Consider the following 104928-nt stretch of genomic DNA (forward strand, 5'->3'; position numbering starts at 1 on the left):
ACAGCACATGAATAGAACACAGAAATGACTTATAAGAAAAGCACTAACATTAAAATTGCCATTACAAAGGCAGTCCCCACCTTTGCCTGGATGTTAAGGATGTTGCTCTGGGTGGCTATTCCACAAGAGCAACAGAACAGCCACCAACTCCTTGAGACAAATCAAATGCTCCTTTCGACCTGCATCCTGTGGTGCCTCACAGAGACTGGAGAACAGCCAGCAACACTGCCCCCACACCACTCTCCACCACTTCTCTCCCAGGAACTGCATGCAGATACACTGAGCTATGCCCAAACTGTACGCAGTCAAAGAGGCCCAATGCAGATTTGGGAGTCACACTGCCCTCCGCACCGCCCTCCTCAATTCCCGCCACAACTTCTCTCCCAGACTAGTTTTGGTTACCCTCCCTGCTCCCATCATCAGGACAGGCCCGAGACACTCCTGCCCCCCACGGAAGCCCCAACCCTGCAACAGGAGCCACACCAAGGCCTCGTGTGCACACCCAGAATGCAGCACTGGCAGCCACTCCAGTCCTCTGTAGCAGCTCCACTCCTTTGGTGGGAGCTTCATCTGGGTGGACTGAGCTCTGTCAACACTGCTCTCCCAGTTCCCGGCCCAGCCCCTGCATACAGGGACTTATGGGACGACTGCCAAATGCTCCGTTTGTTCAGCTCACGCTGTTGCCTGGGGCCTTGGCAAAGTCTCAGCTCACTCAACAAATAGCTGCAGATGACCAATGCAAATGGCCTGTTAGCTCTTATGGGACGAAGCTGAATACGCCCTCTGACTTTAAATCTCTTAGGGGGCTTGGGCTAATGCGCCTAAATGTGCGAAATATGATTTAAAAAATGGACACACTTGACATTTGAGTACAAGACTAGTGACATTCTGGTTCTCTCTGAAACATGGTTACATGGTTCTGTCTCTGATAAAGACATTGAAGTAAATTATTCTAATGTATTTAGATGTGACAGATTACAAAAGGGGGAGTGGCCATATATGTCAAATCTAACTCAAGGTGTCATAAGAAAAAAAATTCCCCCCTCCCCAACATAAAAAATATTTTCACTTGACCCACCCCTTTTACTGTAAGATACATTTAACACCCTCCCCCCTCATAGTATGAACTAAAAATAATGTTTATGACCACAAGTAACAATAACTGTAGTGACCCTGTGTTCATAAATGTTGATATTTGCCCCTTCAGAATAGTTTTGTAGTACAGTTGATGCCATGCAGGGCTACTAGGACTGACCCCATTTTGGTCGACTGAGATTTCTCTGGGTTGAGAGGTCTCAAATATACAGTATCAGTCAAAAGTTTGGACACACCTACTCATTCAAGGATTTTCCTTTATTTTTTTACATTTTTTTTACATTGTAGAATCATTGTGAAGATATCATAGCCACCCTTTGCCTTGATGACAGCTTTGCACATTCTTGGCATTCTCTCAACCAGCTTCACCTGGAATGCTTTTTCAACAGTCTTGAAGGAGTTCCCACATATGCTGAGCACTTGTTGGCTGCTTTTCCTTCATGCTGCGGTCCAACTCATCCCAAACCATCTCAATTGGGTTGAGGTCAAAAACATCCTGTGGCGGACTGCAATAGCATCGAATAGTCCCCGCGATATGCAACTGTTCAAGGAAGTCAGGATCCAATACACAAGTCAGTCAGGAAAGCAAAGGCCAGCTTTTTCAAACAGAAATTTGCATCATGTAGCTCTAACTCCAAAAAGTTTTGGGACACTGTAAAGTCCATGGAGAACAAGAGCACCTCCTCCCAGCTACCCACTGCACTGAGGCTAGGTAACAAGGTCACCACTGAAAAATCCATGAGAATCGAAAATTTCAAGAAGCATTTCTCCACAGCTGGCCATGCTTTCCTCCTGGCTACCCTGGCCAACAGCTCCCCCCCTCCCCCCTGCAGCTACTTGCCCGAGCTTCTCCTTCACCCAAATCCAGATAGCAGATGTTCTGAAAGAGCTGCAAAACCTGGACCCATACAAATCAGCTGGGCTAGACAATCTGGACCCTCTCTTTCTAAAACTATCCGCTGCCATTTTTGCAACCCCTATTACCAGTCTGTTCAATCTCTCTTTCGTATCGTCCGAGATCCCTAAAGATTGGAAAGCTGCCGCGGTCATCCCCTTCTTCAAGGGGGTGACACTCTAGACCCAAACTGTTATAGACCTATATCCATCCTGCCCTGCCTCTCTAAATTCTTTCAAAGCCAAGTTAATAAACAGATCACTGACCATTTCGAATCCCACCGTACCTTCTCCGCTGTGCAATCCGGTTTCCGAGCTGGTCACGGGTGCACCTCAGCCACGCTCAAGGTACTAATGATATCATAACCGCCATCGATAAAAGACAGTACTGTGCAGCCATCTTCAAGGCTTTTGACTCTCAATCACCGTATTCTTATCGGCAGACTCAATAGCCTTGGTTTCTCAAATGACTGCCTCGCCTGGTTCGCCAACTACTTTGCAGACAGTTCAGTGTGTCAAATCGGAGGGCCTGTTGTCCAGAACTCTGGCAGTCTCTATGGGGGTACCATAGGGTTCAATTCTCAGACCGACTTTTTTCTCTGTATATATCAATGATGTCGCTCTTGCTGCTGGTGATTCCTTGATCCACCTCTACGCAGACGACACCATTCTGTATACATCTGGCCCTTATTTGGACGCTGTGTAAACTAGCCTCCAAATGAGCTTCAATGCCATACAGCACTCCTTCCGTGGCCTCCAACTGCTCTTAAACGCTAGTAAAACCAACGCTTGTTTATTCCATGTGTAACTCTGTGTTGTTGTTTGTGTCGCACTGCTTTGCTAGCTTACCTGGTTAAATAAAGGTGAAATTAAAAGGTTGGGTGATTGTGGAGGCCAGGTCATCTGATGCAGCACTCAATTCGACCATGAAGGCCTGATTCACTCAGTCTCCTCTGAACAGTTGATGTTGAGATGTGTCTGTTACTTGAACTCGGTGAAGCATTTATTTGGGCTGCAATCTGAGGTGCAGTTATTATAAGTTATAATAACTTATCCTCTCCCGCAGAGGTAACTCTGGGTCTTCCTTTCCTGTGGCAGTCCTCATGAAAGCCAGTTTCATCAAAGTGCTTGATAGTTTTTGCAACTGCCTCAGTTCAAAGTTCTTGAAATTTTCCAGATTGACTGACCTTCTTGTTTTTTTTTTTGTAACAGTATTTTTATTGGAATTTCACAATTTTCACCCATATTAAGAGATACAACAACAGACAAAGCACACAGAACAAAAACAAGAAAAACAGCACCCACTTACACATATCTACGTGCATATATATACACATACATATACCCATGCATATACACACACATACGCATACATACACGCACGCACACACATATACACACCCATACATACGTACACCATTTTCCTCTTCCCGCTCGGTGCTTCTCTCACCCCATCACCATCATTGCGTCTCTCAATACATACATTTTAAACAAACTTACAAACTGAAATTAAACAAAAAAGCTCAGTTTAAACCAAGAGGTTAGGTTCCACACATGGAACGTACAGTGTAGTTCTGAAATACATAGATCCCCGCCATTCTAAGAGAATCCTTGCAGCATAATAGCTGATACCTCAGGTTCTAGGTAATTTAGATAAGGTTCCCATACTTTGTAGAACTGGTCTGTTTTAGAATGCAATGTACATGTCAGATATTCCAGAGGCACCCATTCAAATAGTATCTTATGCCAATCTTTAATAGAAGGAACCTTATCACTAATCCACTGTAAAAGGATGTTTTTCCTCGCTGCGAAGGTAAGGATGTTGTAAAGCCTCCTTTTACAGACAGAAGTAACATGCCTACTAGGGAGACCTAACAGTAAAGAAACTGGGTCCAATTCTAGATCAACCCCTAGGATCTTTTCAATTTCTTGCAGAACACCAGACCAGTATCTTTGTATTTTGGTACATGACCATAAACAATGTGTTAGGGTGCCTGTATCAGTTTTGCATTTAAGACACTGAGGGGAAGAGGAAGTGGGGCTAAAAGCATGTCTGCGATTTGTGTATTATTCTTAATTGGATTGCTCTAGTACGGTTACATATAGATATTGTTTTTGCATATCTCCAAATGTCCTCCCACATCTCTTCGTCAATAGTAACAGACAATTCTTTCTCCCACACTTGTTTCACCCTCCGTGTGTTGACAGCAGAAAAATACCTTAAAGTATCATAAAACAAACTTACAGACATTTTCCTTTGTGGGAAAAAAGCATTCTTTCAATGACAGACACATCAGGGTTACCAATTAAGGTGGTGCTCTTCAGAATATAATGTCTTACTTGTAGGAAGCGGAAAAAGTCCTGCTTTGGGAGTCGATATTTCTCGACCATCTGCTCAAATGACAACAAAATCTTATCAGCAAATAAGTTATTTAGCCTGCGTATGCCCTTATTAAGCCATAAGTTAAAGCCAGCATCCAGCAATCCTGGACTGAAATCTGGGTTGTTAAGAATTGGGTTAAGAGCAGAGGTTAGTTTGGACCTTCCCAGGAAGCGTTGAACTGACCTCCATACTTTGAGTGTGTTAAGTGTAACGGGATTATTGCAGTGATCTTCTACAGACTTGAAACTTCTGAAAAATAAAAGATCCTGTAAGGGGTATTTTGAAAGAGAAGTCTCAATGTCTAACCAAATAGAGGAGTCATCATTTGTGATCCAGTCAGAAATATAACAAAGGTGGGCACACCATTGATAGAACCTGATATTGGGCAGGTCCAAGCCGCCCATAGAACTTGGCAGCTGCAATATTGCCATCTTAAGTCTTTGCTTGCGTTTACTCCATATAAAGGAACTTAGCCATCCATTTACATCCTTTATTACCTTATTGGAGAGTAATACTGGGATCATTTGGATTGGGTAAAGTAGTCTAGGTAAAATGTTCATTTTCAAGAGGGATATTCTACCCAACCAAGAAATCGGGAGAGAGTTCCAGCGATCCAGATCCTGTCTTATTGTATCAAACAAGGGAACAAAATTGGCTTTGTACATTAGCTGGAATTTAGGAGTTACAAATATACCCAGATACATGAAACCTGAGGGAGACCATTTAAAAGGGAAGGGGGGAGAAGTATTAGGTACAGAGTGTAGGCTACCAAGTGGCATAGCCTCTGACTTAGTAAGGTTAATCTTGTAGCCTGAGAATTCGCTGAATAATTCAATAATATTAATAAGAGATGTAATTGAAGTCTCGGGACTAGAGATGAATATCAGGACATCATCAGCATACAAGCTTATTTTATGGTGAACATCACCAATGAGCAGCCCCTGTATAGTAGGCGTTACCCTGATGGCCTCGGCCAGTGGTTCCATAACGAGTGCAAAGAGGAGGGGGGATAAAGGACAGCCCTGTCTGGTACCTCTGTGTATAGAGAAGCTATTTGACCGTAGCCCATTAGTAAGGACAGCAGCCTGAGGATCATCATATAAAACTTTCACCCATTTTATAAAGTTGTCCCCCAGACCAAATTTATTTAGAGCAAATAATAGGTAAGACCACTCCACACGATCAAATGCTTTCTCAGCATCTAGGGAGAGCACAAGACCATCCACAGCACTTTGTTGGTAGGCTTGAATTACATTAAGAAGCCGCCTGACGTTGTTGCATGACTTCCGGCCCCTAATGAAGCCAGTTTGGTCTCCTTTCACAATTAGTGGCAGTGAGTCCTCTAATCTTGTGGCTAGAATTTTAGAAAGCAATTTTCTATCCACATTCAGAAGGGAAATTGGTCTGTATGAGGAACAAGACTCTGGACATTTTCCCTTTTTGAGAATATGTGAAATGTTGGCTTCTCTCAGCGTTTGAGGGAGTTGGTCATTTGAAAATGAGTGGTTAAACATATCACGCAATGGCTCAAGGATCAGGCCATGGAACTCTTTATAGAACTCACTACAAAACCCGTCTGGTCCTGGGGCTTTACCATTTTGCAGATTCTTAATTGCGAACATTATCTCTTCCTTGGTAATAGGGGCATTAAGGAGGGACCTCTGCTCTTCGGAGATAGTAGGGAGCTCAATCTTACAAAAGAAGTTCTCCATTAATTTGGGTGCATCCTTTGGCAGTTCTGAGGCATAAAGGTTTGTATAAAATTTCTTAAATGAGTCACTTATCAATTTATTTTCATATAAATGATTACCATCAGAATCAGTAATAGTAGCAATTGACTGAGAGTCAGACCTCTTTTTAGCTAGGTATGCCAAGTACTTTCCTGGCTTATCGCCATGTTCATATAGCTTTTGCCTGACAAATCTCATTTTCTTTTCAGCGTCCTGTGTTAGGAGAGAGTCTAACGTTGATCTAATGACTGATATTTCCTTTAATAGGGCAGGAGTGGGCGTTTTAATGTAGTCCTTCTCTTTAGTTCCTAATTCACCCTCTAACATTTTTTGCTTTTCCCGCTTTTTCCATCTCTTAGTAGCTGTGTATGACATAATCAGACCCCTGGCATACGCTTTACAGGTCTCCCAAAGGAGCGAGGGGTTATCTGTTGATTGAGAGTTAATAGAGAAAAATGCTTTAAACTCTGTTATAAAATATGATGTGAATGTATGGTCTTTAAGAATGGTTGTGTTCAACCTCCAATGTCTTGACCGATTGAATGCCCCGTTGAGTTTTATGTCCAGGATCACCTCAGCATGATCAGATATGACTATGCTTCCTATCCTAGCGGATAAAACAGACTGCAAAGACGTCTTGGGCATAAAAAAAATAATCTATTCTAGTCTGACATCCATGAGGTGCAGAGAAAAAAGTGAACTCTGTTGGAGGGATGGAAAGCTCTCCAGACATCCGCATACCCCAGATCATCACAAATAACTTTAAGTGACTTAGCTTGAGGAGAGAGTGAAGCTATACCACTGGGAAACTTATCAATAAGGGGGTTCAACAAGCAGTTAAAATCTCCTCCAACCACTGCAGTGTCTGAGTTTAATTCTGAAAAGTCTAGAAATGCCTTAGTGAGGAAATCAGGGGGGTGAGCAGGGGGGAAGTAAATATTCATTATGGAAATGTTCTGCCCTTGTAAAGTACCATTAATTATAACAAAGCGACCAAATCTATCTTTCACACAATTCAAGACCTTAAGTGGTAAGTTCTTTTTCACCAGAATTGCTACACCTCTACTTCTGGATGTAAATGATGAGAAAAACACTTGACCAAACCCTCCTTGTTGTAATTTCAGGTGCTCCTTATCATCCAAATGAGTTTCTTGCAACAGGGCAATATCAATATTTTCTTTTTTCAAAAAAGACAGTACTTTCTTCCTTTTAATGGGGTTATGGCTCCCTCTAATGTTCCACGTACATACACGCAGTCTGTTATCTGCCATTGTATCTTGACCATTCAATATCCAGACTGGATCCTACTGTAAAAGTGGGGTGGTACCTTTTTCCATGTGTTGAACTCTCCTCTATCTCACTGAGCATAAACAAAAAATATGAACCCTGAACTCGAACTATACTAAACCCAAAAATTAAACATGTAAAAATCCAAAATGGGTTTTTCCCACTAGCTAACATGCAGGGGATTTCAACTCTCCAATGTAGACTCTTAAGTCCGCATTGCCGCTCAATAGCCTCATCCTTTATATATATGGAAAAGAAAATCAATAGAAGAAGATTGAGGCTCTTCCACCTAAAACCAAGCCTGGGCACCAATATGGATTCACACATATCTCAGCCTGAGCTATAGCGGCTATTACTTTAGCAAGAAAAATAATAAAGATACGAATATTATTGAGCCGGAGTACGTGAGGACTCACACCACTGTTTCATGATCAGATTCAACCAAAAATAAACAAAGTTATTCAATGCTGTGGAGGTGCAGCTTAAAGTTATTTACCCGAGAGAGTCAATAAACGCAGCAGCCTCTTCAGGTGTGTAGAGCTTTTTAGGTGATCCATTGACCATAATCTTCAATGTGGCCGGGTACAACAGTGCGTAGTCCAGCTTCATTCTCCTGAGTCGAGCCTTCGCCTCATCAAACGCTTTGCGTCTTCGTACAACCGCTGTGGAATAATCATTGAAGAATGAGACCTTTGGACCTTTATGTTGACTACCATCAGAGCCGATGTTTCTAGCCGCATCCATGACGCGCTGCTTGTCGGTGAAGTTGTGGAACTTTATAACCACCTGCCGTGGGCGCTGATTGGGACCGGGTATCGGTGCTTGAGAGCGATGGGCTCTGTCCAGCTTCACCCGACCAGCCTTAGTGTCCATTTGTAGGTAACCAGGGATCCATTCCTCAAAGAATTTTACTGAACGTGTCCCTTCAGAATTTTCCGGGAGTCCCACAACACAAATATTGCATCTGCGTCCTCGATTATCCAAGTCGTCAATGTGCTCCGCCATTTCGCGCACCTGTTTCTCAAGCGCTTTTATCTTAGCGTCCATAGATGTGGTTGAAGTTTCCACTGCAGCAATTCTCCCTTCCGCCTCAACAACACGTTTCACAACGCTCTGTATTTCAGCTGAATGGCCTGCTATTGCTTCCAAGACCGTTCTTATCTTAGCATCGAACACTTTAGTCATGTTATCAGTCATCTTTTGAATCATCAGGTCCATTGTGCCTGGATCCGCAATGGTGTTAGCTTCGCTAACGTTAGCTAGCTCCTCATGCACATCCACAGGGGTGGTGGTTTTGGTCGACTTCTTAGTAGTTCTATTGGGCATGTTGTCGGAGATTTTTGCGAAATAGTCGTCAAGACTCATTATATGGTAACTTATTTATCCAATTCTACCACTTTTTCAAGCTAGGAGATTAATGTAAGAATATAAATTTACGAATGCCACGAGAGCTCGCTGAAACACCGTGTTCTCTCTACGGCGCCATTTTGTCCCCCCGACCTTCTTGTTTTAAAGTAATGATGAACTGTCGTTTCTCTTTGCTTATTTGAGCTGTTCTTGCCATAATATGGACTTGGTCTTTTACCAAATAGGGCTATCAAGTGTATACCCACCCTACCTTGTCACAAAACAACTGATTGACTCAAATGCATTGAGAAGGAAAGAAATCCACAAATTAAATTTTAACAAGGCACAACTGTTAATTGAAATGCATTTCAGGTGACTACCTCATGAAGCTGGTTGAGAGAATGCCAAGACTGTGCAAAGCTGTCATCAAGGCAAATGGTGGCTACTTCGAAGAATCTCACATATAACATATATTTGGATTTGTTTAACACTTTTTGGTTAATACATGATTTCCGTATGTGTTATTTTATAGTTTTGATGTCTTCAATATTATTCGACACTGTATAAAATAGTCAAAATAAAGAAAAACCCTTGAATGAGTAGGTGTCCAAACATTTGACTGGTACTGTATTTTTCTTTTCATGGTACACAAGACACCCATGTGACGCCTGTCTCAGTGGACTAATCCATTTCTGAGGCTACGGGATGGGACAGTCCATCACTCTAAATTCCCTGTCTTAGGTCAGTTAGGATCACCACTTTATTTTAAGAATGTGAAATGTTAGAATAATAGTAGAGAGAATGATTTCTTTCAAGTTTTATTTCTTTCATCACATTCCCAGTGGGTCAGAAGTTACACTCAATTAGTATTTGGTAGCATTGCATTTAAATTGTTAACTTGGGTCAAATGTTTCGAGTAGCCTTCCACAATAAGTTGGGTGAATTTTGGCCCATTCCTCCTGACAGAGCTGGTGTAACTGAATCAGGTTTGTAGGCCTCCTTGCTCGCACACACCTTTCAGTTCTGCCCACACATTTTCTATGGGATTGAGGTCAGGGCTTTGTGATGGCCACTCCAGTACCTTGACTTTGTTGTCCTTAAGCTATTTTGCCACAACTTTGGAAGTATGCTCGGGGTCATTGTCCATTTGGAAGACCCATTTGCGACCAAGCTTTAACTTCCTGACAGATGTCTTGAGATTGTTGGTCCCATATATATACCCCTTAATTTTCCTTCCTTGTGATGCCATCTATTTTGTGAAGTGCACCAGTCCCTCCTGCAGCAAAGGACCCCCACAACATGATGCTCCCCGTGCTTCACGGTTGGGAGGCGTTTTTTTTGCTTGCAAGTCTCCCCCTATTTCCTCCAAACATAACGATGGTCATTATGGCTAAACAGTTCTTTTTTTGTTTCATCAGACCAGAGGACATTTCTCCAAAAAGTATGATGTTTTTCCCCATGTGCAGTTTTATGACGGTTTCGGAGCAGTGGCTTCTTCCTTGCCGAGCTGCCTTTCAGGTTATGTCGTGTGGCGTACAGCAAGTCAGCCACCAGGGGGAGACTTGTCGAGGCCTGGTGACAGACGGTGTATTAGTCACGAGGCGATGGCTCCATCTGCTGGATGTGCCAGGTCTCGACGGGTTCTCTGGCCAGGACTAATTGGCGCTGATTGGGAGTTGGTGAGTAATGGAATTATCATCAAATGTCATAGAATGCAACCACAAATGCGGGGGTTTAGCAGTTCAACTTCAGGTCCAATGCAGCTTTTCACAATATCAAATCATTTCTGAAAACAGTTATGTACCTTATTATAATTGTTTCAATTAAAACGTTTTTTTTTTTAAACAATTATGCAACAATTATGCTAGGAGTGGCCTGAGTAGGAGAAGAAAACTGAAAACGAAACCTGTTATTGGCAGAGAGGTTTGGAACTGTCTTATTTATTGGTCTATTAACTCATTTACCGTTTGGTGACGTCACTAGCCAGGCCAAAACTCCATCCCACCAAAACAGGCAGAAATTGCAGGCGGTCTTTTAAAACAGCTCTTACACTAAAGGAGCATTATTTAAATTTTCACACCTGCACAATTTTACTCCAACCATTTATTGTGGAAATATATATAAAACATTTAAATCGCGTTTTTGACTCCGCTGAACATTTAAAAGAAAAAAGGATGGTGATCTGCACATCGTACACTTGAGAATACCAGGTTGGGCAAAAAAATGAATCAGGTGGCAATGCAACCATGCTTTCAGTAGGAAAGCATTTTCTGGTTATAGACAGTTTTGAGGTGAGTGAATATATTAACCAGAAAAATGGCAGACTTGAAAGTGTCTGATTTGTTAACAATTATAAAACAACCAACAGACGTTATACACGACAAGCCTACAGTTGCATTCATTGAGAGACACACACACTATATTTCCCTGCTTTCAAACACACACACAGAAAGAGAGAGATCATTAATTATGTGTTTTTTCATTAATTAGATACATGTATTTGTTCTTTGAGAGGGAAATCCCGTTTTACTGTACTTTCGGTTTCAATTCAGGCATTCCAGACTACACACCGAACCGCAATGGCGTTACTACATGAAGAACTTCTTACAGATATAGGAAAATATCTCACATGTTCAATATGCCTTGACATTTTCACTGATCCAGTGACTTTAACTTGTGGCCACAGTTATTGCATGAAATGTTTAGAGGATTGTCTACGTGGAAGAGCGAAGACGAAGAAGGATTGTCCCGATTGCAGAGGAAAAATTCGACCAGGTTTTAAACTGTATAAAAATGTTACACTTTGTAACATCGTGGATGTTCATTACAACCATGAACGTTTTGCATCCACTGAAGAATTTACAAAAGGACATGAAATGGAAGCAGTAAGTTATTATATATATATATTTTTTAAATGAACAGACTGGGCTTATTGACTCGATCAACGTCGCTACATAATAACACGCAATTTTAAATAGGAATGAACCAGGTTGGAGGATTCACTTTTATTTATTTTACCATAAACAAGTGCACAACTGTAAATAACTTTATACTAGTTATCAAATAGTATAAATAGTTTAATTGTATTATATGATATTACATTATATAATTGTCAGGACTTCAATAAGGATAAAGCTGAAGAATGTGAGGCCTCACACTCACAACAGACTGATATCAACAGACCATCTGAGCTTGGAGGTACTATACAACAGCAACAGGTAAACATTCCCGATACAGTATTTACAGTAGGCTACAACTTCCTCCTTAGTCGGTATTCTTTTTTAAAGATTATATTTTTTAAAGATCATTTTCATGCTCCTGTGTTGTGTTATCTTGTCATATAGATGGAGGACCCTGTTGTTATAAATGACACAAGCTCAGAAGTGACAGATGACCAGTGTCCTGATGTAACAGCCTCCCATGATGGCCGGGTTCAGGAGTTGCCCATCTCCCCTCCCTCAAATGACAGATACAGTGCTGAAGGTAGACTGTAGAATTTGTCCTATTCTCGAGCCTCATTTGAATATTACTCCTTATAATGTACTGAATACTCTAAATATAATGTGCTATTTTCACCAATCAACCACTAGATGGGGTAGCCTATATACAGTATAGCCATTCAATGATATCTGTGTCATTAGAGTACATCAGATACCAGTGGTGTAAAGTACTTGAATAAAAATACTAGCAGGACAGGAAAGTGGTCAAATTCACACATTTATCAAGAAAACAAACCAGGTCATCCCTACTGCCTCTGATCTGGTGGACTCACTAAACACATACTTTGTTTGTAAATGATGTTGGAGTGTGCCCCTAGCTATCCGTAATTTAAAAACAAAAAAATGGTGCTGTCTAGTTGGCTTAATATAAAGAATTTGACATGATTTATACTTTTACTTTTGATACTTAAGTATATTTTAGCAATTACTATTAATTTTTATACTTAAGTATATTTAAAACCAAATAATTGTAGACTTTTACTCAAGTAGTATTTTACTGGGTGACTTTCACTTTTACTTCAGTCATTTTCTATTAAAGGAAAACTCCACCAAAAACTATCTTTTGGTATTTGCTAAATGCATCATACAGGGATGATTTTTGTATTTGCTGACAAGCAAAACATTGCCGGTCTTTGTCAACAATGAACTAATGAAACAAATACCAAAATATCGTTTTTGGGTGAAATTTTCCTTTTAGGTATCTTTACTTTTACTCAAGTATGACAGTTAGGTACTTTTCTCCATCATGGTCATATACAATAGGCTGAAAACTTTAGTACATTCATCTAATGACTTCAAGCTAACATTTTGTCCATATCTGGCCATGTCTGTCAGCAGGCTTCGGCCCTCCACCCCATCCCCTGCCTGGGGCCAGCTTCTCCTGGCTCACCTTCAACCCAGCCCAGGGCCACAGGTGCCTGACCTTCCTACCCAATGAGCACAAAGTGGTGACCAAGAGGACGTCCTCTGCATGCCACGACGGCCGCTTTGACATCAGCCAGTGGATGGCGGAGCAGGAGTTCAGCGAAGGCTGCCACTATTGGGACGTGGATACGTCGGCGAGCGTGGGCTGGGCTGTCGGGGTTTCCTACTCCAGCATTGGCCGCAGAGATCAGATGGGTCGCACAGCCAACTCCTGGTGCCTGGAGTGGAGCAGGGACAAGCTGTGCTACTGGCACGATAACATAGGGGTGTTTATCAAACATGGCTGCCCCAGTATCGTTAGACTGGCTCTGGATGTGACGAATGGGATCTTGTCGTTTTATAGCCTGTCTGACAGTCAGACTCTGCTGCATTGTGTGGAGGAGGGATTCACAGAGCCAGTGAGGCCAGTCTTCTGGCTGTTTGGGCTGAAGCTAAACAATGCTCTGTCCTTTCCTCCTTGGGTGTCATAAGGTGATGTGAGGATGGGGACAACATAAAGAGTTGTCTGTTTATCAATGAGATAAATAGAATAATTTTTTTATTCATGAATATATCTAGCACAATATTCCTATTAGATGTCAAAATAAAATGACAATCACCTATATGTTTGTATGTTGCTTTTTTTATTTCACCAAAAGAATGTATGGAGTTTTGCGTTGTTGTAGTAGCTGTACAATATTTGTCCCCTCGCGCGCCTCGTTGGAGGCGGGTCGTAACTTCAGGTTCAGGCTAGCTTGCGCGGTCGTATCATTCAAGTTTGCGTGCAGAAGAATGACTAATAATATCAATGTCGTCAGGAGCATCTAAGATTTATGTCTGAGAGGTTAATTCTTTCAAAGGAGCCGTTCGGTAATATCGTTCAGTGCAGGGTATTTACTACGAACGCAGCGCGGTGTCAGTTAGGTTTATGTTGGTGAAGCTCAACTGGGAAAATGCAAACGTAAGCCAGGCCAGATAGCTGAACGCTGGCTGGCTGTAATTCAACCACACGAGAGCATAAATGATTTCATGAACGAATTTGCAGAGTTGGTCTTCAACCGTGGTGAAGATGCGGAAGGACGTCAGAATATTACTGGTGGGGGAGCGTAAGTGGATTTGTTTTGGTCTACTTTGTAGTTCTGTTTTACTGTCGAGCCCGAACCTGCATGCATGACAGACAGCTGGAGGAGCGCGTGATGCTGATGAAAGGACTCGGAGGAGTAAAGTTATCTAGCTAGCTGTGTTCCTCTAGGTTCATCCAGTTTTAAAGCGAACGTTACACTACCACACACCATGATGTTGACTACACGATTCAGCTAGTAGTGTCATAACATAGCTATCTAGCTAGTATCCTAAGCCATTTGATGTTTAGATCCAAGTGACATTGGCTATTTACCATCTGAATTTGATGTTGACTGCCTGTCCTCATGACATGTTTGTCATATGAATGCATGGATTGCCTTTGCTATCTAATCAATTTGCTCTAGCTAAATGTCAGCTTTAGTTGATGTGTTCAAAACATTCACTCTGACTCACCTAGGCAGCACCTGTCCACTTTAAAGATACTCTTGGCCATGTAGCGTATGTGGACACCCCTTCAAATGAGTGGATTTGGTTATTTCAGCCACACCCTTTGCTGACGGGTGAATAAAATCAAGCACACAGCCATACAATCTCCATAGACAAACTTTGGCAGTAGAATGGCCTATTCTGAAGTGGTAGGCCACAAGCTCTCAGCACGGGACCGCCGAGGGTTGAAGCGCGTGAAAATCTTCTGTCCTCAGTTGCAACACTCACTACCGTGTTCCAAACTGCCTCTGCAAGCAATGTCAGCACAATAACTGTTTGTCGGGAGCTTCATGAAATGGGTTTCCATGGCCGAGCAGCCGCACACAAGCCTAAGATCACCATGCGCAATACCAAGCGTCGACTGGACTGGTATAAAACTCGCCACCATTGGAATATGAAGCAGTGGAAACGCGTTCTCTGGAGTGATAAATCACCATCTGGCAGTCCCACGGTCGAATCTGGGTAGTGCCAACTGTAAAGTTTGGTGGAGGAGGTATAATGGTCTGGGGCTGTTTTTCATGGTTTGGGCTATGGAGTTCCAGTGAAGGGAAATCTTAACGCTACAGCATAAAATGACTTTCTAGACCAGTCCTGGGGATTATTTTCCATGCAGGGCAACATTTAGAATATATTTTTGCCATTGCATGCCAGAATCATATTACAGGATTATACGTCATGTGTATGACTGTGTTGACAGATATATCTACTGTAAATCACGTCCAGATATGCTACTTATTTAACTTTTTTAACATGCACAGAAATAAACCACATCCATGGTTTCCTTTTGGTAGGTATTTTCATTATTAAACATGCAATGAACTCCACGGAGGGAAAAGTACACTGTGCATTCAGCACCACGGACAGAACTCTTGTTAACGGGTATGCACAAAAACACGAGAGAGAGAGAGCTCAACATTACATTTAAACTACTCAATCAGTGTGAGGAGTGAAGTCTCTGATGGGCTTTGACTAGAACAGTGAAGTCAGGTATAGTTTCTGACCTTGCTATGCGCAGGATGGCTCAGAGGTGAGAGTCGGTAAGAGATGATCTGTGCCTTGACTTGTATATTTCATCACTGAAAATGTCTGTTCACATACATAGGTTGACCCAAACAGTACAAACATCTGCTGAGCATGACTCCTAATCTTCAGAAGGTTTTGTTCATTGAGAGATGCATAGAACCTCGTCAGTGACATTGTTTTTAATAGTTCTCCAATCACTGCATCAGAAGATCAATAAGTTCAAGTTACAGGTCAGTGGGAGCGTTATCCACACTGAAGGTGAAAGGAGAGGAAACCAACAGCATTTCATTTTCCAACACTTTGAAATCCTCAAAACGACCAGAACTCACTGTTCAAAGCGCGTAGCAGCGATGTATAACGTAACTTCTCCTGCTGGTCATCTGATAGGGAACAGACGAGTAGTGTTGGAAAGTGGGTGAGATTGTTGGCTTCTACTTGGTGGGTCAGGAGGAGTACTTTTCTCTTGAAGGCTTTGTCAATGTACACTCTACATTCATTGTCTACTTTTCTTTGAAAAAAAATGTTTGCGCTATTTCTAGCTAGCTACTATTTGTAACTGTGATGTGTGTCAGCCTGTCATTCACTGTCTGTCCTCGTGCAGTTATTTATACGTGCCTTCAAAATAAATGTCCCACAAGCGGTAGGAGTTAAATCATTAAACAAAGGCGAGTATTCATTGGGCTTTTAATTTGAATAACAAATAAGTTTTTCAAAACTTTACTAATTGCAAAATCTTTGATCTGAGCATGATTCCCTTCCAACTCTGTGGCAACAGTTTGGGGAAGGCCCTTTCCTTTTTCAGCATGACAATGCCCCTATGCACAAAGCGAGGTCCATACAGAAATGGTTTGTCGAGATCGGTGTGGAAGAACTTGACTGGCCTCAACCGCATCGAACACTAATGCTCTTGTGGCTGAATGGAAGCAAGTCCCCGCAGCAATGTTCCAACATATAGTGGAAAGCCTTACCAAAAGAGTGGAGGCCGTTATAGCAGCAGCGGGGGGGAGCAATTCTGTATTAATGCCCATGATTTTGGAATGAGATGTTCGACAAGCAGGTGTCCACATACTTTTGGCAATGTGTATGATTCTCTCTAATACAATGCCTTCGGAAAGTATTAAGACCCCTAGGCTTTTTCCACTTTTTGTTAGTTTACAGCCTTATTGTAAATTGGATAAAATAAAACATTATCAGCAATCTCCACAGAATACCCAATAATGACAAAATGAAAACAGGTTTTTAGAAATGTTAGCAAATTTATTAAAAATAAAAAACACCTTATTTACATAAGTATTCAGACCCTTTGCATTGAAATTGAGCTCAGGTGCAACCTGTTTCCATTGATTATGGAATGGAGATGATATGTTTCTACAACTTGATTGGAGTCCGCCTGTGTTTTAAATTCAATTGATTGGACATGATTTGGAAAGGTACACGCCTGTCTACACCACAGTTGACAGTGCATGTCAGAGCAAAAACCCTGCTATGAGGCCAAAGGAATTATCCGTAGAGCTCTGAGACATGATTGTGTTGAGGCACAGATCTGGGGAAGAGTACCAAAACATTTCTGCAGCATGGAAGGTCCCCAAGAACACAGTGGCCACCAAGACTCTTCCTAGAGCTGGCCACCCGGCCAAGCTGATCAATCAGGGGAGAAGGGCCTTGGTTAGGGAGGTGACCAAGAACCCGATGGTCACTCTGACAGAGCTCCAGAGTTCCACTGTGGAAATGGTTGTCCTTCTGGAAGGTTTTCCCATCTCTGCAGCACTCCACCAATTAGACCTTTATGGTAGAGTGGCCAGACGGAAGCCACTCATTAGTAAAAGGCACATGACCGCCCGCTTGGAGTTTGCCAAAAGGCACCTAAACACTCAGACCATGAGAAACCAGATTCTCTGGTGTGATGAAACCAAGATTGAACTCTTTGGCTTGAATGCCATGCATCACGTCTGGAGGAAACCTGGCACCATCCCTACGGTGAAGCATCATGCTGTGGGGATGTTTTTCAGCGGCAGGGACTGGGAGACTAGTCAGGATCTAGGCAAAGATGACCGGTTCAAAGTACATGGGAGATCCTTGATGAAAACCTGCTCTAGAGCGCTCAGGACCTCGGACTGGGGCGAAGGTTTACCTTCCAACACGACAACGACCCTAATCACACAGCCAAGACAACGCAGGAGTGGCTTCGGGACAAGTCTCTGAATGTCCTTGATTGGCCCAGCCAGAGCCCGGACTTGAACCTGATCAAACATCTCTGGAGAGACCTGAAAATAGCTGTGCAGCAACGCTCCCCATACAGAGCTTGATAGGATCTACAGAGAAGAATGGGAGAAACTCTCCAAATACAGGTGTGCCAAGCTTTAGGGTCATACCCAAGAAGACTCAAGGCTCTAATTGCTGCCAAAGGTGCTTCAACAAAGTACTGAGTAAAGGGTGTGAATACTTACAGGTGAAGTCGGAAGTTTACATACACCTTAGCCAAATACATTTAAACTCAGTTTTTCACAATTCCTGACATTTGATCAAAAGATTCCCTGTCTTGGGTCAGTTAGGCTCACCACTTTATTTAAAGAATGTGAAATGGCAGAATAATGGTAGAGAGAGTGATTTATTTCAGCTTTTATTTATTTCACCACATTCCCAGTGTGTCAGAAGTTACACTCAATTAGTATTTGATAGCATTGCCTTTAACTTCTTGGCGCACCCATCACGTTAGCGGGATCACTTTCATCAACATCCGCTGAATTGCAGAGCGCCAAATTCAAATGAAATTACTAAAAATATTAAATTTTTATGAAGTCACAAGTGCAATATAGCAAAACACCGCTTAGCTTGTTTTTAATCCACCTGGCATGTCAGATTTCTAAAAAGCTTTACAGCAAAAGCTATCCAAGCGTTTATGTAAGGACAGCAGCAAAGTAGATTAGTCATGAAAGTCAGAAAGGCAATAAAATGAATTGCTTACCTTTGATGATCTTCGGATGTTTGCACTCACAAGACTCCTAGTTACACAATAAATGTTCCTTTTGTTCGAATTTTTTAAATTTTTATATCCAAAAACCTCCATTTGGTTGGAGCGTTTTATTCAGAAATCTACAGGCTCGTGCAGGTCATGACGGGCAGACACAAATTCCAAATAGTATCCATAAAGTTCGTAGAAACATGTCAAACGTTTTTTATAATCAATCCTACAATAAATAATCAATAATATTTCAACCGGACCGTAGCTTTTTCAATAGGAGAGCGAGAGAAAATGTCTGCTCCAAGCTGTTGCGCATGCAAAACTCTGCTGGCACCCAGCCATCCATGGACGCGATGTGATCCTTCTCGCTCTCTTTTCAGAATAAAAGCCTGAAACTATGTCTAAAAACTGTTCACACCACGTGGAAGCCATAGGGAAAGGAATCTGGTTGATATCCCTTTAAATGGAGGGAAGGCATGCAATGGACAGGGAGATTCGTTTCTCTTAGGCACTTCCTTGTTGGATTTTCCTCAGGTTTTCGCCTGCAATATCAGTTCTGTTATACTCACAGACAATATTTTGACAGTTTTGGAAACTTTTTAGTGTTTTCTATCCTAATCTGACAATTACAGTGGGGCAAAAAAGTATTTAGTCAGACACCAATTGTGCAAGTTCTCCCACTTAAAACAATGAGAGAGGCCTGTAATTTTCATCATAGGTACACTTCAACTATGACAGACAAAATGAGAAAAAAAATCCAGAAAATCACATTGTAGCTGGGGTAACTGAGTCCGGTTTGTAGGCCTCCTTGCTCGCACATGCTTTTTCAGTTCTGCCTACAAATTTTCTATGGGATTGAGGTCAGGGCTTTGTGATGGCCACTCCAATACCTTGACTTTATTACTACGTCGGGCGCCGACAGAGATGGCCGCCCCGCTTCGCGTTCCTAGGAAACTATGCAGTATTGTTTTTTTTTAACGTGTTATTTCTTACATTGGTACCCCAGGTAATCTTAGGTTTCATTACATACAGTCAGAAACTACTGAATATAAGAGCAACGGCAACTCACCATCATTACGACCAGGAATATGACTCTCCCGAAGCGGATCCTGTGTTTTGCCTTCCACCCAGGACAATGGATCGGATCCCAGCCGGCAACCCTAAACAATGTCGCCGTAAAAGGGGCAAACAAAGCTGTCTTCTGGTCAGGCTCCGGAGACGGGCACATCGCGCACCACTCGCTAGCATGCTACCCGCCAATGTCCAGTCTCTTGACAACAAGGTTGATGAAATCCGAGCAAGGATAGCATTCCAGAGAGACATCAGAGACTGTAACGTTCTTTGCTTCACGGAAACATGGCTCACTCGAGAGACGCTAACGGAGTTGGTGCAGCCAGCTGGTTTCTTCACGCATCGCGCCGACAGAAACAAGCATCTTTCTGGTAAGAAGAGGGGCGGGGGGGTATGCCTTATGATTAACGAAACATGGTGTGATCATAACAACATACAGGAACTCAAGTCCTTCTGTTCACCTGACTTAGAATTTCTCACAATCAAATGTCGACCGCATTATCTACCAAGGGAATTCTCTTCGATTATAATCACAGCCGTATATATTCCCCCCCAAGCAGACACATTGATGGCCCTGAACAAACTTGATTTGACTCTATGTAAACTGGAAACCACACATCCTGAGGCTGCATTCATTGTAGCTGGGGATTTTAACAAGGCTAATCTGAAAACAAGACTCCCTGAATTCTATCAGCATATTGTGCTACCAGGGCTGGTAAAACCCTGGATCATTGTTATTCTAACTTCCGCGACGCATATAAGGCCCTCCGCTTGCCCTCCTTTCGGAAAAGCTGACCGCGACTCCATTTTGTTGCTTCCAGTCTACAGACAGAAACTAAAACAAGAAGCTCCATCGCTCAGGTCTGTTCAACGCTGGTCCGAACAATCTGATTCCACGCTTCAAGACTGCTTCGATCACGTGGATTGGGATATGTTCCGCATTGCGTCCAACAACAACATTGACGAATACGCTGATTCGGTGAGCGAGTTCATTAGAACGTGCATTGGCGATGTTATACCCACAGAAACGATTAAAACATTCCCAAACCAGAAACCGTGGATTGATGGCAGCATTCGCGCGAAACTGAAAGCGCGAACCACTGCTTTTAACCAGGGCAAGGTGACCGGAAACATGACCGAATACAAACAGTGTAGCTATTCCCTCCGCAAGGCAATCAAACAAGCTAATTGTCAGTATAGAGACAAAGTAGAGTCACAATTCAACGGTTCAGACACAAGGTATGTGGCAGGGTCTACAGTCAATCACGGATTATAAAAAGAAAACCAGCCCCGTCGCGGACCAGGATGTCTTGCTCACAGACAAACTCATTTTTTTGCTCGCTTTGAGGAAAATACAGTGCCACTGACACGGCCCGCTACCAAAACCTGCGGGCTCTCCTTCACTGCAGCCGACGTGAGTAAAACATTTAAACGTGTTAACCCTCGCAAGGCTGCAGGCCCAGATGGCATCCCCAGCCGCGTCCTCAGAACATGCGCAGACCAGCTGGCTGGTGTGTTTACGGACATATTCAATCAATCCTTATCCCAGTCTGCTGTTCCCACATGCTTCAAGAGGGCCACCATTGTTCCTGTTCCCAAGAAAGCTAAGGTAACTGAGCTAAACGACTACCGCCCTGTAGCTCTCACTTCCGTCATCATGAAGTGCTTTGAGAGACTAGTCAAGGACCATATCACTTCCACCCTACGTGACACACTCCAATTTGCTTACCGCCCCAATAGGTCCACAGACGACGCAATCGCAACCACACTGCACACTGCCCTAACCCATCTGGACAAGAGGAATACCTATGTGAGAATGCTGTTCATCAACTACAGCTCAGCATTTAACACCATAGTACCCTCCAAACTCGTCATCAAGCTCGAGACCCTGGGTCTCGACCCCACCCTGTGCAACTGGGTACTGGACTTCCTGACGGGCCGCCCCCAGGTGGTGAGGGTAGTTAACAACATCTCCACCCCGCTGATCCTCAACACTGGGGCCCCACAAAGGTGTGTTCTGAGCCTTCTCCTGTACTCCCACGACTGCGTGGCCATACACGCCTCCAACTCAATCATCAAGTTTGTGGTCGACACTACAGTGGTAGGCTTGATTACCAACAACGACGAGACGGCCTACAGGGAGAAGGTGAGGGCCCTCGGAGTGTGGTGTCAGGAAAATAAACTCGCACTCAACGTCAACAACACCAAGGAGATGACTGTGGACTTCAGGAAACAGCAGAGGGAGCACCTCCCTATCCACATCAACGGTACAGTGGTGGAAAGTTAAGTTCCTCGGCGTACACATTAAGGACAAACTGAATTGGTCAACCCACACAGACAGCGTTGTGAAGAAGGCGCAGCAGCGCCTCTTCAACCTCAGGAGGCTGAAGAAATTTGGCTTGTCACCAAAAGCACTCAAACTTCTACAGATGCACAATCGAGAGCATCCTGTCGGGCTGTATCACCGCCTGGTATGGCAACTGCTCCGCTCGCAACCGTGAGGCTCTCCAGATGGTAGTAAGGTCTGCACAACGCATCACCGGGGGCAAACTACCTGCCCTCCAGGACATCTACACCACCCGATGTCACAGGAAGGCCATAAAGATCATCAAGGACAACAACCACCCGAGCCACTGCCTGTTCACCCCGCTATCATCCAGAAGGCGAGGTCAGTACAGGTGCATCAAAGCTGGGACCGAGAGACTGAAAAACAGCTTCTATCTCAAGGCCATCAGACTGTTAAACAGCCACCACTAACATTGAGTGGCTGCTGCCAACATACTGACTCAACTCCAGCCACTTTAATAATGGAATTGATGGAAATTGATGGAAAATGTATCACTAGCCACTTTAAACAATGCCACTTAATAGAATGTTTACATACCCTACATTACTCATCTCATATGTATATACTGTACTCGATACCACCTACTGCATCTTGCCTATGCCGTTCTGTACCATCACTCATTCATATATCTTTGTGCATATTCTTTATCCCTTTACACTTGTGTGTATAAGGTAGTAGTTGTGGAATTGTTAGGTTAGATTACTAGTTGGTTATTACTGCATTGTCGGAACTAGAAGCACCAGCATTTCGCTACACTCGCATTAATATCTGCTAACCATGTTTATGTGACAAATGGGATTTGATTTGACTTTGTTTTTCTTAAGCCATTTTGCCACAACTTTGGAAGTATGCGTGGTGTCATTGTCCATTTTTGGAAGACCCATTTGCGACCAAGCTAACTTCCTGACAGATGTCTTGAGATGTTGCTTCAATATATCCACATGCAGTTGCAAACCTTAGTCTGGCTTTTTAATGGTGGTTTTGGAGCAGTGGCTTCTTCCTTGCTGAACGGCCTTTCAGGTTATGTCGATATAGGACTCGTTTTACTGTGGATATAGATACTTTTGTACCTGTTTCCTCCAGCATCTTCACAAGGTCCTTTGCTGTTGTTCTGGGTTTGATTTGCACTTTTCACACCAAAGTACGTTCATCTCTAGGAGACAGAACCCGTCTCCTTTCTGAGAGGTAAGACGACTGCGTGGTCCCATGGTGTTTATACTTGCATAACATTGTTTGTACAGATGAACGTGGTACCTTCAGGCGTTTGGAAATTGCTCCCAAGGATGAACCAGACTGGAGGTATACACATTTTTTTCTGAGGTCTTGGCTGATTTGTTTTGATTTTCCCAAGATGTCAAGCAAAGAGGCACCTAATTTGAAGGTAGGCCTTGAAATACATCCACAGGTACACCTCCAATTAGGCTAATTGACATCATTTGAGTTATCAGAAGATTCTAAATCCATGACATTTCCTTGAATTTTCCAGTCAACGTATTGTATGTAAACTTCTCACTCACTGGAATTGTGATACAGTGAATTTTAAGTAAAATAATCTGTCTGTAAACAATTGTTGGAAAAGTTACTTGTGTTATGCACAAAGTAGATGTCCTAACCGACCTTCCAAAACTATAGTTTGATGACAAGAAATTTGTGGAGTGGTTGAAAAACAGGTTTTAACCTACGTGTATGTAAACTTCTGACTTCAACTGTGATATTTCAGTTTATCTTTAATACATTTGCAAACTTTTCTAAAAGCCTGTTTTTGCTTTGTTATTATGGGGTATTATGTGTAGATTGATGAGGGGGAAAAAACGATTTAATCAATTTTAGAATAAGGTTGTAACGTAACAAAATGTGGAAAAAGTCAAGGGGTCTGAATACTTTCCAAATGCACTCCAATTGTTTATACAGGGACCCATGGCTCTATCTTTCACATTTGCCAAATTCAATTCCCTTCCCTTCTAACGCAAAGCCCTATCGGGATTTAGTAAGCTGTCAAGTAGCTCTCTCTGGCCCATTCCCAATGCTCATGTCTTAGATTTGAGAGGCAACTTGGTGTAGGAGACCAGGGATAGCGATGCTGCTGCAGTGAAATGTTCTATCTCACCGTGTGTGTGTGTGTGTGTGTGTGTGTGTGTGTGAAGCACAGAGACAGACTGCCAATTTGTACAAGGCAAGCCTATCTTTTCATGCTGTGTATGCTGTTTGAAGTGTGCAGAGAAACAAATGCATGACAGGCTGCAACTCTAAAACAGTTACTTTACATGCACACGATAATAATGCAATATAAAGTGAGGCTGAGCAAATTGCCTCTCCCTCTGCCAAATCTAGAATTGAAAAGAGTCTCATTGCCAGGCGGGACACACAGCCTATATGACTTCCTCTTTGTCTCCCCCCCCTGACAGCCAAGGTGGGGAAGACTTCCCTGATCATGTCCCTGGTCAGCGAGGAGTTCCCACAGGTGGTACGTAAAAGAAGCTTCCTGGAACCTCTGTGTTTAGTAAATAGATTTAGTAAGAATGTCTATTCAGCCTAGGAAGCACTTTTCTCAAACAGAGTGCTTTGAGTTGTATCGGGTAGATGGATAACTCCCGTGGGAGATGCACGTCTTGATGATCAGCAGTAGTACTAATAAACAGTTATACATGCATTACCTATGTAGAATGTACGCATGGAGTATCCCATTGGTGTCTTTTTATGATGGTCATCCTTGGTTGGTTCCTTGTAACAGGTGCCCTACCGGGCTGAAGAGATCACCATACCGGCAGACGTCACCCCAGAGAGAGTTCCTACACACATAGTAGACTACTCAGGTACTGTAACTAACAGTGTAGCTATATATTTTTTAATTTCACCTTTTATTTAACCAGGTAGGCAAGTTGAGAACATGTTCTCATTTACAACTGCGACCTGGCCAAGATAAAGCAAAGCAGTTCGACACATACAACAACACAGTTACACATGGAGTAAAACAAACATACAGTAGAAAAATAAGTCAATATACAATGTGAGCAAATGAGGTAAAGGCGATGGTGGCGAAGTAAATACAAAATAGCAATTAAAACACTGGAATGGTAGATTTGACAGATGAGTGTGCAAAGTAGCAAAATAAATACAGTAGGGGAAGAAGTAGTTGTTTGGGCTAATTATAGATGAGCTATGTACAGGTGCAGTGATCTGTGAGCCACGTATAATGTGTACCTTATCTCTGTTGTACTATGCAAACCATGGGTGTAAGCATGTTATTGTACATTCAAGCCATGTACACCGAACTACTACAATAATACTGTCCTGTAAATCACTAACTGCATGCTTTAACTCGCACAGAGGCGGAACAAACAGATGAGCAGTTGTCTTCAGAGATATCGAAGGTAATATTAGAATCAATGTTCAGTATTGTAGAAAGATGTGTGTCGAGATTTGAGACTACTGCCGAGTCCAGATTGTAATGGTTGTCGCTCCCTTTACAGGCCAATGTGATTTGCATAGTGTACGCCGTCAACAACAAGAAGTCCATTGAGAAGGTGAGTTTAGCCATAGTACTTGAAGTACTGTATGCACATTATGTTATGATATCAGCCAGTTCACACTCATGTTTGCTTTTTTGTAATGTTGTATCTTCACCATCTTGTTTTCCTTTAGGTGACCAGCCATTGGATTCCACTTATAAATGACAATACAGACAAGGACAGCAGGTGAGGGATACAGTCTAGGTTTAGTTGTGGTTCTTATGGGTGGTTCGTATGTAGCCCAGTTCCTGCATGAGCTTTGCAATGGTTACGCTATCGTCTTAATGACCTATAACATGAAGAGTATGGGGGTTGCAGTGTAGTAGTGGTATCCAATGTGGTGTGTTGCAATATTCAACCACTACCAGGGTTCACCCAGCTGGGTCACTGTAAAAGGCACTGTAAAAGGCACTCTACATGCAGTTACATGAATGTGTTTTCTCCTAAATACATGGATGTTTTTCTAAAGTTTTGAAAGAGATGGTCACGTGTCATAGACACAAGTCCACGCTTTTCACAACGAGTCATTTCAGTAAATTGACACATTTTCTCAGTAGAACAGCAGTCTAGAAGTACAAGTCATGATGAGCCTAGCTTCATGCATGCAGACCCACCACTTGATAATATTATTTCTAGGAAGTGCAATTGAGATCAGAAGTATGTATTTTCCGAGGGAGACTTCACCAGAATACTGAACTCTCACATACTACAATTGCATGATTTGATGTCTGGATTGGGAAAACAACCCTGAATGTACAGATTTAAGACCTAGTAAATAACTCTATTTAAAAGCAATCCAATCAACCATTTACAACCTTTCTCTCTGTCCTCCCCTCCCCCTATAGGGTTCCTGTCATCCTGGTCGGGAACAAGTCTGACCTGGTGGAACACAGCAGCATGGAGACCATCCTGCCTGTCATGAACCAGTACACTGAGATAGAGACATGTGTGGAGGTGAGACTGCCAGAGGGCTTCTGTACTGAGTCACCCACTGTGTTGTAGCACCGTGACTTCACTACCCAGAGTAGTGATGCGTCGCCAGATATTGCATAAAGACTGCTGGGTAAAAGCCACTGACCTCCAGTGGTTCGTCCTTTAAAGGTTGCAGCGTACTGCAGCACTGCTTGCATGGTGCCACAGAATTCTATGGCACGTTATTTACAGTGGGGAGAACAAGTATTTGATACACTGCTGATTTTGCAGGTTTTCCTACTTACAAAGCATGTAGAGGTCTGTAATTTTTTATCATAGGTACACTTCAACTGTGAGAGACGGAATCTAAAACAAAAATCCAGAAAATCACATTGTATGATTTTTAAGTAATTAATTTGTTTTTTATTGCATGACATAAGTATTTGATCACCTACCAACCAGTAAGAATTCCGGCTCTCACAGATCTGTTAGTTTTTCTTTAAGAAGCCCTCCTGTTGTCTACTCATTACCTGTATTAACTGCACCTGTTTGAACTCGTTACCTGTATAAAAGACACCTGTCCACACACTCAATCAAACAGACTCCAACCTCTCCACAATGGCCAAGACCAGGGAGCTGTGTAAGGACATTAGGGACATTGAAGTTTGCCAATGACCATCTGGATGATCCAGAGGAGGAATGGGAGAAGGTCATGTGGTCTGATGAGACAATAATAGAGCTTTTTGGTCTAAACTCCACTCGCCGTGTTTGGAGGAAGAAGAAGGATGAGTTCAACCCAAGAATACCATCCCAACCGTGAAGCATGGAGGTGGAAACATCATTCTTTGGGGATGCTTTTCTGCAAAGGGGACAGGACGACTGCACCGTATTGAGGGGAGGATGGATGGGGCCATGTATCGCGAGATCTTGGCCAACAACCTCCTTCCCTCAGTAAGAGCATTGAAGATGGGTCGTGGCTGGGTCTTCCAGCATGACAATGACCCGAAACACACAGCCAGGGCAACTAAGGAGTGGCTCTGTAAGAAGCATCTCAAGGTCCTGGAGTGGCCTAGCCAGTCTCCAGACCTGAACCCAATAGAACATCTTTAGAGGGAGCTGAAAGTCCGTATTGCCCAGCGACAGCCCCGAAACCTGAAGGATCTGGAGAAGGTCTGATGTATCAAATACTTATGTCATGCAATAAAATGCTAATTAATTACTTAAAAATCATACAATGGGATTTTCTGGATTTTTGTTTTAGATTCCGTCTCTCACAGTTGAAATGTAAAATGTAAAAATTACAGACCTCTACATGCTTTGCAAGTAGGGAAACCTGCAAAATCGGCAGTGTATCAAATACTTGTTCTCCCCACTGTAAGTGTCATCCACTGTCACCATTAATGCTAGTTAGTGCTAGTTTGACCACCAGAGGGCATCTTTAAGAAATATTTGATAGCCTTCAATAGTGGCAGTACTAGAGAACTTCAAACCTGTTTTTGTAAGAACTTAGTATATGGGACTGATCTTAAGAAATGTTGCTTAATTAATTTGATATTACGGTGTTTCTATTCCAAGAAAAACGAAAAACCCTCTGGGTTTCCGCTAAGATGGTGCGGAAAATATGGCGCTGTACAACGTGACTGTCGGGAGTAGGCACAGTACTGGGCTATTTAGCTAAAGATTCCCGTGTCGTGCAGGCACTTGGGAGACCCGGGGTTCAATTCTCCGACGGGGAGGAAGGAGTAGGCTGTTCATGTAAATAAGAATTTCTTCTTCATTGACTTGCCTAGTTAAATAAAGGTTACACTAAGAGCATAACATTTCTACATCCTAATTGTGTAATTGTAGTCTAACCAATACCCAAACGGAGATTCAGTGAAAATAAAATCTTATTGATTTATTAAGATCAGTCCCCATGCTTGTTTCAGAGCAGCACGAAATGGTGTTAAAATAGTTGTAGGCTATTGCTTCAAATCCTATTGCTTCTAACTTCAATATGCTCTTTAAATAAATAAGACCTACACCACTTTTAACAGCACATTACTCAACACTAGTGAGACTAATGTCACCTACGGTAGACCTACAGTATATCGGAAAAATATGACGTGACTCTCCGCTAATACTTTTATATCGAGGATTGGAGGATTCTAAATTAAAGCCAAAATTGCCTCATGGGTAACGCATTTTGCTCTGCGATGCAGTGTCTTAGACAGCTGCTCCACCAACACGGAGAGGTGTTGGTAAAGGTATATTGTTCTGCTAACAGCCCATAATGGGCAATTATAATACTGTACATGGTGTCCAAGTCAGGATAACCAAAACATTTATTTATTAAAGACTATCAGAAAGAGTGTTGGTACTTATTTATTTTGATCCAAAGCCATGAATGAGTGGGTCACGAAAGTGAGTGATTGTAATCTGAATAAAGGCCAAAATAATATTTGTAAAGGCCAAAAAACATTTATTTCTGTTTTTAGAGGGAGAGAAACGCTGGGCCAATTGTCCGACTCCCAATCACAGTCAGATGTGATGCATAATAATACTTCTTGTTGTATTATTTGTTTTGTCTTTTCTGGTGGATTAAACTCAAGATGCAACCAATAACGGCCGGTTGTGATACAGCCAACCTAACTAAGAAATACATTTGACGATAGAATTCTCCCCCTATCCTCCTAGGCAAGTCTATTGTCCTGCTAATAGCCATAATGGCGCTGTTCAACGTGACCGTGTGTGTTTGAAAGAGTTTTTTCCAGTAATCAACAATTTGTTTACCTTCATTAGACAACCTTTGTTCCAATATTTTTGGAATTCAGTGATATTTATTCCCATAGTAATTTGTTATGGATCCTAAACTAAATCAACATCAGCATTTTGAAAGAGTATTTTTATCATTATTTTATGAACGAAAGTGTAAAGATGCTGATGAAGAAATACAGTATATGCTTTTTACATTTGGATAATAAAGCATTTTGAAGATATAAGCCACCTGTATTTCTTTATTTGGCTAAAGCAGAACAGCATAACGGTCCGGACGGCACTTGCTGTGCCGGGGTGAGCAGTTAGTCAAATTCTGTTGTCAGAAGAGGAATGGAAATGTCAGGGTGAATCGACGACATGATGAACATGTATATTGACTCTGCCTGTCAAATGTGGAGTTCTAGAGCTCACAGGTGTGCCTGGCATGGATTGTGACTCCATCTCATTCCTCGCCCTCTTCAACGCATCATTCTCCGCCTGACTCTCCGCCAATGCCGCCTTGCTCTGGTCCAATGCATCACCTGTTGCCCGTATCTCTGCCCTCAGAGAATAATTATCTTTCTGCTGGTATCCCTTCAATGACTCGATCTCGGTCTTCAAAGTTTGAATCTGATCCAGATTGGCAGATTGGTACCGCGACTCCAACACACAAATGCTGCGTACACATTTTTAAAAATCTAGCAAAACGAACCTCTTTCTTGGCAACCATGCGTTTTTTTCGGTGCGGCCCGTTGTCCAGCCTTTTGTCCACTGATCTCCACGGATGGTGGTCGGCATTGTTGTATGCTCTGCAAAAACACATTCACTGCTCATTGTTAAGTCCTCTCGTGGTTAATGTCCTAACCCTGGAATGGGTAGCACAATAGAAAGAAACTGTATTGATGAAAACGATGTCCATGTTGTCTTTTCTCTTTGGTCACAATTTTTTTTTTTTTTTTTTTTTTTTTTTTAGATGAACAGCTCGTTTTTGAATGGGAACTGTGATACATGGTAACTGTGATACATGGTAACTGTGATACAACTCCCCATGGAGGGTGGAGCTTGTGGTGGGCTGAGGAGTACTGGAAAGGTGTGACTTTCACACCTACAGTAGCTGAGCTATAAAGAGTCTGTTGTCCTGCTAATGAACTAGTGACCTGCAATGAACTAGTGATGCAGGATACTGTACTAAACCACAAATGACCTCTTAAGTCCCGCAGCATAATCACAAAACTCTTAGTGTAGCAACCACTGTACTCGGCCCATATAGATTTACCAGCATTTACACTTTATGTACACTTATCATGCACACTTATCAGGTATACAGTACTTATTATGCACACTTATCCAGAGGTGGAAAAAGTACCCAATTGTCATACTTGAGTAAAAGTAAAGATGCTTTAATAGAAAATGGCTCAAGTGAAAGTCACCCAGTAAAATACTACTTGAGTAAAAGTCTAAGTATTTGGTTTTAAATATACTTAATTATCAAAAGTAAAATTATAAATCATTTCTAATTCCTTATATTAAGCAAACCAGATGGCACCTTTTTCTTGTTTTATTAATTTGCGGATAGGCAGGGGCACACTCCAACACTCAGGCATCATTTATTAACAAAGAATGTTTGTTTAGTGAGTCCGCCAGATCAGAGGCAGTCAAGATGATCAGAGATAAGTGCTTGAATTAGACCATTTTCCTGTCCTGCTAAGCATTCAAAATGTAACTAGTACTTTTGGGTGTCAGGGAAAATGTATGGAGTGAAAATTATATGATTTTCTTTAGGAATGTAGTAAAGTAAAAGTAGTAAAAAAAATAACCCCAAAAACTACTTAAGTAGTACTTTAAATATTTTTACTTAAGTACTTCACTCCACGGCACTTATCACTCTAACAGAGGAGTGATACACCTCCAGATGAAGCACAGGGGCTGCACTGACGATAAATTAATCAACTGTTTAAAGAGTAGCTTGAACAGTTCCAGTATCTATTAAAGATGTATAGCAGGGGTGGTGCTTATATTCTAGCAGTCCTTCTTCAGCTATACAGATTTTAGTGTGCTGCTGTAAGAGCTTAGAAATGGCACATGTTGTAAACCTAAATCTGTAGGGTTTAAAGCTGGTCCCAGCTTGACATTCTCTATCTCTGTAGCTTTTACTGTCATCATGCAGGGTGACAGTGAGTCCATACAAAGACTATATACACTAAGACTATATGTGGTGCTTGTTTACTGTATATGCACTTAGGTTCTATAGCCTATGTTGGGCATTATTTATGAGTATGACCTTCATCTAGACACACTCCGTGCTATTTTTCTCATGGTGGGAATTCCATGGGTCAATCATGTGCTTAGCGTGACGCATGGGGTCAGTTTGGTATTGGTTTCAGTCTAGACTCTTAATGGAGCTATTTCCGATGGATTTTCTATAGCTTGCTCAACATGCATTTTTTGAGGAAAATCCATTAGGCCTAATAGACAGGTTGCGTGTGTGTGTGTGGGTGTGCACGCTCCTTGTCCAAGAGGTGTATTATGGATACGTTTGATTGTCAAGTCTGTTTCCTTGAATTGACAATCAAACTGATCCAATCAAGCCTAGAGTTTGGTCCCCATGGCTCTCCTCCACCCAGCTAGCCATAGAGCCATGTCCACAGTTCAGCTTGGCTGCTAACTCCTCCATGTTTCACAGTCTAATTAGTATTGGCTTATCCCTCAGACCAATCCCGGCTGGTAGATCCTCCCAGGCCCCAGCCAGCCAGGTCACCATGGAGACCGATATTGAACACTACTATACTCTACTGTAAACAACTCTCACCTTCCTGACCCATCTAGTGGAAAGCGAGCGAGAGGGAGGGAGTTTGCTGTGCACAGCTTTAAAGATGGAATCCGCATTAGGGGGAACAGCAGCATTGTTTTTGTGGACCAAACGGAGGGGAGCTGCGCCCAGCAGCTTGCAGCGGTCGTTGTTTGCAGTAACTTCTTTGTTGTTGTAATATCCCAAACGGACGTGGCGTTTGACCATTTTAAGGATTCCAGCTTTAAGTGCTTTCTCCACTGAGATGTATATTTTTTAGGTATTTTAGTTCTGCACAGGAACTGCGTAGTTGTTTTTGATTTGTTGTTAAATGTAAATATTGTTTCAGGATGAATGAAAATCCATATTTTGTATGTTCTTCTTTCTGTATTTCCGTAACGTTTTTATTTTTTTATTTTTTTTAAGTGTTCAGCAAAGAACCTGAAGAACATATCTGAGTTGTTTTACTACGCCCAAAAGGCTGTCCTGCACCCCACTGGCCCTTTATACTGTCCAGAGGAGAAACAGGTAAAGAGTGAAGAAGCCCTGTTGACAGAATGCTACAGAAATAAGAGTTGTTCATAAAGTCTCACATTTACATTGCGGCCACCTGTGTCATTACACTGTTGATTGGACTTGATCCCCAGATGAAGCCTGCTTGCATCAAAGCGCTGACACGCATCTTCAAGGTGTCAGACCTGGACAACGATGGGATTCTCAATGATAACGAGCTCAACTTCTTCCAGGTGAGTATTCAACTCTCTGTGACTCTTGACTCCTACAGAAGCACAGCGCACGTTTTTACAGCACCAACAAGTTCACTAGCCCTTTTTTCATTCAGGTGAGGGGTTCAAATAGTTATTTCAGTGATTTCCTTGTCAGCTTTGGTGATGTGTGTGTGTGTGTGCAGAGGACATGCTTCAATGCCCCACTGGTATCCCAGGCCCTGGAGGATGTGAAGAACGTTGTGAGGAAGAATATGATCGATGGTGTGTGTGACAACGGCCTCACTCTCAAAGGTATGCTCTATTGACAAAGGGAGGGAGCGAAGACGATGAACTTCCTGTTGATCCAAATGTGTGTCCTTTTCTGTTTCTTTGCCATCTCAGTCCTGCATTTCTTATAAAACTAGTCGCACCTTTCTGAAGCACCATGTTCGAGCATGTTGGGGTATGTTTGAATAATGTCCCCGTGTTCCACCTTCCGAACACACACACTGTAGTTGACCTATACCATGGTGGTGGTCCTCAGGGTTCCTGTTCCTCCACACCCTCTTCATCCAGAGGGGGAGACATGAGACCACCTGGACGGTCCTCAGGAGGTTCGGCTACGATGACGACCTGGAACTCCACCAGGACTACCTGTTCCCACTCACGTGAGTGTGCTGCCTGTTTCTACACATCCACTACAACCTGTTCCTCCAGGGTGTACTGCCTGTTTCTACACATCCCGCTACAACCTGTTCCTCCAGGGTGTACTGCCTGTTTCTACACATCCACTACAACCTGTTCCTCCAGGGTGTACTGCCTGTTTCTACACATCCACTACAACCTGTTCTTCCTTTAGGCACAGATATTGACTGTTCCGTGTGCTTAGTTCATCATGCTTTTATTGCCTTGGTCTTCCTCAGGGACAATCTGAGCCTCAGACTTCCAATAAGTAATAATAAATACCTATCAACATGCAGAAATACACTTTGGCTTGACCCAGTACAACAAAAGATGTCTGTCTCCCTTCTTTCAGATTGAGATGGGTCACTAAGCCCCAGTACAGTCAGGATTAACATCCATCCCCCTTCTGGCTCTGACCTCCGTTACCCACAAGTCTCTCGCTCTATCTCTCCCCCCTGCAGAGCGTTCATTGAGGACGCCATAATTTAATCTGTGTCCTTATTTATCTCGTAATCTCTGCAGGATTCTCCATCTGACGTGTGTGTGTTCCCCACCTCTACTGTACCTCCAGGTTGAAAGTACCTCCAGACTGCACCACTGAGCTGAATCACAATGCCTACCTCTTCCTCCAGAGTGTCTTTGACAAACATGACAAGGTATTGACCTTGTCTGTGGTAAATGATACCATTGGATTTGGAGCCAACATTTCAGACTAACAAAAGTCAAACTGTTTCTGAACCCTGCTGGCAGTGAGTGAGTGGTCAAGCTAGTGTGTGTCCTTATGCTCTAGATGCCAATGACCCGTGAGGTGTGTGTTTTTTTCAGGACCGGGACTGTGCCCTGTCCCCAGAGGAGCTGAAGGACCTGTTTGACGTGTTCCCCTACATGCCCTGGGGTCCCGACGTCAACAACACGGTGTGCACCAATGACGAAGGCTGGATCACCTACCAGGGCTACCTGTCCCAGTGGACGTAGGTTACCACCACACGCACAAACAGACCGATGCAGACACACACACACACACCTTAACCCGCACAGACCGACACACCTGAAAACACAGACAGACGGACACACCTGAAGACACAGACGGACGGACGGACGGACGGACACACCACGGACCGACACACCTGACACACACACCACACCTGAAGAACACACACAGACACACACACACCTGAAGACACACACACACACCTGAAGACACAGATGGACGGACACACCTGAAGACACAGACAGACGGACACACCTGAAGACACAGACAGACGGACACACCTGAAGACACGGACGGACGGACAGACCGACACACCTGAACACACACAGACGGACAGATCGACACGCACACAAATCAAATCAAATGTTATCGGTCTCATACACATAGTTAGCAGATGTTATTGCCAGTGTAGCAAAATGCTTGTGCTTCTAGTTCTGACAGTGCAGTAATATCGAACAATTCCACAACAACTACCTAATACACACAAATCTAACATGAATATATGCATATAAATATATGGATAAGCGATGATCGAGCAGCACAGGCAAGATGCAAGGTCCTTTGCTGTTGTTCTGGGATTGATTTGCACTTTTCACACCAAAGTACGTTCATCTCTAGGAGACAGAACGCGTCTCCTTCCTGAGCGGTATGACGGCTGTGTGGTCCAATGGTGTTTATACTTGCGTACTATTGTTTGTACAGATGAACATGGTACCTTCAGGCATTTGGAAATTACTCCCAAGAATGAACCAGACTTGTGGAGGTCTACAATTTTTTTTTTTGAGGTCTTTGCTGATTTCTTTTGATTTTCCCATGTCAAGCAAAGAGGCACTGAGTTTGAAGGTAGGCCTTGGAATACATCTACAGGTACATCTCCAATTGACTCAAATGATGTCAATTAGGATATCAGAAGCTTCTAAAGCCATGACATTTCCTTGAATATTCCAAGCTGTTTAAAGGCACAGTCAACCTAGTGTATGTAAACTTCTGACCCACTGGAATTGTAATACAGTGAATTATAAGTGAAATAATCTGTCTGTAAACAATTGTTGGAGAAATGACTTGTGTCATGCACAAAGTAGATGTCCTAACCGACTTGCCAAAACTCTAGTTTGTTAAAGTGGCCAATGATTTCAAGTCTATGAAGTAGAGGTCGACCGATTAATCGGAATGGCCGATTTAATTAGGGCCGATTTCAAGTTTTCAACAACCACCCGAGCCACTGCCTGTTCACCCCGCTATCATCCAGAAGGCGAGGTCAGTACAGGTGCATCAAAGCGGGCACTAAGAGACTGAAAAACAGCTTCTATCTCAAGGCCATCAGACTGTTAAACAGCCATCACTAACATTGAGTGGTTGCTGCTGTCATGTCTTTGGCTATGCCGGATTAAGTGATATGACATGCTATTCTATAAAATAATTTCTCCGTAATTACTATTACCTGATTGAGCTAATCATGTAAAGGTAATTAACTAGAGAGTTGGGCACCACAAAATAATATTTATAGAGCTGTTATCTTCCGAATAAACTCTTAAAGACCTAGTAATATTTTACATCAATATCAGTCAATATTAATCGTCATCTTAATTCAGTCTCATCTGAAAGTTGTAAATACTTGAATCAGCAATACAAAATTGGGTTTAATTATTTACTTACTAAATACCTAACTAATCATACAGAATTACACATACACATAATTAAATCATAACTTGATTACAAATTACGTCATAAAGGAAAACATCCCTAGCCGGCGGAACAGGAATGACCGCTTGTTACACAAAGGAAAAGGGCTGGGTTTGAGTGAAAGAGCGAGAAGACTGAGGGACACAGGGAGAAGCTGTGCTATCATAAATACAGTATCTAATGCATTCTAAATTACCGGCCATTTGGAAAGAGAAATGCAATGAATATTTACTCTGAACTGCGCTTCGGTAGGTTGGTGGTAGATGGAAGGCCGTGTTGCCAAACCGAGTCCTTTGAAGAATGTCTCTGGTGGTCAATTGGATACGTTGTAGTAGCGTCGTTGGGTGATAGATGGGATACTCTGTACCTTCCTAACCCTCGTTTGCATCTGCTGTTGCTAACTTAACAGCTAGGAGGTATCACTTCTGTAGTGATTAAGAGTTCAAAGTTCATACCATTCGCAACCAAAGCTCACACTGATGTTGGCTTCGTTCTGTAGTTATTATCTGAACCATTCTGACATCGGACCGTCGTCCTACATCCTCGGAACAGGAGGTTATATTGTCGTCAAGGGCTTATATAGGAAGGGAGATGAGGGCGTGTTTGAAAAGTTTTATAGCCTACGTCCCTTCACAGGGGCGGGCCACTGATTGAGCAGAGCCCTAGCTTATGAAAACACAAATCTCACATTTTAGAAGCTAAAATCACATTTCATCCCATCACGAATAATTTCATATTCAAACGTTTAAATTGAACAACAATTCCATGTGAATCCGATAACTCTGATGTGTAGACTTTCCACTGTAGAGTTTGTCATCTGATCATTGATGAGAATGTCTCAGATGACAACCGAACTGACATCATATTCATTAAGTACGACCGCATATGTTCCATTGGTCAGATTACCAGAATATAGTTCATTTCCCCCCCACCTTCTGATGTTCCCCGAATCTCTGTTAACCAAGGTGTTTGCAAATGTAACCTCAGTAGGGTAGAGAGAGGAAAAAGGGGGAAAGAGGTATTTATGACTGTCATAAACCTACCCCCCAGGCCAACGTCATGACACCGCTGACATACTGACTCATCTCTAGCCACTTTAATAATAAATAAATGGATGTATTAAATGCATAAATGTAGCCACTTTAAACAATGACACTTTATAGAATGTTTACATACCCTACATTACTCATCGCATATGTATATACTGTACTCTATACCATCTACTGCATCTTGCCTATGCCGTTCGGCCATCGCTCATTCTTATATTTTTATGTACATATTCTTATTCATTCCTTTACACTTGTGTGTATAAGGTAGATGATGTGAAATTGTTAGGTTAGATTACTTGTTAGATATTACTGCACGGTCAGAACTAGAAGCACGAGCATTTCGCTACACTCGCATTAACATCTGCTAACCATGTGTATGTGAGAAATAAGATTTGATTTGACACGAGAGATGTACTACTGTGTCAAATGCACAAAGTGCATCTAAACAATTGAAGTCTGAATGGACCCCCAAGACAGTGTTTCTTACAGTGTATGACAGTTTCCATTCACTCCTCTGTGTTTCCCTGTGCCCAGGTTGACCACCTACCTGGATGTCCAGCGCTGCCTGGAGTACCTGGGTTACCTTGGTTACTCCATCATCTCTGAGCAGGAGTCCCAGGCAGTGGCCATCACAGGTGGGAGAACAGCCCGTTGTCATGGCAACTGAGGCGCCCACTAGATTAGATATGAGCAGAGACCTATAGATATGGCCCTGAATGTGGGACAGTATATATTACGGTGCTATCACTCTGTTATTAGTGCGCCCGCGCAGGACTCTCGTTGTAGGTGAACCTGGCCTGAGTGCAATCGCAGCCACGTATTGTGGTAATACGGTCGAGTAAACGTTGTTCGACTGGAACCTTGTTGTATTTGAGTTAACCCTTATAGAAGATGACTTCTACCAAAGTTAGCGGTGACCTCTAGTCTACAGCCAACCTGGAAACATTGTGCGTTACAACTTCGTGTTGTATTGACTTCTATCTAGAGAGCGGGGACGAAGTTCCAAGTACTGAAACCACATTCTGCACAGGACTAAAGACATCCACAGCATATAAAGCATTCATTCATATACGTTCATTTGCTGTGGAAACTCAACAGTGTGTGTGTGTGTGTCCTCTCCGCTCTACAGTGACGAGGGACAAGAAGATTGACCTGCAGAAGAAGCAGACCCAGCGCAGTGTGTTCCGCTGTAACGTCTTCGGGGACAGCGGCAGTGGCAAAAGTGGCTTCCTGCAAGCCTTCCTCGGAAGAAACCTCACGGTCAGTGTCAACATTTAATTCATTCTCTCAAAGACTAAGTCGGTGGCAAGGAAAACTTCCCTGGATGGAAGAAATATTTGAACAACTCCACGCCACTCCAAATACTTTAGTCTACTGCCTGTTTAAAACCTTTTGGAATTCCTCTTGGTATTGGTTAACTCTTTGTGTTTTGAAGTTTCCCCTCCCCTCACTTTTTTTCTCTCAGCGTCAAAACACTGTTAGCGAAGAGCACATGTCCTACTATGCTATCAGCACAGCATATGTGTATGGTCAGGAGAAATACCTACTGGTGAGTCGTCTGTTTGGCCTTGCTCTTAATCGAATTAGATGGTGTTTATTTGTCCACAGCTTTTCAGCCGAAACATTGTGTGCACGTGTGTGTCTGTGTGTGTTCATTAAGTTCTTCCGTTTGGTTTCCTCTCCCTCAGCTCCACGAGGTCTTCCCGGACTTTGACGTCCTCTCGGACACTGACCTGGCTTGTGACATTGTGTGTCTGGTGTACGACGCCAGCAACCCCCACTCCTTCGAGTACTGCGCCAGAGTCTTCAAGGTAGGTGCCGTTCACAACCAATACCCTGTTTGTCTATTTAGTAGTTCAAGATGGCTACCCAATACTATTCTAATCTACCACTGAATTAAAGTTCATGTTTTTAAAGCGGAAACCATCTTATTGCCAAATGTTACCAACATGTGCTTCTCTGTAGCGGTTAGAACTTTTCATGGTCTTTTAAAAAAGTATAAATGGAAAACGACAGTGTCCCATAACAATGTCCCTCTTCCTTTTGCAGCAGTACTTCATGGACACCAAGACGCCGTGCATGATGATCGCTGCCAAGTCGGACCTCCAGGAGGCCAAGCAGCTCTACGCCCTCACCCCTCTGGAGTTCTGTAGGAAGCACAAGATGCCCCCTCCGCAGGCCTTCACCTGCAACACGGCAGACGCACCCTGCAAAGACATCTACACCAAACTCACCACCATGGCCATGCACCCGTGAGTAGTGGGGGCGCTCTGTTGTGTTAGGCCCCGTGTCGAGCCTTATAAAATCCCTTGCTCAAACCCTAAAGCTCTACCTTAAGACCTTAAACCCTCTCCACAATCCCTAAAAAAAAATCCCTAAATCCTTTCAAATATTTTAAGACCCCATCTCATGCTGTAAAACCCATTGCCCCAAAACCCCACCTCAAGCTCCAAAACTACCCCTAAGCTGTTAAGTTCTACCTCATCCCTCACTTCCCAAATTGGTGCCACTTCACATTTGAAATATAGAGACTCTGAACTCTTGGGGTGAACAGTGTCCACTATCTTGGTTAGACATGGTGGTTAATGTGGTTAATATGGTGGATTCTATTTGCCATTAGCTGCTACTGTATGTTTACTGCCCTTCTCCCACTACTCTCTCTGTCAGGCTGTTGTCCACACTGATCACCTCTCTGTCACAGTGGACTGGACTCATCTGAACTGTACTCCTCAGAACTGTAGCCAACACATGAGGGACAGCATCAACGTATCACATACTTAATCTAGTGCATTTTGATTTAATATATAGACCTCTAACTCTGTGGTGGCATAAGGACATATAACAATGTTGAAAATGATCCAAAGTGGCTATTTGGAGATTACGAACCCCAACAGTGTGAGGTGAAGATTACAATGGATCAGACTTGTGGTCATGCTCTCCCGTTTGTTTAATTAGACAATTATCCTCCTCTCTTCCTGGGTGGGTGCTCTTGGTTTTTAACCCGATAAGGGATAAGCTCTATGGACCAAAGAGCTCAAACCTTCTGGTGGCACCGGTCTTTGTTCTAACGCTCTCGTCTTCTTCTTTGTGTGTGTGTGTGTGTGTGTGTGTGTGTGTGTGTGTGTGTGTGTGTGGGTGGGTGCACCTCTGTCTCTCTCCTTAGTCACGCTCGGCTGCGCTGTATGTGTACCTGTAACAGGTGCACCTTCTGCCACCTGCAGAACTTCATCAACTCAGAGCTGGTGCAGACGGTGAAGGCCAAGCTCTACACCGCTATTCTCAGCAGGTCCTTACTCTTTCAGAGACCTTCCAACTCTTCTGTTTCACAATCCTCCTTTACGTTATTCCTCCTCTTCTTCTTCGCTTTTACGTTATTATTCTTCGCTTGCCGTTTCATTTTTTTGTATCTCTCTCTCTCGCCTTCACACTCTTCTGTTTCACAATCCTCCTCTTCATATTTACACTCTTCTTCATTTGCTGTTCGTCGCCTCTGTTTTGACCCTGTTTGGGCGTTTTTCTCGTGGATTTTGTGCTGTGGGTTGTCATAAACCACTGTTTGTTTTCCTGTAAATCTTCATGACGTCTCACTCTTATTCTTTTTGCCTCATCCCAACGTTCCCCGATTCTGAGTCCCTTGAGTCCTCTCTGTCACTTGTTTTACCATCTTGTTCTGTTCCAACCTTGTTCGTTATGTTCCTCTTCGTTAATGAATAATGAATATGTGGTCTAAATAATGCGCATTTCTAGTGTCTCATCTGTTCATCCTGTTGGACGCTCATCTTTTGGCATCTTTAGTTGTGATTAGTACATAGGACTGTACGGAGGTTCAAAGTCACGCTGTTTTGAGTGAACTCCTACATACAGTGCATTCAAAAAGCATTTCAGACCCCTTGACTTTTTCCACATTTTTTTAAATGTTACAGCCTTATTCTAAAATTTATTAAATTGATGAGGGGAGAAAAAAAACAATCTACACACAATAGATTTAACATTTTTGCAAATGTTTAAAAAATATCAACCTGAAATATCACATTTACATAAATAGTCAGGCCCTTTTACTCAGTATTTTGTTGAAGCACCTTTGTCAGCCATTACAGCCTTGAGTCTTCTTGGGTATGATGCTACAAGCTTGGCACACCTGTATTTGGGGAGTTTCTCCCATTCTTCTCTGCAGATCCTCTCAAGCTCTGTCAGGTTGGATGTGGAGTGTCGCTGCACAGCTATTTTCAGGTCTCTCCAGAGATTTTCGATCAGGTTAAAGTCTGGGCTCTGGCTGGGCCACTGAAGGACATTCAGAGACTTGTCCCGAAGCCACTCCTGCGTTGTCTTGGCTGTGTGCTTAGGGTTGCTGACCTGTTGGAAGGTGAACCTTTGCCCCAGTCTGAGGTCCCGAGCGCTCTGGAGACGATTTTCATCAAAGATCTCTCTGTACTTTGCTCTGTTCATCTTTGCCTCAACTTGACTAGTCTCGCAATCCCTGCAACTGAAAAACATCCCCACAGCATGATGCTGCCACCACCACCATGCTTCACTGTAGGGATGGTGCCTCCAGACGTGACACTTGGCGTTCAGGCCAAATAGTTCAATCTTGGTTTCATCAGACCAGAGAATCTTGTTTCCCATGGTCTGACAGTCCTTTAGGTGCCTTTTGGAAAATTCCAAGCGGGCTGTCGTGTCTTACTGAGGAGTGGCTTCCGTCAGGCCACTCTACCATAAAGGCCTGATAGGTAGTCGTGCTGCAGAGATGGTTGTCCTTCTGGAAGGTTCTCCCATCTCCACAGTGGAACTCTGGAATTCTGTCAGTGAACATCGGGTTCTTGGTCACTTCCCTGACCAAGGCCCTTCTCCCCCGATTGCTCAGTTTGTTTGGGCGGCCAGCTCCAGGAAGAGTCTTGGTGGTTCCAAACTTCTTCCATTTAAGAATGATGGAGGCCACTGTGTTCTTGGACCTTCCATGCTGCAGATATTTTTTGGTACCCTTCCCCAGATCTGTGCCTCGACACAATCCTGTCTCGGAACTCTACGGACAATTTCTTCGACCTCGTGGCTTGGTTTTGCTCTGACCTGCATTTTCAACTTTGGGACCTTAGACAGGTGTGTGCCTTTCCAAATCATGTCCAATCAATTGAATTTACCTCAGATAAGATTGAATTTACCTCTGCAATCAAGTTGTAGAAACAACTCAAGGATGATCAATGGAAACAGGATGCACCTGAGCTCAATTTCAAGTATCATAGCAAATGGTCTGAATACTTATGTAAATAAGGTATTTCTGTTTTAAATCTTTTAATACATTTGCAAAAAATGTTTAAAAAAAAAAAATGTTTTTGCTTTGTCATTATGTGTAGATTGAGGTTTTTTTTTAAATACAAAAATAAATTATATTTTAGAATAAGGCTGTAATGTAACAAAATGTGAAAAAATGGAAGGGGCCTGAAAACTTTCCGAATGCACTGTAGCGTGTATCATGATCTGTGTAAGCAGAGAGGTTATGTAAAAGCATTACATATTGTTGCTTAGTTGTCTCTGCCAACTCTGACCTATGTGCTCGCACTCTGTTTATTTCTCTCTCTCGCTCTCTCTCTCTTCTGTATATCTCTCTCTTCTGTGTATCTCTCTCTCTCTTCTGTGTATCTCTCTCTCTTTTCTGTGTATCTCTCTCTCTCTTCTGTGTATCTCTCTCTCTCTTCTGTGTATCTCTCTCTCTCTTCTGTGTATCTCTCTCTCTCTTCTGTGTATCTCTCTCTCTCTTCTGTGTATCTCTCTCTCTCTTCTGTGTATCTCTCTCTCTCTTCTGTATATCTCTCTCTCTCTTCTGTGTATCTCTCTCTTCTGTGTATCTCTCTCTCTCTTCTGTGTATCTCTCTGTATCTCTCTCTCTCTTCTGTGTATCTCTCTGTGTATCTCTCTCTCTCTTCTGTGTATCTCTGTGTATCTCTCTGTGTATCTCTCTCTCTCTTCTGTGTATCTCTCTGTGTATCTCTCTCTCTCTTCTGTGTATCTCTCTCTCTTCTGTGTATCTCTCTCTCTCTTCTGTGTATCTCTCTCTCTCTTCTGTGTATCTCTCTCTCTCTTCTGTGTATCTCTCTCTCTCTTCTGTGTATCTCTCTCTCTCTCTGTGTATCTCTCTCTCTCTCTTCTGTGTATCTCTCTCTCTCTCTTCTGTGTATCTCTCTCTCTCTCTTCTGTGTATCTCTCTCTCTCTCTTCTGTGTATCTCTCTCTCTCTCTGTGTATCTCTCTCTCTCTCTTTCTGTGTATCTCTCTCTCTCTCTTCTGTGTATCTCTCTCTCTCTCTTCTGTGTATCTCTCTCTCTCTCTCTTCTGTGTATCTCTCTCTCTCTCTCTTCTGTGTATCTCTCTCTCTCTTCTGTGTATCTCTCTCTCTTCTGTGTATCTCTCTCTCTCTCTTCTGTGTATCTCTCTCTCTCTCTTCTGTGTATCTCTATCTCTCTCTTCTGTGTATCTCTCTCTCTCTCTTCTGTGTATCTCTCTCTCTCTCTTCTGTGTATCTCTCTCTCTCTTCTGTGTATCTCTCTCTCTCTTCTGTGTATCTCTCTCTCTCTTCTGTGTATCTCTCTCTCTCTCTTCTGTGTATCTCTCTCTCTCTCTTCTGTGTATCTCTCTCTCTCTCTCCTCAGACATGTGACACAGGCTGACTTGAAGAGCTCCACCTTCTGGTTGAGAGTGAGCGCGGGAGCCACTGTGTTCGCCGTGCTGGGATTCGCCATGTACAGAGTGCTGCTCAAACAACGGTGATCCACCCACCACCGTGCAAATCTAACCTCTGCGATACTTGTACCCAAATCTGTTTGTGCTTTTTTGCCAACTACTAGGTCTATAAGTGAAAAGCTAGGATTCACTCCAGTCTCCCATTGACATCAATACATGACTAAGTGAAAATTCAACTTAGGATCTGCCCCATAGGATTTTGGAGTTGGCAGGACCGCACAAACAGATCTGGGACCAGGCTAAACCTTGTACCCTCTCCCAATAAATATCTCTGTACGGTTATAAAACATCCAGTATGTCCCCATGTGATGAGGGGGAAAAAGCTAACTTTATTTAGTTTTACACCTAGAGATTTCACAAGAAAATGACTGCTATTGTTCTTTATTTTGGTGTCTGCGCACTCAGTATGTCTATATATAATATTTATATTCAAAATGTGATTATATAAGTACTGATGAAGCTCGTGATTTCTTCTCTTTGCGCAATATATATATATATATAACATTTTTGGGGGGGATACATGTGTGGATTGAAATGGTGAAACAACTATCTTAATCAGTTGAAGTAATGGTGAAACAACTCGATCTTAATCAGTTGAAGTAAGGGTAGTGTAATGGGAATGCAAAAGAACCAATACCATACACAACAACATGCTTTAAAACAAATACTGAAGCAATGTGTAAATAACGTGTGTGTATATATAACTATATAACTGCTTGTATGTTTGTTTTATTTGAACAAACGGGACATTATGAAGTTCATGTGCTGAAGCTATAATGGTACAACAAAGCCACATTCGATACTATAAAGGGATTCGCTTTCACTCCGTTATTTAGTCGTTTCTAATATCCTCAAACCTGTTCAGTAAAGGCTGTTCTGTTATTAAAAGGTTGTTCTTTAGTTTGCCTTCCAGGGCCAGAAGCTTGGTGGCACACTTACACATTTTGTAAGGCTGAATCAGCCCATGTTCAATCAATGGATGTTCTGGTTGGGATGCCTGCGCCGTATGTCTGAGCCTTACCCCTAGAACTCAGTAAGGCAGAAGTATCCTCTGTGGCCCTCACATGGCTTCCTGTATGGGTATGGACCACCCAGGTGGTGTGTGTGTGTGTGTGTGTGTGTGTGTGTGGCATGCATGTCAAATCAAACGGTGTGTGTTGGGCATGCATGTCAAAATTGTGTGTGCTTGCTATGTGAGGCTGTACAGTTATATTTGCAGGAGCTGTATTTGCATGCGTTGCTTTTTTCTGATCATCATCCAATATTGTTATATCAAATATACTGTTATTATGAAGCCAACATTCCTCACAATGGTACTATTCCAATTATCCAAATGTTATCCAGCACCTCCAACTCCCAGAACATTAGGACAATTGTGTTTCACATTTTGCCTTTCCAATGTAAATAATAAATAAATCCACTTTAATCCTGTGTCAAGAATGTTTTTATTGCATTTGGGATCCATCCTTTTTCCCCCATAATGCACTTTATATAAAAAGCAGCAGTTGATGCACATCCAAATAGTCAAGAGGTGCTGGCAAACGGAGAGGTACATTTTAAATAAAGTCGCATAATATATACGCTTCCAATGATTTATTGGGTATCGCTAACGTTTTCGGGAACAGTGCCTCCCTCAGAGCACGTTATGCAAGTCATCCGCAGACTGCAGAAGTGATTGGTGAAATTTTGGCTAGAGTGTGTTGTCGTCTTGAGGTCATTTCATTTCAGGTCCTCACTACATTGGTCAGGGAAGGAGGCAGCCGGTGATGTCATTCCCCCTGATTCTTACTCCCAAAGTTCACGTGAAGGATGAGGTAATGTGATGTAACTGTTGGTCTGCCTGTGGACACATGGTGGCAGTATTGTCATAATGATTCCAATATCCACAAGACAGCACAGACTACACCACCACGGCTACCTAATAACAATATTCAGGGCCCAAACGGGTCCCTCGGGGACAGATTTAACTCGTCTCTCTCTAATGATCCCCACCAGACTGCATAAAATTGCCTGTTAAGCCATGAAGATTATTCCCTAGGGCCTAACCGATTGGTCTGTTTATTTTCACTGTGTGTGTGTGCATGTGTGAGAGAGATGCAAATACATGGAACGCAGAGCCTTAACAGTGTACGTGTGAGTGAGTACATGTGTGTCTAGCAGGTCATATGTTCCTGTTTTCACCAGTTTACACCTACACAGACAGCTGCTACTCACATTCTGAGACGGCGTTGATAAGCATTCCTCTCCCGTGGGCTGTTCCACTTTCAGAGCTGATGCCATTTGACCTGTGAAAGTTGACACGTGAATGATTCACCCAGTTAGGTCATTTAAATTGGCGGTTCCCCTCCTGCAGGCGGGCCAATGGTTTGAATCACTCACTGGTGACATGGGGGATGTGGATACTATGATTGTCTCCAAGTGTCGCTGTAACTCATGAGCAACATATGACTAAGTGTCTGACTGGCCAAATTGCATAGATTTCAACATGTGCAACCAGCAGGGGATTGAAATGCTTTCCTCATGGTTTAGTTAAGCCATGGCTATCAGACGGTGATACTCAAGTGAGCATGATCTAAGTAGACGTTTGACTGGAAACCACAGCAGTGTTAGGCTAAAGTAATAGGAAAAGTAATTAGAAATAGAGACCCCACATTCAGTATACTTATAGAGTAGTTGCGATGTGGTTCTGGGTGATGAGATTAGTTTAATTGTCATCTCACACATGGTAATTGTACAGTTGACTGCAGATGGCATCCCAACAGCTTAGCCCTCTCTCGGAGGAAGCGTTTCGAGGCCAGTTGAGGACTGTATGGTTGGTAGTATAGTATTTCGCTGTTAAAACATTGTTGGCTGCAGTTTCATCCAAAAGTGCTGTGTAGGTGTCAGAAGACCCATAAGGTTGAAAATAACCTATGGCCATATTGTTTCCATGGTAATACTATCGAATAGCATGGGGAAATTGTGAGAGAGATACAATCTCTTTACAGTGCTACCAGCCCACTCAAAAGCAGCTGCACCCCACAGCCACAAAATAACTTGCGTGGGCACACAAACGACACAACACACACAAGTTGATCTTAAATGAATGGTTTGTTTTGAAGTGATTATAGATAATGGGTAGGTGGTCCTCTGGAATGGAAGACCCATAATTTTGCTGATTGTCATTGCAGGCCTGCAGGGGAGTGTTTGTTTATGACCCTGAAACGCAACCTGGAATTTACAGGCCCTTATTACCCCTCCTCTGAACCCCAACCCACTTTACCACACAGATACAGAGGGGAAGGAAGGTGAAAAGAGAAGTAAAACAGTGTTTGGTACCATAAGTGTCCTAAACTGACTATGATAGTAGCTCAGTAGGTGCTATGCTTCATGATTGAATTCGCCACCCTTTCAGGGAATGTTGGATGGAAATATTACAGGATAGAATTGTCCCTCTTTGAATTAGATCCGTATCATGCACTTCCACTGTCTGAATACTATGTTATGTATTTTAATAGCCCACACCCACATTTGTGAGAGTTGAATTTGAATCCTCTTCAGCCAAGTCTCCTCACTGAGTCGCATGCGCGCACTGTCTATCTGATGACATAACGTGATAAAGTACCGGAGTGAGAGCCAGCTGGTGTGAACCGGGGTTCCTCGAAGCCTTCTGTGGGTGTGGGTGGGTGGTGTTCTCACCTCGCAGCCAAACATCCATATTTCTCTGCGCCGGAGGCACGCATGTGGCAGTACAACAGAGCCGAAGGTAATTGCCTGCCTGCCTTCCGGCTTGAACAGTGCCAGAGTGCAGGCTGGTCGCGATCCAACTCGGGGAGCAGAGTCCGTGTGTTCCTAGAGGCTGCTGACTGTGAGACAGCGGAGTTCGGCAGCTGGCTGATCTGCGTCGCTGAAAACAACTGCGAGAGTACAATGACGCACCTGAATTTACACTTGCGCGACTTTTGGACGGTCGACTCGACATCTTTTGAGTGAGTGTTCAGTGACGGAATGGCATTTAGGCTACGCATGCTGCTTTTTCCGCCGTAGACTGAGTAGCATTATATGCTGTTTTATGCTGTTTTTTTTTTTACAACTATGCTTGAAGTGAGTAGCCAATTGCTTTCATTATCGCCACACACACCTCTATTCTATTTAATTTTCAGGTGAGTCACATTGGAATGAACAATCACTGCTGTCAACTTGGATAGTTGCCTGCCTGTCCGTCCCAATGAGAATTCAGTACTTCGGCAGTGAAAAATGCCGTGTCTGTCCACAGAGAGCTGGACTGAGGTGCAGGTGGGCTGTCGTATGAAATAGGAGAAGGACTTGGTGGCCACACACATCCAATTCAGTTGTTACACACACACTGTCGCTCGGAGTGGCGAGACGCAGATGTGCACCCCACGGACACCCAACTCGGCACTCAACTTTTTCTCTGTGCGTGGATCTATTGAACATATCTTTTCTCTTCAATGAGCATGTTAACAAACGGAGGATAGATGTTATTTCGTGGGCTAATATATTTTTCCAAATAGCCTCAGAGGACCAGGGTTGGAATAAGTATACCCAATTGTGTTTGAGACACCTGCGTTGATTAGCTTCGCTTGGGATTTCTCTAATATGGATTATGTGCGTAATGTGGCTCAAATAGCAGAGAATGGATATTGTTTTTGTCGGTAAGGATTTAAATCGCCCAGTAGAGGTTTGAGGAGAGGGGCAGCCGCAGCCTGACGATGCCGGACGCGTCTCGGGACGTGCCGGTGCATTCCTCTCCAGCAGTGGCAGCGAACGCGGAGGGAGACGAGATAGAAGTGCTGGAGAGTATCGATGTCCTTCCCGTGGCCCCAGAGGACGTAAGTCTTGAGCCATATTCATATTGTCATCACCGTTTTTCAATTTCATCCTAAAACAGATCACCCTAAAGACACCTTTTTCCCACGGTGTATTCTACACTAGCGTATATTTTTATTTATTTAACTAGACAATTCAAATAACATTAGGCCATCATTGTAAATAAAAATGAGTTATGTCAGAATTATATCATACTGTGTTATGGCTGTAAGCTATGAATATTACTATGCCAGCGACCATTCTCAGAGAGCTTCATAGACCATAGTCATTATATCATCACAGTCAACAATCCGTTGGCCATATGTGTTCATTACAGCTAACCCGAGCAGACGTAGCATGGCTACTACCATACATAACCGATGATGTCCTCAATTGTCCAATGATATTGATTCATTGAATGAAGGAAAGCCCTTGTAGGCTACCTGCTGACATCACTCCTTAATGACAGGCGTGTCTATCTGTTAAATGGCACCTTTCTCTCTGAAACCTTTTCTTTCCTCTTCTCTCTCTCTTTCCCTACCCGCTCCTTTCCTCTTTCCCCATCTCAGCAATGGAAATCTCTGTTCGACAAGGTATGTATCGTCGTTGTGTTTACAGACTCTCTCTGTTGCATGCACACTCATGAAGGGTGTCAACTTACCTGCCTTTTTATGTGAGAAACTGTTTGCTATCCTAACTTTGTAACTTGTTACAAGTTAAGCACGTGCTTTTATTACTGCTGTGTTTAGTACTAGAACTGTGATTTATGAGCTGTGCTTAATCTTCGCCCCAATACTTATAGAATAACAAGTCAACTATCCTTGCCATTATTATAATGTCTAACTCCTGTCATTCCTGTGGTGGGTGAGTTGAGCCCTTGATGAAGAGCCAGATAAAAGAACCAAGCAGGTTGTGGTGGGTGTGTCCCTCCTCCTGACATCGACCCTCCCAAATGCATTTAGAGCAATACATAATCCTGGTTACAGTTGCCGTTGCTCCGCCTGTGGCCCTGTGGGCTGTCATGTCAGCGACAAACAAGAGGTGGGTGTGTGTTATGCCCAGGCCATCAGGTTGTCCTGACAGATGGAGAACCAGACCCCCCCTGACTCGCACACACCCCTCTCCCACCACTCCATCCCACTGGAGCTGCCTCAACACCTGCCTGCTCCAGCCTGGCCGACGGGCCCTACACTCACTCCTGGTCCCTCAGGGGGACAAAGGAAGTATAATGGGTTTAGGGAGGGGGACAGGGGGAGTCAGACTCGTGTCAGGCTCGCTCTTTCAGGCTCTGGGAGGACTGGCCGGGGACTCATGGGATTACGGGAAAAAGGGGTGGGTGTCTTTGGTGTGTGTGTGTTTGTGTGTGTGTGTGTGTGTGGGGGGGGGGTAGACATTGTGGACAGGCATTAAGCGGGCCTCTCAATCCACTCCCTTTATGCGGCACGGCCTCGCTTTGAATTTCTCAAGTGGCCTTCAGACTAGATGGGATGGGGGCGAACCAAATATAGCCTATAGAAGGGGTTGCTGTCCAGTCTGCCAGCTACAAATGCCCTTTCACTCTTTTATTCCCTCCCCCCATCCACCTCTTAAATGACCCCTTCCATTTGTCATACATTGGAAATGTTGACCTTTAGGGTCACTCAGCTCTTCACAGTGGACACTAAGGAAGATAAATGATAGGGTGGATGGTGGACCAGAAATGGGGATTTTTACTGGCAACCATTGGGTGACTGAAATAAAAGGAATAGTTGGACGTTCATAAATGGAGGAATAGGCCTTGCTCGTTGGATGTTTAGCTCATAAATGGAGGAATAGGCCCTGCTCGTTGGATGTTTAGCTCATAAATGGAGGAATAGGCCCTGCTCGTTGGATGTTTAGCTCATAAATGGAGGAATAGGCCCTGCTCGTTGGATGTTTAGCTCATAAATGGAGGAATTAGGCCTTGCTCGTTGGATGTTTAGTTCATAAATGGAGGAATAGGCCTTGCTCGTTGGATGTGTAGTTCATAAATGGAGGAATAGGCCTTGCTCGTTGGATGTTTAGCTCATAAATGGAGGAATAGGCCTTGCTCGTTGGATGTTTAGTTCATAAATGGAGGAATAGGCTTTGCTCGTTGGATGTTTAGCTCATAAATGGAGGAATAGGCCTTGCTCGTTGGATGTTTAGCTCATAAATGGAGGAATAGGCCCTGCTCGTTGGATGTTTAGCTCATAAATGGAGGAATAGGCCTTGCTCATTGGATGTTTAGCTCATAAATGGAGGAATAGGCCCTGCTCGTTGGATGTTTAGCTCATAAAGGGAGGAATAGGCCCTGCTTGTTGGATGTTAAGCTCATAAATGGAGGAATAGGCCTTGCTCGATGGATGTTTAGCTCATAAATGGCAAAGTTTGTGCCCCAAATAGCACCGTATTTCCTATATGGTGGACTAATCTTGAACAGAGCCATGTTCAAAAGTTGTGCACTATTTAGGGAATAGGGAACAGTTTGGGTCACAGGTAATTTGATACAGGTATAACATTTCCCATAATTCTCTGCCTTGTCATCTTAAGAGCACAAACTGTCCATCCACATCACTCAGATTGTTTAACTGGCCCATGTGCCAACGCCTCTTTCTAGGATCTGTCCCAAAGGGAATAGGGAGCCATATGTAGTACACTACTTTAGACCAGAACCCTATGGGTAGTGCACCATTTGGGACACATAACTAAATGTCTCCCAGGCTGGTGTTTTAATCAAAGTGCTGTGTGCTCTGTTCAGTACCCACACTGTCCCCTGAGAGGGCTTTGTTGCAGTGAAAGTGCTTTCTCTTCAACCAGGAAATAAGATAATAAACCTACGATAGCTCTGATTTGTGTTACCCATGTAAGATCTCTAAACATACTAGGGAATGGGGACTACTACGCACGCGCACACACACACACACACACACACACACATACACACACACACTACTAGCCTGATTAGTGATGATGGTGAAACCACTCAAGAAGAAACAGTCTGAGTATTTGTCTTGCCCTCACAGATTTTCAGCTTGTTTTCCAGGATTGGACCGATGTAAGTAGAAATGTATTAAGGGCTTGTTATAAATAGGATGGATCTGGAAAAATGAAACCAACAACTTGGTGTTTTCACTTGAAAGATGACCCAAGGGATATTTAGTTTTTATGACTGTGTAATGCAGTGTGCATTACAAATGTTATAGCGGATATTTGTTGTGTCACCTCATCCAGTTTCCTTAGTGGTTGGTGGAGAGGGAGTAGGAGCTTATTGTGTTTCTTGCTTGTTGCGCTGTCAGATTGCTGTGTACAACCCAGACTGTGTACACACTCAGCCATTATCTGGGATGGGAATGTCTCCATTAGTCACACCCCCTCTTACCTTCCCATGGAAGTGCCCAGATGAAGTCAGCACCAGATGTGGAATATTAAGTCCGTATACTGAATGACTTAAACACAAGCTCTTAACACCCGCTTATTTGAGTCACAGAGTACATACCATAGAAATAGAATCTATAGAACAGTTCCCAGCCCTATCTACAGATGATATTTCTATGGTACAGACTGTGACTGAACCATTGACTGGTAACAGGGAGAACCTGTGTTGGAGTGCTGTGCGATAACACTTGTTCTGCAAGGCCCCATTCCCAGTTATTACCCCCATCTGCCTTTCCTGTGTGTCCCCACAATGGCCAGTCGTCCCCACACTGCGCCCTTTGTGTTGACGTGTGCCACTGTACTGTACACACGCAATCCTGCGCTGCCTGCCTCTGACCTGTTAGGACGCCAACAGGCACGCGTCCAGAACAGAGGGAATTATGGGGATTAAGACTTATTCACATGGGCACACAGTGTACACCACAGGAGGTTGGTGGCACCTTAATTTGGGAGGACGGGGTATTTGGTAATGGCTGGAGCGGAATGGTATCAAATACATTAATTAAACACATGGTTTCCACCAGCCTACACTGGTGTACACACATCCAGTTGTTTTGACCAGAATCCTGTCACATTACACGCTACAGTGAACTGGGGACAGGAACCAGTCAAATGCTCTTTGATCGGAGTGGGGACCCACTTGTTCTTTTTATTTATTTTAAAAATGTTACCCCATTTTCGTGGTCTCCAATTGTCAGTAGTTACTATCTTGTCTCATCTCTACAACTCCCGTACGGGCTCGGGAGAGACAAAGGTCGAAAGCCATGCATCCTCCGAAACGCAACCCAACCAAGCCGCACTGCTTCTTAACACCAATGTCAGAGGAAACACCGTGCACCTGGCGACCTGGTTATCGTGCACTGCGCCCGGCCCACCACAGGAGTAGTGCGCGAAGAGACAAGGATATCCCTACCGGCCTAACCCGGACGACGCTAGGCCAATTGTGCCTCACCCCACGGACCTCCCGGTCGCGGCCGGCTGCGACAGAGCCAGGGCGCGAACCCAGAGTCTCTGGGTGGCACAACTAGCACTGTGATATAGTGCCCTAGACCACTGCGCCACCCGACAGGCCGACCCAGTTGTTTTTAGTGTGTGTGCATGCCTCTCAATCTGGGCTCTTTATCTCATGCTGTTGTATGTGTCAATGAGCATGTGAAGTGGCTGCCATTGACAGAATAGGAAGGCAGGCAGCCATCATTTCAGAAATCTTTTGTTTAGCTCCACTCCCTCGGTCCCCACATGGTCCAGCTGCCAGCCTCTCAACCCTCTCATTCCTCTCCTCTCCATTGTCATGACCCAGAGGGTTGATTGTCAACAGTCCAGGTAATTGGCACTAATTGGGTTTGAGCCAAAATGGTGGCCCTGGTCTGATTGTGGGGTTTGCCGTACGTCCTCTCTCATCCCATTTCTCTCAGCATGTCGCTGTTTACTTCCTGTTAGTTCCCCAAACTTGCATCTGTGTGTGTTGATGCTGGTTTACCATACCTCCTCTCTGCCCCTCCCGAACCGCTGTTCTCTCAGTGTTGAGGTTTTCATCCGAGAGGGAGATCAGTCTATATGTAAAGCTCTACATGTAGGCTATCTTTTTACCCAATCTGTTTGCGTCTCTCTTGCTAGTCTCTAAAGGCTTTAAATACATTTCCTTATTTCCCTAATGAAAGGCAGTTCCAGTCAGTAAGTTGTGAGTAGCTCTTCTAATGTTGCGCTATAAATAGCCCCTCCCCTGCCTGTCGATACACAGATGTGCTGCTGCTTCAGTCATAATTGGCTGCGGACTGCGGTGTGTACACATGGAGAGATGAAAGATGGCAGCACAAATGAACGTGTGTCTTTTGATGGTTCAATGCTACGTGCTCTACCCACATGGTGCAGGGTGGTCCCCTGTGTGTGTGTGTGTGTGTGTGTGTACAGCATATGTTTGTTTAATGTGTGTGTGACTGTGTGTACATACGGTATGTCCCTGTGTTTGTCTTCGATATGTTAATCTGTTAGAGGGGGTCAGCGGGGTGGAATCGATGCCAGTGAGTGGTACCTCTGTGGAGAGTGGTTGACTCTGTGTGACTATGTGGATGTAGGGACACTCCAGCTGTCAGTGCAGAGACCCTGTGTCCTCCCCCCCACCCCCCTCTCCCTGTTTAGTTTTTTGGCCGACTTGGCTTCGGTTTCCACAGTGAAGTGGATAACATTGCTGAGGAGAGGAGACTACCCATCATCCACTTACAGGCTCTCTTAAGTTCACCGCCGCTTGAGTACGTTTACACACACTTCAGTAGGTTACTGCAGGGGTCTGATGGGGCGACATCCTGTTAGTGACATCCTCTGGCTTTTTTGTTAACTTGAGTTGTTACGCTCAGTGAAAGTTAATCCTCTTCATTTCTCTCTTACTGTGGGAGCAAGTTACATGTCACTCAAAGCCGCCAGTCTAGCCCATAGGCTGAGTACAGTAGTAGAACCTACCCTGCAGTGTCAAGATTCCCCGAACTTGGGAGCGGGCGGAGGTGCTAAGCGGCTCCTATTTCAGCTTGTCACTCAGATCTATTGGGATCATAGACACTAAGGTCCATTCATTCCTTATGGCTGAAACTGTGATACCTTCCCACAGGTTGTGGTTACAAGGGATACTATACTGGGAGAGTCCTCTCCTGGCAGGGACCCACCACTCTGCTCTAAATGCCCGGGGGCCTCCAGTATGTGTGCGTTTCATGCCTTTTGTGCCAAAGTCTTTCTGCTGTCTTTGTGGTTGTTGGAGTTTCTATGTTTTACTCATTGGGTTTGTGTGTGTTTCTTGTGAAAGTGTGTGTTTAGTGAGAGCGTGTGTATCAGGGTTCCGGACCAGTTATACTGGGGTTTAGGTAAGACAAAAAGGTGTAGTGCAGTGGTAACCAACCTTCTCTGAGCCAGGATCACTTTCTGAGTCAAAATGCAAGCAGAGATCAGATTTAGTTTTTAAACGCGTCATAAAAAATGTAAGCCATGAACCTATTAAAAACAGTTCTGTATCAATCAGGTTTGTAGTAGGCTATAGGCCCAATACATTACCACTGCATATTGGCTATGCTATAATTGACCTGCCAACATTGGCAAATTTAGGTATGGGTGACATGGGCAGCCGTCCAGTGCGGCACGGGGTGCCCGCACAAAAAATAGATTTTCTATCGCTCATTTGCATGTCAATGATATCATGTCACCGCGTGGGACTGTGGGTCAAATAACCTTGTCGGAGTGGGCGCCCTGATTCTAGTTTGAGCTAGGCAGGCTATTGCCTGGGAGGTCTCCCAATCAGAAGTACGAGTTGGGGAGGTGGGCGGGGGTAGGTTGACCTCCGGTCTCCCCACTGGAAGCCCGAGGTAGGGGGAGCGGGGGAATCTATCAAATAGCGAACCTCTAACTTTGTACAGTACTAATGCAATTAGTAAAATCAGTCACACTGTGAATTGCTACCAAATAAACCACAAATCATTCATAATACTGTGAATATATACTGTGGTTTCGCAGACATTTTGTTGCATTTGTATACTGTATTTTAATGCAAATTCAGGGGACCTTCTGAAATACTTTGGAGCACCCTCTGGCACTGGCCAGAATGAGGAGCCATTCTTCTCCTCAGCCACATAGGCCTCTTCAGAAATGATCTCGGAGCATCAGGATGAGGAGCCATCTACCTCCTCAGCCATACAGTTGTCTTCACAAATGTTGTCTGAGCCTGAGGATGAGGATGAAGACCCATTTGCTTCCACTTCTCCCCAGCAGGATTCTTCAGGTGTGTTTGTGGCACACGGGCACGTGTGTGTGTGTGTGTGTGTGTGTGTGTGTGTGCGCATCCCTGCATAACATAAATAAATAATTTCCCTTTTGCAAAGTTCTAAGTTTACATATTATAGGTAACAAGGATTTTATTATTACTGGGTATGTATGTGGGATGTTCCATCACTATAAATGCTGTGAATAACGTTTGTAAACTAATGCCCATGTGCTCTCCATTAGAAATGCCTGTAGCAGCATCCCCACCAAATCCTGCTGCTGAGGATGAACCACTGTGTCACGCAGCCAGGAGTGGGGGTGGAGTCAAGTGCAGAGGAAAATGGGGGAAACCAAACTTTATTGCGGTATCCACAATTAACGCCAAAAACAACAGGCGAAGTCAAAAGTCTCCAACCCAAAACTGGGCACAAACAGACAGGGAACACAACACGTAACCAACCTAGACTAACAGAAAACAAGCCCGCACAAAAGCAGACGGGCCTAACAGGCCCAAATAGTCCTGAACCAAAACTCAAATAAGAAACAGGTGCAACCAATAAGACATAACAGAGAAGGAAAAGGGGATCGGTGTCTGCTAGTAGACCGACGAGCGCCGCCCGAACAGGCAGGGGAGCCACCTTCGGTGGAAGTCGTGACACAGTCTACAGACGCTGCTGACTGGCCTTCAGTTCTGACTGACACAATTCAGAGACAACTAGTTTGCAGAGGACCAAGTGAGGTACCACCTGACTTTGTTTTCCCAAGGAATGAGAGTGATGGAAGAAGTTGCCACCACCAGTATTTCAGGAAGACCTTGGTGAGTGATGAAATAATCCCTAGTAGTTGGTTGGTGTATTCTGAAAGAAACAACAGCCTCTTCTGCTTCTGCTGCAAACTCTTCTAAGAAGAAAATGAATTTAGCAAACTCGGGACTGACAGACTGGAAACATGCACGTTCTTTGCTGACTTCATACGGCATCAGTCCAGAACACCAGAACTGCATGGAAAGAACTGGCAATGAGACTCACAAAAGGGGAAACAATTGATAATCACGAGATGGCACTTATGGAGGCTGAGAGGTGTTGACACGTCTGACTGCTATTGTGTAGTCTCTGGCAATTAGAAATCTGCCGCTAAGGAGACACACAAACACTACTCTCTATCAAATGGAAATTTCCTCAAAGAGGTTGGATTGATGGCACAATTTGATATAGTCATGATTTGATCCGTGTCCAAAAAGGGACCTCGAGTCACACCACCAGCTACCTTGGCAACCAAATACAGAATGAACTCATTGATTTGTTGAGTAGCAAGGTCATTTCAATAACGGTGAGTGACATCAAGCTGGCAAAATTATTCTCTATCATTCTAGATTGCACCTCAGCCACACTGAACAGTTGTCAGTTGTGATTAGAATTGTGTCCCTGAAGGAGGAGCCACACATAAAGGAACATTTGATGGGGTTTTTTTGGAGGCAGAGGAGTCCACGGACCAACATTTGGCATCCCTGATTCTCAAAAGATTAGAGGAGCTAAAAATTCATTTTAAGGACTGCAGCGGACAGTCTTGTGATAACGGGGCCAACAAAGGTGTCCAAGCCAGACTCCTGGAAATGATTCCAAGAGCTCTATTGGAGCCATTTGGGGCTCACACATTGAACCTGGTTGTGGCTGATGCTGCTAAATGTTCTGTCGATGCCACAGGTTACTTTGGCATCTTACACAAACTGTACACCTTGTATACAGCCTCCACACGGAGATGGGCCATCCTGAAAAAAACACGTGGACGTCACTTTGAAGATGTGGACTGAGACAAGGTGGGAGAGTCAAGTTAAGAGTGTCGAGCCACTGAGGTATCAGGCAGCAGCAGTGAGAGAGGCACTGATTGAGGTGAGGGATCAAACCAAAGACCCTGTAATAAAGATTGCGGCCCAGTCCTTATCAGAGGAGGTGGGATCATAGCGCTTCAGCATCTGTACAGTGGTGTGGTACGACATCTTGAGCCAGATCCAACATGTGAGCAAGCTGATGCAGTCTCCCAGTGTGCATGTGGATGTTGCAGTCAGTCTTCTCAGAAAGACAGAGCGAGGTCTCAGCAGCTACAGGGCAACAGGCTTTATGACTGCACTAACGCCAGCCAAGGATATTTGCATGTAGAGGCCGTTCTACATCAAAAGAAGGCTGAGTTCCACAAAGTGGCACTTTTCATACGAATCATTTGATGAACCTTTGAGTGATGTCACCTCCAGCTTCTTCAGGGCATTTTTCAATGTTGTTGTTGATGCTGCAACCTCAGGCCTTCGGGAAAGATTTTCCACATTGGAAAATGTGCTGTCAACCTTCCATAGTCTCTCAAATTAGGAGCTGACAGAACAATGTGAGGTATGACACTGCACTATAAAGAACACTCAGACTTGGATGGCAGAGAGATTGCACAGGAACTGAAGAACTTGCCTGACTTGCCATCGAAGACCATGAACCTGCTTGATCTGCTGATAATGATACACGAAAGGGAGCTCTCAGAAATGTATATACATTTGTGGACTGCTCTCAGAATTTGTTTTCCTCATCCAGTGACCGTAGCTGAAGCAGAGAGAAGCTTTTCAAAGGTCCACCATGTGACAGGAACGCCTTAGTGGCCTTGTTGTCATCAGTATTGCCCATGCAATTGCTGGGCTGATTTCTTATGATGTAATTGATGACTTTGCATCAAGGAAGGCAAGAAAGGTCAGGGTTTAGATGGCAGCTGTGCAATTTAGTTTGTGTGTTTCTTGTTTGAAGTGCCATAGTGTAATAATCAGGTTCTCTTCTTTTTAAGTGTGTTAATCTATTTGTGTCATATAGGATTTGTGCAATTTAGTTTATTTGTGTGTTTTTTGTTAGCAATAGGGTAATAAATCGATTTCTTTTTTCTTTGTTTTTATATACTACAATTGGTTTCTATTTGTCTTTGTTACTACTTTATTATATTTATGAGACTTATTTTTGTATGTAATTGTATATTTATATAGTTTTAAATGTTATTATTTGTGTTGTTCCAAATGTCGGAATAAAAATGACTGGTGTCATGGTGCTTTTGGAGGGGCATCGCCCAGGGAGGCATACAAGCTAGAACCGCCACTTCCTGCCAATGTTGTTCTTCTCAGACCATTTAGAAATGATATTACAACAGTTTAGGAATATGATCACACTGGTAATATATTTGTTGTTTTACTTATGAGGTACAGCTGGTGAGCATAATCATTTCCTTTTTATTTTACTGGACTGATGAGCTGCATCTGATGGTTAGTCTGAAGGGAGGGAGGGTGCAGACGTGAGGCAGCCTCTCACCCGACTCACCGTCCCTCCTCTCCCTCCCTCTGGGGACACAGTCTTCCGTTGATGGCGAAACTCAAGTAGCACTGCAATATTTCTGCCTCATGCACCGTTGTTACTCCGATGACCAGAGAAAGTGAAATATTCATTGATATTAAAAAAGTCAAGCAGCTTCCTAGCGCTACAACCAGCACTACATAAGCTTATGGAAACACTTTGCTACTCATTCATTGCAGCTGTAGTGCTGGTTGTAGCGCTAGTGGAAGTAGGAAGAACGTGCATTTCATGGCTTTTAAAAGTGTTGACTGCTGAATAACAACTTAAACATGAACATACTCATAAAAACAGCAGCTCTTTGCTGTATTCGTTGACAGTCTCTCTCTAGTGATGGTTTTAAAAGTTTAGAAATCTCACAGTATCAACTTTGCTGTGTGCTCGAGGCTTCTTTTTAGTCTATGGCTCGAGGAAGCTCAGATCACTGTGTCTACAGTTATCTGATTGGCCAGCGGTAGGCCTATAAGTGCACATGATTTGCTCTCTGGGCCTGCTGGGTAGGCGGAGTTCTACCTTCAGAAACATGAAATGGTTAAAAATGGGAACACTTTGCCATCTCGGTATTAAGACTGCTGAAACAAGTGCACCTACTGCCAAGAGTGGCACTTTATATAATAAATAAAAAATATAGGAACGGAAGGCCAAAGAGTTTCTAAACCCAGAGACGCAACATCGCTAGACTTCCGGGAATGTTTGAGAAGCAGACTAAGCAGACCAGGCCGGGGGGTTTGAGAAGTCAATATGAGAAGTGAAAAATTCTTCCTTAGTTGTTAATATTCTCATAATCTAAATGCTCAACCTAGATTCACGCCAATGTCTTTGAACATGTTATTGCTCCAACTTCGTGAAACTGAACAACTGACACCTCTTTATTTTTGTCAAAAACAACTTAGGGCCTCCTGAGTGGCTCAGCAGTGCTAGAGGCATCACTACAGATTTGGGTTCGAGCCCGGGCTGTGTCGCAGCTGGCCGTGACCGGGAGACCCATAAGGCGGCGCACAATTGGCTCAGCGTCGTCCGGGTTAGGGGAGGGTTTGGCCGGCTGGGATGTCCTTGTCCCTTCGCGCTCTAGGAACTGGCGGGCCGGGAGCATGCACGCTGATACGGGCGCCAGTTGGACGGTGTTTCCTCCAACATATTGGTGCGGCTGGCTTCCAAGTTAAGTGAGCAGTGTGTCAAGAAGTAGTGTGGCTTGGCAGGGTCGTGTTTTCGAGGACGCATGGCTCTCGACCTTCGCCTCTCCCGAGTCCGTACGTGAGTTGCAACGATGGGACAAGACTGTAACTACCAATTGGATATCTCAATTTGGGGTAAAATAAAAACGACTTTCTATCGAAGGAGTGCCTTTGATTTGATGGCTTGCGGATGTGCAGTTTGGCACTAGACGACCCTTAGACCCAACAACGTGTTTCTGCAGCTAGACTACAAGTGTGATCTGGGATTTCTATTGGAGAAGCAGTTTTAGCCTATCTTCATACTGTACTGTCTTTGGCAAGGCTTTATCGTTGTTGTTTTTACAGAAATGGTAGGTGATCAACTAGGAATGCCTTGGTGCCTAGTGAATCAGCACACACACACACACTGAGGGTCTTTCTGTGACACATTCCTGCACCACAAACCCTACTGGTTCAACACCGAAGCAATGCAGGTGGACTGTTGACTCTGCAACAATAAACAGTGTGTTTACCCATCCATGTGGTGGACAGATATGTGTATATGTGTCTGAACAATCTCCCATCCTCAAGCATTTCCCATTAGTGCCGCGTGTACATCTTCCAATATCAAAATCTTCTCCCTCGGTAGAAAAATTGCGTCCTTATTGAGACAGATGGTACATTGACTACACGGATAAACAGAGGCTGCAGACAAAACCTCTACAGATGTTTCTCTCTCTGACTGGTTAATGCGTAACATTGACGATGCAGCATTATGCATTTAATCACTAAACCTGTGTGTGTGTGTGTGTGTGTGTGTGCCTTTAATTTAAACCTCAAACCAGTGTAACTGAATACTTCCCTTGTGTTCACCAGGCCAGGAAGCACTCCGCTTTAAAACACCTCACGGTGTGTATCGTCTCCCTATACATTACACTAGTATTGAAGTGAGGACAGTTTACGGTTTAGATTAAATAAAACGAGTGGCAGTCAATTCAAAGGTAATGGCGTTTCCTGCCGCAACTTTTCCTCCCACCCACAAACCTTTTCCTCCCACCCACAAACTTTTTCCTCCCACCCACAAACCCTTTTCCTCCCACCCACAAACCCTTTTCCTCCCACCCACAAACCCTTTTCCCACCCACCCACAAACCCTTTTCCTCCCACTCACAAACCCTTTTCCTCCCACTCACAAACCCTTTTCCTCCCACCCACAAACCCTTTTCCTCCCACCCACAAACCCTTTTCCTCCCACTCACAAACCCTTTTCCTCCCACTCAAAACCCTTTTCCTCCCACTCACAAACCCTTTTCCTCCCACTCACAAACCCTTTTCCTCCCACTCCAAACCCTTTTCCTCCCACTCACAAACCCTTTTCCTCCCACTCACAAACCCTTTTCCTCCCACTCACAAACCCTTTTCCTCCCACCCACAAACCCTTTTCCTCCCACTCACAAACCCTTTTCCTCCCACTCATAAACTCACTCTAAAAGGCTAAAAGGCTAAACTGACCCTTTTTCAACACTAGACTGAGACTCACACTTGGTCTGTATCTTCCGTATTCTACCTCAGTAGCACTATTTCCTGCTTTGGCTGACAAATAAAATAAAATGTTATTTTTCACATGCGCAGAATACAACATGTGTATACTTTAGAGTGAAATGCTTACTTACAAGCCCTTAACCAACAATGCAGTTTTAAGAAATACCTTAAAAAATAAGAGAGAAGACTAGCAAATAATTAAAGAGCAGCAGTAAATAGCAAATTTCACCTTTATTTAACCAGGTAGGCCAGTTGAGAACAAGTTCTCATTTACAATTGCGACCTGGCCAAGATAAAGCAAAGCAGTGCGACAAATTACAACACAGTGTTACACATGGTGTAAACAAACATACAGTCAATATCACAATAGAAAAATGTATATACAGTGTGTGCAAATGTAGTAAGATAAGGTAAGGCAATAAATAGACCATAGTGGTGAAATAATTCCAATTAGCATTAACACTGGAGTTATAGCTGTGCAGATAATGTTCAAGTAGAGATACTGGGGTGCAAAAGAGCAAAAAAATAACATTATGGGGATGAGGTAGTTGGGTGGGCTATTTACAGATGGGCTGTGTACAGGTGCAGTGATCGGTAAGCTGCTCTCACAGCTGATGCTTAAAGTTAGTGAGGGAGATATAATTCTCCAGCTTTGGTGATTTTTGCAATTCTTTCCAGTCATTGGCAGCAGAGAACTGGAAGGAAAGGTGACCAAAGAAGCTGTTGGCTTTGGGGATGACCAGTGAAATATACCTGCTGGAGTGCGTGCTACGGGCGGGTGTTGCTATGGTGACCAGTGAGCTGAGATAAGGCGGGGCTTTACCAAGCAAAGACTTAGATGACATGGAGCCAGTGGGTTTGGTGACGAATATGTAGCGAGGGCCAGCCAACGAGAGCATACAGGTCGTAGTGGTGGGTAGTATATGGGGCTTTGGTGACAAAACAGATGGGGGTACCGGTACAATGTGTCAATGTGCGGTGGCACCGGTATTGAGGTAATTATGTACATGTAGGTAGAGTTACTAAAGTGGCTATGCATAGATAATAACAGAGAGTAGCAGCAGTGTGGGGGAGGGCAATGCAAATAGTCTGGGTAGCCATTTGATTAGCTGTTCAGGAGTCTTATGGCTTGGGGTTAGAAGCTGTTTAGAAGCTTCTTGGCGGTAGCAGAGAGAACAGTCTATGACTAGGGTGGCAGGAGTCGTTGACAATTTTTAGGGCCTTCCTCTGACACCGCCTGGTATAGAGGTCCTGGATGGCAGAAAGCTTGGCCCCGGTGATGTACTAGGCCGTACGCACTACCTCTGTAGTGCCTTGCAGTCGGAGGTAGAGAAGTTGCCAGACCAGTCAGTGATGCAATCTGTCAGGATGCTCTCGATGGTGCAGCTGTAAAACCTTTTGAGGAACTGAGGACCCATGCCAAATCTTTTCAGTCTCCTGTGCCCTCTTCACGACTGTCTTGGTATGCTTGGACCATGTTAGTTTGTTGGTGATGTGGACGCCAAGGAACTTGAAGCTCTCAACCTGCTCCACTACAGCCATGTCAATGAGAATGGGGCTGTGCTCGGTCCTCCTTTTCCTGTAGTCCACAATCATCTCCTTTGTCTTGATCACGTTGAGGGAAAGGTTGTTGTTCTTGCACCACACAGTCAGGTCTCTGACCTCCTCCATATAGGCTGACTCATCATTGTTGGTGATCAGGCCTACCACTGTTGTGTCATCAGCAAACTACCCTCTGGCGCCATCTTACATTGTAGCCTATGTGATAATTGCAGAGATCCGTTTTCTCATTGCAACCAATGCAGTTTTTCTGTCCCCTAACTCCTCACTCTTCATATGGGAGCGAAGAAACAGTTATCAAATGACACCCTATTCCTTACATAGTGCATTACCACCAATGGACTCTGGCCAAAAGTAGTGCACTATATAGGGAATAGGGTGCCATTTGGGAAGCATTTTAATCTGCTGGGGAGCTAAAGATATAGCATGAGAAGTTAATAGTAATAGAACACTGTAGTTTTTAGAATAGAATAACGTATTCTATACTTACTCATGTTTATTTCTCTCCTTTAACCTCTAGCGTCGAGCAATCCTGTATCCGGGAGCGTAATCATAGCCTCAAGCTCATTACCATAACGCAACGTTAACTATTCATGAAAATCGCAAATGAAATGAAATAAATATATTGGCTCACAAGCTTAGCCTTTAGTTAACAACACTTATCTCAGATTTTCAAAATATGCTTTTCAACCATAGCTACACAAGCATTTGTGTAAGAGTATTGATAGCTAGCATAGCATTAAGCCTAGCATTCAGCAGGCGACATTTTCACAAACAAGAAAAGCATTCAAATAAAATAATTTACCTTTGAAGAACTTCGGATGTTTTCAATGAGGAGACTCTCAGTTAGATAGCAAATGTTCAGTTTATCCAAAAAGATTACTTGTGTAAGAGAAATCGCTCTGTTTTGTTCATCACGTTTGGCTAAGAAAAAAATCCGAAAATGCAGTCTCTACAACGCCAACTTTTTTACCAAATTAACTCCATAATATCGACAGAAACATGGCAAACGTTGTTTAGAATCAATCCTCAAGGTGTTTTTCACATATCTATTCGATGATAAATCATTCGTGGCAGCTGTGTTTCTCCTCGAAGCAAACGAAAAATACATGCAGCTGGAGATTACGCAATAATTGCAACGGAGGACACCAAGCGGCCACCTGGTAGATGTAGTCTCTTAAGGTCAATCTTCCAATGATTTGCCTACAAATACGTCACAATGCTGTCGACACCTTGGGGAAACGACAGAAAGTCTAAGCTCATTCGTGACCCATACACAGCCATATAAGGAGACATTGGAACACAGCACATTCAAAATCTGGGGCACTTCCTGTATGAAATTTCATCTTGGTTTCGCCTGTAGCATTAGTTCTGTGGCACTCACAGACAATATCTTTGCAGTTTTGGAAACATCAGAGTTTTCTTTCCAAAGCTGTCAATTATATGCATAGTCGAGCATCTTTTCGTGACAAAATATCTTGTTTAAAACGGGAACGTTTTTTTATCCATAAATTAAAAGAGCGCCCCCCATTGTCCTACCAAGAGTTGCTGTCTGAATATCTTTATACCTCCGCTTGATGCGTAGTTCATTCACCTTGGTAGAAAAAGCAAAGTGGCAACTGACAGCAGAATTGACTTTTCTCTCTTTCGAATTCTCTGCAAAGTCTTGGAGCATTGTGGAGGTCTCAGGTCTGTTATTCTGGGAAGCTGTCTCAGTCCCCCCTCTTGTTTTGTCATCGTCACCTCGTCAGCTGAGTACATGCCCAAGGTGATCGACAGACAGTGCTTAGCTTTCACTTGGACCGCCGGGCCGTCTCCTCTTACATCTCTCTGTCTCTCTCTCTCTGTGCCTCTCCCCCCCCTCTCTCTACACATCGCATCACTGATGTGAACTAGCCACCAACAGGGATTGCTTAGTATTCACAACTCCAGTGTTATGATGTGGAAGCGTTCTGTTAGCGTGAGGCAGCTTGATGTACAACTACACCCCCTGGACAGAGCGCTCGTCTGTCACAGGGACTCATGGTTTGACTGAAAGCTGTCTCTAATGGTACAGAGGTCATGCACCATTGCGTGCAGGAGCTCTACACTGGCCTATCTAACAAAAGGGCATTAACTGCTCACTGAGTGTAACTGATAAAAATGTCTTAAGTATTTTCATTGTTCTACCTGAGTTGTAGGCAGATCACTGACCACATCTGTTGTCTTTCTATGAGGTCATGTTTTATTCATATTGACCCTGACCTCTGGCACGGCAGTTGCTGCTGCCTTGCTCCGTACACCCACTAGAATACGTTTCCATGATGATTTTGTTTGTGTTCATAAATGTAAGTATTCAGACCCCTTGACTTTTTCCAGATTTTGTTACGTTACAGACTTATTCTAAAATTGATTAAATAGTTTTCTTCCCTCATCAATCTACACACAATACACCATGATGACAAATCCAAAACAGATGTTCAGACATTTTTTTGAATAGAAAAAAGATAAATCATATTTACATAAATATTCAGATCCTTTACTCAGTACTTTGTTGAATCACCTTTTGGCAGCCATTACAGCCTTGAGTCTTCTTGGGTATGAAGCTACAAGCTTGGCACACCTGTATTTGGGGAGTTTCTCCCATTCGTCTCTGCAGATCCTCTCAAGCTCTGTCAGGTTGGATGGGGAGTGTTGCTGCACAGCTATTTCCAGGTCTCTCCAGAGATGTTCGACCAGGTTCAAGTCCGGGCTCTGGCTGGGCCACTCAAGGACATTCAGAGACTTGTCCTAAAGCCAGTCCTGCGTTATCTTGGCTGTGTGCTTAGGATCATTGTCCTGTTGGAAGGTGAACCTTCACCTCCGTCTGAGGTCCTGAGCGCTCTGGGGCATCAAGGATCTCTCTATACTTTGCTCTGTTCATCTTTCCCTCAATCCTGACTAGTCTCCCTGCCTCTTAAAAACATCCCACAGCATGATGCTGCCACCACCATGCTTCACCGTAGGGATGGTGCCAGGTTTCCTCTGGACGTGACTCTTGGCATTCAGGCCAAAGAGTTAAATCTTGGTTTCATCAGATCAGAGAATCTTGTTTCTCAAGGCTGTCATCCTGGTAAGTGTGTAATTGGAAGCATCTGAGAGTCTGGGAACTGTGGATTCCTTCCTGGTTTACTAGCTTTACCGCAGAGGCACCGAAATATGTACGTAGTGCACTTTATTTGGCCAGAGGCCTATGGACCATGGTCAAAAATACGACACTTTATGGAAAAGAGTGCAATTTGGGACGTTGTCACATAATAAGAACTGGAATGTCTCATCAAGGTTACTGTCAAGGAGTTGCCTTGAAAGTGTCAATATGAGTTTGAATATGAGGTCTGATATAAAGTTTTGTGGTCTTTGCTTCTATGATAGTTTGAATATTTTAGGTCTACAGTGACAGTTTGATTATGACGTTTTGAGGAGAATGTGTCTGCCAAGAGGATGTTTCACACCAACGCTACAGATGAAGGGATGCCTTACGTGTTGCTTGGACATTGTGCTCTTGCCTTTTACATAATAGAAAAGTGTTTTTTGTGGGAAAAGCCTGACAGATATATGTCCTCGATTGAAAGTTTGGGCACAAGACCGTCTTTCATTTCAGGGTTGTGGCACTCATCTTCTCATTTTATCCTCAGCTTCCTCCCAATGTATCTGTGAGAAAATGAAACCAGTCACGAAGATCATCATTTATCTTGGGCTTTTATTAAATTCCTGGGTCTTAATATGAGAGGCTAAGGGGTTGAACCTCATGCTGCTATGTGACCTCTGGCAGGCTAGCTGTGGAGACCTTCAGCCGTTCTGGTGGTTGCCTATCGGTCATAACTCTGCTGAGCCCCATGGAGGTTAGAACCATTAGCATACTCCAACTTTTCTACCCTTTAAGTTGCCTTTCTGGAAGTTTCTTTCAACCTCTGGGCCAAAGTTTCGCTCCCTTTTACCTTTTTAAAGGAGAGGCGTTCTGGTGGGAGAGAGAAGGAGAAAGTGCTCTGCGCTCCCTGACCTTTTGGGATTATGGTAATAGGATTATGAAATAGAGGGTGATCCACACCGCAGCAGGGCTCTCAACCAGGCCACAACAGATCAGGAGACTGACTGACTGGCTTATTGTTATGGGTGGAGAAAAAGCCCCAGGTGGACAAGCAGTCACCACCACCAGGGCTGTGATAGACGGCATCTGTTTCCCCCAGTTGATGTTGTTTTCCCTTTCTCCTCAGCTGCGGCTTTATCCAGGGGGGGTAGTGTTGCTTGAGATGTTGACGGACAGTTGAAGGCTCCCACTCCCTGCCCAGATGGCAACCTTGAAAATGTCACAGACAGAGGACTCCACCCCACCCACCCCGATCTCCACCTCCATCCCCCCCAATCCCAATTCCAAACCTTCTCCTACATTTTTGTAGAATTTAAATCAGGCCCCCCTGAGGGCAGCCTCTGGCCGGGTCCATTTCCCCATTAAAGACCATAAATCTCTATGGTGAATGGAGCCGACGCCCCCTCATAAAAAGGGGCCAGTTTAGGGCGCCCCCAAGAAAGAAGGACTGAATAGAGAGAAAAACAGACAGACAAGGCTCCAAAAATAAATGTTTCTCCCTCTTTTTGTTCCCTCGTTCTCGGAATGGCCTCCAAATGGCCTCTGACGGTGGTTGCTGTAAATGAGGGCTTGGCCCGCTGGTAATGAGGGTTTCTCACCCCAATGTTATGTGGAGATTTGTCTGAAGAGTTTTATGGCCTCCTGTCTTTGTCTCTGTGCTGACCTGCCCTGTGTCTGAACAACATGGACTCTCCATCACCCCCTCGTTCTTCTTCCACAACTTTTCTTTTGTATGTGTGTGTGGGTGTTTCACCAAGACTGAATTTGTGTCTCCTGGCGTGTTTGTTGGTGTGTGTGTGTGTGTGTGTGTGTGTGTGTGTGTGTGAATCAGTCATCACGTGTATGTGTGTGCATATTCCACACACTCCTTTCAGACTCAGGGGACTGGGGGGTAAACTGTGAATTTGCCCACATGCTAGGGAACCTGCGGAGGACCACTCACCCAGCTGTCTGCTGTGTTAATCCCTGTTACGACAGGAGCCCTCCTTTCTCTCTGTTCCCCCTCTGTGGTACCCCAATTTTTAGACACACACACACACACACACCGGTCTCTAGAGCCCAGCTAACAGCCAGGCAGGAGTTTGTTACATTTCAGCCCCCAGCCTCTTTGTTTTGTGTTGTTGCTACAGAGCAGCATCTGTCTAAGCCTTTTGATACTACTGTACTCCATTTTACACTAGGCCTGCAGCCCTTATGGTGTGTGTGTGTGTGTGTGTGTGTGTGTGTGTGTATATTGTTTAAGGCCTCAGCCCCCGTAATTGAACCAGGGACATGTCTCAGTGCAATAAGACGGTAATTAAGTCTTGTTGCAGTCAGGGTTTTGAGAGGAGGAGGAGGAGGACAAGGAGTGGGCGAAATGTCGTCTCACTCCCAGTAATAGATCTTGGCTGCCTTTAGATGTACAGGTTGGGGCTGCTGGTTCTAAATAGTGGATGGATCACATACTGAACAGATGAATTCATGTTCTACTTGTTGATGAGGCCTATTAACGCTGTTGAATTAATGCTTGTGTCTGTTGCCGACCCAGCTACACTGGATGATTACAGCCAGGCGATGATGTGATTGGATCAGAGGGCATGACTTGTTCAGCTATAGGTGTGATATATGAGTGTGGTTCAGGGTTCGAGGAAGACCAATCAAGATGTGGGAGTGTTTCAGGGACATTACATTTGACATTTTTAATGTTATTCATTAAGCAGATGCTCTTATCCAGAGCGACGTACAGGAGCAATTAGGGTTAAGTGCCTTGTTTAAGGGCACATCGGCATTTTCCCCCACCTAGTTTACTTGGGGGTTCGAATCAGCGACCTTTCGGTTACTGGCCCAACGCTCTTAACCGCTAGGCCACGTAACAGCCAGAGAGTAGTGTAATAACAGAGACTCTGACATCTCAACCTCTCTCCATAGGGAGGGACTTGTACCTGGCTGTGATCTGTCCCTCAGGGTGAAGTCATCACATGTCCATGTAACATGGCAGTGTTGCTAGGTTACACACTTCGGGTGGCGGGGTGCGACAGGCTGTGCTAATTCGTGGCGGCAAGCCTGGAGCCTGATGAGAGTGATCTGATGAATGAGAGACCCTACAATGCTGTCAGTCCGACACACACACACACACACACACACAGACAGCCCACTGCTAAAAGACCAACTGGGCGAGGCGACACACACCCAGCCAGCATCCATTACCCCAGACAGAAAGGCACGTCACTCACCCCCTCCGCTAGCAGCATAACCCAAAACAGGACTACCCAAAAAACCTCTAGCCTGATCCAAGATCTGTTTCTGCGGTCTTGCCAACTAATATATGGTCATCAGGCATAACGACACAAACAGATCTAGGACCAAGCTAATCAACCGATGTACTACCCTTGTACAGCTCTGAGAGGAAAGAGAAAGATCACAGGTGCATGGTCTGAAAAACCATTTCAGCCAGTAAATTGGACTGTATGCAGAGTTATGAATCCTATCAGCCCTTTTGTGCTTTTAAAGAGATTCAAATGAAAGAGGGAGGAGAGTGAATGAGTTCACCTGGAGAGAGAAAGCAATCACCAGGCCAGGCTAATCTATCTCTATTCACTTCCCATCCAGCCAGGCAATAAAGAAGATCTTGATGCTGCGTGTTTGTAGCAGGGGACGGTCTGTCTGTCTCTCCTCCTTTCATCAGGGGCCGGTAGGAATGGATAGAATACTGAAGGGGGAAGGAGATTGGTGGGCTATACTGTCAGACACTGTATCCTTCTCCTGGGTCGTGTTCATTAAAGCACATCGTAGCAAAACAACCCCATGTGGTCCCTCCATGTTTTACTCCATTTTCTTCCATCTGGTGTGCTAACACAGTTTGACCTGACATTTCCCACACGACAGGTCCTAGACAGTCCTCTTCCATTAAATTAACCCATGTTCATTAGACAGAAAATCCTTGTCTCCCACACACACTGTCCTTTCCTCTCGCTCGCTCGCTCTCTCTTTTTCCTTTTTTCTCTTGACAATTATTCCATTGTACCCCAGAACCTCAGTCAAAGACAGAAAAGTGCTGAAGGGTGGGCACTTTAACTTTGTTATTTTCCCGCTCATTGTGTGAAGACATGATTATGGCAGAAGGAGAGTGGACCCAAAACCACTTTCCTTTGATGTAGAAGAGAAAAGGTACAGGAGGAGAGAGAGAGGGAAGACTTAGAGTAACCACTCGTTAAATATGTAGGCTACACTCTTAGAAAAAAGGGTTCCAAGAGGGTTCTTCAGCTGTCCTCATGTGAGGACCCTTTTTGGTTCCAGGTAGAACCCTCTGTGGAAAGGGTTTTTACATGGAACCCAAAGGAGTTCTACCTGGAACCAAAAAGGGCTCTTTAAAAGGCTCTGTTATGGGGACAACTGAACAACCTTTTTAGGTTCTAGATAACACCTTTTTTCCAAGAGTGTACACCCTTAGTAGAAATCATGAGGTGTTTTAGAATGGAGGGGGTGGGTGGGGGCTAGGTGGGGATCTTGGAAAGGGTTGGTGGATGAGATGTTTGGATGGTGGGTTTTTCATGCTGCCCGGGTGAGAGAATGGAATGGAGTCTTGCGCTCTCCCATATCTTTTTTCAACCTCCCACCTGCAGTATGAGAAAGTCTTAAGTAGCATTGCTGTGGTTTCCACACGTTGCTTTATACTTGGTAGACCAAAGTAGGTGCACATTGTCTAAATCTCTTTATGAAAGAACATTCTCCTTCCCTAAAGGAAAAGCATATTCTTACCTCAAAAAACTAAGTTCTTACTTTAGTCATTGTAGATGTCAGTGTGCCGCCGTAGACTCTCTGACCTGTCATCAGGGATCTGTGGGCTCAGGCCTCATATTAACTAGCTCACTAAGGTGGATACAGCGTTGTACACAGGAGGATAATACGACTCACATCGAGACACAGTCATTTATCACCTCATCTATTTTTACCTCTATTCTCACTCTCCCTCCCTTCTTTTAACGAGTGAACCTCCTCACAGACAGACACACAGACAGACCTCCTGTCCTCTATGGATTACCACAGTCTCTTAGTGAGTGTGGACTTGCGTTATCGGACATTGGCATGGCATTTGAAAGGCTATTAGTGTCATGTCGAACCATTAGTCATCGCTCAAGTCACCGTGGGGTAGGAGGTCCGCGAGCCTGGTCGTGACACGCATGGCTAACAGGGCTCCATTTGAGCCAGACGCTGACCTTTCCGCCGAGACGTTTGGCGACGGGAGAGATGATGTTTGGCGACGGGAGAGATGATGTCTGGGTAATTGACAGTCTGGAGACGATATCCTTCTCCTAGAACCACCTCATTCTGCTACTCAATCATCAGCAGCTGCGCTGATGGTAATACTGATATATTGGCGCTGATTGGATACAAAACAAATATACTGCCTTCTGATTGGATGAAGTACTAACATATCGGCGCTTATTGATTAAAATACTAATGTTAGCACTGATTGGAAAAAATGCTGATATATAGGCACTGATTGGATGAGATGTTAACACATTGGCACGGATTGGACCAAATTATTAGACTGATATATTGGTTCTGCCAAGCTCCATTTGTTGGTACCAACAGTGAATCGATGTGAATCTATTCCGCAAATGAGCTTGAATGGAGCTTTTAGCTTTGAACTGTGCAACTTTGAAAGTTGTTGTATTACAACAAATCGCATGCGCACACACACACACACACACACACACACACTGGAAAAAACCAACACTCCCCTCATCTCCTATTGTATGGTGCTTGGAAAGCTCCTCTCCTTGAGATATGAAAAGCACTGTTCTGTTCTGCAGAATTGACTCCCTATGTCGAAATCGTGCCTGACGCACATTCTTGTACCCCATCAGTGTCTGAGACAGCCAGCAGCTGTCAAAACACAACCTTTTTGCTACGTCGACTTAACTTGGAGTGTGAAGTTGGTGTCAGATCTGGTCTGGTGAACACAGAGCCAAGTTCTTACAAACTGCCCAAACTGCCCAGCTTTCCACAGACAATAATAGCCTCTACGTTCCATTCATACCACCCAGTCTGACTGAAGAAAACATATTTTCTTTCCGTTGTCTTATGGTTTGGATGAGACATCTTTACGTGGTTTGGATGAGACATCTTTACGTTGTCTTGTGGTTTGGATGAGACTTCTTTACGTGGTCTTGTGGTTTGGATGAGACATCTTTACGTGGTTTGGATGAGACATCTTTACGTTGTCTTGTGGTTTGGATGAGACATCTTTACGTTGTCTTATGGTTTGGATGAGACATCTTTACGTGGTTTGGATGAGACATCTTTACATTGTCTTATGGTTTGGATGAGACTTCTTTACGTTGTCTTGTGGTTTGGATGAGACATCTTTACGTTGTCTTGTGGTTTGGATGAGACATCTTTACGTTGTCTTGTGGTTTGGATGAGACATCTTTACGTGGTTTGGATGAGACATCTTTACGTGGTCTTGTGGTTTGGATGAGACATCTTTACGTGGTCTTGTGGTTTGGATGAGACATCTTTACGTGGTTTGGATGAGACATCTTTACGTTGTCTTATGGTTTGGATGAGACATCTTTACGTGGTCTTGTGCTTTGGATGAGACATCTTTACGTGGTTTGGATGAGACATCTTTACGTTGTCTTATGGTTTGGATGAGACATCTTTACGTTGGGACACATTGACACACATCATGTTCCCATTGACAGCAAGACTACCTTCCATCATTTTTTTTGGTGTCACCCAATCTTGTCTCTAGGACTGTCTGGGGTGACTCTCTGGACCCAGTTGCCAGTCACAGCCATGACCCTTCAACCCTGGCTGTCAGGTCCTAGCCACGCCCCTTTTGTCCCCTTCCCAGCCCACTTGCAAGCTGCTGTCTGCACTCAAGCTGAACTAGTCTCCTAGACGACAACGAAGAGAGAGTAAGCGCCATATTTCTCACTGGTCTTTAGAGGTACAGATCAACTCGTGGTGTTGTATAGCCAGCCAATGGGAGTAGTGATGTAATCTAGCATTAGTGTTGCCTCAGCTGTAGATTGCGATGTTTGTGTGTGTGTGTGAGAGCGAGAGACTCGGATTAGGCAGATATCACACAGGAAGGGCCCCTTGCTGGTGTCAAGGTCACACTTAGAAACCCTGAATTAGCATTCGAATGGGAGTAGAGCCACAGTGTGTGTGTGTATGTTTGTGTGCGTGTGCGTGCATGTGTGAAGAGACGTAGAATATGGGGCTTGAAGCCCCCCCCCCCCTCTTTAGTCATGGACCACCCTACCCCCTGCCTCACACCATCCCTTTTCATCTTTCCCGAAAACCTTTGAGTCACAGGATCGTCCCATTTCCCAGCTGTCAGCTGACACCTCTAACACCCCAACCTACAGAGTCAAACCCCTAACAGTGGTGTATGGGCCTAAGAGAACTATATACTGAACAAAAATATAAGCGCAACGTGCAACAATTTCAAAGATTTTAGTGAGTTATAAGTTCATATAAGGAAATCAGTACATTTAAATAAATACATTTGGCCCTAATCTATGGATTTCACATGACTGGGAATATAGATATGCATCTCTTGGTCACAGAAACCTTAAACAAAAAAGAGGAAAGGGGGTGTGGATCAGAACCAGTCACTGTCTGGTGTGACCACCACCTCATGCAGCGCGACACATCATTACCCCACTGCCACCATGGGGCACTCTGTTCACAACGTTGACATCAGCAAACCTCTCGCCCACATGATGCCACACGCGTGGTCTGCGGTTGTGAGGCCGGTTGGACATACTCTAAACACCGTTGGAGGAGGCTTATGGTAGAGATATTAACAATAAATTCTCTGGCAACAGCTCTGGTGGATATTCTTGCAGTCAGCATGCCAATTGTACTCTCCCTCAAAACTTGAGATATTTGTGGTGTTTCAAAACTGCACATTTTAGAGTGGCCTGTTATTGTCCCCAGCACAAGGTGCACCTGTGTAATAATCATTCTGTTTAATCAGCTTCTTGATATGCCACACCTGTCAGGTGGATGGATTATCTTGACGAAGGAGAAATGCTCACTAACAGCGATGTAAACAAATTTGTTCACGAAATTTGAGAGAAATAAGCTTTTTCCTACGTAAGGAGCATTTCTGGGACACTTTTCATGTTGCATTTATATTTTTGTTCAGTGTACATCTGCCGCTCACTTAGATCACTCACTCCGTGTGTGTGTGTGTGTGTGTCTCCGTGAGTGCTGTTGGAACCCACACACTCCTCTCCCTCCCTCCATCTCCCTCATCTCCCTCAGGGAGTCAGATCCTATCAGTCTCCATGACTGGAGAAAGCGATCATTACAATCACATCCCTTACCAGGAGAGATGGGATAGTGCGAGTGTGTGTGGGTGTGTGTGTGAATGCGTGTGTGTGCGTGGGTGTGTGTGTGAATGCATGTGTGCATGTGTGGATGTGTGTGTGTACTTGTGTGTGAGAGAGAGCGAGAGAGAATAACAGCCCTGAGACACTCCTGTCCTTCCCAGTGTTGCTCTGTAATTAGCAGAGAGAGAAACAAGCTTCTCCCCCACCAGTCTAGTAGCTTTTAATTAGACCAGCTAATTGGATCATGTCAAGGGAGCACTCTACCTTTGTGTGTGTGTGTGTGTGTGTGTGAACTTGTTTGTTCCTGTGTGTGAACTCGTTTGTTCGTGTGTGTGGCTCCCAGTCCCATGACCCTGCAGCATGTTCAGCTGCCTGCCCCTCAGCAGTTCTTCATCTATCATGATGAGTAGCTCACTGTTGATCCATGGCATAATGAACATGTGTATTAATGGCCCACTGCAGCTGACACTTCTAGGCTGTGTCTCAAACGGCACCATATTCCCTATATAGTGCACTACTTTTGACAGGGGTGGACTGGGATGCAGAAATTGTCCCTGGCAACAAACCGGCCCATTTTGTTCCCTTGAGGCCCCAGATGGCCAATCCGCCCCTGACTTTTGACCACGACCTATAGGGCTCCTGTCAAATGTAGTGCACTACATAAGGAATAGGGTACCGTTATGGAGACTAAGGGCCTACAGATAAATATATTCCCTATAAGTTAATGCGTTTCTAATTCTGTATGATCTTACTGTGTAGGTGTTATCCTACGGCAGTATAATTAATTGCATGCCTTGAGTGATTGCGCTGGTGAGGCCGATCGAGGGTCACATAAAGCATTCCGATCTCTTATCGTTTCATGTAGCTACTGTGGACGATGTCATTAAGTTGAAGCCCATAGGATAGGGTGGAACCCTCCTCTAGAATAGAACGTAGATTAAATGCTTCTTCAGCTTTTGTAAAGCTGGATAGAGAAGACATTTTGACTGTTGGTGTCTTGTGAAACTTTCACAAGCCTTGAGCTAACAGCTAGCCTAATCACTGGTTAAAGGTCCTCACCCATCAGAGTACAGGAAGCCCCCAAAGGGAACATAGATTCACTAATGGCCTCCCTCAGCAGTCTTTTGGCATCTCTATGGGGGGACATTTTAGTGCCGTAACACCGCAGTTCTGTGAATTGTGAACCCGTGCTCTCAAGGTAATGCGCGTTATTGCACCCCCCCCCACGGCAACCTGTATGTGGTAAAAAGAATGGGAATGAGACGTCTCTATTTGTTTTTGATAATATCGTTGTAGGTGAAACTATAAAGTACTACTGTCATTATTCAACTTCCCTGAATAGACTATGTCGAATTGTGAACTTATTCCGGTGTTTTTGTGATGGACATAGAATCGGGGACGATAAACCGGGTATTACCGAACATACAGATCATTACGATAAGTTATGATTATGATAAGATAGTTTGCTATTATGGGTGATTTGTGTATGGGACAATTGATGGCTACAGTCATCAAGCTAGTAGCAGTAGTTTAAAGGATAGTAAAATAAACTGTGGTGCACATTGTTATAAACTTATCGTTCTACTCAACGTTATCGCGTCAATTCAGCCAATTTATCGCAATATAGATTTTGGTCCATGGTAGTTTTTCCATGATTCAGGACGTTATGAATTCGAACCATTTGAGTAGGACATTCCACCCACAGGTGTCGTGCTTCATGGAGACACCTGACATGGTAGTTCACAAAAGAGAGGATTTAAGATTATTATTATTTTTTTGCCTAAATATCAACTAACCACATACCAATTTGAGAGCAACCAGAAGCACAAAACTGAGTTGTCAGTTGTCTTTTCCTATTGAACGTCATTATCCTACATCATTACCCAACATTATCCTACACTCCAGTTAACCGCTCTCCTTTGAGGTGGTGGTCACTGTTCCAGAAAATGCCTCATGGGTTTATCTCAGCGCAGGGCAGGGGGCCTGTTGGACAGTGACCCATGTTAGTTCAGGTCAGAGGTCACTAGATGAGTGGAGCAGCTTCCTCGGGGTGAGGTTAGGGATAAGGGATGTGGTAGAGTCGTTATATCAGGGTTGACTGGTTTAGAATCACTCCAACGTGTCTGTAGCTCCTTGAACACTCTGTTTATTAAGGTGGCTGGAGGGCTAACAGAATCACATTTCCCACATGCTGGATGGATTCATCTGTTTGATTAATATTGGAAAGATGTTAGATCTAAATAGGTTGGGGGAAGGACCTTGTGGTCGGCTCATACAGAGGGAAAAAGGTTGCTCAAAATCAGACTTGAACCAATGATATTTCAGACTGTTCCTGTGGGCTGTTAGGCTTGGTGGACTCCCTAAACTCTCCATGGCTGCTGCCTCAAGCTTCTTAATATGCAGCATTATGAAAATGAGGCTAAAGGCCTAGCCTAGTGTTGTCCCCAATCTTCTCTTCTCTTGCCTTCCCTTCCCCTCCCTCCCTCTTCTGCCATCTCCTCTCCTCTACTCTCCTCTCCTCAGCCCTTGAAGCTAGGCTATGGAGTAGCCCAACTGGCAGGATTACTGGATGTGTTCCCTCGTGCGTGTGTATGTATCAAATAAAGGCCGTTGTCTGCATAATACTCTATCATTGGTCGGGGGAAACAATCCGTTGGGTTTGTCTCACACCCCAAACCCCTTTATTGTGCCCAAAACAACCCCCATGGTCAGGAGGAAGCAGTAGCAAGTCCTGGCTTAGTTTATATTACATTTTGTGTGGAGATTGACATTTGAATATGGACAGCACAACATAATGATATGTCCCTGTGTGTGTATGCCATGGTGATAGAGTTGAGCAGGTACCCACACTCAAACCGTAAAGATGAAAACCCAAGGAAGCCTGGATGTAATTCCATACTCAAAATAATTCCAAATGTACCAGCGCAAAGTGCAAGAAGTGCTAAACAAAAAAAGAACACACGTTTCAGCGTCTGTCATCATCAGTGCTGTTCCCGTATTCTAATGTGTCTATGTCATCATCAGTGCTGTTCCCGTATTCTAATGTGTCTGTCATCATCAGTGCTGTTCCCGTATTCTAATGTGTCTGTCATCATCAGTGCTGTTCCCGTATTCTCATGTGTCTATTTCATCATCAGTGCTGTTCCCGTATTCTCATGTGTCTATTTCATCATCAGTGCTGTTCCCATATTCTCATGTGTCTATGTCATCATCAGTGCTGTTCCCATATTCTCATGTGTCTATGTCATCATCAGTGCTGTTCCCATATTCTCATGTGTCTATTTCATCATCAGTGCTGTTCCCATATTCTCATGTGTCTATTTCATCATCAGTGCTGTTCCCATATTCTCATGTGTCTATTTCATCATCAGTGCTGTTCCCATATTCTCATGTGTCTTTCCTATGTCTTATGTGAAGCCCTCAGAAGGACGAGGGGAAACAGGGTCTTCTTGGGGAAAAGGGATTGGGTAAACCGTGCATGAAATTTCCGTTAGGCCCCCATTGTTAAGGAGGGGTTCCCCACATCACACTCATCCCTTCATGCCTGTTGACTGCAGAGTGTGAACTGGAGTATGAAGGGCTGGATGTGGAGCTGGTGTGTGGGAATGTGTATGTGTGGGTCTTAGTGACAGTGTGTAGGCATGTGAGAGAGGGTGTGTTAGTATCAGTTTGAGAGAGAGTTGTAGGAGTGTGTGTCTAAGAGAGGTGGGGGTCTGAGATCTGAATGTAGGCTAAAATGGGGTATGGGGCTGGGATGTATTGTAGGGGGTGAGAACAGGGGGTTTAGGGGGTGGGGGTTCAGTATGGGACTGTAATCCGTCAGAGGGGTAAACAAGCTCCTATTCTGGACCAGACAGTCTGTATCTACCAGACAGAGAGCAGTAGGACTGGACTAGACCGTAGTCTCTTGTGACACTATTAACTGGCGAACACACGTGAGATATGGTTCTTGGTTCTGGGATTACACAAACCAGAGACATGACAAGATGTCCCCTGCAGAAACTGGAAGACATCCTGCAGGAGAAGGTCAGTTTGGTTCACTTTCCCTTCCAGGGAGGTTGTGTGTGTGTGTGTGTGTGTGAGAGAAACTTGGAGGTTGAGGTTGTATCACCTAATCCTGATTCCTGACCTCGTTTTCCCAGCATATGGATATTTTATCGAGAAAGAGTCAACGTGGCCGATTTCAACGTATTTATTTAGCACCAAGGCAGTCTTTATAGTTATCAATGATCATTTCACCAAAATGCTCCAAACGCATTGCCGCATCTTTTAAACGAGGACTTTTGGAATCGCCATAAAAAAGGACTCTATGAGAGTCAACTGTCATCGCTGTTGTTTTACTGAAGAGCAGAATGGAACATCCCTTTACCCCCACCTGTCATTCTATTGCCATAGGAATATAATCCAATCAAATCCCTTTGAATGTATCACATGCCCCCCGAGTACAACTGGTGTACAGTGAATTATTTGCTTACGAAACCTTTCCCAACGATGCAGAGTTTAAACATGTAATTGTCAAATAAAATGAAGTACACAGGAATGTAGCTATATACAGGGAGTACCAGTACCAGATCAATGTGCAGTAGTACAAGGTATTTGAGGTAGATATGTACATGAGGGCAGGGTAAAGTGACTGGGCATCAGGATAGATAACAATAAGGTGTATGAGGTAGATATGTACATGAGGGCAGGGTAAAGTGACTAGGCATCAGGATAGATAATAATAAGGTATTTGAGGTAGATATGTACATGAAGGCAGGGTAAAGTGACTGGGCATCAGGATAGATAATAATAAGGTGTATGAGGTAGATATGTACATGAGGGCAGGGTAAAGTGACTAGGCATCAGGATAGATAATAACAAGGTATTTGAGGTAGATAATGTATTTGAGGTAGATGTGTACATGAAGGCAGGGTAAAGTGACTAGGCATCAGGATAGATAATAATGTATTTGAGGTAGATATGTACATGAAGGCAGGGTAAAGTGACTAGGCATCAGGATAGATAATAACAAGGTATTTGAGGTAGATATGTACATGAGGGCAGGGTAAAGTGACTAGACATCAGGATAGATAATGTATTTGAGGTAGATATGTACATGAAGGCAGGGTAAAGTGACTAGGCATCAGGATAGATAATAATAATGTATTTGAGGTAGATATGTACATGAAGGCAGGGTAAAGTGACTGGGCATCAGGATAGATAATAACAAGGTATTTGAGGTAGATATGTACATGAAGTCAGGGTAAAGTGACTAGGCATCAGGATAGATAATAACAAGGTATTTGAGGTAGATATGTACATGAAGGCAGGGTAAAGTGACTAGGCATCAGGATAGATAATAACAAGGTATTTGAGGTAGATATGTACACGAGGGCAGGGTAAAGTGACTAGACATCAGGATAGATAATGTATTTGAGGTAGATATGTACATGAAGGCAGGGTAAAGTGACTAGGCATCAGGATAGATAATAACAAGGTATTTGAGGTAGATATGTACATGAGGGCAGGGTAAAGTGACTAGACATCAGGATAGATAATAATAAGGTATTTGAGGTAGATATGTACATGAAGGCAGGGTAAAGTGACTAGGCATCAGGATAGATAATAATAAGGTATTTGAGGTAGATATGTACATGAAGGCAGGGTAAAGTGACTAGGCATCAGGATAGATAATAACAAGGTATTTGAGGTAGATATGTACATGAGGGCAGGGTAAAGTGACTAGACATCAGGATAGATAATGTATTTGAGGTAGATATGTACATGAAGGCAGGGTAAAGTGACTAGGCATCAGGATAGATAATAATAAGGTATTTGAGGTAGATATGTACATGAGGGCAGGGTAAAGTGACTAGGCATCAGGATAGACAATAACAAGGTATTTGAAGTAGATATGTACATGAGGGCAGGGTAAAGTGACTAGACATCAGGATAGATAATGTATTTGAGGTAGATATGTACATGAAGGCAGGGTAAAGTGACTAGGCATCAGGATAGATAATAACAAGGTATTTGAGGTAGATATGTACATGAAGGCAGGGTAAAGTGACTAGGCATCAGGATAGATAATAATAAGGTATTTGAGGTAGATATGTACATGAAGGCAGGGTAAAGTGACTAGGCATCAGGATAGACAATAATAAGGTATATGAGGTAGATATGTACATGAGGGCAGGGTAAAGTGACTAGGCATCAGGATAGATAATAATAAGGTATATGAGGTAGATATGTACATGAGGGCAGGGTAAAGTGACTAGGCATCAGGATAGATAATAATAAGGTATATGAGGTAGATATGTACATGAAGGCAGGGTAAAGTGACTAGGCATCAGGATAGATAATAATAAGGTATATGAGGTAGATATGTACATGAAGGCAGGGTAAAGTGACTAGGCATCAGGATAGATAATAATAAGAGTAAAACAAAGAACAGAGTGGCAGCAGCAAATGATGAGTTTAAAAGTGTGTGCTTGTGTATGTACAGCATGTGTATTTGTATTGTCTGTGTGTGTGTGAGTATGTTGTGTTTGAATGTGTGAGGGATTTGTGCGGGAGTGACATTGTAGTGTGAGTGTGTGTATATGGTGTGTATATGGTGTCTAGTGAGTGTAATTGGCATGTGTATATAAAGTCTAGTGAGTGTGTGTGTATATGGTGTGTATATAAAGTCTAGTGAGTGTGTGTATATGGTGTGTATATAAAGTCTAGTGAGTGTGTGTATATGGTGTGTATATAAAGTCTAGTGAGTGTGTGTATATAAAGTCTAGTGAGTGTGTATATGGTGTGTATATAAAGTCTAGTGAGTGTGTGTATATGGTGTGTATATAAAGTCTAGTGTGTGTGTATATAAAGTCTAGTGAGTGTGTATATGGTGTATATATAAAGTCTAGTGAGTGTGTGTATGGTGTGTATATAAAGTCTAGTGAGTGTGTATATAAAGTCTAGTGAGTGTGTATATGGTGTATATATAAAGTCTAGTGAGTGTGTATATGGTGTATATATAAAGTCTAGTGAGTGTGCGTAGGGTCAGTGCAGATAGTTCAGGTACCATTAATTGACTATTTATCAGTCTAATGGCTTTGGGGTAGAAGCTGTCTCTTGGTCCGAGAGCCGATGTTCTGGTACCGTTTGCCGGACGGTAGCAGAGGGAACAGTCTATGACTTGTGTGGCTGGAGTCTCTGGCAATTTGTTGAGCCTTCCTCTGACACCGCCTGGTATAGAGGTCCTGGATGGCAGGGAGCTCTGCCCCAGTGACTTACTGAGTTGTCTAATAACTAGATGGAGAATCCTCATTCAAGTCAATGGCCTGTCATGTTATTTCTATGGCCTCTGCCTGTCTTCCGTTGTGCTGCCTGCCAAACGTGGCACATGGAGAAGGCAAACAAACTGTCTGAGGCTTTGCTCAGGGCGATGGAATTAGATTCCCTGCTCGTTTAGTCTGTCTGTCTCTCACACACACACACACACACACACACACACAGTCTCACACACACACACACACACACACACACACACACTATACGCGTGACGGCTGTATTCTGACCCTATTCACAAACGACCTGACATTCAAATCAAACACAAGCGCATCCAGGAATAGAAAGAGGACTCCAATCTAGGCCATTTTACAGTCCGTTGAACAGACGCGTCTGAAGTCTAAAGTGGCTCCATTCAATTCTGTTTGCGTTCCGTTGGAATCGCTGTCACTCATAGCAGAGAGGACTGAGGTCACGCGTAAGAACGTTTGCTCATAGAACATTTTGGCGTGAGGAAAAAGCGAACACCTATTTTGAAGGAGATGATGGAGTCTTGACTCCGGTGTGTCTCTGTATTTTGACGTTAGAGCTTCTATTGCGACGGTTCTCTTTGATTCACTGCTGCAGACACTGTGCTGTAACCGCGCGTCGTTGGTGAGAGAAGAAAGCACTGAGGAGTGAGTGTGAAGAATTCCTAGTGTGGGATGTCCGGCACTTGCTTCTGCTGAATGTGAGAGACTGTCGTGTGGGTGGAGCCAAGGACTTGTGACCCTTGGAAGTGCTTCGTGGGTAGTAGGAGAAAGGCCGTGATTTCGACGACCAGGATGTAATTGGTCAAATAGTCAGACTTTATTTCAAGTGCATCGAAACGTTTCAGTACACTTGACATTAAAATGAAACGCACAACGCTAGCTAACTTCTTTTAAAGTGTGGATATTGGCTCTTTCCTCACCTACTGAATGTGATTCATGAAAATAATAAATGGAACAAAATGGCCGTTGGTTAGATGAGCTTTTCAGGCTCATTTAAATTCTTTACAAAGTAGCTCAAACTATGAATACAATTTTATTTTATCTTTTTGGCTTGTTTTTTTTGTTGTCAGTGTTGAATGTTCAGAACAAGGCTGTACTGTGAGATTATATACCTGACTTAATGTATAATTCACTTGTGATAACAACCTTTGTGTGTCTCTATGCGATAAGGCTTGTGTGTCTGTGCATTGTGTCTTTGTAAATGTGCTTTTTGTTTGACTACATCTGTCAAGTCTCGTGCGTGCGCGTGTGTCACTCTGCCTGCATGTGTCTGTGTCCTTGTCTTTGTGTTTATCTACGGAGCTTCTAACCATACGCCTCTCCCTGTGTGCTCCAGTTCGACTCAGAGAGTTCAGGCTTCATCAGTACAGAGCGGTTCAGAGACCTGCTGGTGGCCCACGGCTCGGAGCTGGACCCTCACAAGCTGGAGGTTCTATTGGCCCTCGCCGACGGCAACGCGGACGGAAAGATCTGCTACCAGGACTTTGTCAACCTGGTGAGAGCCCCGAGTCACTTCCTGTTACCATAGTAACTGATAATAGTGATTGTATAAGCATAACATTGATTATACTGTACACCGATTGGTCATGTTGAGATGTACAGTGGAGAGGAAGTGGTCTTATGACCACCATCATCCTTCTACTCACCCAGGTCTCCATGGATATTCCAAACTATTAGACAAGACAACACAGCTTGGTTTAAAGTTGCACTTTCACGCGTCGTCTAGCTCCTATCGTGTTTCACGTGAACTCTTGACCACGGGCGGTGAAGTCATCTGGAGAAATAATCAGTTGCTTGGAAATGTGTAAAGTTGTGGTCTGTGGGTGGTGGGTTTGTGAAGGTTCCCCAATTCTCCCCTCTCACTTTCCCTTTCTCTTATTCTCTCTTTTGTCTTCTCCGCTTCCTTCAAAGCTGTCCATTGTCTTGTACAGTGGGCTGAGAATGGGCCTGTGGGAACTTGTGAAAGGGGATCTTTGATTGGTCGGTCCAGGTCATGTGACAGGCCAAAGGTCAGGGCGAGGAACTGGAAGTGGGACAGAGAGGAATGAGGAGCATGTACTCAAGTTTGTGTGTGTGTGTGTTGGGGGGGCGTGGCTGCTATTGTTACCCACAAAAACCGCTCCTCACCCCCCATTGCTTTCACATTCATTGGAAACAGAGGCCAAGCAGGGTGAGGGAAAGATAGGTTGGAGAGAGAGGAGGAGGAGGAGAAGTGGGAGACAGACAGGCTTGCTGGGGTTTATTTGCAGGTCCAACTTTACTTTGCTCAGCTGCCTATTCCATAAAGCTGTCAGCGTGATTGGGAGGTATTGCCTAGCTCTCTCTCTTCTCTCTTTCTACTTTTCCTTCTCTCTCTTATCTCTCTCGAATCTCTTTATCTCCCTGCCCCTTCTGTCTCTCTCCCTACCCCTCTCCTCTCTCTCTCTCCCTCTCGCTCCTCTCCCTGACAGCATCTCCCAGTACAGCAGTAGATTGTCCCTGGTCCCACAGTCCTTGTTGGATGAATACCAATCTCTCTCTACCCTGCTCTCTTCTTCGCTGTGGGTGAATAGATAGAACGTCACTCCCTTTCTCTCTCTTTTGATTGAAAAGAAGAGAAGAGGAGAAGAATCACCCCTGCACTGCAGGAATAAAGAAGACTGTGTCTTTATGGGTTTGGGCCATGTGGGGTAACCTAGCGAGGTGTGTGTGTGTGTGTGGGGGGGGGGGCATAATGGGTGTGTTTGGTACCGTTTGATCCCACTCTCTGGGTTTGGCTTTGGGCTGGGAGTGGCCATGGTAACCTACAGTCAACAAGAATCCCACATGGTCTCTTGACTGCAATCAAGACTCACATAATTGGAGATCTGTTCAATTCGAATGCTCATTATAGATTGAAGAATGGTGCGATTGTCAACTACTTTTAGAATCAGAGAGAGCGAGAGAGATGTGGGAATGAGAGAGAGCAAGAGAGAGGAGACTGAGAGGAATGAGAGAATGCAAGAGAGAGAGAAAGAGGGGGTGAGAGGGAGAAGAATGAGGGGAAGAGAGAGAGAGATAAAGAGAGAGGGGGACTTGTCCACATTCCATGTTCCATAGGAGGACTATGACAATTGCTAATTTCGGTAGAAGGGCAACGTTGTCAGGCAGCTGCCGCCAGTACTTGGGACGAGGAGAAGAGCTCAGCGGTTGCTAGGTGATAAAGGAGGCATTCTGTTGCTGGGGCGAGGTGGGAGGATATGGCAGTGTGGTTGCTGTCACAGTGGGTTGAAGGGCTCACGACTTAGGGGATCTATGACGACATACTGAGGTGTTGTAGGGAAGCCAGCAATAGTTACAAGACCTGTAAGATTGGAATTTCAGCTAATTGAAAATAAACACTTATTTTATGGCCATGTTTCTATGAAATTTCTATCGCTCACATAAGATAACTAAATCACTTATTGCAATGAAAGTCTCACTGAATGGACTGACTGTCCCTGAACCCTGACCTGCTGATGGACATTGGGTAGCTGATGATGCATTTTGACTGACATCTGCACTCTCTCGCTCTCACTCTCTCTTCCTCTCTCTCCCCCCTCTCTCATCCCTCCCTCTCCATAAATCTCTCCGTACTTCTCTCTCTCTCCCTCCCCCCTCCCCTCTCCCTGCTAGATGTCCAACAAGCGCAGCAACAGCTTCCGGCGGGCCATCCTCCAGGGGGGTCGTCAGTTGAAGGGGGCCGGGGCCCTGGGGGAGGAGGTGGGTCTGGGTCTGTCCCAGAGGCTGGTGAGGCACATCGCCTATGAGACCCTGCCCCGGGAGATCGACAGGAAGTGGTACTTCGACAGCTACACCTGCTGTCCACCACCCTGGCTCATCCTGGCGATCACCATCGCTGAGGTAAGGTTCCGCTCATGGAGGGATAAATCCTAAATTCTACTTCAGTCAAATTTCCCTTTGTCATACATGAATGTCAATCGGAGACGAAGTGAATATTCAACTGAAGTGTAAAGTTAGGATGTGCTTAGGTTCTTCAAGCATCTCTGAGGGTTAGAGGCTGTAAAGCATTGGTTTTGATAACAAAGAGAACCTTATCGTTCAACTTTTGTTTGTCTTTTCTTCTAACTTGGTAGGACTGGGAGATGGCAACAGTATCGTTTATCTTTTGCCCTTGGCGTCAACTCTCCATCGAGATAAGCCTTTGAAATCAGTCTAGACTACTGTGAAACTCTACATTCTTCATGGAGACAACTAAAACATATCTCTTAGGCTCGTACCCAGGCTTGATCGTATATTTCTCTACAATAACTTCAAACCCCTCCCGTCATCTAGGTGGCAGTGTTCATGTACTATGGCCTGCAGTTGGACCGCTGGGTGCTGCAGGTGTCCAGTCCCCACTTCCTGAGGGGCCCACTGCCCTACCACCCCCAGCTACGGATTCAGGCCTGGAGATACCTCAGCTATGCCTTCATGCACGCAGGGTGGGTACCTAGCCAGATGGCCAGTCCGCCCCTGGGGAGGGCTGATCAGACTGTCCCAATATACACACTTGCATACTACTTAGTATATGGTCATGTATTGACCATGCATGCTAATGCTAAGTATGAATATTGGGACAGTCTGATCAGCCCTCCCCAGGGGCAGACTGGCCATCTGGCATTTCGGGCGAATGTCAGATGGGCTGGTCCGTTTTTAGCTAAGTGTGCCTGTCTAACTTTGGTTTTTGCACAAAATGATCATTATCTGGATAATGGGGGGCCTCAAGCGAAAATAAATTTGTCCAGTGTGTTTGAAATGCTAGGGCCGATTTCTGGTCTCAGTCTGCCCCTGGCCCTCCTCAAATCCTAAACTCTGTAACTTGTGTCCATAAAGTCCTGGATGTGCGTGTCACAGTCATATACAGTCCCTACATAGCATTCGGAAAGTATTCAGACCTCTTGACTTTTTTGCAAATTTATTAAACATTTAAAAAACTATCACATTTACATAAGTATTCAGACCCTTTACTCAGTACTTTATTGAAGCATCTTTGGCAGCGATTACAGCCTTGAGTCTTCTTGGGTATGACGCTGAAAGCTTGGCACACCTCTATTTGGGGAGTTTCTCCCATTCTTCTCTGCAGATCCTCTCTAGCTCTGTCAGGTTGGATGGGGATGCACAGCTATTTTCAGGTCTCTCCAGAGATGTTCGATCGGGTTCAAATCCGGGCTCTGGCTGGGCCACTCAAGGATATTCAGGGACCTGTCACGAAGCCACTCCTGCGTTGTCTTGGCTATGTGCTTAGGGCTGTTCTCCTGTTGGAAGGTGAACCTTCACCCCAGTCTGAGGTCCTGATCTTTCTGGAGCAGGTTTTCATCAAGGATCTCTCTGTACTTTACTCTGTTCATCTTTCCCTCGACCCTGCTCATGAAGGGTTACATCGTAAATTCTACTTCAGTCAAATTTCCCTTTGTCATGCATGAATGTCAATCGGAGACGAAGTGAATATTCAACTGAAGTGTAAAGTTAGGATGTGCTTAGGTTCTTCAAACATCTCTGATGAGGGTTAGAGGCTGTAAAGCATTGGTTTTGATAACAAAGAGAACCTTATCGTTCAACTTTTGTTTGTCTTTCTTTTCTTCTAATGTGGTAGGACTGGGAGATGGCAACAGTATCGTTTATCTTTTGCCCTTGGCGTCAACTCTCCATCGAGATAAGCCTTTGAAATCAGTCTAGACTACTGTGAAACTCTACATTCTCCATGGAGACAGCCTAAATATCTCTGTGAAAACTAAAACATATGTCTTAGGCTAGTACCCAGGCTAGGTCTTATATAACTCTACAATAACTTCCCCTCCCGTCTCCCAGTTTGTGCCTCTGAAAAACATCCCTACAGCATGATTCTGCCACCACCATGCTTCACAGTAGGGATGGTGCCAGGTTTCCTCCAGATGTGATGCTTTGCATTCAGGCCAAAAAGTTCAGTCTTGGATTGATCAGACCAGAGAGTCTTTTTTCCCATGGTCTGAGAGTCTTTAGGGGCCTTTTTGGCAAACTCCAAGAGGGCTGTTATGTGCCATTTACTGAGGAGTAGCTTCTGTCTGGCCACTATACCATAAAGGCCTGATTGGTAGTGCTACAGAGATTGTTGTCCTTCTGGAAGGTTCTCCCATCTCCACAGAGGAACTCTGGAACTCTGTCAGAGTGACCATTGGGTTCTTTGTCACCTTCTTGACCAAGGCCCTTCTACCCCGATTGCTCAGTTTGGCCAGGTGGCCAGCTCTAGGAAGAGTCTTGGTGGTTCCAAACTTCTTCCATTTAAGAATGGAGACCACTGTGTTCTTGGGGACCTCCAATGCTGCAGAAATGTTTTGGTACCCTTCCCCAGATCTGTGCCTCAACACAATCCTGTCTCAGAGCTCTATGGACAATTCCTTCGACCTCATGGCTTGGGTTTTGCTCTGACATCCACTGTCAACTGTGGGACCTTATATAGACAGGTGTGTGCCTTTCCATATCATGTCCAATCAGTTGAATTTACCACAGGTGGACTCCAATCAACTTGTAGAAACATTAAGGATGATCAATGGAAACAGGACACATCTGAGTTCAATTTCGAGTCTCACAGCAAATGGTCTGAATACTTTACCTTACTTTACTTTCATTATGCGGTATTGTGTGTAGATTAACGAGGGAGGAAAAACAATTGAATCCATTTTAGAATCGGGCTGTAACGTAACAAAATGGGGAAAAAGTCAAGGGATCTGAATACTTTCGAAACGCACTGTATACTGTATATACATTGTCATATCTACTCTATGGCTCTATAGAGCAGTGTTTCTCAATCTATTCCTGTGTGTGTGTGTGTGTGTGTGTGTGTGTGTGTGTGTGTGTGTGTGTGTGTGTGTGTGTGTGTGTGTGTGTGTGTGTGTGTGTGTGTGTGTGTGTGTGTGTGTGTGTATCATCTGTCACCTTTCCAAATGATTGTGCTCCCACTCACACCACATCTGCTTCCTCGTGAGAGCACATGGTCGAGGCAAGTCATTCATCACTAAACACACACACCTCTGAGAGAGGCGGAGGCTGCTGGGAATTTAACCAACTATCTAATGTCCCAAAGCTCTGGCTCTCTATCAGCAGTGTGTGCAGGAGAGGTTGTTCAGTGTTGTGACTGCTACACACACACACACACACACACACACAATCCACGCATGTGTCCTTCATGCCCACAGGGCCTGTACTCAGCACTGACACGTGTGGGTGCCACAGCAGAATCCAAAACACATGAGTTCTCTGAGTTCTCCCTCTCGCTCTCTCTCTCTCTCTCTCTCCCAGCTTAGTGGACGTACTTTAACCATCCCATTTATCCCATAGCAACGATAGCATGACAAAACCAGGCCAAAAACCCCCAGTGTGTTTCAGCCTCAGATATTATGAACACTTTGGTTTAAAATCCCTACAGTGGAGGAATCCCTAGGAAAGAAAACACCCAAACAGAATCAAATCTACGAGTTGTTTTGTTGAAGCGTACAAGTGCCCTCTTAGTGTAGTGAGAGAACGAGAGAATCATTCTAGTTGACAATGAGACAAGGGTGATATTGATTGTCTTGTGGAGAAGCAAGGCCCTGTCCAAATTCACAAGGACGTTCCACTGGAGATTAAAAGGACTATTCATTTTTCCAGTGCTAACCAGTCCCAGAGGGATGCTTCTACACACACACACACACACATTCCTATGAGAAGACATCCCGTTGTCTCTTAACAATGGCACAGACAAATACATGGATCACTGTCATTGTCTAGACGACCACAAAGGAAAACAAAGAACGCAATGTTGTTTTCACTGAGCTACTGTACAGTACACTCAATGCCAGCTTAAAGGTGGGAAAATAAGTCAGTTCCTGCTTTTACGTTGATGAAAACATAAGGAGTTAAGCAGCCAAAACGTGATAAAACAGAGATGCGTTTCAAGTGGCTGGGAAATGGCTTTGTCTTTGGTCAAGGGTAATCTACTAAAGTTGTCCTAGACCGCCTAAAAACATAGCTGTAGGTTTAGTGGAGTGTTGTCCTGTGCTGTTTGTGGGCTGATATGTGCATTATGTTTGGTGTTGTCAATTGGAAGGGATCAGCAGTGTTGTTGACCCAGTGAAGGGATTACATTGTGGAGGGGTGTAATATGCCAGACTTATCACAGTCAGACAGATCACTACACAGCCGGTCAGATAGATGGATAGATAGCTAGATAGAGTGAGGAGAGGAGGGACACTGTAAAAGCCTGGTAGGGATCCAGCACCATCGTTGGACTGAGAGGACAAAGCTAAAATCTCAGCCAATGATGAAACATCAAATGTGTCAACTGCCAGCACATGGCAGCAGGAGCCAAGCAAAATGCTGGATCAATACTGAGACATTGGTGTGTTCCCAGAATGTTGATGCACTAGAGCCAAAACCACTGCTGCAATACAGTTGGCCTAGTTCTGATGTTGTAGTAAAGCCTAGATGCTAACTCCTTTCCCTCCAGAAGCTTATTATCCACAGTCACCATTGGCCCTTAGTCATGTGTTGTTGTTGACAATGGCGGTATGAGCTGCTTCCTAGAGCTACTGTAAGTGCCCCCCTCCCAGGGGAGACTATTACAGTATGTTCACTGGATAATCAATATATGTTAAATGTCTTATATGCTCTGTGGGCACGATTATCTTTCAGCAACACATTGCCATCCCTCCATCCATCTTTCCATCCATCACTTTCTTACGACCATCGGGTTGGCCTAATTTAATAATGAATTTAGACTGGTGTTTAGACTGGTGCTCATTGAGAGAGAGGTTACAGGGGGGTTAAAGAGTATTCTGACAGATTCAATTACTGTATGTCACTTACTCCCCTACAAACAGATTCTGAGAGCTATACAGGCATCCAACATATAGAGGCTTTAAACAAGTATTCATGGAACGTCTCAGAGTAGGAGTGCTCATCTTGGATCAGGAGATTACATGAACGGGGGGGGAGCTGATCCCAGATCAGGCCTCCTACTTCTAGGTTAGAAACATTGCTCTACGGATCAATAGATAATATGACCATGAACTGTGTATGACGGTGGATGTGTCCTGTCGAACTGACGGCTGTGTGCCGTGTCCCAGCAGGATAGAACACCTGGGTCTGAACATGGCCATGCAGCTGCTGGTGGGAGTCCCTCTTGAGATGGTCCATGGAGCGCTGAGGATAGGACTGGTCTACGTGTGTGGCGTACTGGCAGGTGAGTACTGGACTAGGGTACACACACAGACTGACGGATGGACACACACACAGGGTGCAGGTGCACGCACACACACACATGCACACACACACTACACACACACACACGCATGCATACACACACATTCAGCCCCCTGCTGTCAGGTTTCACCCCAATGTGTTTGGAGAACAGTCATTCAGAAAACACATATGTCTGGGACAGATGGGCTTGTGTTCTGACAGGCTTTCTTGTTGTTCCCCCACCGGTCCAGAACAACAGAGAGAAGTGGAAGGGGATCATCTCAAAACACACTCCAGAGAGAGATAGAATGGGGGAGGGAGGTAAAGGAGAGAACGCAAGGGGGAGGGAGGTAAAGGAGAGAACGCAAGGGAGAGAGAGAAGGGGGGAGAGAGAGAGAGAGACCTGTCCATGTTCAATAGGAGGCCCATGAATATTGAGAGAGCGAGCAAAGGGACCAAGCCTACTGGGATGCTATGCATCAGAGAGAGGAAGAGGACCAAGCCTACTGGGATGCTATGCATCAGAGAGAGGAAGAGAACCAAGCCTACTGGGATGTTATGCATCAGAGAGAGGAAGAGGACCAAGCCTACTGGGATGCTATGCATCAGAGAGAGGAAGAGGACCAAGCCTACTGGGATGCTATGCATCAGAGAGAGGAAGAGAACCAAGCCTACTGGGATGCTATGCATCAGAGAGAGGAAGAGAACCAAGCCTACTGGGATGCTATGCATCAGAGAGAGGAAGAGAACCAAGCCTACTGGGATGCTATGCATCAGAGAGAGGAAGAGAACCAAGCCTACTGGGATGCTATGCATCAGAGAGAGGAAGAGAACCAAGCCTACTGGGATGTTATGCATCAGAGAGAGGAAGAGGACCAAGCCTACTGGGATGTTATGCATCAGAGAGAGGAAGAGAACCAAGCCTACTGGGATGCTATGCATCAGAGAGAGGAAGAGGACCAAGCCTACTGGGATGCTATGCATCAGAGAGAGGAAGAGGACCAAGCCTACTGGGATGCTATGCATCAGAGAGAGGAAGAGAACCAAGCCTACTGGGATGTTATGCATCAGAGAGAGGAAGAGGACCAAGCCTACTGGGATGCTATGCATCAGAGAGAGGAAGAGAACCAAGCCTACTGGGATGCTATGCATCAGAGAGAGGAAGAGAACCAAGCCTACTGGGATGTTATGCATCAGAGAGAGGAAGAGAACCAAGCCTACTGGGATGCTATGCATCAGAGAGAGGAAGAGGACCAAGCCTACTGGGATGTTATGCATCAGAGAGAGGAAGAGGACCAAGCCTACTGGGATGCTATGCATCAGAGAGAGGAAGAGAACCAAGCCTACTGGGATGCTATGCATCAGAGAGAGGAAGAGAACCAAGCCTACTGGGATGTTATGCATCAGAGAGAGGAAGAGGACCAAGCCTACTGGGATGTTATGCATCAGAGAGAGGAAGAGAACCAAGCCTACTGGGATGCTATGCATCAGAGAGAGGAAGAGGACCAAGCCTACTGGGATGCTATGCATCAGAGAGAGGAAGAGGACCAAGCCTACTGGGATGCTATGCATCAGAGAGAGGAAGAGGACCAAGCCTACTGGGATGTTATGCATCAGAGAGAGGAAGAGAACCAAGCCTACTGGGATGTTATGCATCAGAGAGAGGAAGAGGACCAAGCCTACTGGGATGTTATGCATCAGAGAGAGGAAGAGGACCAAGCCTACTGGGATGTTATGCATCAGAGAGAGGAAGAGGACCAAGCCTACTGGGATGTTATGCATCAGAGAGAGGAAGAGGACCAAGCCTACTGGGATGTTATGCATCAGAGAGAGGAAGAGAACCAAGCCTACTGGGATGTTATGCATCAGAGAGAGGAAGAGGACCAAGCCTACTGGGATGTTATGCATCAGAGAGAGGAAGAGGGATGTTATGCATCAGAGAGAGGAAGAGGACCAATGTTATGCATCAGAGAGAGGAAGAGGACCAAGCCTACTGGGATGCTATGCATCAGAGAGAGGAAGAGGACCAAGCCTACTGGGATGCTATGCATCGGAGAGAGGAAGAGGACCAAGCCTACTGGGATGCTATGCATCAGAGAGAGGAAGAGGACCAAGCCTACTGGGATGTTATGCATCAGAGAGAGGAAGAGGACCAAGCCTACTGGGATGCTATGCATCAGAGAGAGAAGAGGACCAAGCCTACTGGGATGTTATGCATCAGAGAGAGGAAGAGGACCAAGCCTACTGGGATGCTATGCATCAGAGAGAGGAAGAGGACCAAGCCTACTGGGATGTTATGCATCAGAGAGAGGAAGAGGACCAAGCCTACTGGGATGCTATGCATCAGAGAGAGGAAGAGGACCAAGCCTACTGGGATGTTATGCATCAGAGAGAGGAAGAGGACCAAGCCTACTGGGATGCTATGCATCAGAGAGAGGAAGAGGACCAAGCCTACTGGGATGCTATGCATCAGAGAGAGGAAGAGGACCAAGCCTACTGGGATGCTATGCATCAGAGAGAGGAAGAGGACCAAGCCTACTGGGATGTTATGCATCGGAGAGAGGAAGAGGACCAAGCCTACTGGGATGTTATGCATCGGAGAGAGGAAGAGGACCAAGCCTACTGGGATGTTATGCATCGGAGAGAGGAAGAGGACCAAGCCTACTGGGATGCTATGCATCAGAGAGAGGAAGAGGACCAAGCCTACTGGGATGTTATGCATCGGAGAGAGGAAGAGGACCAAGCCTACTGGGATGCTATGCATCAGAGAGAGGAAGAGGACCAAGCCTACTGGGATGTTATGCATCAGAGAGAGGAAGAGGCTTTGAAGGCAAATGTCATTGCTAGCTTCCTTGTGACATTAGCTGCTAATGTCATTTGAGCGCCCAGGGCTCCCCTCTCTCCCTCTGCCTCCTCTCCCTCCTCTCTCCCCTCTCCCCCCTGGCCCAGCGCGGCTTGGCTCAGTATGGCTCAGTGCTCACTAGATTACCGTGTGACCGTGGGGTATGTTCTACACTGCGTGTTCATCATACAGTGTACATGAGGAGTGGAGCGATAATCCAGCTTTAGTTTAAACTACCTCTAGAGCCAAACAAACATTATCAGGGATTTCTGCCTGCTGCCCTCTGGAAACTAAATGCTCAGGAAACATTCGGAGTGGAAATACTTGGATGAAGATTGTTTGGGAGACGTGTGGGGATATTTAGCAAGGATATAACAGCCCTGTGGGTGGGAAGAAGCTGTAGAAGGGCAGGTTAAGGGATTGCCAGCAGAGTGTGTAATTGTGTACCTTTTTTTAACTAGGCAAGTCAATTAAGAACAAATGTTTATTTACAATGACAGCCTAACCCGGACGACGCTGGGCCAATTGTGCGCCGCCCTCTGGGACTCCCGATCACGACCGGTTGTGATACAGCCCGGGATCGAATCAGGGTCTGCAGTGACGCCTCTAGCACTGTGATGCACTGCCTTAGACCGCTGCACCACTAGGGAGACCCATTCCGTGTGTGTGTAACGTTTGTGTGTGTGTTTGTTTTACATAGGCATGTGTGTTTGTGGAGATAAATACTGTATATATGTATGAGGCTTTATATCTGGTTGTGTATGAAGACTGGTGTGTACACAGAATCCTTTTGGTCCCCCCCAGAATACACAGATAATGGGGGTACTGAGAGGGCCACTGTCCCCACGGGAACCTGCTGGTTAATTAGATATCGACCCACTGGAAGGAGGTGTGTGTGTAGGGAGTTTGTCTTCTGTGTTGTTTTGTCTGGATAAATGTTGTTATGGTGGAGAGGAGTGCTCAGCTGTACCAACAGGGTCAGAGGTCAAAAGGGACTCAGGTGTCCAGTGAGAGGTCAATACTCAATATGGATTTTTAAGACTGTAATACAAATCAAATCAAATGTTATTTGTCACATGCGCCGAATACAACAGGTGTAGTAGACCTTACCGTGAAAACTTACTTACAAGCCCTTAACCAACAATGCAGTTTTAAGAAAAATACCTACAAAAATAATCAATTAAAGTAACAAATAATTAAAGAGCAGCAGTAGAATAACAATAGCGAGACAGGGGGTATACAGGGGGTGCCGGTACAGAGTCGATGTGCGGGGGCACCGGTTAGTCGAGGTAATTGAGGTAATATGTATATGTAGGTAGAGTTATTAAAGTGACTATGCATATATAATAACAGAGTAGCAGCAGTGTAGAGGGGGGGGGGGCAATGCAAATAGTCACTATTGTTCGAACGCAGGCACAAACAACAAAAACACACATGTTTTACTATCCTTGTGGGGGCCTAAAATTGACTTCCATTCAAAATCCTATTTTCCTTAACCCCTAACCCTAAACCTAACCCTAACTCCTAACCGTTACCCTAATTCCTACCCTACCTTATTTGTAACCCTAAACCTAACCCCTAAGCCTAAAATAGTTTTTGTCCTCGTGGGGCTGTCAAAATGTACTCTTGTTTTACTACTTTTGGGGATTTCACACACACACACACACATACACACACAGAGAGAGCGAGAGAGAGAAACACTCAATTACCACTTTCAGTATCTGTGATAATTATAAGATGACTCTGAAGTTTTAAAGGACAGTCAGTGACTTTGAACTCTCTACCGGTCTCTGATGATGAGTAGCACTGATGCTGTGTAGTTAATGTGGCCAAACTTAGTATTCCCTCATTGGCAGCAGGATTCCTAGTTTGGTGTCCTAGTTTGGAAGTTTAACCAACAAACAAGAAAGATGACACGTCAGTTTCTCACCCAACAACTGACCCAGAGGGCCTCCAGAGAGACTACAAAGGGAAGGAAGTCCTTTAGTGGGTGTGGGGGTTGTCACGGTGATAAAACAATAATATTATCAGAGATAATAGTGGTAATAATGGTCTTCCCATCTGTCGACACACACACACCTTGAGCAGAGGAACCAGGGCGGTGTGTGTTGTCTAACAGGTGCGTGTGTGTGTGTGTCTCTCTCCTTTTTGTGTGTATTTCTATATTTCTCACTATCTCTGTGTGTGTTGCTGTGTGTTACTGTGTGGGTGTGTGTGTGTGTGTGTCTCAGGAAACATGTAATCATCTGCTTAGATCTCCATTCAGTGATTGATGCTTAAATACATTTTAATTACACACACCTCCTCTGCTTTGATCTAAATGACACCTGGTAACAGCCTACTTCAGGAAGAGCACTAACTACTACAGCTAGTTCAGGTATTTCAGATAATATAGTACATTCATACTTTTCTAGTTAATTGATGATGTGATGTACTGTTAAACTTCTAAGAGATGGTGTGTGTGTGTGCGTGCGTGATATGTACATTTGGTGGTGTACATTACTATTTATATTTTTTACAACTTTTACTTCACTACATTCCTAAAGAAAATGATGTACTTTTTACTCTATACATTTTCCCTGACACCCAAAAGTACTTGTTATATTTTGAAAGCTTAGCAGGACAGGAAAATGGTCCAATTCACACACTTATCAAGAGAACATCCCTGGTCATCCCTACTGCCTCTGATCTGGCAGACTCACTAAACACAAATGCTTCATTTGTAAATGATGGCCAGAGTGTTGGAGTGTGTTCCTGGCTGTCCGTAAAATACAAAACCAAAAAAATGGTGCTGTCTAGTTTGCTTAGTATAAGGAATGTGAAATTATTTTTACTTCTGATACTTTAGTATATCTGAGCAATTACATTTGATACTTAAGTATATTTAAAACAGTAATTTTAGACTTTTACTCATGTAATATTTTAGTTGGTGACTTTTACTTTTACTCAAGTATGACAATGTGGTACTTTTCCCACCACTGTGTGTGTGTGTGTGTGTGTGTGTGTGTGTGTGTGTGTGTGTGTGTGTGTGTGTGTGTGTGTGGCTGGGCTCACCCCTGGCTGTTTTCCTTCCAGTAATAGCAGCCTGATTGTGATGACTTATTATCGTATGGTGATTTAACCTTTTACTGCAGTGGGCTAAACCAGGGTCATACAAAGTGATTCTTGGTAGTCTTAAACAAATCTACTTTGAAACAAAAGTATACACCTCACACACATAGTTATGGGTTTAAAAAAAGAGGACACCTGTACCATGTCAGATATAGAGTTGATTCTATTACATTTTGAGTTTGCATCCCAGTATTACACTTTATATACATCCCAGAAGACTGAAATATAACAAAACCGTTTGAAATAGAAACACCGGATTTTCGACGTGATTTTTGAAATAACGTTGATTAATTATGAAAAATATGAACAACATTCCACCTATGAGGCCGCTAGGTAATTTGACTGCAGGAAAGGGGTCTACTATAATGACGCTCCCACAGAGCAGACTCTTCATGACAGCAGCCATACCTACACACGCACACGCACACACACAATGGAGATCACAAGCAGTTCTCTATTGCTCTGGGCGTGTCTGTTGCTCTGGGCGTGTCTGTTGCTTTGGTTGTAATTACACCAATTTTCACTGGGTATTCAATCTTTCACTTGCCCCATATTCACTCCTATCAATGCCTGGTTGACTCTCCTGTGAATGCGGGTGAATAGGTGCCACCATGGTACCAGTGGTAAGCTCCATTCAGTCATTCAGTGTAACACCAAGAATCTCCTAACAGACTGCGTTGATACGTATTATTCTTAAAATGGTCAATGGGGACTCATTGACCAATGTAAGCCTCTGTTTGTGCTTCAATACAACGACAAAAAACATCAGGAGTGACTGCATTCATATACAGTATCTACTGTTTCTACCTGGGAATGCTATTTATTTGAAGCTGCTCATTGAATCAATTATCATTATTCGAAGCTGCTCTGAGATACATTATAGCGATGGATATGAATTGACATATTCTATGAATTTGCTCTATTGATCCAGTGAATATGAAGTTGATTATTTGATTAATTCTAACCTCTGACCTCTGACCCTGGCAGGCTCCCTGGCCGTGTCTGTCACTGATATGACTGCTCCGGTGGTGGGGTCGTCTGGAGGAGTCTACGCCCTGGTCTCAGCACACCTGGCCAACGTCGTCATGGTGTGTGTGTGTGTGTGTCAGTCAGAGCAGGAGCAGCCCTCTTGTCATGAGATGACTATCATGCTCAGACATACATCATGTGGCATCAAAGCAGGGCATTCTGGGGCCCAGCAGGTGCTCTGTCAGTCTATGGATTCCATACATTCCTGCCTTTCATCTTTCCCATTTACAAAGAGTGGAAGGGTGTGTCGACTATCTAGTGTTGAAAGTGTGGAATGTGTGTGTGCGCGTGTGTATGTTGCACGTGAGTATGTGTGCACTGTGTAGTGTTAAAGAGTGTAATTAGATAATTGTCATAACTTGATTTTCTCCCATTCTGAGGCTGCATGTAAATTCACCTTTGACCTTAGCTGTGCTCTGATTGATTCGATCCATGCATACTACCCTACAAAGTCATAACCTTAGAAGTAGGGGCCGATAAGGCCATACTGCTGTCTATATGATTGGATGGTCCCTGTCATCAAATATTTACACCGGTGGGCACTTTACAATCCTCAGTGGTCCTTCCTCCTCTCAGACAAATTTGATTTACTACAACAGCAAGAAAGGGGAGAAGATCAAGGGTCATCACATGATATCTGTGTTGACTCTGAAAGCTATCATGGAAGGGGAAAGATATGTTATTGTTGTAATCTATGTGTCACTCTGAATGTTGACAGTTCTGTAAGTCGCTTTGGGTGTAGGTGTCTTTGGGTGTAGGTGTCTTTGGGTGTAGGTGTCTTTGGGTGTAGGTGTCTTACATTACTATCTTATGAAGGTAATGAAAGAGGCTTTGTGTCGTGGATCATTATTAATAGGGCCAGGAGTTTTTCCTGGTCAGGTTACATGGTCAGGGACAAACCCAGGTCCATCTAACATGGGAAAACTCCTGGCCTGAATCATGAACCCTTTATCTTGCTCTCTCTCTCTCTCTCTCTCCTTTTCTCATCAACTCACTCTGCTCCTCTCTCCCCAGAACTGGTCGGGTATGAAATGTCAGTTTAAGCTGTTCCGGATGGCCATGGCTCTGGTCTGCAGTAAGTCTGTCTAAACTCTGAAGTTTCTCTATATTCAAATCCTATCTGAGATACACCAGTCAGTCCCTACACCACTGTGTGACTAGCCACAGCCTGCAGGTAACCAAAAGCAGCACACGGTTTATTTTGATCATTAAAAAACAAAGTCGCTAGAGGGACCTCCGGTCTTGCGTACTGTTACAATAACCTTGCTCTTGACCTAGTTAATACCGTGGTGGATGTAGGTTAGGAGACAGGAAGGGCCCTGTGGCTAGCAATAGAAGCTTAGAAAGAACATTCCCACTCATGTAAGATTAATGTGAGCGATGAGGACTGGTTTGTTGTGGTCTCAACCTTTTATAGTACATATCCAACTTCTTATTTTTCACTTTAGTATAAGCATACGCTTACAATTTGGCAAGTTACCGTGATTTGTAAGAGATAAACACAGCAGTATTTACAATAAACTAAAAATGACAATATCACTTGTTCACTATGGAAACAGGACTATTACCAGTATTATGGTAACCCTTCTCTCTCCACCCCCGTCAGTGAGTGTGGAGTTCGGCCGTGCCGTGTGGCTGCGGTTCTACCCGCCGGCCTTCCCGCCCTGCCCCAACCCCAGCTTTGTGGCCCACCTGGGGGGTGTGATGGTGGGGCTCACCCTGGGGGTTGTAGTCCTCCAGAACTACGAGCAGCGTCTCCAAGAGCAGTCTCTATTCTGGATCTTCTTCTCCGTCTACTTCCTCTTTGTCCTCTGTGCTGTCTTCTGGAACGTCTTCGCCTACAGCCTGCTGGACGTCCGGCTCCCCCCCACGCCGTGACCTCCGCCCCACCCCGTGACCTCCCCCAGCCTGTGAGGGCAAACTGAGTGGGCCAACTACGTACCTCAGATCCAATGGAACATAACTATCTAGGTCCAATACTTCAGAATTTGTATCTTCATTTTAGAGTACCGTATGGAACAGACTATGGCAGCATCTCCTCCTAAACCCAATGGTGCCTATAGCTGTAAGAAAGAGGTTATTATGACAGCTAGCTTCAATGAAGGACAATTTCATAGGGTTGGAGATTGTTATGATACACATGTCTTCGATCTGTCATACTATAGTACTGTTATCTGTAAGTCTGGACTGAAGCAATGAAATGTTCCACTGTTGACATGTTACACTGTACTGAGTACATCTGACGTGATATGGTTTTGTTCCAACTTCCTGATCTTTCTTTGGTTACCTGACTGTTTATACATTCAACGATGCTACATCGTTGCCTTTCACAATATGTCTGGCAAGACAAATGGCTAAAGCAGAAAGAGATCGGTACTCAAGCTAGATATTTGCAGGGAGAATTGGCTTACGTTTTTGTTGTTGCCTTTGGTGTGTGTGTGCCGTTTGCAGGAATGGACAGTATTGGAGGAATGCACAGTATCATCCGGGTTACACTGACTTACATTATTTTGTCATGTGCAAATGGAAATGGAGGTTGAAACAAAGATATATGTGATGTTCAAGCCCTCTGTGTTCCTGACTGTTGCCAAAACTGTCCCTTAACCAATAGCATACAAAAGACAGAGCACTACAGAGAACATGTACTGTTTTATTAATAGGGGAATATGTTGCCTTCTGCGATGAGTACTGGTTGAGTTGAACATCAGCATTCTCCCTCTAGCACAGACTTATTGATAGGTATTCAATATTTAACTCCGTTACAGACTGTGGAAATGGTGCTACATGTGAATAGGTTCCTCTCTCCAGAGTTAGCCTTCAGTTAGTATTGTACTGTCAATGCACTTAAGGAGAAAGCGAAGTCATGTTGTATTGGATGCTGTGTTTGCTTCAACAGGAGAACACGTCGCATCTCAACCAGCCAAGGCTCAAATTAGCCTGGTCCCAGATCTGTTTGTGCTCTTACCAACTCCATTGCTGTCATTGTCAAGCCACAGATGTTTGGCATGACAATGAGTGACATGGAGTTGACATGGTACCAGGAACAGACTGGTACCAAGGCTAGCTCAAGCGTGTTCTTTAAATTAACCTCACATTATGCTGCTTCACACTAAATAAATAATAAGAAAGACTAATTATTAACAAATTAATATTTTAACATACAATAGCCGGTTGTTGATTCTTGAATTGGTCTACAATGTGATGTGTAAATTATCCTGTGTATTTAACATTTGTTGATTGTATATTATAAGGTCTGATACGGAACATAGTGGTAACTGACAATATTTTAACAAGTGCATATTTTGTAGATTTGATATGTGAATACTGGAATAAAATCAACTGTTTTTATAATGAAATGTTTTCTGACCTCTTGGTGTTATTTATGATTCAACCTGCACATGTGTTTTGAAAGACCATTATCATTCAATGCCTTTTGTTTAACTGCCCCCCCACCACACACACAAACATACACACATACAATAACCCTATTGCACAACTACCCCAGCCAGACAGTTTTTTTAGCAACACATTTTAGCTGAGATGACTGTTCAGCAAACTGATTGTCTAGAGTAGACTAAGGCCTCTTTCACATAGACAAACCACGGAGACAACAAGGGACCAATAGAGAAAAGGCCTCAGCGTTGTGAAGATATCTCAACAAACCCAATTGTGTTTTGCCTCGCTCCAAACATCATAGTGTCCAGACACACACACACCAGTCTTTCTCTGTGGTCAGGGCTGTTGTGCGAAAAGACCTCCTTGGACCAAAGCTGGTTCAGTCACAAAACCAGATTAACTTTCCAAATAGTGTCTGGTGAGAGCTCTAGCCTGAGTGGCCGAAGTGGCGTTGAGGAAAACAGATGATAACAAAGTAATCAATGAAATATATGAGGACATCAATAATGGCTGTCTGTGGAAAAGGCTTTCGACTGACCGTCTTAAGTGGTGTTTTCTATTCAAAACTTTGTAAACATTCAACTTTCCAACTGAAATAATACGTTTCATAAAAATATAAATACCCTTAAAGCAAGAATATACACAAATAATACATTATCTGAAGAAATTGCTTTAGAAAGGGTCACAAGACAGGGATGTCCTCTCTCCCCCTTCCTGTTTGCACGGGCAAATGATCCGCTTGCAGAAATAATTGGACAGGAGGACCCAAACGTAACAGGTATCAGTTTTGGTACACATGAATATATACTAAACTTATTTGCCGACGATCTCCTGATATACCTGAATAATATTGAGTTTAATGCCGCCTTTGTTAAAAATATTTTTTGGAATTCTCTAAAAACTGAAATAATGGCAATAGGGAAAATAAAAAGAACAACTCATGATCTACAGCAATCTGTTAAGTGGACCACAAAAAATATGAAGCACTTAGGATGCGTAGTAGGTTAAAACAAAGAAAAAATACATAAAGATAACTTTATCTCATTACTTAAGTTGAAAGCGGATCTAATTAAAATGATCAATCTCCCCATGAATCTTAAAGGTAGAATAAACCTCTAGAATGGCAAGGCTCTCGAAGTTTTTGTATTTGTTTTCGGTAACACTAATTACCCCACAGGAGACATTCTTAGTATACTTGGCCATAACAGACTTTATATGGGCAAATAAAACTCAGAGAATAAATAGGAAAGGTTTATATTTCCCTAAGTCTAAGGGTGGTTAGAGACAAAGTAGTCGCAATTCAACAGCTCAAACGTGAGACGTATGTGGCAGGGTCTACTGTCAATCACGGATTACAAAAAGAAAACCAGCCCCATCGCGGACATCAACGTCCTGCTCACAGACAAATGAAACAACTTCTTTGCTCGCTTTGAGGACAATACAGTGCCACTGATACGGCCCGCTACCAAAGCCTGTGAGCTCTCCTTCACCATGGCCAACATGAGTAAAACATTTAAAAGTGTAAACCCTCGCAAGGCTGCCGGCCCAGACGGCATCCCATGCTGCACCCTCAGAGCATGCGCAGACCAGCTGGCTGGTGTGTTTACGTACATGTTCAATCAATCCATATCCCAGTCTGCTGTGCCCACATGCTTCAAGATGGCCACCAACTGAACTAAATGACTATTGCTCCGTAGCACTCACTTATGTCATTATGAAGTGCTTTGAGAGATGAGTCAAGGATCATATCACCTCCACCCTACCTGATACCCTAGACCCACTCCAATTTGCTTACCGGCCCAATAGGTCCACAGACTACGCAATCGCCATCACACTGCACACTGCCCTATACCATCTGGACAAGAGGAATACCTATGTAAGAATGCTGTTCATCGACTACAGCTCAGCATTTAACACCACAGTACCCTCCAAACTCGACCGCGCACTGTGCAATTGGGTCCTGGACTTTCTGACGTGCCGCCCCCCAGGTGGTGAGGATAGGAAACAACATCTCCACCCGCTGATCCTCAACACTGTGGCCCCACAAGGGTGCATTCACAGCTCTCTCCAGGGAGGAGGTGAGGGCCCTCGGAGTGTGGTGTCAGGAGAATAACCTCTCACTTAACGTCATTGACGGGACAGTAGTGGAGAAGGTGGAAAGTTTTAAGTTCCTCGGCGTACACATCACGGACAAACTGAAATGGTCCACCCACACAGACAGCGTGGTGAAGAAGGCGCAACAGCGCCTTTCCAACCTCAGAAGGCTGAAGAAATTTGGCTTGTCACCTAAAACACTCACAAACTTTTACAGATGCACAATCGAGAGCATCCTCTTGGGCTGTATCACCACCTGGTAGGCAACTGCTCCGCCCACAACCGCAAGGCTCTCCAGAGGATAGTGCCGTTTGCACAACACATCACCGGGGGCAAACTACCTGCCCTCCAGGACACCTACACCACAGGAATGCCAAAAAGATCATCAAGGACAACAACCAACTGAGCCTCTGCCTGTTCACCCCGCCATCATCCAGAAGGCGAGGTCAGTACAGGTGCATTAAAGCTGGGATCGAGAGACTGAAAAACAGCTCCTATCTCAAGGCCAGCCGCCTGTTAAACAGCCAATACTAACATAGAGTGGCTGCTGCCAAAATACAGACTCAAATCTCTGGCCACTTTAAGAAATGTAATAAATGGATTTAATAAAGGTATCACTAGTTACTTTAAATAACGCTACTTTAATCATGTTTACATATCCTTCATTACTCATCTCTTATGTATATACTGTATTCTATACCATGCACTGACTCTTGCCTATGCCGCAAGGCCATTGCTCATCCATATAATTATATGTACATATTCTTATTCATCCCTTTACATGTATGTGTATAAGGTAGTCGTTGTAATTTTGTTACATTACTTGTTTAGATATTACTGTCGGAACTAGAAGCACAAGCATTTCGCTGCACTCGCATTAACATCTGCTAACCATGTGTAGGTGACCAGTAACATTTGATTTGATTTGAACTTCCAGATTTGGAATTGTATCAACTCACCACCCGAGGCTTTTACCTGCGACATATTGTTAAATGCACTAAATGTTTATCCCCAAGAATCTTT

The 104928-nt window shown here is 44.0% G+C and overlaps 3 protein-coding genes across 10 annotated transcripts; all 3 read left to right on the forward strand.

The window, feature by feature from the left end:
• The first annotated feature begins 10716 nt into the window (after positions 1–10716).
• LOC112230297 (tripartite motif-containing protein 65) lies at positions 10717–13764 on the forward strand. 4 transcript variants are annotated; one of them, XM_024396531.2, is made up of 5 exons: positions 10717–11027; positions 11289–11621; positions 11853–11954; positions 12081–12219; positions 13071–13764. In XM_024396531.2, exons 1-5 carry the CDS (start codon positions 10983–10985, stop codon positions 13628–13630), a joined length of 1179 nt encoding a protein of 392 aa, XP_024252299.1. In that variant the 5' UTR covers positions 10717–10982; the 3' UTR covers positions 13631–13764. The 4 variants fall into 4 exon arrangements, with proteins under 4 accessions (XP_024252299.1, XP_024252301.1, XP_024252303.1 ...); XM_024396533.2 differs by having other exon boundaries at positions 13074–13764; XM_024396535.2 differs by having other exon boundaries at positions 11423–11621.
• Positions 13765–13852: 88 nt separating this feature from the next.
• On the forward strand, positions 13853–45332 carry LOC112230294 (mitochondrial Rho GTPase 1-A). 3 transcript variants are annotated; one of them, XM_024396528.2, is made up of 20 exons: positions 13853–14245; positions 24517–24575; positions 24843–24924; positions 25439–25482; positions 25582–25635; positions 25754–25806; positions 26466–26574; positions 32483–32584; positions 32704–32802; positions 32967–33075; positions 33308–33431; positions 34019–34103; positions 34273–34418; positions 37705–37805; positions 38300–38430; positions 38636–38719; positions 38859–38981; positions 39223–39422; positions 40334–40456; positions 43811–45332. In XM_024396528.2, the coding sequence occupies exons 1-20, from the start codon at positions 14209–14211 to the stop codon at positions 43926–43928; spliced, it is 1983 nt and encodes a 660-aa protein (XP_024252296.1). In that variant the 5' UTR covers positions 13853–14208; the 3' UTR covers positions 43929–45332. The 3 variants fall into 3 exon arrangements, with proteins under 3 accessions (XP_024252296.1, XP_024252295.1, XP_024252297.1); XM_024396527.2 differs by having other exon boundaries at positions 13854–14245; positions 39220–39422; XM_024396529.2 differs by lacking the exon at positions 40334–40456 and having other exon boundaries at positions 13854–14245; positions 39220–39422.
• Positions 45333–47732: 2400 nt separating this feature from the next.
• On the forward strand, positions 47733–101771 carry LOC112230295 (rhomboid-related protein 3-like). 3 transcript variants are annotated; one of them, XM_024396530.2, is made up of 10 exons: positions 47733–47869; positions 48044–48733; positions 49280–49303; positions 83575–83733; positions 85872–86099; positions 86532–86680; positions 91322–91434; positions 98374–98474; positions 99430–99490; positions 100022–101771. In XM_024396530.2, the coding sequence occupies exons 2-10, from the start codon at positions 48614–48616 to the stop codon at positions 100291–100293; spliced, it is 1227 nt and encodes a 408-aa protein (XP_024252298.2). In that variant the 5' UTR covers positions 47733–47869; positions 48044–48613; the 3' UTR covers positions 100294–101771. The 3 variants fall into 3 exon arrangements, with proteins under 3 accessions (XP_024252298.2, XP_042166601.1, XP_042166602.1); XM_042310667.1 differs by lacking the exon at positions 49280–49303; XM_042310668.1 differs by lacking the exons at positions 48044–48733; positions 49280–49303 and having other exon boundaries at positions 47788–47869.
• Positions 101772–104928: the final 3157 nt, after the last annotated feature.

The sequence above is a fragment of the Oncorhynchus tshawytscha genome, linkage group LG32 (assembly GCF_018296145.1).
Source record: "Oncorhynchus tshawytscha isolate Ot180627B linkage group LG32, Otsh_v2.0, whole genome shotgun sequence".
NCBI lineage: Eukaryota > Metazoa > Chordata > Actinopteri > Salmoniformes > Salmonidae > Oncorhynchus > Oncorhynchus tshawytscha.

Bases quoted from the DNA above. Each gene is read 5' to 3' on its own strand.
- LOC112230297 (XM_024396531.2), top strand. From the start codon at position 10,983: ATGCTTTCAGTAGGAAAGCATTTTCTGGTTATAGACAGTTTTGAG. The intron at 11,028-11,288 runs GTGAGTGAATAT...GTTTCAATTCAG, and splicing joins TGGTTATAGACAGTTTTGAG to GCATTCCAGACTACACACCG. The intron at 11,622-11,852 runs GTAAGTTATTAT...TATAATTGTCAG, and splicing joins AAGGACATGAAATGGAAGCA to GACTTCAATAAGGATAAAGC.
- LOC112230294 (XM_024396527.2), top strand. From the start codon at position 14,209: ATGCGGAAGGACGTCAGAATATTACTGGTGGGGGAGC. The intron at 33,076-33,307 runs GTATGCTCTATT...GGTGGTCCTCAG, and splicing joins CAACGGCCTCACTCTCAAAG to GGTTCCTGTTCCTCCACACC. The intron at 34,104-34,272 runs GTATTGACCTTG...TGTTTTTTTCAG, and splicing joins TCTTTGACAAACATGACAAG to GACCGGGACTGTGCCCTGTC.
- LOC112230295 (XM_024396530.2), top strand. From the start codon at position 48,614: ATGCCGGACGCGTCTCGGGACGTGCCGGTGCATTCCTCTCCAGCAGTG. The intron at 48,734-49,279 runs GTAAGTCTTGAG...TCCCCATCTCAG, and splicing joins TTCCCGTGGCCCCAGAGGAC to CAATGGAAATCTCTGTTCGA. The intron at 83,734-85,871 runs GTGAGAGCCCCG...TCTCCCTGCTAG, and splicing joins ACCAGGACTTTGTCAACCTG to ATGTCCAACAAGCGCAGCAA.